At 40.5% G+C, this 144,179-nt stretch overlaps 1 protein-coding gene across 1 annotated transcript; it reads right to left on the minus strand.

The window, feature by feature from the left end:
- Positions 1-11,848: 11,848 nt before the first annotated feature.
- Positions 11,849-105,020, minus strand: GLDC (glycine decarboxylase). Its single transcript, XM_080819871.1, has 25 exons — positions 104,567-105,020; positions 103,946-104,024; positions 86,965-87,100; positions 80,906-81,070; positions 74,981-75,058; positions 73,852-73,999; positions 73,138-73,334; positions 70,121-70,217; positions 64,204-64,309; positions 62,244-62,383; positions 61,591-61,671; positions 59,299-59,396; positions 58,511-58,595; positions 58,307-58,348; positions 56,648-56,790; positions 41,635-41,710; positions 35,712-35,837; positions 33,934-34,083; positions 32,452-32,564; positions 30,917-31,058; positions 27,642-27,753; positions 20,547-20,642; positions 15,861-16,033; positions 14,111-14,191; positions 11,849-12,551 (listed from the first exon to the last, which is right to left on the minus strand). Exons 1-25 carry the CDS (start codon positions 104,819-104,821, stop codon positions 12,408-12,410), a joined length of 3,063 nt encoding a protein of 1,020 aa, XP_080675997.1. The 5' UTR covers positions 104,822-105,020; the 3' UTR covers positions 11,849-12,407.
- Positions 105,021-144,179: the final 39,159 nt, after the last annotated feature.

Raw genomic sequence — 144,179 nt, forward strand, 5'->3', positions numbered from 1 at the left:
CTACAGGTCACCCTTTTCCTATTCCTTTGGCTTTGAAATAAGGCTTTGTTGGGAGGAGTTGGGGGTGGGGGGGTGCGGAACAGCAGCAGGGTGGCTGTGCCCATTGATGTCTTCAGGTTGTAACTTCCCTTGCACCCAAGCAAAGAAGGTAAAAAGAAGGCAAAAAAGAAAACCCCCAGGAAACTTTACTGCCAGATCATTCCTCAAGTTCCAAAATGCCTAGTCCCAGGCTACCTTCATTTTTTTTTCCACCTTTCAGAGTCTTAATTGTTGCTTTATGTATTTCCTCCAGGGTTTTTAGTTATATTTAGCAGCAGGGATAGAGTGGAATGTACTTCATCTTGTGTGAAACTTGAAGTCCCCCAAGTAGCCTTTCAAAAACAGATTTTTACCTACTGAGAAACCAAAGCATGTTTAACCTTAAAAGAACTCTATTTGAGAGGAAACTGACATTAAGCACTTAGGTATCAGACACTGTACTAAGTAATATTAAAAATTTCCAACAAACCAAGAAAATCATTTCCTTCTATTATAAAACACACTTGAGCCAGGGGAAGGAAAGTAACTTCTATGCCTGTGGGGGTTTTGCTTTTTTTTTCTTTTTAAGATTTATTTATTAGAGTTTGTGAGTATGGGGAGGGGCAGAGGGAGAGAAGCAGATTCCCCCCTGAGTAACTGAGCCCAAACTCCAGCCGGGTGCTCAGTCTCCTGAACCTGAGATCACACATGAGCCAAAATCAGTAAGAGTCAGTTGTTGAACCAGCTGAGCCACCCAGGCATCCTGCCTGCTTGTTTTTAAAGTATGAAAAATTACAAAGAGATTGTAACAAACACCTTGCATATAGACTACATAGTATCAGTCATTGTTAACATATTTTTTTAAATAAAGAAAATAACTACAAATGAAGTTGACAACTTTGTCATCCTGTCCATATTTCCCTCCACACCAAGAAATTATCCTGAATTTAGTGATGCCTTCTCAGTTTACTTTTTATTATGTATTCATATATATAAGTATTCATAAAATACAGTATTTCAAGTATTAAGTTTTATGTAAATGGTATATTGTATGTACTCTGCAATTCGCTTTTTTACCAACTTTGTGCTTTGGGTTAATTTTCTTTTTTAAAAAAGGTAAATTTGTTATGATACTGAAATATTTAGACTTACTCCTCTCATTGCATTTTGTTTTCTATTTATCTTTATTATGAAAAGGGCAGGAGTAATTCCTGTCTTAACTTTCCTTCTTGTCCTTACCTCTAAAGAGGGTTTGAACCTACCCTCTTTCCCTTGCATTGGACCAAAAGTTATTCACATATTAAATCAGTTATTATTTTTTACTCTTTCATAATTTTATTTTTTATTTGAGAGAGCAGGGGAGCAGCAGAGGGAAAGGGAGAGAAGCAGACTCCCTACTGAGCAAGAAGCCAAAGCAGGGCTCCATCCCAGGACCCTGAGATTATGACCTGAGCTGAAGTTGAGTTGGGCACGCAACCAACTGAGCCCCCAGCTACCCCAATTTTGTACTCATTCTTAAGTTTTTAGCATACCTATACTTTGGAGCATATAAATATTTATAAAATGGCCATTGTCTCTGTTTTTTCCTGGATAAGTATCTCACCCTATTTTTTACTACCAGCCTTCAAATACCTTTTCTGATCTGTTTTCCATGTGTTTATTATATTAGTTAGAACTCTTTAAAACCTGAGTTGTTTTTTAAAATGTGTGACTTACGGATTTACTGACAAGTTTTGTGTATTTCCTTGTTCACTATTTCTTGTTGAATACTAAAGATGTTTTTGTACCATAGACCTTCCAGTGAATGTCTGTTTTCAATAAATTTTCTCAATCTTGCATGTCTGAAAATGTCTTTATTTTTCACACTGTTAGAAAAATTGGTTTGGTTTAGATCTAGGTTGCTAGTTATCTTTGTTTAACATCTTATAGACATTCCATTATGTTCTGACATCTCTTGTTACTGAAATGTTGGCTGTCAATTTGTCATTTTTTTTTCCAAGGATGTAGCTTCTCTAATAGCTTTGGAGTTTCACTGAAATCCACCTAGGTGTGGATAAGTTTTTATTTGCTTGTATTGGGACTCATTGTATGCCTTTGAATTGGGAATGTGTGTCTTCATTTTGGCAATTTTTTACTTTCTCCTAAACAAATTGAACTTTTCCTGTTTCCTCTGTCTCCTTCTTGATCTGCTTTACCTTAATATCTCTTACATTTTTCTTCTCTTTACCCACTCTGTGCTATATTCTAGGTGATTCCTCATATCTTTTTTTTTTTTAAGATTTTATTTATTTATTTGAGAGACAGAGATCACAACTAGGCAGAGAAGCAGGCAGAGAGAGAGGAAGAAGGAGGCTCCCTGCTGAGCAGAGAGCCCGATGCGGGGCTCGATCCCAGGACCCTGGGATCATGACCTGAGCCGAAGGCAGAGGCTTTAACCCACTGAGCCACCCAGGCACCCTGATTCCTCATATTTTATAATTCACTGAATTTTCTTTTTTAGTCTAGCCTACTGTTTAACCATCTAATGTTATATTTGACTTTAACAACTGTTTTCTTCTAATTTTGTTGTCACATTTATCTGTTCTTGTTTCATAATCTCCTGTTCTCATTTATGGATTTTAGTCCTTCTGTTTTCTCCTTGAGCATTTAAAACATACTTATTTCAAAGTTGTTTTCTGTCATATCCGGTTCCCTAAGTAAGAATTCTGCCTTTTGTTGGTGCTTAAAGTTGAACTTTATTATGTTTTGTAAATTTGTGAGCTCATCTTCTGTGGCATTTTCTTCTCAGAGAGTTTTCCTTATGGCTTATTTTTGTGTGTAGTCACTTCCTTTGGAGAAATTTTTAGATTTGTTTCTTCTAGGGCCCTTAGGGTTTCCTAAAACTGAACCAGTTGTTATGTGAATTTTATTGAATCTGTTTTCACCCGTGGCCTCAGATAGAAAGCTTGTTTCCTGCTGTGACCTTGGGCTAGTAGAATAATAATTCAGTTCTCTTGGAATAGAGCTTTCCCAGTTTTGAACATGCCTCATTTCTGTTCCTTACTATCTATTATAAATGCAGCTTTAAATTCTAACATTCATTCCCTGGCATCATTGAAACCCCAATCATAAGACACACATCTAGTCCAGCCTCCTCATGGCCCAGGTAGTTTCAGGCCCTATGGGTTCTCTCTTCAATTCTGCCACCTGAAATTTTCCTTTTCTTCCTCAATAACCAGTTCTTATTTTCCTGTTTTTTTTGTTTATTTGTTTGTTTGTTTGTTTAATTGGGGGGGAGAAGTATTTTCCCAACATGTTCATTTGTAGCAGGGATAGCAATAGTTCTCACATCTGTGGAGTCTGTGTCCAAAAAGAAGAGTGGTCTGAACATTTTTCAACATTATTTCACTTCTCATACACACTCTGTGAGGTAAATAGTATTATGTCCATTTTACAGACAAGGTAAAGTGATTTCAGAGAGTTACTCACCCCAAGTCACAGGTAGTTGGCAGCAGATAGAATTTAAACTTAAGGCTATGTGTTACTTTCTGCTACTTTTTCTGCTTCAGTGTGTTATTTTTTTACTACAGTATTTACTTTAAATTTATACTACAACCTTTTGCCTTTGAAAACCAGATTTGGACACTATCTTAAAGGGAACTCCTGTGCAACCTGACTGAATTTCATCTCAAAATATCCAAATGGTGGGGCGCCTGGGTGGCTCAGTGGGTTAAAGCCTCTGCCTTCGGCTCAGGTCATGATCTCAGGGTCCTGGGATCGAGCCCCGCATCGGGCTCTCCACTCAGCGGGGAGCCTGCTTCCCTTCCTCTCTCTCTCTTAGCCTGCCTCTCTGCCTACTTGTGATCTCTGTCAAATAAATAAAATCTTTAAAATATATATATATATATCCAAATGGTTATTGCCTGGTGCGTATTTCTTTTAAAGGCTCTTCTCATTTTCATACTCTTAAAAACCCTGGTTTCATTCTTAAAGGCAACTAATTTCTGGGAAATCCTAAAATTGTCTTAAGAACTGTACTGAGCCTGTTTGCCTGTGGCACCTTTTAGCATCTCCTCCCAGAACTACCTCCTGCTTAGGACCGTTAGTCTTCTGATTAACAGCAATCTTCTGAATGGCAGGTACGTCCCAGGCTAAAGCCTGTCTTTAACAAACCACAGAAATGGCGCTACCCCCCACAGTCCACCCCTCCCTCCCAGCATGGCCAGCACACTTAGATACTCACTCCTTTGCTATTTGCGAGTTTATTTAACAGCGTACCCAGCTGTCTCTTTCCATGGTGACTATTTTCCTCATTGTCTTTTGGAATGCATTTGAAGCAGCTTCTTTTAACCAATAAAAACATCTAGTTCTTATATTTGGGGGAGCTTTAATATTCGTCTGTAGTTCACATTGGATAGAATGTCTTGAACATAAGCAAGTTATATTTTTCTTTCCATTCTTTATGCCCAGACTTTAAAGAAAGGATCTGTTTGCATCTAATTCTGCTTTGGCTGCTCGTACTACAGTGAGTAGCAGTTTTGGATCAAGTTCCCAGTGGCAGCACTATTGGGGGGAAAGTCTGCATATTTTTAGGATGACTGACATCGCTCCTGGTGCTTTTGGATTACACCCTTTTTTCCGGGAATTTATAACTTTGGCTGCTACTTAAAGCCCTTAAATCTTCAAATCTCACCAAGTTTTGTATTTTTTTTCCAAATGATCTGCCACACCCTGAATGATAACACTTTATTGGTAAGGTTAAAATACAGTGCAACAAACAGATCAAAAGCACACTAAAATTTCTCTTGCATTGGTTCTGAAAATAAGAGAGGTCCAGACACCCAGAGAGTCAGATAGATCGGTTCATTAAAAAAATTTGTACTTCATTTTTTTCAACCCTCCATTAATTCTGTTGGATTTAGAAGAAATATCAGGCAATCTTCAACTTGCATTTTAGAAGTTAATTTGTAAAAGAATGAAGGCCATGATCTTTGGCTCAATGTAGGTTGAAAATGTAATAATCTCATTTGTATGAATTTGTACAAATCTTACCTATAGGAACAATGATACAGAGGAAAAGGGTAGGTTCCCAAGTTAGTGTATAGAAGCCTATTAAACCATAATTTAGCAAAACTGCTTTTATGGAAAAGGTATTCCTTGCCAGTCCCAGGCCCCAGAGTCCATCCCCTGTCCTAAAACAACTAAATTTCTCCAAATTTGGGGATGGGTGAGCCAAGAGCACAAATTGTAACCTTTTTAATATCAGAGACTTATCTCCATCCCCAGTGAGTTGTATGTATGAGAGGTGGGAGCTATGGGGAAATCCCTAGATGAAAGGAACAATGTATAGAAAATTGGATGGTTAAAGCTTGGCAAGGTAAAGCAACAGTTTGGAAGCACCCCTGAACTGGAAGGACTCGAGGGCATCAGGAGGAGGGGAAGAGGGTAAGAGGGTAAGATAAAGTATTCAGTGAAGCAAGCATGAGAACTGCGTACGAACAGGAGCAGGAAGAAAAAGTCAGCAGTAGGAAAAGCACATCATACTCTGATGTATATAAACACACTACACAAATCATGCATATCAGGGCACCTGTATATGTATAAAGTTGGTAATGAGCAAGTGGGTCTTCCAGCACCTCAGCCTCCCATTCTGGGTTACTGCAATAGTCCTGGGAAGTTTCCACTAGCCTTATATTCAGGACTTTGCTGCAACCTGGGCTCAGATTTCAATTTTGCAGACATTCTAACCCCAGGGCATTCCCTTCCCTGCCTACGGCTTCCTTACCTCTGGCTTCAGGTTTAGGCTTCCTTACCTCAACTATCTCGCTGCCTAGTTGGTTTCCAAAAAAGATTTACCTCCTCTCTTCTCTCAGGGTCCTCCCCTCTCACACACCTTTCCCTTCCAATCATGGGCTTCTCTCTCTACCCCTTTACTAAGAGGCCACCCTGCAGTTGACCAACGACCCTCCCAGACTTTTGCACTCAACATACTTGTTAACCATCCCCCTTCCCCATTCTCATCTTGTTCCCTGTCCTCTTCCTAATTTGACAGAGTCGTCTCTCACTTGTTGATCCATGCCTTCTCGTGCTCTTGACTCCCTTCTCTTACCTCCCACTGTGAGAGCCTTCTCCCATCTCTCCTACCCCAGCACTTCCTGACTCCTGTCTAGTCATTGAGCTAATGATGTTCTTTCTCTTTCCACATCTTAATCCCTTCCTTCTCCCCATCCCTACCAGAGGCCCTTCTCTACCTCCTCGACCCTTTCCTTCTTGCATATTTCTCCCACTTTCTATCCTACTCTCTCCCTTCTTGTCCCCGATTATAGATCCTTCCCTCTCTTCCTGACCCAAGAACCTCCACCCACCCCATTTCTTTTCTCCTTTTCCTTTTCCTCAAAGCCCTTTACCTGAATCAGTGTCCCTTTCTTCTCTGGACCCTATTTTCATTCCCTGTGATCCTTACTCTAGGCCAAAACCCCTTCTCACTATTCATAACTCCTAGAAGGAGTCCCACACATCTCCCCAGCCTCAGCTTTTATTCCTCATCTTCTCTTTGGAGAAGCAAATTTCTCTTTGGAGGACACCTGGGTAGCTCAGGTGTCTTGATCCCGGGGTTTCAAACCTTTACATATGAAAATAACCAAGCACTGCAATGGAGATACTAACGTGCTTCAAACATGCTTCTCTCTATTCCTGAACACTCCCCTACCCCTTCCCTGCATCTAGTTATGGCTGGCTTCTTCTTTTATTTAGATTTTAGTTGAAAAATCACCTCCTCAGAGAATCCTTCCCTACCCACCCAATGTGAAAGGGTTCCAAATCCCCCATACATACCATTTGATTTTTGTTTTCTAAGGAATGTTTAACACTGAAGTCTTGATTGATGTGTTGTCTGTCTGTCCATCTAGCATTGGTGCACCACGAAAGAGGTGTCATTTAGAATTGTGCCTGGTACAAAATGTCTCAGTCAGAATTCGCAGAATAAGTTCATGATTTCTATGAACACTATGCTAGGTGCTCACTTTGTGTTACCTCATTTAGTCCTCAGAACAAGCCTGATTAAAATAAGTACTATATTATTGCTATTTTAAACCTTACAAACTCAAGTGCAGAAGTGATAAGTGAATTTGCCTTTTGTCTCAAAAATATTGGCATATCTGAGAATTTAGATCTGTATGAAGTCTCAGCCCATGTTCCTTCTACTTTCTCTGGCCATCCAGAGGAAATGGAAAGGAAAGCAAAGGAAATGGATCTGAATGCAAGGTAGGTCCAATTGGGGTCAGCATCCCACTCCTGGAGAAGAGAGTGCAGGGATTTACAGTACAGGACACAAGATCCTAAATGAAGATGAAAGTAAGAGCTAACTTAATAAACACTTATGTTGTGTCAGGCACTGTTTGGAGCAATATATTGACACTTCACCTAGGAGTGGTAGGTAATATCATTTTACAGGTAAGAAGACTAAGACTGAGAGATGCTATTTATCCTAAGGTCATCCAGCTGGGATATGGGGAAGCTAGGATCTGACTCTGGAGCAAGTACTCTGATTGCCATCCTGCACTACCCTCAGCAAGAAGAGTGGAATACTGTGTGTTGGGCACTAACTCCTGCTTCCTGGATTTTGTTTTCTTCATGGAATGACCTCAGGCAATGGGACAGTACTGCCCCTGGGCCTCCTTTTCACTGCTGTCCGTCGAGGAGACAACTGATGATAACATCCATTCATCCATGGTGCTCCAATAGTAAGGGGAGACCCCTTGGTATCTCCCCTGTTCACCTGGGATCAGCACGGGGCAGCACTTCTGCACTGGTGCATCTGTTCTATAGACCCAAACTGTCTCCCTGAGTGGCTATCCCAGGCTTAGATTGGAGAAGCATCAGAGTGACAAAAATGGAGAGCAAGCCCTTCTGATTCAACTAAAAACACCATTTACCAATCAGCTTTATTAGTAATAAAGCTGATTATTTCAAACTCAAAAAAAGAAAGAAAGAGGAAAGAAAGGGAGAATGAAAGAGAGAAAGAGAAAAATTCCTTGATCCTTGATACCACGTTGTTAGGAGCAAGCCTACTAAATCAGAGAGCGTGGCCAAAGCCCTGGTTGCTTCCACTCCTGAAGAACCTCCTCCTGCCTTAGGATACTCGATGACAGTAGGGTAAAGAGGCATTTTTCTCAAAATGGTAAGATTTGCACAAAAAATGCAAGGCTGACTAAATCCAGCTTCTTATCCACCTTCAGCCTCTCAAAACCCATCCTTTAAAGTCTGAAATGTGAACAAAGAAGGCTGAGAGGTACTACCTGGAGGATGTTAGAAATGCAGATTCTCGGGTCCTGCCCAAGAACTGTATCAAACTGAGGCCAGGGACTCACAAGCCCTCCTAGTGGTCTATGCATGCTAAGGTAAAAAAATCACTGCCTTAGGACACATTCCTGACCAATTAAAAACCCTACACATTCTGAGCCAGAGCCGTCAGACCCTCCAAAAGTGCTAACATCTCAGCTCCCAAACTACTTGTCCCAGATGGCTTCTTATACCCCCAAGTGGCACCTCCATCCTTTATTTGGATGATAGGCACCAGTCTTATCATTGGAAAACCTGACCCCTATGTTTACATAGTGGTTTTGTGGGGTTTCCACACTAGGCCCTTGCCCTCTATCATTCACAGCAGCAACGCAATGATTGCTCCAACAGTGGCCTCCTGTTCCAGGGCTGGCAGAGGGCAGAGGGGAATGCCCCATTTATACGAAGTATGTGCATGTCTACCTCAGTTCCTCATCTTCAAAACTGCTGAAAAAGCGCTTCTACACAACACTGTATAAGTACTTAATGCTACTGAATTGAATCATTTAAAATGGTAAATTTTAGGTATACTTTACCACAATAAAAAAAAAAAAGGTGGGGATGGGGGGACATCCTATACAAAGCCTATCTAGAGGCTTTGTCTTTAAGGCCTGGCATTTATTTTGTACTTGAACAATTATTTGCAGCAGGCACTGGAAATACTGGTTTCCGTAAGAGTGTCCCTCTTTAAGACAAAAGATCAGGGGCGCCTGGGTGGCTCAGTTGTTAAGCATCTGCCTTGGCCTCAGGTCATGATCCCAGCATCCTGGTATTGAGTCCCACATTGGGCTCCCTGCTCAGCGGGGAACCTGCTTCTCCCTCTGCCTGCTGCTCCCCTTGCTTGTGTTCCCTCTCTCACTTGGTCATAAATAAATAAAACCTTTAAAAAAAAAAGCATTCCTTTACTCAATTCCTATTTCTTGCTGTTGAACATACACTGTGTGGAAAGACCCTGGCTCAGCACTGGGAATCCAATGATGAATGAGATTTATAGTCCCTGCTCTCAGGGAACTTAGTTTGCTAAGGTAGAAGAAAACCAAGTAAACAGGGTAATTACTTGTGCTAAGGGTAAAGGAAAGTAAGCTGAGTGCCAAGATACAAAATCATAGCACATTTCACAGATGTTTGGAAGACCTTTTTTTTTCCCCCCTAAATGTATTCTTTATTTCTCCACACAATACCTAAGCATAACAGTCTCTTCCTATTCAAAGTAGGGCAGGGTTTGGTGTGAACCAGTTAGCCCCTAGGAGAGTTCAGAAGTTGATTCCCACCAATCCTCATCCCTAAACTATTCAGGTGTTGTTCTTTCCTGAAGCTCCTCTTCTACTTAGATCCAGGATGGTGGTTTTTGTTTCTTTTTTTTTAAGATTTTACCCATTTATTTGAGACAGCACAAGGAAGGATGAGGATCAGAGTGACAGGTAGAAGCAGACTCCCTGCTGAGTCACTGAGCAGGGACCCTGAGATCATGACCCAAGCCAAAGGCAGCTGCTTAACCAACTGAGCCACTCAGGGCCCCCTAGATCCAGGATAGTCTTAAACATGCTTGTTGGGGCAGGGGGGCAGGGAGAGACGATGCAGTAAACAACAAAGCATAAAAACAGATCCAGGGCATTCTTCCAAAGATGCTGCAAACTCTAGGCCTAGGACAACAGGTCATTTGATCAAGTGGCCTCAGTTTCTTTATCTAGAAAATGGGACTAAACTACCACTCATCCTGCTAACTGTAGGTTTTAGGATAAGCAAATAAGATGAGAGAGGAAAAGTGATCTTTCTTAACCATCTACCAAGGACGAAGCTCTTTACTGGTGTTAAGTCATTTTCAAGAACACGACAGCACTACGAAAAACGACAAATACCCTCCTGGGCCTACAAAGCTATAGGTGTTTGAAGAGGATCAGCCTGGCCTCCAAGTCCAGTAAGAAGCCGCAAGTGGCAGGGCGGCCCATGTTTCTGAGGTGACGCAACTGGCCTGGGCTCACCTTGGTTCCCATGGTAGGCTCTTCCCTGTAGCTGACCCATTCTCTGAAGCAGGCCAGGAACGCCGGTTTGGCTGGCCACATGTATGAAACCTGGTTCTGCTTTCTCATAGCTACTCCAGGGGTGGAGGGCAGACTATGGAAAATCTTCCTAAGGAAACGCTAAAATGAACTGACAGGAGCTAGTAAAACAAAGGTAGGAGGGGAGAGTGCTCCAGGTGGAGGACACCCCTCAGGCAGAGACCCAGGGGCGGTAAAGATGGGTACAAGCATCATGTGAACATATGAGCGACTTAACAGTCAAGGACAATTTGAATATTTGCTCACCTGCACCTCTGATATACTTTACAGTGATAAGAAAAGAGCTGCTGTTCACTTTGGTGATTTGTTTTCATATCCTGTCCTTCTTCCAAAGGGGCTTTTCTATACCCTGATGGCTAGTCTGTGTTGACAGCCTGGTTTCCAGCTCAGGAAGGACGGTCTCCAGGTATGCAGTGACCATGGTAGTGTGGTAACCTGTTTTGACCAGCTGCCCCTGGAGTTGTGCAGCCTGGGTTCAAATTCAGGTTCTCCCTCTAATCAGCTGTGTGACCTTAGGCATTGATTGCACCATACCCTCTTGTGTAAAAGTGGACTGTTGTGAGGCTCCAATGAGATAATACAACTTAAACACTTAGACTACCTAACCCCAGAGAACTCAGTAAATATTAACCATTTAATTATAATGTTAAAAAAAAAAAACCCACACATGGATCTCATCACTTCTCTACTGCTTAGTTAGGCTGCAATAAATTATTCTACAAATGTTTAAGTATGAGAATAAGTGGACCACTTGCAGAGCATTCAATAGAGCACTAAGACCTTTCTTCTGATGACTATCATAATAACTTGAATAACAGTCGATTGAGTAAGCTGCAAAGAACCAAGTAACCAGGAATCCAACAAGTGCTCACAATCAGGGAAGAAACTCTGAAACATTTGCTGTTTCTAGGGGAAAGTTATTTTGTAGCAGGTGTACTAGTTGTGTACCTAAAACCCATTTCCTCCCTTTAATTTATCTAACAAACTCCTGATTTTCTTTGGGCCACTAACATACCCAGGTAAAAGACCTCCTCATACTACCTTGCAGCTAGAAGCGGCAATGTGAAACAATTCTGGCCAGATAAAAGCAAGCATAAGTTACTGGGTGGAATCTCTGAGAAAGCATTTCAAAAGAAGTTAATGTGGATGGAATTTGCCTTTTGTTTTCCTCCCTTTTTCCTATCTAGAATGGTTATGTGATGTCAATATGCAGCAGCCATCTGAAGACCATGAGGATGATGACAACATGCAAAGGAAGGCACAACAGGAAGACTGAAGGAACACTAGATCTTGGCTTATTATCTCTTGTGTTAGTGTCTAATGAGGAAAAACTGCTAGACAAAACTGATCATGTAAAAATGGCTATTGGGTTGGGTATTCTCATTGCCCTTCAAATCTCTCCGAACCTGGGCTATGTGGAAATAAGATCGAAAAGACAGACCAAGAAGGCATTCTTCAAATTGAAATGCTTTTATTAGAATACTAATAATTGCAGATAAATGCAAACCACACACGTGGAAAACTGAAAACACTAGGAAATGTTACTATAGATTAGGCAAATCAGAGAAAAATTTTCTTCAGTGTATATAAAATGTAAACATTTGCCCTGGGATTCCTCACAGATGGCACAGTCCACAAGGACTTATTTGGAACAAGAATCTATCAGAGTTTATAGTATAACCTCTATCATGTCTCTGAACTTTCTACATGGAAAGTTAAAGTTCCTAGCCCACCCAAAATTTTCTATGCAAAAAACTAAATGGCCCCCAATCAAGGCAACTTGAACATCAACTACTACATACAGAAGCAGCCACTAAGGCATATCAGGCTTCCAGTGAGTTTCCACTCACTGTGCTAATGTTATTTACATTTACCTTGACAGAGATTACAAAAATATACACAGTATATAAACCCCAAGTTGAGTCTGGGATGGAAAATTATACAGTTCTTGCTCATCAAATACTCCAGAGTAAGACATCAAGTCAGTTGCTTGAACTTAGGGAGACAGGACTAAGAAGAGGCCCTCTTCTGTTCAGAAAATGGGGACTCATAAACTTCCATGGGTGGGCAGGTGCAAACCAGGTGCTGATCTCCATAGATGTCATCAATCCGGGCAATGGTTGGCCAGAATTTGTTCTCTGGTTTCACAAAGGGCTGCAAGGGACAGAAGATGGAAATGTTCTGGGGTATTCTGAAACATTTCTCTTGGGGAAAGAAGAGATTACAGTGATGTCCCCACAGCCTAACCCCCAATAAGTGCCCAAAAGTATAAGAAGGTAAAACCCACACTCCTATTTTTATTGCAACACTCCTATTTTTATTGCAACATTATTTATGGTAGCCAAAATATGGAAGCAACCTAAGTGTCCAACAGATGATAAAGACATTGTGTATATATACGTATGCGCACACGCCCATGCGCCCACTCCCACACACACACACAGGAATGTTACTCAGCCATGAAAAAGAATGACAGCTTGCCATTTATAACAACATGGATGGACCTAGAGAGTATTATGCTAAGTGAAATACATCAGAGAAAAACAAGTATCATATGATTTCACTTACATGTATCTAAAAAACAAAAAAGAAACAGAACCATAAGCACAGAGAACTGACAATTGACAGAGGGGAGGGTGTGGGAAATGGGCAAAATGGGTGAAGGGGAGTGGGAGGTACACACTTCCAGGTATGGAATGAATAAGTCAGGGAGATAAAAGGTACAACACGGGAAACAGAGTCAAGAGTATTGTAAGAGCATTTTGTATGGTGACAGATGACAGCTACACTTGTGGTGAACACAGCACAATGTTCCAAGTTGTCAAATCACTATAAGGTATACCTGAAACTAATGTAACATTGTCAACTATATTCCAATACAAAAAAAGCTAAAAGCAACCCCTTTGTTACTGTCCCCCAAAATCCCAACTTTTGACTCTTGTCTCCACCCTGCCAAACAGACTGTAGAGTACCTTTTACATGTAAGAATCAGAAAGGAAACAAAGACTGTATTTGGTGCCTTTGGAGCTATCTCCCTGTTGGATGACAGTAGAAATTTGGCAGGGACTCCTATTTGGTCTTTCTCCACCGTGTACCTGGCAGATTCCCAAATCTATGGCTGACACTCTGACCTCAGACCTCTCAAAACCAATGCCTGTGCTCTGCATCACTTGTCATGACCCATTTAAGAAAGTGTCCCACATAGGGGCACCTGGGCGGCTCAGTCGGTTAAGCATCCAACTCTTGATTTCAGAGCAAGTCATGGTCTCAAGGTCTGAGACTGAGCCCCACATTGGACTCCATGCTCACCGTGGAGTCTGCTTGTACCTCTCTCTCTGTTCCTCCCTACCCCCTGCTCTCTCTCTCTTGCAGTCAAATAAATAAATAAAATCTTTATATTAAAAAAAAGCGGGGCGCCTGGGTGGCTCAGTGGGTTAAAGCCGCTGCCTTCGGCTCAGGTCATGATCCCAGCGTCCTGGGATCGAGCCCCGCATCGGGCTCTCTGCTCAACAGGAAGCCTGCTTCCTCCCTTCTCTCTCTGCCTGCCTCTCTGCCTATTTGTGATCTGTCTGTCAAAAAAAAAAAAAAAAGCATCCCACATATAGTTACTATAACACGGCTGCAAGGATGGGAGCCCTACTGGATCAGCGATGGCCCTTCATACACACATGAACACTACCAGCTGGCGCGTGCAGCTTCAGAGAAGAACTTACAAGTGGGAATGCTGCCACCTCTCTGGAATAAGGCCGATCCCAATGTGAGGATGTGACGCAGGTCAGGGAGTGTGGAGACATCTGAAACAGACACACAGATGGGAAAGGGATCAGACTAGAACACTGCCTTCTCCTCCTGTGCTTTGTTTCAGCCAGTGAGCTGATGGAAGCCCAGGGACACAGGGCTGTTGTTTTGTTTAATTTCAACTTAAGGGGGAAAAATTGATAGGAAACTTTTTATTGTGAAGCATTTCAAATGTCAGAAAGTTATGGTAATATATTAGAACATCTACCACCCAACCAACATAAATCAACATTTTGTCATATTTGCTTAACCTTTTAAAATAACCATTGCAGACAGGCACCTGGGTGGCTGACTCCTTTAGCTAAGTGTCCGACTCTTGGTTTTGGCTCAGATCATGATCTCAGGGTCCTGAGACTGAGCCCTGTGTCAGGCTCCATGCTTAGCTGGGAGTCAGCTTGAATTCTCCCTCTCCCTCTGCCCCTGCCCATCCCCACATGTGCTCACTCACTATCTCAAAATAAAGAAGTCTTTAAAAAAATAAACAGGGGCTCCTACGTGGCTCAGTCAGCTGAGCAGCTGCCTTCAGCTCAGGTCATGAACCACAGGTCCTAGAATCGAGAATCCTGAGTGGGGAGCCTGCTTCTCCCTCTGCCCGCCCCTCCCCCTGCTTGTGCTCTCCTTTTCTGTGTCAAATAAAAAAAAAAAAACCTTGCAGATACAGTTGAGGCTGCCTATATACCCCATCCATCTCATCTCTAACCCTACTCCCCAGTGATAACCACTATGTTGAATTTGGTGTTCACCATGCTGGTTGTTTTTGTACTATTACTGCATATATGCATAAATAGCATATCACAGTTGGGCACATTTTAAAATCTTAGTTATCATCCTGTGAATATTATTCCCCACTTGTTTTTGTAACTCAGTACTATGTTCTTTAGATTTCTACTGCCATTTTTAAAAATAGCCTAAGTCCTTAGAATCAGCAGTATCCACAGAAAAGAGAAGTAATAATAAGCAAGATCCCTTCTCCTGCCAGCCTTTGGCCCAGGTACTCCGCCCTCAGCTGGACACTCTGGAACTTGCCTGAGCTTCCCCAACCACTGTTCTCTGGCTTGGGACCATAATAGCACAACCATACTCTTCACAGTATTTTTAATTCATGACCCCCCACCCCCAGCTTAATGTCTGGACCTAACAAGAGACTTACAGCTCACAAGCTCATAACAAACATGTTTCAGATTTTCTCCAAAATAGGCCATAACATTATAAAAGGCCAAGTACCAATTAGTTGTTCTAAGCGATAACTGCTCCAATATAAGAACTTGTCTTTATCCAGAGTTTGTGAGGTAAATAATCTCACTAGAGTGTATCAAACAGAGACACAGAATGGTAAGACTCCCCAACTACACAGTTCTTCAGCCTCTGCTCCCTCCTTTGGCAACCAGTCAGGTGCATGTGGGAGATATACCTCCCACAAGGACAAAACAATTACATAAACAAAATTTAAACATATCTCAAAACATCCACATTGTGCTTGAGTAACTGCTACCACCGTTGTTCAAGAAGATTTAAATTTGCAAGTAATGAATTTTTTCAGAAGAATCATCTTATTCTAGGCAAGAATAATCTCATCTTCTGATGGGAGTTCAGGAGTTTCTGGCACACTGCCATACCCAATCTTCTCTATGGAACATTTTAGATAAAGTACCAGTGCCTACGCACCTTCAGTGGATTGACCCTGGGGTCAATGCGGCCCTCCTCAATGTCAGCGATTTCCTGACGAATGCTGATCATGGCATCACAGAATCTATCCAGCTCTGCCTTGTCTTCTGACTCAGTAGGCTCAACCATGAGAGTCCCTGCCACCGGCCAGGACATGGTAGGGGCATGAAAGCCTGCGAAGAAAATAGGGGAATTTGTGTCATTAACTTTGACCTCCCCAATTTAGAAGAGAACCTCCCTGTCTTATAATTTATCCTAAGGAAATCACTGGAGAAATATGCTTACATATATAATTTGCATATGTATATGGATTCATCTCAGCACTGTTTATGCAAGAAAAAAGAAAAACAGGGGAAATAAACATCCAACAATAGATGATCGGTTAACTAAGTTTTACAGGGTATCCAAACAATAAATATGCAGCCATTCAAATGTAAGTAAATTTGTATTTGTAAATTGGGTAAACATTAAAAAATATGAAGTAAAAAAAACAAGCTACATAATAATGATATTCCATTTTTATAAAAAAAAGTGACAAAGTATTTATTATGAGGGAAAACACCTTAAAGAATAAATACTAGAATTTTAATAGGGGTTATCACCAAAATATAAACTATTTTTATTTCCTTTGGTTCATAGAATCTATGATGCTTGTGTATTATAGGTAATTAAGAGAAATTAAAATATCATAGCCTATCACAAGTTAAATAACAACATAGCAACCATAAGCCTGAAGTGAGTATTACTCACTTCAAAATAGCAACTAAGAATGACAACACAGATTTTTAATCACACGTACTGGATCAGAGTTTCCAGGTAACCTGTGTACTTAATAAGCATCCACAGATGAGTCTTTTTTTTTAAGATTTTATTTACTTATTTGACAGAGAAAGACACAGCGAGAAAGGGAAAACAAGCAGAGGGAGCGGGAGAGGGAGAAGTAGGCTTCCTGCTGAGCAGGGAGCCTGATGTGGGGCTTGATCCCAGGACCCTGGGATCACGACCTGAGCCAAAGGCAGATGCTTAATGACTGAGCCACCCATGCACATCCCACAGATGAGTCTTAACAGCCAAAGATAAGGAAACTGAGGCTTGACCAGTACACGGAAAGCCTTTTGTCTTTACACTGAATACAGGCTGAAGGTATTTCTGTTTCCAAAAGTTTTCATACGTAAAATGAATCAACAAGACACAGGCTTCAGAGAGATTTCCTGGACAAAGGCCAAAAGCCACCTTTTCCCATTTCTTACCCTTTTTCTATGAAACTGTTAAAAGATGATAAACAGACCCAAAGCTGATATACCTGTCAGTTAAATTTAAATGGTTCCCAAATTCTGATCTGCATAAATCAGATGGGGTGCTTTAGGGTCATGTCTGTGTGCTTGAAGGGACTGTCTCCTCAACATGTTATAAACATTTTCAAACAGTAAGTTGAGAAGACTACAGAGTGAATGAATACCCATATACCATTCACCTAGATTCTAAAATGATGCTGTTTGCTTAATCACGTATGTATTCATTCTTCCACCTTAGTTTTTTTTTTTTTTTAAGATTTTATTTATTTATTTGACAGATCACAAGTAGGCAGAGAGGCAGGCAGAGAGCCCGACAAGGAGCTCGGTCCCAGGACCCTTAGATCATGACCTGAGCCGAAGGCAGAGGCTTTAACCCACTGAGCCACCCAGGTGCCCCTCCACCTTAGTTTTGATGCATTTCAAAGTATGCTTCAGTCATCAGTGCACAGCTCTTTTAAATACTTCAGCATGCATATTATGAACTAGAATTTAGTATTTGTTCACGTGTATTTGTGATAAAATTTACATAAAGTAAAATGCACAAATCTTAAATTATTTAGTTAAGTTTTCACAAAGACATATAACTATGACACTCAAACCAGAAAAGCATTTATTTTTTTAAAAACAAGCTAATCTCATTACCCATTAAGTCCAACCTCAATTTCATGTGTGAGCAAATTCAGCCCAACATATTCTGCTATAGCGGTTCCCGTATCTTAAAACCATCAGAGTTGTCTTAGGAACACAGATTCTTGGATCGTCACCCTGATTCAGGAAGTCCAAAGTAAGGCTCAGAAATCTATGAGTCTTAAAAACTCCCTGGTGACTTTTATTACTACATTTGGAAACTTCTCCCCCAAGGCAGCGTGCTCCATCTTTAGCTGTTAAGACTCATCTGTGGGGTACTTGTTAAATACACAGGTTACCTGGAAACTCTGATCCAGTAGGTGTGATTAAGAATCTGTGTTGTCATTCTCAATTGCTGTTTTGGGGGGTTTTGATGGGTTTTTTGTTTATTTTACTTAGCTATTCATTCATTCTCTCACATTTTTTTAAAAGTTTATCTATTTAAGTAATCTCTACACCCAATGTGGAGCTCGAACTCACGACCCGGAGGTCAAGAGTTGCATGCTCCACAGCCAGCCAGCCAGGCACCTCATTCTCTCACTTACTAAACACGTACGTCCTGAGGCGTTTACAAAGTGCTATGTACCTATACAACCTAGACTTGGGGCAAGTATGGCAATCACCCTATCAAACGTCAAAATAATGTCAAGGTTGGAGATAGACCAAGACTTTGAAGTACTGGGTTGTAACTTCAGTTACAACTTCCTCCTCACCTTCCCTGTCCCTCCCTGTAGATGCTGCTGCTGCCAGACATGTAAGGCAGACAAGAAAGCTCAGAGGTGAATATAGCCTGCGTGAATCTCCCCATCACTCAGTCACTAACCAGAAGGCCACGTCAGGTTACAGGAGCAACCAAGAGATTTTGAGGGAGTAACTGCTAATTTCATTAATGAAAACATTCTCTGGCTTTCCTATTTATTATCAGTATAACTCTGCATAATAAGATCATGCATTCAGGAGAGGAATGAGCCATACATGTGGGACTCCCATTATAATGCACTAGTGAAACTATTACATTTTTGAAGCTTTCACTTTTCTTATTAAAAGAAGTTATTCAAATTATTAAAATTCAGGTAGAACTCCACACCCACTGAAAGGCAAAGTTCTCCCCACCTTAGCCTGAGAATAGAAGTGTCTTTGATATTATTGATAATGGCACTAAAACATATATTTCAATAAGGACTGTGCTGAATGAACATCCACTAATTCACGAAGGGCCTGTGTCTTTCAAAATTCTTCCCAGAAAACTGCAGTGTCTTTATGAAACCATATTCCTATGGTGGAAGAAATTCTTCATAAGGTGAAGGAAGCCTACTTCTTCATCTATAGAAACAGTTAAAACAGCTATGCCACAACTGAGGTGCTTGTAACACTCAAATGCCATTCATTGGTCTCGAACACTTCTATTCGTTACCTGCTCTACTCTCTTCACCATTATATCAACTTATCTCTTCATGGACCCCTTTGTTTACCAAGAGTGGAAAAGGAGTAAGAATTTACCAGAAAGATAAGCAAGACAAAACACACATACAAAAAAACAAATAATCCAGTTAAAAGAAGGCAGAAGACATGAACAGACACTTCTGCAAAGAGGACATCCAAATGGCCACAAGATACATAAAAAAGATGCTTGACATCACTCATTATCAGGGAAATGCAAATCAAAACTCTAAGATATTACCTCATAACTGTCAGAATGGCTAAATTAAAAAACACAAGAAACAACAAATGTTGGTGATGATGTGGACAAAAAGGAACCGCCTAGCACTGTTGGTGGAAATGCAAGCTGGTGCAGCCACTCTGGAACACAGCATGGAGCATCCTCAAAAAGTTAAAAATAGAGCTACCCTATGACCCAGCAATTGCACTAGTAGGTATCTACCTAAAGGACACAAAACTACTGATTCAAAGGGACATGTGCACCCAGTATTTAGCGCAGCACTATCAGCAATAGCCAATTATGGCAAGAGCCCAAATGTCCACCAACTGAAGAATGGATAAAGAAGATGTTGTGTATGAAGTATTATTCTGCCATAAAAAAGATTAAAATCTTGCCATTTGCAACAACACAGATGGGAGTTAGAGAGTATAATGCTAAGCAAAATAAATTAGTCACAGAAAAACAAATATCATATGATTTCACCCATATGTGGAATTTAAGAAACAAAACAAATGAACAAAGAGGGGAAAAAAGAGGGATAGGCAAACCAAGAAACAGATTCTTAACTACAGAGATCAAACTGATGGTGACCAGAGGGGATGTGGGGGAGATGTGTGAAATAGGTGCTGGGAATGTACACTTATCGTGATAAGCACTGAGTAATGTATGGAAATGTTGAATCACTACATTGTACACCTGAAACTGACAAATACTGTATGTTAACTCTAATGGAGTTTAAATTAAAAACTTAATCAAAAATGTAAAAAAAATAAAGAAATATAGGAAACAGCAGCCATTTTCTTTAGAGTTTTTAATTATGTTAACTACAAAGACTTCTTTTCTCGGATGCCAATCAACTCAGGATATATGATTTAATATCTTTTGAAGGGTATTACCAATGCAGTCATAGGGAAAGTGTTTTCTCATCATTTTGAAGGTTGCCTAGAACCCAGTGCTTACCGTTTAGCCAATGGATCAGTTTATTATGGTGCCTGCACATATGGTTAGTACCTTAAGGAAGTGGCCCATAGCCAGCATTGAAAACTGCATGAATGTCAAAAATCTGAGTTGCCCTAAAGGAGTTGCTCCCACAAGGTCACTCACCATAATCCTGAAGCCTCTTGGCCACATCCACAGCTTCAATATTTGCAGACTTTTTGAAGGGCCTCGTATCCAAAATAAATTCATGAGCCACATAACCTGGAAAATTGTTTCAGCTCAAGATTAGCATCAGCTTGTTTTACCCAAGCAAATGAACAAATAAATCAGCTTTTTAACACATATCAACAAAGTACCAAGAAGCCATGGTCACTTGCCAAACTTATTGCTGGCAACAAAGACCTCATCTACTTTATCAAACATAAAATATAAAAATAATTGTAAAAATAAAGATGTTTTTAACACGTCAGGTCAATGTGTCCAATCCTCAGTGCACAACACACCCCTGAGCCAAAAGGCTGATGGGAGCTGGGACTCAGGTGCCGATGTACTGCTGCAGGATTTGCCTAGAGATTCCTGGGGGTGAGATTTCTTCTACTCTGTGGTTATAAAATCTACTTCCAAAAGTTAAACATATCATCACGGGCCTGACCCTTTTATTACAAAATTATTTCTGGAGGGCGCCTGGGTGGCTCAGTGGGTTAAGCCGCTGCCTTCGGCTCGGGTCATGATCTCAGGGTCCTGGGATCGAGTCCCGCGTCAGGCTCTCTGCTCAGCAGGGAGCCTGCTTCCCTCTCTCCCTCTCTCTCTGCCTGCCTCTCTGTCTACTGTGATCTCTCTCTGTCAAATAAATAAATAAAATCTTTAAAAAAAAAAAAAAGAAACAAAATTATTTCTGGAGCTAAAGATACACTGACACTGTTTTCAGGAACTCTGCCCGCAGCATCAAATAACTTTCTTCTGAGTCTATGTAAATATATAGTAAACCTATATCTGTAGGGCGCATACGTAATCGTATGTGATTCTTCAAAGGGGCTCCTGGGATTTTGGTTTCAGGCTTCAAGCTGAGAATCAGAAACTGGGGCTGTCAAACGCCACACCACAAGTGGCAAGAAGCTGAAGAAGCCAAAGGCTCTGGAAGTCAGTTCACTTTGCTCTAGTCCTTGCACTAATGGCCCTCCAGGCCCAGGCTGCTATCTCCTCAGCATGAGCTATCTGATCACCCACACGTCAGCAGGAATAAGTCATCAACTAAGTCAGCATTTTCATAAATAGAACAACATTTCGGGGGGCATCCAAATTCCATGGCTCACACAACTGATGAGTTTACTTCTAAGAAAGTATCTGCTCCTGAGATAATAATGTACACCTTCTTCTTAACCTACTTTTCCTGAATCTCAGCAAACAATGAATCTTACTTATAAATACAGAGTCGACATAATTCCTCAAGCCTGAGAACAGCTTCAGTCATTAATAATAGCCCCTGAGACCATCTGTAACTGCTCTGCTTCTTATGTAATGACTAGGCAAGAAAGGACTGGTTTTGTTAGAAAACGAAAGTATGAGAACCTGAACCTTTAAATATACTATCACTGAGTTATTTTTAAAATATTCTTTCTAACAATGATGGGGATTAAATTTGTAGGAAGTGGGATTCCAAAGTACAAGGCTGTATTCCTAGCTAGGTAGTCAGGGAGGAAAAGGTACCTAAAAGGAGCGACCAGTTGGAGTACCGGGTGGGGCAGGGGCGTGGGCGTGGCCGGGGAGGATGGGAATTGTGAGATCTTTTAAGTCTAGAAATCCTAAATACAAAATTGTCCCTACCCCATTTTGGTAGACCAGCCTCAACCTTTAACCTTTCTTCTCTGAGCCTCTGGGAGCTACCCCAGCACTGTGACAGTGACCCAAGAAAGAAGGCTAACGGAACTCACTGCTCTGAAGGATGCTCTGTGGGCCGAAGGGGAAGAGGGACACATGATGGAGGAAAGGAGTCACTCCCGCCGGCAGGCAGAGGGCAGTCTTCCAAAGAGAAGTTCAGTCAGGCGGAGCCCTGCCCGGTACTGTTAACACAAAGCTCGCGTCTGCAGGGCCCCCACCACAGCCAGGCGGTTTGGAAAGAGCTCCATTTTCAAAATAAGGTTCAGATGTTATTTTCTAAATCCATATCCTAAGGTGTTCAAATGGAAACAGTGTAATTTCAGAGTATCTCTCTCTCTCTGTGTACTTGAGCCCTGAAGGGGGTGAAACTGATTCTTGGTGGCTGTTAGAGGCCAGATCCCAAGATGTTCATCTTTGTTTATATTTTTTAAAGAGAAAAGATACACGAACCTCCTATGGTATATGGTGAGTCAGGGCAATTTGAAGTAGAAATTACATAAACTGATCAGCACAAGTTTTAATTTCCTCTGGAGTTGATGCTCCTGCTGGGCCTAACCATGACTAGCTGAGAGTCTGAAAAGATACCAAGTTAAAGGACCAAGGAGGGGAGGGTGGCATGATGGAAAACCAAAATAAAAGTGGCTTGGCTCTAAGCTCCGCATCCTCAGAGTGACTGCCTAAACAATATATGGAACTCACTGACTAATTGCTCATAAAGCTTATTAGGAGGGCAATCAGGGCTTGGTCAAGCTTTTCAGTTGCAATCCAGGGACCATAACGAATAGAATCAAAACTGCAAAACTGAATGTTTCCTTGGAAATGAGGTCGGGTAGGTGGGGCCTCTGGCCTCAGGAGGGTCACTTCCTGGCCTGGGATGTGTAGGCCCATCCCCTGAGGCTCATGTCTGCCCATAAAGGCCACTGGGAAACCAACTGAGGAACAGGAATTTCCAGGCAGTGTTAGGTTTGTCTGAGGTCAAAAAGGGATAGGCATTTAAGAAATTAAAACCTAAATAAAACTGGGATACTAATAAAGTTGCCTACTCCACTGACAGAAATTCCATTTAGATCCGTAAGCTTAGCCTCCCACAAGAGTAGACATCTATGAATTTTTTAAATTCCTCCTTTAAAAAAAGGTACCATCTTAAAACAAAAAACACTCAACTGGATGTTTTTCTTTTCTTTCTTTCTTTTTTTTTTTAAGATTTATTTATTTATTTATTTGACAGAGAGAGAACACAAGTAGGCAGAGAGGCAGGCAGAGAGAGAGTGGGGAAGCAGACTCCTCACGGAGCAGAGAGCCCGATGTGGGGCTCGATCCCAGGACCCCGGGATCATGACCTGAGCTGAAGGCAGAGGCTTTAACCCACTGAGCCACCCAGGCACCCCTATTTTTCAATAAATAAGAATTTATCATTAAAACAAACAAAAAAAAATACCATTCTACCTGAGGTAATTCCTTTCTTTCCTCATCCTAAATACTACTGCTTTTCCCCCAACCCAATTCTTGCCTGTCACTTCCTTACTTCAGAAAACCATAAGCCTCAGTGGTTTAGCTGGTATTTTCAAATCTCTCAAAGAAATAGTTCATAAAGGGAAGCCTGGAGTTCATTAAAATTATTGCCTCATAGTCATCTGTAATTCCAAAGTCCTTTATATAGAACTAGTAAATATGATTAAGATGAATAACGGTCTTTTAAATTGCCATTAGACATGTTGGAATACAATGTGTTTATTAAGAACATTTCTATTTGGGGCCCTCAGGAGGTGTGGTGATAATTCTTTTCTAGGCCCTGGAATACTCAGCTTCAAATTATATAATGAATGTGTTTACCAGACCAAACATGAGACAATTTTTTATTTCATGAACTTTGGGATTAGGTAATAAAATCTGTAATCACCAATATATCTCTGCGTGGGATGAGAAATACAATTTATTATTTAATTCTGGGATAAAATGTCAAAACAAATGGAAATTGCATCTATCATTTTGTGCTGCAAATCCCCTAGGACTGAGACCGTCTCTGCTTAAAGCAGCCACTCAAATGCTAAGCTCATGGTAGGCACCTGAGAAACGCTTGTTCACTTTCTCTGCTAGACTGCCACTGTATCCCCATGCAGTCCAGGTACTTGCCTTTTTTTTTTTTTTTTTTGATCACATGCATTCTTGCTTTAAAAAACTAAACTTCAGACTGCACAACTGTGTGAACACACTAAAAATCGTGAATCGTACATTTAAAGTGGGTCATTTGTATAGTATATGAATTCTGCCTCAATGAAGTTTTCAAATAAAGTTAATCATAAGTAAATTTCAAATACCTTAAAAAAAAAAACAGAAAAAAATCCTAAAGCTTTTCAATTAAAGCAAAAAGATCATTTTTTCAACGACCAGAATGACAAAGATACTTTGTTTTTGTTGGTGGTGTCTTTTCAGCCTGGCACCTGGTATTCACTAGGCCCTCTTGTGATGGTCACTTCATATGCTATTAGCATGAAATAAAGTGATACAAAGTCTCTGTGGGGACAACCAGGCCACACATACCAAGTGCTTAAATGCATTCATTCTCTGAGATAGCAATTTTTCTTCCACAGCTCTAACCTCAGGAAATAATCAGAAATGTTTTTTAAAAATCTAAATAAAAAAGATATTTGTTACAGCATTGTTACAAATGTAAAGCAAACAACTAGGGGGAAAACATTACAGGATTACCTAGATCCTGGTATATCCATATAACAGAATCAACGTAGCTACTTTCAAATAACATTTAATGACAAGGGGAAATGATCACAATACAAGATAAGTTAAAAAACAGGACACAAACTGTATTTGTAATGTGATTTCAATGGTCTAAATGTAAAAGAAGAAATATAGCAAAATATTAATTGTGGTTATGTCTGCTTGACGAAACCATGGATCATTTATATTTCTTTCCTCATGGTTTTTATCTTCCCAATTTTTTTGTTGAGCATACACAAATTACTTATATATGCAGACAAACAAATACTTAATCTAATCCTGAAAGGCCAATACATAAGCAGGATGCATGGAGCTCTGTTTGAATGAATTAATTAGTACCTCTTGTAGATGCTTCAATACCCACCTCAGAAGCATTTTACTGTATTGCTTAGAGATGTATTGTCCACAACTTTCTTTCCTAATCTCTGGGGAGCATTCCTTTTTTTTTTTTTTTTTTTTTAAGATTTTATTTATTTGACGCAGGCAGAGAGAGAAAGGGAAGCAGGCTCCCCGCTGAGCAGAGGGCCCGATGCGGGGCTCAATCCCAGGACCCTGGGATCATGACCTGAGCCGAAGGCAGAGGCTTTAACCCACTGAGCCACCCAGGCGCCCTCTGGGGAGCATTCCTAACCAGAGCTTCTAGTTATTTAGCTCTTTTCTATTTTCAAACTCCAGAACTAACCCTTTCAAAACATATTTTTAAGGCAAGTCCGAGATATATACTTCACCTGAGCTGGAGAAACAAAGAGTCAGAACGGCCTCCTTCTTGTGGCCCAAGCTGCTTATTGACTGCTGTCTCTCTGCTCCAAGCTCCAAGTCCCCATCCGTCCCTGTCTCTGATTCTGTGCCCACAGCCAACGTGCTGCCTATCTACCTGGCTCTTAGCACCCTCTCCTCCCATCACCTCCAGGATGACTTTGTTCACCCATCTATTATTCCTTCTGTCATAGCTTCGCTTTCCCCTCTTCAATTCCTTTTCTCTGGCAGTTTAAAATCATGTTCTTTTCTTATTTCAAAACAAAACTGCATCCTATTGGAGCAGCTCCCACCTGTCCCCTGCCTTCACTACCAAACTCCCCCAAACCATGAATGCCTCTCCCTTCTTTTCCCCACCCTCAGTCCATTTCTCAGCTCTCTCCATTTGGCATCTGCCTTATCATTTTTGTCCTAATTCTTTCAAAGGTGACCAAAATGTTCATAATTGTTAAAGGCAAGGTTCTTTTTAAGACTCATGTCATAAGACCAGTCTGTTTCTGCTGTGCAACACTGCATACATTTATGGTTGGCCAGGCATGACTGACAGGTATAGGTGCTAGAGAGTGGAAGCAGGCACAGTGTTTATCCTGCAGGAGTTCAAGGTCCGATGGAGAGAGCCAGACAAGAAACTGAGAGGGAGAAATCTTCAGTCGTGGAGAGAACAAGGGAAGGAGTAGTTCTCTCTGCCAGGAAAAGAGGGCTTCAGGGAGGAGGTGAAGCCAGGACAGAGACACACAGGACAAGCAGGGGCTTTTCTTGGGAGAGGTACTGTGACAAATGCAGAGGCCCTACGGCTGCCTCAAGCACGGAACCCTCCCTCACCAGGTACTCCTTTCCTGCTCATCCCTGTTAATGTAGCCATCTGTTTGACAGGTTTTGCTCTAGTTTCTCAAAACTCTTTTCTTGGGTTTCACCATTTCTAAGAGTCTGCTCGTAGAGTCTGTGCCCAAAGCCAAATTTCTGCAGATCTGTCTGGCTCCATCTCCTCCCCATCTTCCAGGGTGACTTTGTTCCCCCTTCTATTATTCCAACTATTATACCTCTATTATCAGAGTTAAGAGGCTTACACAGAAATTCTCTTCACACTCAAATAACCAGTAACTAAGTCCTATTGATTCTACTTCTAATAGGATGTTCATCCCCTGCCAATTTTCTTAATGACTTTATCATTCTCCTAATCCTGTCATTCCCCAGATCAAAAAACCTTTCATGGCTGTCATCTGGCTCAAGGGTAAAGCTAAGAGCCTTCTGAGACCTTCAAGGCCCCAAGCTGCCTCTCCAGCTTCATTCTTCATCTGTTTCCTTTTCTCCTATCCCATCCATCAACCCCGGCCAAAGCCTCCCACCACCTAGACAATTCTGGCTTGCTGCAGTCTATGTTTACTGGGGTCTGCTCCTCTCTCATCCAGGTTCACCTCAAGGGGCTCCTCCCAGAAGTCTCTCCCAATTACTCTGCCCCTCCTCTGTCCAGTCTGAATTACTCCACTCTTCTAGAGGCATTCCCATAGCACTTTGTGAGGTAATGAGCTCTCAATATTTATGTATGCATCTCTCAGTGGGTGTGGCTCCTTGTGGACCTGGGCTGTGTACACTAACTGCATCACACGGTGATGCCTTCCAAATACTAATACTAATACTAATAATAATTATAATAATTATATTATATATATTACATATTATATATTATATAATAATAATAATAATCCAAATCCAAATACTAATACTAATACTCCTAAGCTGTTCACTAAATAGAAGTTATTTCCAAAAAATCTATGCTTTTCTCTGGTATATGCTAAGAAACGGAAGTTTCCTACCCACTGTAGAAAACCATTAGGTCAAACTTGGTCAAGAAAAAAACCAAGGTGATGGTAAACTAAGGTTGATACTTGCCTCTTGCACCCCGGAAAAGGATTCTATAGTGTTTTTCTAATCGCTTGGCCATGTAGTTGGCGTTTAATATAGCAATTTCTGTGGCCTCTTTAAGACCCTTGCCTCCCATCATCTGCAACAGAGAGAGAAAGAGTCATCAACCACAGAATAAGTCAAACTAATGGACACCAATCAAAGACACCCCCAAATAAATCTGACTTACAAAGGGAATCAGCCCACTATCACTCTGGATTATAGATGGGTATAAAATTCCAACAAGGAGGTCTGCCAGTCTTTTCTAAGCCTGAAAAAAGTTTTAGTTTTCTCCTTGGAACATAACTTTATATTTCTTATAAAAATAACAAAGTAGTAACAAAGTAACAACAAGGAACAAAGTAACAAAGCTTACAACAGGGTAAAATTGGCTGCTGACTGTGTTTTATCTAAGGAAGAAAAAAGAATAAGAGACCTTTTTTTTTTAAAGATTTATTTATTTATTTATTTGACAGACAGAGATCACAAGTAGGCGGAGAGGCAGGCAGAGACAGAGAGAGGAGGAAGCAGGCTCCCTGCTGAGCAGAGAGCCCCATACGGGGATCGATCCCAGGACTCTGGGATCATGACCTGAGTCGAAGGCAGAGGCTTTAACCCACTGAGTCACCCAGGTGCCCCAGAATAAGAGACTCTTGATCACAAGAAATAAACTGAGAGTTGCTGGAGGAAAGGAAGGTGGAGGGATGGGGTAACTGGGTGATGGACATTGGGAGGGTATATGTTGTAATGAGCACTGGGTGTTATATAAGACTAATGAGTCACAGACCTATACCTCTGAAACAAATTAATATATGTTAATTAACTGAATTTAAATTAAAAAAAGAAAAGGAAAAATTTAAATTAAAAAAAGAAAAGGAAAAAATAAAGAGGAAAAAGCATCTTAGATTACATGCACTTGGGAGAGCTTATGTTTGTTTACTGTGAATTTGAAATGTCTTGGTAATTGCCAGAAATTTCGTGCGATCTTGACCCAAATCCCCCCTGAATCAATTCTGTACGGTTTGTCTTATAGTTGTCTATACTCAGGGTCATTTATATGTTTAACAACAGCCAGAGTTGATATTATCCTTTTCTGATAGTTTCTAAATCCCTGTGGTTACACAGGGTGAACATTGTCACCAGCAAAGAGCTTAAAATCAAGATTGCACCAATTTTTATTGTTGACATTCTTTCCAGAATACCTCATGTATGATGGAGGCTTGGTATATATTAAATACATAATTTGTATCAAGCACATGAGAAAGCATCAAATAAAACAGTGACACCAATGTCCAAAGTAAGGAGAGGACATATCTTGCCAAGCTGGAAAAAGAAGGGTTACCAGAGTATGAGTCAGAACTTGAGGGGAAATCTAAAAATGGGTGGAATTTGGAGAGGCAAAAAGAAAGTGGAAGGAGCTCCAGGTGATAAGAATGACAAAAACCATGGCAGCGTGGAAGTGAAGGCACAGGGCTGCAGTCTGCGGGCTACTGCAGAGGTGGTGGGCTGGGACAATCCTCTTATAAGATGCAAACCTTTGCTATGAAGAACTTGGATTTGCTCAGCCAGTCAATGGCTCTCAACTCATGGGTCACCTGGAAAGTTTGATGACCCAAGCCCTACCTCCCATATGCTAAATTTGATTCCCTCTGGGATGGGGCCTAGGCATGTGCATTTTGGGAAGAATCGCCTAAGGATTCTGTGTAGGCTAATAAGACTGAGCAGTAAAGGCAAAAGGAAACCAGAAGATAATCTGGGCCATTAGGGGAATCCTGCTGTACTACAGAGTGTCCAAGATGGACTGAAGCAGGGAAAGAAGGTAGTTCTAGAGCCTAGGCAACAGCCTGAAATAAAGAGAGGGGTCAAGGTCAGAGGGGTAGTTTAAAACCTATTTTATTTATTTCATTTATAACAGAGATTATAAATGTCTGGTATTCCTGGCATATGGCCAAACCAGACTTGGGACATTATTTTCTGTTATGTGGGAAATACTCTCTAACTCAAATATATCATAATAAATAATCCAGAGCCCGCATCGGGCTCTCTGCTCAGCAGGGAGCCTGCTTCCCCCTCCCTCTCTGCCTACTTGTGATCTCTGTCTGTCAAATAAATAAATAAAATCTTTAAAAAAAAATACAAAAAAAAAAAAAGAATCATAAATGCTGCACTGTTTCAAAGTAACAGCCAGCCCCAGAGAGCCATTCAACATGACTTGCATAGCTGAGTTTTGGAGTCTTATTTCACTAGAAGCCACTCTTCCTTTAAGGAGGGAAGCCAGTTTGGGAATGCTGCTTAATTAGCTGCTGAACAAGTGTTCCTATCCAATGCACGGCCTTGTCAGCCCAGGAGGTGGGCAGGCCCATTTGAACAAGAGCTGTATAAAATAAACTCTGGCTCTAGAGTTTTTTGGAGAAACACAAAGGAAAGCTGTTCTCTAACAAAGTCTAATTACCCCATAGAGTTATAGTTCCACAGGCTCTAAAGGGCAAAGAGCTTTGGGAAACTACCACATAAGCAAATTTCTGCTATTTTTTAGTCTTATCCTCAAGGTACCTAAGAAATATAAAGCAACATGAGATTTATTCCTAAAGATTTACCTCAGGATTTCAACCAAGTGTAATAATTAGTACATGCACTGTTTTTCACTTGCAAGAGGCTATACAAATCCTACAGGAAACTAAAATGATGTAGCCAGAACATCCATATGACTCATGGAACTTAACTTGGTCTGGAAAAACATATCTGGCATGTCTAGTTTCTGTGATGTTAAACCCACTATGAGAACCCAAAGGAAATAGCACTGTGAGAAGAGATGAAATAAAATTTATCTCATCCCTTTAAGAAGGTTTCTTCCACCTAAGTCAGCAATATTCACTGAACCACATCTCAGAGATCATGGATTTCTTCTTCTTCTTTTTTTTAAAGATTGTATCTATTTATTTATTTGGGGGGTAGGAGCAGAGGGAGAGACAATCTGTAGCTGACTCTGACTGAGTGCAAGAGAGAGAGAGAGAGAGAGACGGGGGGAGGGGCAGAGGGAGAGACAATCTGTAGCAGACTCTGAGCTGAGTGCAGAGCCCCATTTGGGACTCGATCTCATAACCACAAGATCATGACCTGAGCTGAAACCAAGAGTTGGACACTTAAGCAACTGAGCTACCCAGGCACCCCTGGATTTCTTCATTCTTAAGTCAAGGAGAAAGTCTTAGTTTCCCACCCACATATCACATCCCCCACCTGCCTAATACAGTCACAGGCCTTACCTTAATATAGGCCCACGAAATGGGCAAGATGGAACTGGAGCCCCATGGGGCTGCACTAACAGTACCCACAGGTCGATCATCCTCACTTGGCTTTACTGAGATGATGGGATGACTGGGCAGAAAAGGGGCAAGATGCTTCTTCCTGTTATTTTTAAACACAAATTCAGAAGATATAATGAAAAGATCCAGACCAAACAAACAGGCAAGTGCTAAGCCCTCTCCGAAAGTTCTATTCCTAGTAGAGGAACTCAGAGTGGAGAGGACCTGACACTTGCTAAGAAACAGATGTTCAGGAAGTATTCCTTCCTTCCTCCTCTTCACAAGCCATCAGTGTCCCAGTGGCTCACCAGAGAACTATGGCAGATGACTTGGCAGATAGGCAGCCGTGAAATAGCTTGCAATGAACTCACCAGGATGTGGGGACCTCCCAGCCCCACGCCCCACATTCTTTCCCGAGGCATCTAAGGGACAGAGAGTGCTGCTGAGAGGGAGCCCCATGGGCCTAAACATCAGAGGCCAGCACCGAACATCACTATCCCACCTCCCCACAGCTGAGGTACTGAGGCGACCCCACTAGTTACAAATAATAATAATCAAAAAGAAAAACAGGAAAAACCAAGAGGGCCAGGCTCCCAGCAACCTGAAGTCTGGGCCCTTTGGTCCATTTTTGGAAAACTGAAGAAACTCAGGAAATGGCTACTCAGCATCATTTTCACAAGATGATTCAACTTCGCAGTGTAAAAAGTTATCAACAGCTACGAGACATTCCTTTCGTGTTATTCTGACCTCATCTAATTATTTCTAGTATTAAGGTCTGTTTCCTTCTGACTTCTCTCAGATGTAGTAAGAATCCAGCCTGCAAAGTGTTTAACACTTTACATCCAACTCACTTCTTTCTTTTTCTTTCTTTGTTGAGAACATCTAATTTCTACTCTTAGCAAATGTCAAATATACAATACAGTGTTATCAATGGTAATCAACATGTTTTACATGTTACACATCTTATAACTTAAAGTTTATACCCTTTACCAACCTCTCCCTATCCAACCCCCTGCTCTCCAGCCCCTGGCAAGCAATTTTTTCCTATGAGTTCCTTCTGTTACTGATAGATAATTCACTTTCAACATAACCATCAGCTGATTTCTTTTTTAAAAAGAATGAATAAAAAGAAAAGCTTCTTGGAAATCTATTAAAGTCTAAGGGACACTTGCAGGTGCTAATATTCCAGTTCAGATATATAATGCCTCAATAAACTCCCTATTCATTGCTCTGCTAATAAACGGCTCTGTCTACACATGACTAGGAGCTTAGTGTGGCCAATCGAGCACTATGGTTAATAAAATCTACTTATGCTCCTCTTTGGACATCCCCTTAATCACCCTTCTCACTGCTTCTCTCCCAGCCCCTACAAGCACACTAGATATGAAGGTGTCCATGACACCTGAAGACCTTGATGAGAAGAACAGCAAATTTGGGGGCATTCTTTCATTTTTAAGTCTCTAAAACCTTCCTGAAACAAGCAGCTCAGAACTCACACGCCGATGGGCCCCATGCCAGGGCCGCCTCCTCCATGGGGAATGCAGAAGGTCTTGTGAAGATTTAGGTGTGAGACATCAGACCCAAAATCTCCAGGACGACAGATTCCCACCTACCACAAAGGGAAAGAGCCAAAATCAAAAGTCAAGAGCTTGAAATGGTGCTCTGGAAAGGTGGCCATTCTATTTACTGCGGCCTCTCCCTTTAGAGGAAAAGGCAGGCAGAGCTGTTCACAGAAATTTTCTCAATACTGGCCAAGTTCTGCAGTCAAAACCTCACATCCCACAGGCAGCCTGGCTTATAGTTTCTATGGAAACAGCAACTGACCATTTAGCCTAATTTAGATTTTAAAATGCAGATTTGAATATACAGTCAATTCCTAATTTTCCACCACAAGAGGGAGGAGAGGAAGCACCCTAAGCAAAAGAAAGGGAAGTACCTCCTTGCTGCACAAAGAGATTACTTTCACCCTAGCAATGTTACCTCCCCCTGTGTGGTTGGCTTTGAGTATCATGGACTTCGGGCACACCAGTGGAAGGAGATGGAAGGCCACCTAAGAGGATGCTGAGCCAAGGGCAAGGAAGGGAGGCTGACAGTTTTCCTGAGGCCACCCTAACACCAGCCACAACATTCAACAGGCCTTCCTGCCACTTTGGCATTAGGACTAATTTTCAATGTGGCCAAAGATGAAGCATGCATTAATGCTAGTGAAGCAACAAACAATCCCTGGACCACACTTACAGAAGCAATCAGACAGAAGTAAAGAAAAGCAGGAAGAATTTGAAATGGCTAAGTAAAACAAACCGAAACCAAAAATGAACAAAAAACAAAACCAACCCACAATCACAACAACAAACAATGACCAAGAAAGATCATGACATCCTCTGCTCCAATGCCCCTACAGCATTTGCTCAGGGGTGTATATTACACAGAACCTTATCCAACCCTCCCTCCCTCTCTCACTCTAACACACACACACACACACACACACACACACACACACACACACACACACATGCCCCACATAAGTAATCAGGATTGGCCCTTCAGGGATAGAACTCTTCAGCCACTTTACACTGAAAAAGTTGAAGCCAGATTAATGGTTTGTTCATTGTCAAGGGATATTGTGGGAGATCAACATCCAGAGTGGCCAGAACTTGGGTCTGAACTCCCATAGGCTGGGAGTCAAGCGACCTTCTTACCAGTAGCAACCCGAGAGAGATCCCAACTTCTGATGAACTAAGGACATTCAGTTCATTCCCTGTATCCTGTTGCTCTCTTTATCTCCTCCCAAACTCCACTATCACCTCCTTCCAATCTAACCTCAGAGAAATTGAAGCACTTTGCTTGAAATTGGCAATAAAGTCAACCACAGTTCTGAATTCAGTATCATGTTTTAAGACAATTGTCAAGAAGTCAGAGGAAAATATCTTTTTCTGACTTAACCATTTTCCCAGGGAGTCCCTCTTTGTGTTGCCTACCTGTGCATTCATATTTGCCCCGTCTAGATAGACCTGTCCTCCGTGTTGGTGGATCAGGTCACACACGTCACCAATGTTCTCTTCAAACACTCCATTGGTGGATGGGTATGTAATCATGATTGCTGCCAGGTTCTCCTTGTGTTTATCCACCTGTGGGATAGAAAAGAGCAGAGGGAAGACAGTTTATTGGCCAAACCCTTTCTTTTTTACTTTACAGGATTAGGAAAGATGAAATCTTGGACTTTCCATTTCTGGAATTTTCTCAAAGTACCATGGCAATAACAATTCACAGCCATTAGCCTTTTCTTAAGTCATTCCAAAGAAATAACAAAATGCCTTTAGGTTAGGTCTCCAAGATCAAGACCTAAAAGACTATTAGAAAGATTTTTGGGTGGGGGCGCCTGGGTGGCTTAGTTGTTTAAGCAACTGCCTTCAGCTCAGGTCATGATCCTGGAGTTCTGGGATTGAGTCCCACATCAGGGACTCGGCAGGGAGTCTGCTTCTCCCTCTGACCCTCCTCATACTCTCTCTCTCTCATTCTCTCTCTCTCTCAAATAAATAAATAAAATATTTTAAAAAAGAAGAAGAAAGATTTTTGGGTATTTTAGGCTCAACTCCCCAAGGTTTTCCTTGGTTTTAGTCATCTGAATAATTATTTCAGATCTTTTTGGTTCCAGACATGTCTGTTCTCACAGTTAATCTCTCTCTGCTCATCTTGCCATATCCACCCCTATTCCATTTCCCTCTCATTCTGTTGAAATTAGAATTCCCATAAGGAGTGTTCTGCTCTGATAAAAAGAAATCTCCCTCACATTTCCTTTTCACAGAAAGCAAACATATATAAAAAGCACATTCCTGTTGTTCTGGCCAGTGAGTCAGAGCGCGCTTATGTGGAAATGAAAAAAAAAAATTTTTTTAAAGGTCATGTCCTATATTGGGGAAACTTAGTAATTACAACTACTACCCCAAAATATCTGTTGGTAAAAACTTTGTGGGGCTCTGGAAGGGGGGATGGATGGGAGAGACAAGCAATGCTATATGTTTCCAGCTTCCTTTGAAGGCAGTTACATGAAGTTCTCAGTCTCCATGCCTAGTAATCCTGACAAAATCACATTGCTATTCAACTGATTTCCTTCCCTCTTAAAGATGCAGCCTCCAGTCCACCAGTGGAAAGCAGATACGGTTGCTAGGCAACCTCTTCCTGGAGGTTGGGAGGTTGGGAGTGGGGGTTGATGTTGCAGGAAGGAGATGGAATGCTGCCCGAATTTCAGCAGGTAATGGCTGGGACAGTCACACACATTTCCAAAATCTACATTGATGTTTTAATTCCCAACACAAAGATTGAGAATAAACTGTGACCGCTAGTTTGATTATTAATGGGGAAAACGGGGGAAGGTTGGGCAGGAAGGAGGAGGCAGGCAGGCCCTGCAAGGAGTCGCCTTACTATGACCATGAATAATTCATTCAGTTTCTTACATATGCATTAAGAGGATGGTATTTCAGTTTAAAGGACCTTCTCCTGGTTAGTGAAGGAAGAAGTAGACTATGTTCGGTTTTATTATGGACCAAAAATGTGAATGTTGCTTTTTATTTTTCTAATGGAGATGGTTAGGTTTTCTGATTTTACACCATTTTACCCAGACCCATTCAGAGGAGGAACTGCAGTCTTTTAATTAAAATGCAAAGAAAGATAACATTGATATAAACCATTCAGTCCCTTCTCCCACCACCTCTTCCCAACCCAGACCTCGCCCATCTGTTTAGTGGAAGACGGGTACCATGGCCTTGAGGTGAGCTGTGTCAATATTCCCGTATTTATCCACCTCCACAGGCTGAATCTTCATGCCTGCCATGTGAGCACTTGCGGGATTGGTCCCATGTGCTGATTTTGGAATAAGGCAAACCTTAGGAATGAAAAGGAAGGAGAAAAAATCATCACCAGGCTACTCATGGCAGGAAAGTCCTACAAACGCTTGGAATACAGATTAAATCGGCACCACATGCTTTATTTAAGCTGGTCACTACTGCCTTAAAATCTGCTATGATTTCAGTATTATTGTAGTGTAAAACAATGTCTGAAAGAGGAGTCTGCCTTTGAATCCACAAATATTGCTCTTTAAAGACTTGTGTAATATTAGTACTCTCCTCCCTTATTTCAGCATAGTGAAAACCAGACCCAGGCTTACTGCGACCTTGTCACAGTTATAACATGTAGAAAGAAGGCATCTTATAAGAACATGATGTTGAAAGTTTAACTCTAGGACCCAAGTGCCCAAATCACAGCTTCAGTGCTCTGCATGGCTTTGCTGAGATCCAGGAGAGATGACAATGGCAGAGATAACTCCAAGGTCTTCCAGTGCTGATACATCAGTTATGTCAGCATTTACTGGATGCTTAATCTGTGCAATGAATTGTTAGTTGTCACACAAATCATAAGGTGAGAATGAAAGCATGCCATGTGTTCATGCACAATGCTGGCAAATGTATAAACAGGGGCCACAGGAACTCAGAATAAGGGGGTGTCACTTCAAGCAGAAGAGGGAAAGGGAAAGGGTTTCCAGAGCTAGAGCCCAAGCTAGCCTTTAAAGATGAGCTGAATTCTTACAGAAGGTGGATGGTGGGTACAATTTTAGAATTCCCAGATTTAAATCAATTTCATTTCCTCCTACAAATCACATGGTAGCAAGCAAACACACATCCTTGGGTAGATGAGATGACGCTGCACTACAGGAAAGTGCATCAAAGAGTTTTTCCCAATGGAAAGCAGCAGGAGAAGCAATGATCACCCTGAAAATAATCCTCCCGTTTCTAAATCCCAGAACCATCACTGCAACCTCTTGAAGAGAAATGGATGGGCATTATGGAAATGGGCTTATGAAGGGGAAACTTGGCTTACAGCTGTTTCCTCAAAAACATCAAAGCTGTCTACTGAAGAAAAATGTGCATGCACAAAGGCAAACTGTCACTTTTCTGTTGACAGAACATTTGTGCCTCTTTTGAATGGTTACTGGTCTCACGCTGATTATGCAGGGTGTCCTCAAATCCTTTTTCTAGTTTAAATGATTCCCTACTCTATTGACTTCCTTTAATTTCTCAACCAAAGTCACTTGTCCATTCCCATGGAGTATTTTTATTCTACCACAGAATCTTTGGATAAAAGGACATCTTCTGGGCAGAACATTGATCAAGAAGGAAAAGGCAAATATGAAAAATTAATATAGTCAATTTACTCAAGTTAAAAATTTTTGAATGAAAATAAAATATTGGTTAAAGGCCTAAATTAAGAATTTGTACCAGTGAAGTTCTGCTGAAAAAAAAAAAATCAAGGTAAAAATGTCAACTGTCCTGTGGTAAGCTGAATAATAGATCCCCTAAAATGTCCAGACCTGATCCCCAGAATCTGTGGATGTTACCTCAGGGCAAAATGGGCTTTGTGACTGATTAAATCAGGTTCTTCAGAGGAGAAATTATGGATCTTGAAATCTGGGTTATCAGCTGGGCCCTAAATATATTCCCCAGTATTCTCAGCAGAGGGAAGCAGAGGGAGGTTTGACTATGAAGTAAGTAGAAAATTTCATGAATGAATGGGAGGATGGAGAGATGGCAGATAGGGGCCCCAAGCCAAGGAATGCAGGAGCCCTCCAGAGAGGCAAAGAAACAGATTCTCTCCCGAATCCTCCAGAAGGAGGTAGCCTTGCCAACACCTTGACTTCAGCCGAGGGAAATCCAGTTTTAGTCTCCTGGACTCCGTAAGTGAGAAAATAATTTTTTGTTTTTTCAAGTCACTAAGTTTGTGAGGATTTGTTACAGCCACCACAGGAAACTAATACATATCCTGACATAAGGCAGCAGAAAGAAAAAAGTCTCAGCGGTTTTGTCAATGACTCACTTACATGTTGCTGTTATATATTTCTGGTTTTCTATGTGGAAATAGGAAACTTTATTTAATAATTTTGGGGGGGAAACTTTTAATGGTAATTTTCTCTCACTTTAAAATTATGGGGTCACAAGGAACATAGGAAAAATAGGACCCAGATTTGATGCTTTAGTTTATACAAAACATTCCTCTTTGGTGCATTCATGCCCATTTAGGTGGATACTATGTTCTTCCAACTCCCCAATGTACCTGGTGTATAGACCCAACCTAGAGCTCATCCTCTAACACTTGCTGAATGAGTGAGGGATTAAGGAGCAGTGTTCCTTTGTAAGGGAAATAAATTTCTTATCACTAATAAAATCTAACAACCAAAGTCTACTATTTCATCTCAGGCAGTTGGGAAGCGAAAATACTCCCATATACATTTGTGGGCAGGGAGTGGTTTTTGGTGTTTTCTAGGGGTTAGTATTTTCCCTTTGTATAAGAATCTCATCTCTGATCAGCAAATCTAAGTTAATATTTGACTAACAAGTTGAATTATTAATTATAAAGGCTTTGGAGAGTGCTTGGTAAGTATTTGTTAAATAAATTTATATTCCCCCAAATTAAACTGGTAAACAAGGAATTTGGCTGTTGCATTTTAGGAACCTCTGAAATTTAACCTAAGAGCAAATGTGAAAATAACTACCCAACAGCTTGAAATAAGAGAACCATCAGGAACCTGGGAGGTTCTGAGGCACATGATTTCCCCACACTCCTTTTCAAAAAAGAAGGATATATTTTACTGGATTCCATTAGAGTCTATTGTGCAGTAGCAGCTGCCTTGGACTTCTCTGATGTGGAAAAATCCTTGATTATTTGAGCAATAAGTCATTTTCTTCTTTTCCAACTGAAAACATTGGCTTTAATTAAAATCTTTAATCTAGAAAGGATGCTAACATTTCCAAACTTAAGAATTCTGTATTTCTATAAGCTCTGAGTGGCCTTCCCTGCCTCTCCCTCCCAGAGCCCTCCCCAAACTGCTGCACCTAGCTCCCCTCTACCCTTCAGAATGGAACAAGGACACATGGTGATAACAGTGTAGACAATGGTGAAAGAAGAAATGTCACACACAGGGGACAGAGAGAAGGAAGGACTGAAAAACACATAGAGGGGAAAGGCGCAAGAAAGAAATCTATGAGTCCAAGATCTCCGCCCAGGTGCAATCAAAAGTTCTTTCATCCTTTCTCCTTGACCTTTCTGGTTTGGTCACCAACTCCTGAACATTCACAGATACTTCCTGGTGTCACACTGGAGAACTAGGAAACAATGAGGGGTGGGAAGCATCATGGAGTAGACAGAAAGTGTATGTCAGCTGGCTCTTAGTTATTAGAAGGCAGGCTCATCACTTGCCTTCCATAAGCACCAGAGTGTAGATCTCCCAGGCCTCTCTATAAAACCTCTGGGAAGGAGGGGGGTGAGGCAAAGGAGGCAACGTGGTCACATTGGATGAATGGATCCCTTCCCAGGATTCCCAGATACCTTGTGGTTGACAAGTATAACAAGGGGGAGTTCTAGTGGCTATCTCAGTTTGAGGAAGCCACAGAGGAAAAACAGATGGGGGACTTTTAATGTCAGTCATATGGCATCCTTTCCCTGAACAACAGGAGCTTCAGTATTTCCTTTATGATGCTAAAGAATAATAGTAATTCTAAACTAACCCTTGCTTAGAAAATTGAAGAATTCAGGGTGCCTGGGTGGCTCAGTAGGTTAAGTGTTTGCCTTCCCAGGGTCTTGGATTGAGTCCCGCATCACGCTCCCAGCTTCTCCCTCTCCCGCCCCCCGATTATGCTCTCTCTCTCCCTGTCAAATAAATAAATAAAATCTTAAAAAAAAAAAACAAAGAAAGAGAAAAAAAGAAAATGAAAGAATTCAAAACTACTAGAGAACCCAAGTGAAAAAAACCAAACTGGTATATCAGGGACTGTGTCTATCTGAGTTATGACTTGATGTAACTCTGGACTGGTACACACAGTACCTTGTATATGACCAGTATTGAATAATTGCTCAATTAATGAATGTCCTCTTTTTCAAAATTCTTTGAAAATCAGTTCTACTTACTGCCCAACTAGGGTAAAGGCCTGGGAAAACACACCTGTGGAATCAGGATAAATAAACAGAAGGAGGAAGAAAATGTTCTTTCTTCCCTCCTTTTTTGAAAGAGAGGTATAAAACTTTTTAGATCCTTCATTGCAAAATATAGGCAACTAGCCATGAATAATCTAGTTTTAATAAAAACAGAAATGGGCTGAGATTGGGCCACTACCTACTGTATCCCACTTACTTGGGTCGCCAGAACAAGCCTGGCACCCTTTTCTCTAACTCTCCTGAGATGGGCAGTCACTTTTGTCCTGCTCCCAACCCCTACCCACTGCTCCCTCTAAGAGGGAGCTCAGTCTACAGCTCATGTGGACAGCCCATGTCTACAACTCAGTGGAAGTTCTAGCTTAGTGCTGGTCATCACCAAAATGAAGACCTCCCTAAAACACAGTCCCTTTCACCACACTTGGAAGCAAAGTTCAGATAACTGCCACAAGCACTGCCTCTGGGGATTAGTGGAGTCCAGTCAAGCCCACTAGCACCTCTGCCAGTCCCTATACAGGCTCCAAGAGCAATCTGGACCCTAGAGACTAGACTCTCATACTCAAAGCAAAAACTGAAGCAGAACCATAAATTCTGCTCCATGTCTTCTTCTGCTGCTTAGAGATGACAATTCTCAATAGGGAATTAACTTATTCAGTAAATATTTAATTAAAAATTTATTTATGGGCTGCCTGGGTGGGTCGCTCAGTTAAATTTCGGCTCAGGTCATGATCTTGGGGTCATGGGATCGAGTTCCACGTTGGGTTCCGTGCTGGACATGGAACCTGTTCAGGATTCTCTCTCTCCCTCTCCCCGTACTTTTTTAAGCAATGTGTACATCCAATGTGGGGCTCGAACTCACAACTCGGAGATTAAGAGTCATACGCTCTGGGGCACCTGGGTGGCTTAGTCAGTTAAGCATTTGCCTTTGGCTCGGGTCATGGTCCCAGGGTCCTGGAATCGAGCCCCACATTGGGCTCCCTGCTCAGCAGGAAGTCTTCTTCTCCCTCTCCCACTCCCCCTGCTTGTGGTTCCTCCTCTGTCTCTGTCAAATAAATAAATAAAATCCTTAAAAAAAAAAAAAAAAAAAGAGTCACTGAGCCTCAGCTGGCTCATCAACTGAGCCAGCCAGGCACCCCTTGATAAAAATTTTTTGAGCATACAGAAAGCAGAATTGTGCCTAGTCACAGTAGGAGTTACAGAACAATTAAAGCTTGGTCTCTGCTCTTTGTCTAGGCCTAAGACCTGGAATTGTAACATTCCTGTCTTTTCCTTTTCCTTCCTTTGCTTCCAGGAGAGTTAGAGAAAAGGGTGTCAGGCTTGTTCTGGGGGCCCAAGTAAGTGGGGTACAGTAGGTAGTGGCCCAATCTCAGTCCATTTCTGGTTTTATTAAAATGAGAAGATTGTTTATGGCTAGTTAGTTGCCTGTATTTTGCAATGAAGAATCTAAAAACTGGCTGACTTTTACACACTGGGTTTGAGCAAAAACCTTTATCTCCAAATGTTTTCCCTTAAAATGGTCCCGTGAAATATCCTGGGGTAAGGACCATAATGGCCAGTTCAAAGAAATCTGTTTCTTGATTGTATGTTCCCCAGCTGCTTACAAGAAGGCTCAGAGGGAGTGTACCACAGAACAAAGAGGATGCTGAGGGTTGGACCCACTGCCACCCAGTGGTAAGCAACCACCACCTGTCCATACTCACTGTCCTGTGTCCCTCTCCTTTCCCGTCGAAGTAAGCTCGGATAGTGGCCAGCCCAGCATACTCCCCCTGGGCTCCGCTGCAAAGATAAGAAGAGGGTCAGGGCTTTGGGCCTCTTTGCCTTCATTTACTCATTCAGTATTCACTGGGCATGGACGGCATGTTCACCAACAGGCGACCTAAAGACATTACCCGACACCATTGAAAGCTCACTGAGGATTGCTGCGCCAGCCTAAAAGTTTTTGAACCACCACAGAATGGCTCTTGGTCTTTGTACTAAAGCTTACCCACTGCTACTCAGAGATGGGCCTTTCAAGCCCTGCTTGGGACCATGCACCTAAGATCTCATTTATCATAGAAAATTTCAAAATCATACAAAAATAGAAGAATATAAGGAACTGCCATGTACCTATCACCAGCTTTAACAATTCTCAGATACGGTCAACCTTTTTCCAACCATATCCCTCACTTACCCCCTCACTCTGAACTAGATTATTATTTAAATAGGCTCCATGCCCAACACTGGGCTTGAACTCACAACCCTGAGATCAAGAGTTCCTTGCTCTATGGACTAAGCCAGCCAGGCACCCCTGAACTATGTTATTTTGAGGCAAAATTCAAGCATCATATAATTTTATTAATTCAAATTTCACTGTTTATCTTTCAAAGATAACAACTGTTTTTTAAAATATAGCTACAGGAGCATCTGGGTAGCACAGTCAGTTGGGCATCCAACTCTTGGTTTCAGCTCAGGTCTCATCTCAGGGTTGTGAGAGCAAACCCGCCACTGGGCTTCATGCTCAGCATAGAGTCTGCTTGGGTTTCTTTCTCCCTCTCATTCTGTCCCTCCCCTCCACATGTGTGTGCGCTCGCGCGCGCTCTCTCTCTCTCTCTCTCTCTCTCGCTTTCTCTCTAAAATAAAGAAGGGTATGTGATGTAATGAGCACTGGGTACTATACAAGACTGATGAATTACTGACCTCTACCTCTGAAACTAGTAATATACTATATGTTAATTAATTGAATTTAAATTAAAAAAATTAAAATAATAGGGTGGCTGGGTCAGTCAGTTAAGTGTCTGCCTTCAGTTCAGGTCATTGATCCCAGGGTCCTGGGATCCAGCCCTGCATCAGGCTTCCCGCTCAGTGGAGAGCCTGCTTCTTCCTCTCCCTCTGCCTGCCACTCCCCCTGCTTATGTGCTCATTCTCTCTTTCTCTCTCTCTCTCTCTGTCAAATAAGTAAAATCTTTAAAAAATAAAAATAAAATAAAATCTTCAAAAATACAAGTATTACACCTAAAACCACAATTTCTCAATACCACCGCATTTTTAGTCAGTGATCAGATTACCCCAAAGGAACTCTGCACTTTGAATGTGTCAACATTCCCTTTAGTCTCTTGGGTGAGCTTTCCCAGGCCCCACATCCATGTGGTTGCTAGGCCGGCCATACTCAACTAAGCAGTCCTGGAAGGCACTACTTTCAGAGCACACTTAATGACTAACAGTCCAGTGAGTGATGCTGACTCAATCACAAACTGTTACTTAATGTTCTCAGTAATCTCTGCAGGAAAGAAAGGGAAGTGAGTAATAGGTTTTTAAATCCCATTCAAATGCGTATTTCCTCTATTTCGCAAAATTATACCATTCTTTAACTCTGTAGAAAGCCCAGTGGTTTTGGCATTCATCCTTTCTAATCACCCCACAATATTGAGATCATACTCTAAAAGCACAAGGCTTAAGGACAAACTAGATAAACTTTTATTTATAAACCAAAAGCTAAAATTTTGAGTACTGGAATATTTTTCAAGAGAACACAAGGATCGAACTACTTGGATTTGAAATGTTTGCAAACTATTGTGGAACACTGATCATCTGGTGTCAGGAGACAGGAGAATTGAGGACTTAGGGGAGGACATAGAACAGGGAAGCGTCTGGGGTCAAAGGCTTAGAGTGTGGCTGGAGAAGGAGAAGGGAAGTGGTGATTTGCAGAGCAATAAAATTGAGTAGATGAGCTAAGTAACAGTAATAAGTATAAACTGCTCCATTAACCAAGCATGTCCTAGTTACCAGGCAGAGTGCACAAAGGAAGCACTGGGAGAGGGTAGCCCTTGTGGTGGTTGCCACCAAGCATTTTTCATCATCTTATTTAATTGTCCCAATACTCCCATGAAGTAGGTACCATTGCTCCTATTTTGCATGAAAAGAAACTGAGGTCTGAGTATTACATGCCCAATGGCCCACAGTGGCAGATTTTACACTTCATACCACTTGGCCTCTCAAGGGGGCTCATGATTCCCAGGTAAGCTGTGCTACTCCTCTGAGTATGCTGCGCTTCCCAAGGGAGTCAGAGTTATGGTTTTCCTTCACAGAACCCTTGTCTGAGTGATAGAATGAGGAGGTTTAACTACACATAAAAGAAGACCTGTCCCTGTAAGACTGGGGCACCCAGTTCCTCATTGCTTAGTTTTAATAAAAACTCTGCTATGCTCGCTTCTATGGAGGGAGGCAGACGCAAGTCTTCCACTTTCCTGGCTTTGGAAAAATAGTTGTAGTTCACACGATGTTTTTATTTTGGGAGCAGAAAAATGAATATGCTTCAGCAAACCACCCACACTCCTAGTTACTTAGCCTCTCCATGCCTCTGTATTCTCATCTTTAAAACAGAGATAATAAATTGCACCCATATGCACTCAGAGTATTTTGCTCACTCTTCTGTTAATACAATCCTATACATGTACTGTACATTGAAAATGGTTATAGAGCTCACATTTACTTTGTGTGCCTGTTTTGTCTCAGAGTGTAAGCTTTGAGAGTAGGATCTAGGTCTCAGAATACATAGAACAGTACTCTGCATGGAGTAGCTCTGCAATAAATGCTGAATAAATTTGTTCAAAATTGAGTTCCCATCTCCAGCCCAGGCAGTCAACACTGTCATCCTTTCTTCCATGGAAAGGGACCTCAACAAATGGCCATGTGTTTTTCTTAAAACTTCTGTTCATCTTGTTTTGTTGGAGAGCCAAAGTATTCAGACCAAGAATGAAAGAGACTGGAACTGTGAGCTGGCAATCCAAGAGAAAGGTAATATGCTAAAGACTTCATCATAAATATTGGATGCAGCAACTCAAAAAGTGCAAAATATATGTTCTAAAGGCCACATAAACCTTATTACTGCGGTTCTATTAAAGTAAGGGGAATTTAAAAAAAAGAAGAAGAAAAGTAAAAAAAAGAAGAAAAGAAAAGAAAAAAAAGAAGAAGAAAAGTAAGGGGAATTATTAGTGCCACCTGTTGGTGGAAAAGTATTATGAAAAATAACTGCTTGGCTCCATAACCCAGATTGAAAGTCTATCAGAAAACTACATGTAGAGTAGCAGCAAGGATAGTGGTTTTCTGACATCTTTTAAATTGGAAGTCGTCGGTGGCTTGGACCTGCAGAGCTGGCAACAGAAAGGAGGACAGCAGTGGGTGGGGAGCCTCAGACCCACAGATCACAGGCTTAAACTGTCTTAGAAAAGTGAGCCAAGTGAGCATAGGCTTAAACTGTCTTAGAAAAACAAAGTCCTCCAGTCATGGCATTTATTCAGGCTGGTGAAAGAACTGCTACATATTATACTGCTTAATACAGAATGAGTGAAATCTAGCAGATGACTTCCTGCAAAACCCAGACTCACTCTATAGACCAGAAGTCCCACAAGGAGAAAACAAGATGGAGTTGATTGAATTCCACAGTTTTTTAATGATTTAACATGGACTCTATTAGTATCAGTGAGGCATCCTCAAGACAATTTCAGGCAGCTACTCAAGGTGAATTTATCAAACAGGGGAAGGGGGAGGGGGAATCTGAAGATGACATGACAGGGCCAAGGTGATAGTTCAGCTCTTTTGCCAAAACTAAACAAGAGCTTAAGGACACAATAAACGTTAAAGATGTTTATCACTTTACCTTTACCTTTGCTAAAAACCCTGGGCAAAAAGGTTGGAATTTAGAAATACTACAGCTTAGTTATACCTGGAAGGGTTACATTTTTAGATATTGGAACAAATTTTTTTGGACCCCTACACAAGATCAATCCCAAGGGAAAGTTACAGACTTTTGCTAGATGTTAGAAATATGACAGCAGATGATCTGTCTATATATGAGGAAGGAACATGGCGTGCTCTTACCCACTGTGCAGAACATGCATGGCCAGTGGTCACAGGTGGAAAGCTGAGCACTTCCTAAGCATAGAACTAATGATGGATTAAGATTATGAATGAACTGCATCCTGTAAAGAAGGAACTTTGGTCAGTTACTGTGTATATTTATCACTGATTACAGAAGTAATCTTTGACGAGTCATGAAAAAAACTCCTCAATCTGCTTAAAGAATATGGTGGCTGACACAGACACCATAGAAAGTCCTCAGGATTTCGCTGCTTTGGAATATTTAGAGACATTATTAAAGCTGCTATTTTTAAAGATTTTATTTATTTATTTGACAGACAGAGATCACAAGTAGGCAGAGAGGCAGGCAGAGAGAGAAAGAGGAGGATGCAGGCCCCCTGCTGAGCAGAGAGCCCGATGCGGGGCTCGATCCCAGAACCCTGAGATCATGACCTGAGCCGAAGGCAGAGGCTTAACCCACTGAGCCACCCAGGCGCCCCTAAAGCTGCTATTTTTAAAAGAAATATTTCATGGTCTTTATAGTTATACATAGAACACATTTTACAAGACTGCAGAATATGATAATTCACGATTTAAGGTGACCCCAGTAGTCACCAAAAGTCCTGCTGAATTATACTGCAACTGTACTAAGAAAACAGTATTTGTGCTCTCTAGGAGGATACTGTATTTATACTGATCAAAAGCAGCTAAAAATGTGCCCTCAAGAAAATGATCATGTTATGGATTCTACCATTTTAAAATTTGGTGTCAGTAATTTAAGATTCATACTTTTTTTTTGAATTATCAAGTACCTAGATTTACCAGATCTGTTCCTATCTTAATTTTCTCTAGATATTCTTACAGAAATGATTTTCTATTTTTATCCCCATTATTATTTTTTGCACACTGATGGCCACATTTAGTGTGTGACTTAAGAGAAGTTCTCTTTTATGCTGTTTATAAGTCAGTAGGCCTATTTCATTTTTTTTTTTAAAGATTTATTTATTGGGACTCTTGGGTGGCTCAGTCAAGTAAGCATCTGCCTTCAGCTCAGGTCATGGTCCAGAATCCTGGGATTGAGCTATGCATTGGGCTTCCTGCTCAGAAGGGAGCCTGTTTCTCCCTCTGCCTGCAGCTCTCTCTGCTTGTGCTCTCTGTCTCAAATAAATAGATGAAATCTTTTTAAAAAGAAAAAAAAATAAAGATTTATATATTTATTTGAAAGAAACAGAGAAAGTAGGAGGGGGCAGGGGAGAGAATCTCAAGCAAACTTCTCAGTGAGCACAGAGCCTGACATAGGGCCCAATCTCATGACCCTGTGATCATGAGCTAAGCTGAAACCAAAAGTTGGAGGCTTAACCATCTGAGCCACCCAGGCGCCCTGAACCTACTTTATTTTTAATAATATTTGAATTTCCTGATAAGTTTCTTTTGGTATTTTTTTAACTATTACATTTAAAAAGACATTCTTCATGAGAAATCATTCTTTTATGAATGATAAATTATACATTTAAATATGAAGTGAGTTGTTTCCCTTTATCTATAATATCTAACAACTAGCATCTAGCTCATTGTATGCATTGTAACATCTGGAAGCTAAAATATATATCATTATTAAAAAAATAAAATTTCTATAGATATAAACAAGTTTATTCAAAAATTTATATGCAAGGCAAAGTAACTAGAATAGCTACACTTTGAAAAAGAAGAAAGTGGGAGGAATCAGTCTATCTGATGCCAAGACTTATTATATACCTCCAGGAATCAAGATTGTGTGTTACTGGGGGAGGAACAGACACGTAGATTAATGGATTAGAATACAGAAACCAGAAATCAATTCACAAAAAATAAACCAAATTGATTTTTTACAAAGTTGCAAAAGCAATGCAGTGGAAGAACAGTAGCCTTTTCAGCATATAGTGCTAGAGCAGTTAGACACTTGTAGATCAACCTAAGACTTTTACCCTTATACAAAAATCATCTCAAAGTGGATCATGGATTTAAATGTAAAATATAAAGCTATAAAACTTTTAGAAATAAATGGAAAAAATCTTTGTGATCTAGGACTAAACAAAGAGTTCTCAGACTTGAAACCAAAAGCACAATTCACAAAAGGAAAATTGATAAATTACACTTCACCGTAATTACTTTTGCTCTGCAAAAGACCCTGTTAAAATGGCAAAAAGACAAGCTACAGAGTGGGAGAAAATATTTGCAAACTACTTATCAAATAAACAGTAAAGACATCAAAGACAGCCTAAGTAGAAAATGGTGCTGTGATGATCCAACACGGAAATGTGCTTAGAAATCCTAAAGAAAGGTCACCTGGATGGCTCAGTTGGTTAAGCATCTGCCTTTGGCTCAGGTCATGATCCCAGGGTCCTAAGATCAAGTCCTACATCTGGTTCCTTGTTCAGCGGGGAGCCTGCCTCTCCCTCTCCCTGCCACTCCCCCTGCTTGTGTATTCCCCACACCCCTTTGTCTGACAAATAAATATATCTTAAAAAAAAAAAAAAACTAAGAAAGGTTTCCATTAGGATGCTGGAGATTCACTGGGTATTCATGGTTGCTGTTTTTATGTGTATGTGGGAATGCAAAGTCTTTTAGTCCCCTTACTAATTAGGGGAATTTCCCATTTTGTGTGAACCTAGGAGAAAGGCAGGGTCCTAAAGCCACCTGTAGAAGCAGGAAGGGACCAGACATTCCCAATCACTACCCATTAACGAAGTGTTGGACACATGACCCACTCCCAACCATAGGATACGCCAGTAGCCTGGGACTTCATAAATTTGGAAAGAGTGACCCAAGGAATGGGACAGTCACAGATTTTCCAGTGGTAGTGGTGACTCTTCCCCTGGAATAACCCTGATCTCTGCTGCCAGTCTCCCTTGGGTCTTGCCACCTAATTCATATGTGGATTTAAGTTTAAATTATATTATGTTACTATATATTATATTATATTATATTATGATTATAAAATCATGCATTCATGTGATTTAAAAATATATATCAGTAAAACAAGCAACCCCCTCCTATTTTACCAGTCTCACTCTCCAGAAGGAAACCCAATTAATGATTTCTTGTGATGTATGTTTTGATGTTGGGCATTTTGATGTCAAACTCCCCTCATCCAAAACCTTTTTTTATTTTAAAAATACCACCATCAAGTGCTCAGGAAGTGACTAAGTGATCCAAATGAAACATTAGCTAAGGAACTGACATGGTGAAACTGATCCCAGTTTTCAATCCATGGCAACATCATCAGACACTCCCAAGAAAATAAGGTTAAAAAAAAAATGGCACAGATTCCTATCTTATGAATGGAATAAACAGGGTTAACTGACACTTTTCCAATACACGTACTTTGGAAGCAATAGGATTTAATCAGTCTAATGCTGTTGCTTACCTCAAGTACCCAAAAACTGCCTGGATCTCCTTTCCAATGAGGATATAATAAAAACCTCTCAAAAGATCATTCTGGAATGTTCTTACCAATCTGTATCTAATTTGACATAAACTGAATTCTATACTTAACCTTCAAATTATGGTCAAGAAACCTCTGAATAGCTCCAGCTGCTCTAACAATTCTGATATCTGAAGAGTACCTTAAAGCAGAGGTTCTCAAACTTAAGTTTCCAAACAAAGCATCAGCCTCACCTATGAACCTGGTAGAAACTCAAGTTCCCAATCAAGTACTGAATCAGAAAATCCTGGGGCGCCTGGGTGGCTCAGTGGGTGGGGCCTCTGCCTTCAGCTCAGGTCATGATCCCGGGGTCCTGGGATCGAGCCCCACATCGGGCTCTCTGCTCAGCGGGGAGCCTGCTTCCCCCCCTCTCTCTCTGCCTGCCTCTCTGCCTACTTGTGATCTCTCTCTCTATCAAATAAATAAATTAAAAAAAAAAAAAAATCCTGTGGGGGGACGCCTCGGTGGCTCAGTTGGTTCAGCAGCTGCCTACGGCCCAGGTCATGATCCTAGGGTCCTGGGATCAAGTCCAGTATCGGGCTCCTCACTCATCAGAGAGCCTGCTTCTCCCTAAGCCTGCTTTACCTGCCACTCTGCCTACTTGTGCTCTGCCAAATAAATAAAATCTTTAGGGAAAAAAAAAAATCTTGTGGGTGTGACCAAGTGTGAGAACCATTGCTCCAAACCCTACAAAATGCAAAAATCAAAATATACTTTTGAGAGTTAAGGAAATTGGGGAAGGGGAGATCTTCTCCTTACTGTGTTCTGTGTCCTCAAAGATGGTGCTCTTTTTTTTCTAAGATTTTTTATTTATTTGACAGAGAGAGAGAGAGACAGTGAGAGAGGGAATACAACCACGGGCAGTGGGAGAGGGAGAAGCAGGCTTCCCGCTGAGACGGAAGCCTGATGTAGGGCTTGATCCCAGGATCCCAGGATCATGACCTGAGCTGAAGGCAGATGCTTAAGGACTGAGACACCCAGGCGCCCCAAGATGCCTCTCTTCGTCCTTTACCGTTCTCTTCTTTCTGGAATTCTGGGAAATCAGTCTCTAACCAGAGGAGGGTCTCTGCTATCTAGCCTCCCAGAGTTCTCTGAGAGGGAGGTTGTGGAGCTGCACCAGCCTCCATGGAAAGTATGATCAGAGATTATCAATGGTATGATTCCTGTTAAGAGCTATCAGTGATTGGGGCACCTGGGTGGCTCAGTGGGTTAAAGCCTCTGCCTTCGGCTCAGGTCATGATCCCAGGGTCCTGGGATCTAGCCCGTCGGGCTCTCTGCTCACCGGGGAGCCTGCTTCCTCCTCTCTCTCTGCCTGCTTCTCTGCCTACTTGTGATTTCTGTCAAATAAATAAATAAAATCTTTAAAAAAAAAAAAAGAGCTATCAGTGACATCAGTCATGAGCTCGAGGATGGGGGTGTGGGAGGTAGCAACTATCAGGTGTTTGATTCTCCTTGCTCTATCTCCTGATAGGTACATAATGGTTGTGATTTAGTCTTCAAAGGGCACTTTCAAAGTTCAGATCACTGGAAGATATTCTAACTAACTAATCTAACTAAGCTTGCCTCTTTGGTGTTTGTTCAGGGCAACACACTCTCCATAACAATGATGCACATTAGAATCACCTGGGTTGGGTATTAAAAAACTGTGACTCCTGAACCCCCCCACCCCCAGGAGATTCTTATACTAGTTTGTGGGGTAGGGAGAGCATCAGAACTCTTCACAGGCTCTCCAACTAATTCTAATAAGCAGCCAGGACTGTGAATGCCTGCAACCCCGGTGTTTTTCACAGTATGGTGGCCAAACCAGCATATTAACATCATCCAGAAATTTGCTAGAAATGGAATTTCTTAAGGCCCCAATCCAGCCTTACTGAATCAGGAACCCTGACAGAGAAGTTTAGCAATTTAACAAGCCCCATAGGTGATTCTCCCACCTTTGTTTCTCCAATAAAGTTTGAGATCCATAGATTATTCTGTTTACACCTTTGTTTAAGGTGGAGATTCTGGGAAACTAACTGACAGTTCTATATTCATGATCATAGTTTGCTGTTTTTAAAGATGAAAACAACTTCCTTACTCTTATTATAAACCAAGGGAGCTAATAATAATCCCGGTTTGTCTTTCACTTTAGATACCAGTGAAAGGTGTTAATTACCGTTTCTGTCTGCCTTAAACGTTACATGGTAACTCAACCCAGCAATTTCTGGAGTGTATCTGTGTGCTGCTGAGTGTTTTTTAAGTGTGTCACAGTGTTTTGGGGGAAAAAGCCAAAGCAAGCCATGCTGGGCACAGTAGAAAATGGAAAGATAATGAAATTTGATTTGGTTACTTTCTTCACCAAACTGGAAATGCTCTCCACGTTTGTGGGTGGAGCAATAAATACAAGAAATGGGGACAAGCTTCTTAACATTTTTGTTTCAAGTCTTAAACACCTTTGGAATCTAACAGTCCCAGGAAACGGAGCAAGTAAAAGTTTACCCATATGAGTTAAAGATTTCATGCCACAGTTGATCATAATAAAATCCTTTATCAACCATAATCATCAGCCATTCCTCAATTAAGCTTCAATCAGATCAATAACAGCATGTGCCTTCTTGCTGGGAGAAGAAATCTACATTATGTCTAAGGAGGAAGCCCTTTGGAGGTCTCACATTTTCTGCGTGTTAACCCTTCCTTTGAGTTACTGAATTCCCTTTCAGGAAAAAAAAAAAAAAAAAGTCCACTGAAGGGAAAGGTGCTGTGGCAGTATATACCTAGGCAGGAACTATTATGGAAAGACCACAAGCCGTCTGTGAGCGTAATGTAGAAGTCTACTGGATCAGATCGGAAGGGCGGAGCAGCAAAGACGAGGCAGAGCAGTCAGGACCACACGCAGGACACTCAGGTTCATGCCTGAAAACTGTTCTCCTACACAATCATCTTAGAACCAGAGAGCTGTGTTATGAGTCCACTTGGTGTTAAATTTCATTTTGTTCTTCAGAGCTTGTTTCCTATGCCCTTGTTGCAAGACTTTCTCACTTTATGTTTGAGTACTATGTTGCCGCTAAGACTGAGATAGTATACGGTTTGGAACGAAACCCAGGGCAAGTGTCAAAGCCAGCTTTATCACGCCATCAGCTGACAGAGAAAGGGTCTGAGATCAGAAGACCCAGGGTAGAAGTGAATCTGAAAGCATCTTACATTGTGTTTAATTGTTTCATAGTATGCATGCTCCCCACAATAAAATTAACTTCTTTTTAGATTATATACTAACATTTATCATGGTTAAAGAAGTTTTTAGTAATCTAGAAAAGCGTAAGGACAGGGAAAGGGGGAAAACCAAGATAAAAAAAAATTAAAAAGCATAAGGACAAAAAGCATTGAAGTTCTACCACCTTGAGAAAACTAACTGCCCTTCTTTTCATATACCTCTTCCCAACTACACCTCTGCATTAATATATAAATCAGTATGGCCATGCCTCAAAAAAACATCTGAGTATATACCCAAAAGAATTAAAACCAGGGACTCAAGTATTTGTATACCAATTTTCATGGTAACATTATTCACAACAGCTAAAAGGTGGAAAAAACCCAATGTCCATCAACGGGCAGAGATAAGCAAAATGTGGGGCCACACATACAGGGAAATATTATTCAGCCTTAAAAAGGAAATGCTGACATATGCTACAACATGGATAAAGACATTATGAAATAAACCAGATACAAAAAGACAAATATTATATAGTTCCACCTACATGACATAACTAGTAGTCAACTTAATAGCAGCAAAAAATAAAATCATGGTTGCCAGAGGTTGAGGTAAGACAGAAATGAGGAGTTGTTGTTTAACTGATACAGAGCTTTGATTTGGGAAGATAAAGTTCTGGAGATGGATGGTGCTGATGGTTGCAAAACTATGTGAATTCATGCTATTGAACTGTACTCTTAAAAATGGTTAAAATGGGGCACCTGGGTGGCTCAGTAGGTTGAGCCTCTGCCTTCGGCTCAGGTCATGATCTCAGGGTCCTGGGATCGAGTCCTGCATCAGGCTCTCTGCTCGGCAAGGAGCCTGCTTCTTCCTCTCTCTCTGCCTGCCTCTCTGCCTACTTGTGATCTCTGTCAAATAAATAAATAAATTCTTTAAAAAAAATGGTTAAAATGCTAAATTTTCATGTCATGTGTATTTTACCACAATAAAAAATTTTAGAGTTGCAAAATATTCTAATGCTACTTCTTAAAAATTTTGCCATAATAAATATAAATATGATATATCATATTTATATCATAAAAATCATAGGATAACAAAAAAGGAAAATAAATTTTAATATTTTACTTATTTGACAGAGATCACAAGTAGGCAGAGAGGCAGGCAGAGAGAGAGGAAGGGAAGCAGGCTCCCCACTGAGCAGAGAGCCCGATGCGGGGCTCGATCCCAGGACCCTGAGATCATGACCTAAGCCGAAGGCAGAGGCTTTAACCCACTGAGCCACCCAGGCGCCCCAGGAAAAGAAATTTTAGATGGAAAACTTTTCAGTGACTAGCCTCTAGAACTTTACAGATACACTGACCAACTCCAATTAGGTATAAATGAAAACACCAAGAAATAGTCTCCTGATTTATGACTGCACCCCATATTTTAGAAGTATAATTTCAGTGGCTGACACAATATAGTAAATTCTCCCTCAATACAGAATATCCAGGAAAACTTATATTTCTTCTTACAATAAATATGAAGGCTACATCAATACCTTGGATTGGAGTGGTCAATAGCCAGCAGTAAATTATGATGAATTAGCCAATAAATAGTCAGCCCTGTGGGTAGACTAATTATAATACTTGGAATATAATGAGACCTGGATATATAATTCACTTGTGGAGAGAAGATTAGCACAAATAAACCAAGAGGGTTCTAACAAAATAAAAATAAAATCCTTACATAGAGGATGTATGGTGTATCCCTTCCTCTTTCCCCCAAACTTTAATCTCTGGAAGCATGATTTTCCCAACAAAAGAGTATGGCATTTCCTCATCTGTCATAGCAGCCTCTGCTAAGAACCAGAAATATCCCTCAATAAACCTCAACTTTGGGCACGGCTCATGTCCCTTTCAAATCAGCTCTTAGAAATGAGGGTTACATCTGGGAATCTGTGAAGGTGGAGAAGGCATCACTGACAGAAAGGACATCCTAACAACGATCTCCTTCCCTCCTACAAAACTGAGACAGGGTACTAAATCTCACTGCCAATCATATGAGTGAGGAGAGCAGGACAGAGATATAATAAGAAAAACAACAAGAGAAACTTCTAGGACAGTAGTTCTTACCCTTGCCTTCAAATTGGAATCACCGGGGAAGCTTTATAGAAACACTCATGCCTGTGTCCCTTACCTTACCCCTGTCTTTCCCTATTAAGATTACAATTCTATCTGGGACTGAGATCTGGACACCAGAATCTTTTTATAAACTCACCACATGACTCCCAATTTCCAGCCAGGGTTGGGAACCATTGCTTTAAGGGAAGGCAAGCTTCCTTGTCCTTAGGTCCCGTCTTTCAGGACCCCAGCTGGGCCCTCAATGAGCTGCAAAAGCTAAGAGCTTAAGAGTTAAAATAGTCCTGAACAATTACTCTCCCATAGGACACAGAAGATGTAATCATATTCCATCACTAGAGGGCGAAGTTTCTTCATTTTAACATTTAATTAAAGTATTATTGCCACAGATTAATAATTCACTCAGGTTTCTCTCTTCCTTTGAAAAGGGAGAGGGGCTGACTGATGATGTTTTAATGAAGGTATGAAGCCTGACTTTCATGCATGTCATTCCTTCCTATTTATAAAATCAGGATTTGAGAAGCTATTATTGAAAGAGCTCTGTGTCCTTTCATTTGCCATATGCCCCCTTCCTAAAGGGTTTGTATTTTATAGGATGTATGTTTTTACATCCTATACATCCTTTGCTGTAGAGCTTATGTTACCAAATAGGAGGTAGGGCTTGATTGTAGCTAAGATCTAATTACTTTCTATTTCAGAGAGTGAGCCAATAAATGTTTCAGTTTTAAAATCATTTGATTTTGGGGGTGCCTGGGTGGTATAGTTGGTTAAGCCTCCAACTCTTGCTTTGGGCTCACGTCATGATCTCAGGGTTGTGAGATCAAGCCCCCGTCAGACTTCTCACTTGGTGGGAAGTCTGCTTAAAGATTCTCCCTCTGCTAGCACCTCCTACAAATAAATAAATCTTTTTAAAAAAAATTCATTTTTGTATCTTTTTAAAATTATTTTTATGAACATATAATGTATTATTTGCCCCTTGACTTTTGTATCTTGAAGTCTGCATTTCTAACAAGCTCCTGAGTGATGTAAATGCTGAGGTTGCTGGTGGAGAATTATTATACTTCGAGTAGCGGAAGGTAGAGAATCCAGCCACAGAAACGCAACTCTTCTGAAGATACTTAAAATGTGAATTCATGCTGATAAAAGTGTCTACCCATCTCTCTCTCTCTCTCTCTCTTTTCCCTTGAAGACAGAACACAAACCAACTGGATTCCAAATTGGATGTATATCAGAATCATTTGTTTGCTTCTTAAAAATAAGGTGTCTTAATCCTAACTCCTGGAGATTATGATCAGTAGGGCTACAGTGGGACACAGACATTTGTATTTTATTAAGTACCCAAAAACTGGTGCTAGAGCCCTCTGCTTTAAAACAAACAAACAAACAAACAAAAAAACAACCTCACTGTTCTTCAGAGTTTTTACTTTACAGATAAAGAAAGAGGCCAGGATGGGGGCAGGGAACTTTCAAAGTTATTAGTGATAGCACAAACCAGGATCTAGGTTCTCCTGACCCTACTGGATTGAGATACTGCTGCTTGCTAGGAGTTAACATGTGTACTTGATTCTAATTCTAATGCTATGTTATTGATGGATATAGTAACTCGTTTTCAAAGATGGCCCACAATGAAACACAATTCTGGACATTCACACCTATGTGTTGTCCTCTCCTGCATTCAAACTGGGCTAGCCCTGTCACTTGCTTTAATAGATAGAATTCTCTGGAAGTCATGCTGTGAAACTCCAGAGGCTGAGCCTTAGGGGTTTTGCAGCTTCCACATTCTTCCATCATGGAACACTCCACTTTGAACCTAGACATCATTCCAGGATGAATGAGCCTCAAGCAACCACATGGAGAGGTCTACATGAACAAGAACCAAGGCCCAGGGCAACATTCTCCACTGAGCTCTCAGCCAACAGACTATCATTAACTTGCCATCTATGTGAATGTGGCTACTAGCTGGACCTTCTAGCCATCCACCCCAGTGGAGTTAACTGTCTACTCAACTCTCAGAATGATATGAAATTGTTGTTTCAAGTCTCAAAGTTTTGAGGGGGAGGGGTACTATACCAAAAGAGATAGCTGAAAAGACAGAAGAAATCTCTTACCTGTTGGGCTGGAAGGAGAATCGGTCATAGCCCGTGAGTTCACATAAGTCTTTCTCAAGCTCTTGGAAAAGTTGCTGATACCCTTGAGCTTGGTCCAGAGGCACAAATGGGTGAATGTTTGCAAATTCTTTCCATGTGATAGGCTAAAGAGCAACAGGGGAGAAAACACATGCATATGTACAACTGTAATAGTAAGAACAACACTAACTTTAATAATGATGACAATAATGAGTATAGCAATAGCTAGCACAAAGAGTGTTTACTATGTGCCAGGCATTGTTTTAAGCACTTTAAATACATTAATTCATTAAATCTCACCACAGTCTTACCAGATAAGTACTCTTACTGCCTTCATTTTGTAAGTGGGTCAGAAAGGCCTAGAAAGGGAACTTACACAAAAATATAAACTTTTTTTTTATCTTTTCAGGAACAAAAAGTCCCCGAAATAGATTTATATCCATGAAACCCAATGAGTTGTTTCCAGTATGGTTTATGGCACATATATTTATCCTCTCTTCGCTGAGCAGAACAAGACACAAACAAAAGCAAGTGGGGAAAATGCTTCCAATCACAGTATAAAATGATTTTCTTGTCTGATGTGTTTGTCATATCAGAATAATCCTATGGAAAAAAAGGAAGAAGATAGTTCTGCTAAAATGGATCCTAGCCTAGGAGAGATATTTATCAACCACAAGAGCAAATTACACAAATCTTCTGTTGATACAAGAAATAAATCAAAACCTGTAGTCTCTATCCTTCTGGCACTGTGAATGGATTTCTAGAAAGAAGGCTTAACGTTCTGAATTCTACTGAGTTTAAGAACTACAAGCTGATAAAAGCATTGCAGGTTTAAAAGGGGGAATAGGAGGGGCAAGTGGCTGGCTTAGCCAGTAGACATGTGACTCTTGGGTCTCAGGGCTGTGAGTTCAAGCCCCACATTCGGTGTGGAGATTACTTAAAAATAAAATCTACAAATAAATAAATAGGGGGTAGGAAGGCATGAATATTATATATTTAATCATTTTAATTTAAATTCAATTAATTAACATAGAGTATTAATTTCAGATAATTTTACTCAAATTTAAATGATCAAGTTGCAATAAAATTGGGGTTTCTCCTAAAATTGTTGAATAGCAAGGTAAAGATGGGGTGCCTGGGTGGCTCAGTGGGTTAGCATCTGCCTTCGGTTCAGGTCATGATCCCAGGGTCCTGGGATTGAGCCCCGCATCAGGCTCCCTGCTCAGTGGGGAGCCTGCTTCCCCCCCTCCCTCTGCCCCTCCCTGCCCACTCGATCTCTTTCTCTAATTCACTCAAACAAATAAATAAAATCTTAAAAAAAAAAAAAAAAAAGAACAGCAAGGTAAAGAATTATTCAGGTAGTTATTAAATCACAATCCCAGTAGATTTCTCTAGTTATCTAAGTATGTACAAGGTAGAACACTGCTCCTATTAAGCTCCCTCTTAAGAGAAGTATCCTGTAGGGGCGCCTGGGTGGCTCAGTGGGTTAAAGCCTCGGCTTTCGGCTCAAATCATGATCCCAGGGTCCTGGGATCGAGCCCCACATCAGGCTCTCTGCTCCACAGGGAGCCTGCTTCCTCCTCTCTCTGCCTGCCTCTCTGCCTGTGATCTTTGTCTGTCGAAGAGAAGTATCCTACTTACTGCGAGTTCAGATGAGCTGTTGAGCTTCATGGTACAGGACCCCTTTAAGAAGCATATCCAAAATGTATCACATTAGTGATTTCCTCTTGACCCTTTGATCTCCCCATATGGCCACCCCTTCATCCCTCTTGCAGCATATCAGATATAATCCAAAGAGGTGGGACCAGGGTTAAGGTTAGAAGTAGGAATAAGGACAACAATTACCAGTGGAATCATGCTGTGAACAAGGGAAATGTCTTTGTTTTCCAATTTCTTCATGTATCGCACAATATTTGTTTCTGAGTGATAGCTGCGAACACAAAACACATGATTTGGGGCATTATTATGAGGTAAGAGTCTATACACATCCTCCTGAAAGATAAGACACACAGATCCACCTTCAAAATACAGATCAAACTGAGCCATAGGCAACACGCCAACAAAAGCATCAGAGGAAAGGAAAGACACAGAACCCCATGAACCTCAGGGGATGCAGTAGGACAAGAAGCTTCTGTGGGCAGAGGGAAGGTTGGGAAGAAGAGTACGTTGAGTTCTTGGGTATCCACAGTCCTCTCTTCCTGACAAGCGGGATTAGGGGTTACACTGCCAATGGAGCAGAGCCACCAAGAGGTGGCTTTGCCAAAATCAGGAAGAGAATCCTTATGGAGATGGTTTATTAGAGAGCCATCCATGGCTGAGCTACAATAACCCGAGCATATCATAGTTAGATCCAGAAGCTACTCTCTATGGATGCCTGGATGGCTCTGTTGGTTAAGCCTCCCACTCTTTGTTTTGGCTCAGGTCATAATCTCATAGGTCGTGAGATCAAGCCCCATGTCGGGCTCCATGCTTAGTGGGAAGTCTGCTTGAGATGCTCTCCCTCGGCCCCTCCCCCAACTTGCACACTCTCACTTGCTCTCTCTCTCAAATAAATAAATCTTTAAAACAAATTAAGCAGCCACTCTCCATTGTACTCCCAAGCCACAGCACACAATGCACATAACCACACAAACCTGTTGAACACTTGATGTGTGAGGAAAGAGCTAGTTCTCTTGAAAGCAGTCCCTGGAATACCTCTCCGCTCCTCGCCCATGCTTTCAGCAATCAGCTCCTATGTGGAGAGACCACAGACTAAACAGTGGAAAGCATGCCTGGAACCACCTGTGGAGATCCAGGCTTCTGGTCGGCATGTACCCCAACAAAGCACTAGAGATCTACTACCACTGCCCAACTCCCTGGCATCTGGCATGGTGAGATAACAGGTATCAGGAGTCATGAATTGTGGCAATTCTCCAGAGCATCATTTTTAAGTTCTATCGACATTTGCCACAGGAAAAGAGGAAAAATTACAATTTTTATTGCCTTCCCCCATCCCCAGTAAGACTTCTCCTGCATGTTCCTTGAGTAATGAAGCAAATTCTAGTAAGTTATTTTAAAGGGCTATCAGAAAAGTTATAATGGGGGCGCCTGGGTGGCTCAGTCAGTTAAGCAGCCAACTCTGATTTTGGCTCGGGTCACCATCTCAGGGTCCTGCTTCTGGCTCTGCTCTCAGCGGGGAGTCTGCTTGAGATTCTCTTTCCCTCTCTGCCTCCCAACTCCGTGCATGCTCTTGTTCACGCTCTGTCTCTCAAATAAGTAAATTAAAAAAAAAAAGTTATGATGACAACACTCACATAAGTATTCTCCCTTGTCAGTGCTTTCATCTGTGAGAACAATTCTAATAAAATACATGTGCCAAGACCATTCAGTGGGCAAAAGGATAATCCCTTCAACAAATAATGCTGAGAAAAGTGGGTATCCAGATACATAAGAATGAAGTTGGACCCTTACCTTATACCTTATACCGTATGGCGACCCTTACCTTACACCTTATACCATATGCCATATACAAAAACTAACTCAAAGGACCTAAATTTAAAAGCCAAAAGTATAAAACTCCTAGAAGAAAACACAGGCACAAATCTGCATGATCTTGGATTTGGATTTTGGTTTTTCAAATAGGACATCAAAAGCATGAGTAACAAAAGAAAAAGTAAATAAAGTGGACTTCAATTAAAATTAAACTTTTGCATCTCAAAGGACACTATCAAGAATTAAGAGACAACCCACAGAAATGTTTGCATATTGTATCTGATAAGGGTTTAATATCCAGATCCAGATTATATAAATGCATGTCTTGTTCCTCATTCTGCTGCAGGCTAATAGTACAGCTATCTAGAGCCCTCAGTGGGTGCTCCATAAATATTCCTTAAATGCATGGAACCTGGGGTTAAATTCAATGCAGAGTTCTAGGGAGAAGATAGCTTATTCACTCCGATTTATTAACTAAGGCTTAAAAAAGAACAGTGTGCTATCTCTTTGATGGTTTACAATAGTTATCTGGTACTGAAGTCCTCTCTTAAACAATACATAGACGACCAGGATGGCACTGTTCAGCACTCTGGAACCTATTTCTACTTGTATAGGAAACGTTTCCTTCCACTGATGCATTCAACAGTGTTTACTGAGTGCTTCCTGTGCACCGGGTCCTGTAGAGTGTTGTGATTAACATCTCGCCACGGGTTTAGGTAGCTACTGACTGCTCTGTCATCTTCATTCCTTTCTCCTCACATGGCCCTGCTATTTCATTGCTTTAGAAACCATCTCGGTCACACTGAACTGCCCCTAGTTCACATTGTAATCTTCCTTCTCTAAGCATTTATTGTTGTTCTTCCCAGTGTCCGAAACACCTCTGGCCCCAACCACCTTGCTCTTCAATTGTGCCACCTCAGATTGGATAACTCCCACCCATCATCATTCAGAACTCAGCTTAGGACAATTTCTCCAAGTCTTGGGGAGAAGCTCCTCCTCACAGAGCATCTTCAGACATCACCTAGTATGACATATCGCCTGGATTTTAATCTTGTGCATGTCTAAGTCCCCATTAGACTATAAGCTCTGTCGGGGCAGGAATCATGTCTAATTCACCACCATCCTCAGGGCCTCAGTACCTGCCACATTTTAGGTGTTCAATAAATAGGTTACATGAATGAGTATTTTCCCAAAACTGACATAACCAAGACACCAATGTCATGATTCTCCATATTAGGGATAGTTTCAGTTAAGCACCATTAACAAGCCTCCCATGTAGCCTGGCTGCAAGGCACTAGCTAGGGCCCACAGCAAGTGACCACCAGCTATCAGGGATGGTCAGTGGCATAATTTTAACAGGCCACCCAATGTCACACATGGAACAAGAGGCCAAGTCATCTTTAACAACATCTCAAACAGTTACTATGAGAAATGCACCTTCTTAATTTACTTACTGCAGATGACTCACAGCCAAAGATCCACAACAAGTCATCCAGATCTTTTTCATTGACTGTTTCATCAAGAGAAATCCCAAGCTACAGAAATGAAAATGAAAAAGCAAACATCAGCCCTAGACACCAAGACCAGTGGAGAAACCCCAGGAGAGGTCAAAGGAAGGAAGATGCTGGATAAAACCCTCAGTTATTCCAAAATATCTGGGTGCCACTGTATCCAAGTTGGCCCATGACTAGATGAGTCTGAGGCTTCACAAAGTTTAGAGTTTTAGGAGCCACCTCCAGGCTCTAACAGTCTGGTGCCTGTAGGTCACCCCTATTGACACTAGATTCACTTACCCTTTTCTTTCCTTAACTTATTATATCACTTATCATATTTTACCTTCAACAGTCATATTGTGAAGGGTATTATGAGAAAATACGTGGCTTAGAGTCCCATATGAAAACATGAAAACACAAAGTCTTCAGTAAAGCTAAGAATGAATTATCCTTTATTTAAAAGTCACAATGTTCCTAGTGGGAAATGAAGATTGTTTAAAAAACATAGATTGTGTCCAAAATTCCAATGCTTATTTTTTTAAAAAGAAAATTTTTAATAAGAAAAGTCAGGAAATTTTAAAGTAGTTTAAAAAAACGGCTAAGTTTTACTTAACTGTGCCATCCTCAAAGAGCCGAAAATTGATCTGCCGCTGAGCAGCCCGGTCCAAGACCTCTTTCGCCGAGCAGCCACACTGAATCTTCAAAGTGTCAAAGAACAAGTCATGCTGGAGTTGATGCCCTGCTCGCTTGAGACCTAGACAAGACAGGAGAGACATGAGTCCCCAACAGAAATCTGCTCTGCAGCCCCTGACCTTTCACAGAGAAGTAAAGAGGTAAACTCTTTTTTTAATTAAGATTTTATTTATTTATTTATTTTAGAGAGAGAGCACAAGCAGAGGGAAGGGGAGGGATCAGCAGACTCTGCACTGAGTGCTGAGAATCCTGAGATCATGACCTGAGCTGAAATCAAGAGTAGGATACTTAACTGACTGAGCCACCCGGGGGATCCAAGAGGTAAATTTTATCTATAGTCTGTTCCTGGTCTTAGCCAGTGTTTCGACAGCTGCTTTTTTTTTTTTTAAAGAAATTAAATGCTTATTACTATGTATATAGTATATACATATAATACATACAATATATGTATATATATTATATATACATATAATACATATAATACTATATGTATTATAAAATAAATACATATTAAAAAAAAGAAAAATCACCATAATCACCATCCAGAAATACTTGCTGATTACAATTTGGTGTATATTTACTCTAGAATTGGGGTGTGTGTGTGTGTGTGTGTGTGATATATCACATATAGTTCTTTACACTTTAAAACATTTGTAATACATAAAGAATATTTTGTTTTTTAACAGATCAATATCTATGTCATCTTTTTAATGTTTAATCACTTATTATTGAACATTAAGGATGTTTCTAAGGTTGTGGTATTATAAACAATGCTTCAGTGGATATCCTTTACATCCTTACTTGATTACTTCCTTTAGATAAATTTCTAGAAGTAGAATTTTTTATTCAAACTTAGGCACATTTTTAAAGCTTTTAATAATGTACTGCTTACGTGCCCTCATAAAAGTTATATCAGCATGGGTGTCTGGGTGGCTCAGTCAGTTAAGCATCTGCCTTCAGCTCAGGTCATGATTTAGGGTCCTGGTAGGATAGAGTCCCATGTTGTCAGACTCCCTGTTCAGCAAGGAGTCTGCTTCTCCCCATCTCTCTCTGTCTGTATTCTCCCTCTCTCTCTAATAAATAAATAAAAATCTTTTTAAAAAGTTATACCAACATCAGCATTCTTTGTAATCTTTACCAAGTAATGGGAGAAACACTATTGTTTCAATTTACATTTCCTTAATAGTAAGGTTGAAGTTTTATGCTTATTGGCCATTTATTTGTATATTTGCTTCTTTTAAAATTACATTTAGGCTCCTGGGTGACGTAGTTCAGCGTCTGACTCTGTTTCAGCTCAGACTGTGATCTCAGGGTTGTGAGATTGAGCCCTGCATCAGGCTCAGGGCTTTAAGACTCTCCCTCTCCCTCTGCCTCTCCCCCTGGTTCTCTCTCTCTGTAAAATAAAATAAATAAATCTTTAAAAAAAATTAAAAAATAAAATTACACTTAATGTCCTTTGCCAATTTTTCTCTGAGTGATCATTCCTCAGATGTTTATGGGGTTGGGGAGCAAGTAAGTGATCTCCATATTAAAATTTTTAACACCCAGTCTATCAGAAATGTTGAAATAGTTTTGTTTTTTTTTTTATGATTTTATTTATTTATTTGTCAGAGAGAGAGAGAGAGAGCGCCCGTGCACAAGCAGGCAGAGTGGCAGGCAGAGGCAGAAAGTGTGGGACTCGATCCCAGGACACTGGGATCATGACCCAAGCCAAAGGCAGCGGCCTAACCAACTGAGCCACCCAGGCATCCCAGAAATGTTGAAATACTTTATTTGACTTTCAATTTTGTATACAGTATTGGACACAATTTTTCTATTTTACCTACTCAGGCTTATCAGTCTTATTACGTCCCAAAGTTTTTAAACAGATAAGTGACTCACCTTCAGACAAAATCAAAGTGGCATTATGTACCCTCCTAGCAATATGCTCCAGCCCACGGGAACCATGGTAGATTGCAAACATTGCAGCCATGTTTGCCAAGAGAGCCTAAAACAACAAGAACATTTAAGGAATCATGCTCAACAATGTGATGAAGACAATTAGTGAGAAGAAATATTATTTTGACTTGAAATGCCAAATTGAAAAGAGGGAACAAAAAAATGATCAGATTTCCTGCATTCTCTATGATAGTGGGGGACCATTTATAACCTGCCTCTCTCAGGGGCAAACACAGCATCCAAGACACCCTGGAGTCATGACACTAAACCTTCAAATTTGACCACCATAAAGGAGGAGGATGAAACTTTATAATCATATCACCCATAAGGGGGGGATGGGGTTGTCATTAAACACTGAGAAGTAGTATTTCATGTAGGAAGACAATGGAGTAATAAAGGTGTCAGGAAAAAAAAAAAGTGAGATCTAAGAATTTTATACTCAAATAGTTCAAAGATAAAAGCACAAGCAATTTTCAAATACACAAGAACTCAGAAAACACAATTCTCCTGAGAACTTAAATAAAGTGCTAGAAGCTGAATTTCAGCCAAACAACAGATGAATGGAGATTGTGTGAAAAAGGACTACCGAAAATGAAAATGCAGGACATAGGGAAATAAAGCCACAATGAATTGGCAGGACATACATTAGAAAGAGAAAATCGGCACCTATTGGCTTGGCTATTCCCTGCTCACAGCAAGGTCACTTTCTCAGGCAAAGATATCTCCTTGACCATGGGATTGAGGTTTCACAAAAACATTTACAGGGAAGCCTGTGTTTTGTGTGATGAAAAACAGAAAGGAATGGCACTGGAATTTCTCAGAGGAAGGGGCACAGTCAGTTCAAGGATGGTTCAGTGAGGAAGTCCTGCATGGGAAACAAGGAAAAGGACCCACTGTGATGGCATGTTGGGTCAGGGAAGAGGATAAAATAAGATAGCTAGAATAAGAGACCAAAAGGAGTTACAATGTGGCAAAAATTGATGGAGGCCCACCTTGTGGTTTTCTCTTCTTCCTGGTCCCATCCCTCATTTGCATTATCACCCTAGATCCCGCCAATTAGCAATCTTCTAACCATGCAATACCATCCTGGCCCCCTAGGAAACTGGTCCCAACTCAGGTCTCAGATTCCTACCCTGCCCAGACTACTCTATTCTCCCACTCCCACTCCCATTTTACTAGAGAAGCACTATAAACTCTGAAGTTTTCAGTCCCATTTGTGACTTTTCTTCTAAGGTAGTAAGTAGGTCAGTAGTTAGTTCAAGGTCATCTTCACAGCCAATCACCATGGAGTGGGAAGGGAACCTGAGAAACATAGTGCTTTAAAGTTGGATGATATTCAATATTGGATTGATTTTGTTAGGTACGATTTGCTCAGTGAGGCTGCCAGAAGGAATCCACGGGACCACTGCAAAACAAGAAACAGTTCTCAAAAGACGCCAGAAAGGGACACCTGGCTGTCTCAGTGAGTTAAGCATCTGCCTTTAGCTCAGGTCATGTTCCCAGTGTCCTGGGATCGAATTCCACAATGGCTCCTTGCTCAGTGGGGATCCTGCTTCTCTCTCTGCCTGTCACTCCCCCTACTTGTGCTCTCTCTCTCTCACTCTCTCTCTAGCAAAAAAATTAAAATAAAAAAGATGCCAGAAAGTGAAGCCAACATGCAAGGGAAAGGACGACATCTGGAGCACCTGGGTGGCTCAGTTGATTAAGTGTCTTAACTCTTAAGCATTGTAACTCTTAATTTTGGCTCAGGTAATGATCTTGGGATTTTGAGATCAAGCCCCACGTTGCACTATGCACTGGGCATAGAGCCTGCTTAAGAGTCCCTTTCTCCCTCTCCCTCTCTTTCCCTTTCTAAAAAGGAAGAAGACATCTGATAACACAGAAATAGACTTTCTTACAAAAATTCCCCCAAGAGAGTACAGAAGCTCTGTGGACTCTGTATAACAATTAGAAATAAATATAGAAGCACTACAATACCTTCTAGTCATGGAAAGGGCAAGTCAAACAACCCATGACACTACGTATCCAAATGCTTATGACTACTTCTGAGGAATAGAAACTCAGGCCTGATATTCACAGAATTCTCTGGAATCCTCTTATCACAACAATCTTGCATAATGTAGAGATGGTTCTTTTCCACAAAGAGGAAACTGTATCAAGTGACTGGACAACAAATTGACAACAAATATAAAATCATTTTTAGAAATCTTAGAAAGGCTTTAGAACTCCAAAGTTCAAAGAAACAAAGACCAAGAAAATTCAAATTTCCTGGATAACCTGGACAAACTTAACGTAACTAGTATACTTAAATAAAGTAATAAAAAAGTATAATCAACGTGGATGGAACTAGAGGGTATTATGCTTAGCGAAATAAGTCAATTGGAGAAAGACAACTATCATATGATCTCTTTGATATGAGAAAGTGGAGATGCAATGTGGGGGGGGTTGGGGGGAGGTAGGAAAGGAAAAAATGAAAAGATGGGATTGGGAGAGAGACAAACCATAAAAGACTCAATCTCAAGAAACAGACTGAGGGTTCGGGGGGGAGGGGGGACGGGAGAGGGTGGTGGGGATATGGACATATGTGCTATGATGAGTGCTGTGAAATGTGTAAACCTGGCGTTTCACAGACCTGTACCCCTGGGGATAAAAATACATTATATGTTTATTAAAATAAATAAATTATTTTTTAAAAAAGTATAATCAAAACCTCATAATTAAAAGTTGCTCAAAATCATTAGTTATAAGGGAAATGCATATTAAAACCACAATGAGATAACACTTCACACTCACTAGGATGGCTATAACTGAAAAGACAGGCAATAACAAGCATTGGTGAAAATGTGGAGAAATTACAACCCTCAAATAAAATATTCCCTGGTGGAGGGAATAAAAAATGGTGAAGCCCCTTTGGAAAACAGCCCGGAAGTTTTTCAAAAAGTTCAATTTAGGTCAATAAAATGGTGTAATAATTCTACTCCTGGGTATATACCTAAGAGAACTGAAAACATATGACCCCATAAACTCTTGTATGTGAATGTGCATAGCAGCTTTATTCAAAATACCTAAAAGTGGAAACAACCCAAATATCTATCACTTGATAAATGGATAAACAAAATATGGCATGTCCATACAATGGGATAATATTCAGCCATTAAAAAAAAATAAGTACTGGGAACCTGGGTGACTCGGTGGGTTAAAGCCTCTGCTTTCGGCTCGGGTCGTGATCCCAGGGTCCTGGGATCGAGTCCCGCATCGGGCTCTCTGCTCGGCGGGGAGCCTGCTTCTTCCTCTACCTCTGCCTGCCTCTCTGCCTACTTGTGATCTCTGTCTGCCAAATAAATAAACAAATAAATAATCTTAAAAAAAAAATAAGTACTGATTCATACCACAATATGGATGAAACTTGAAATCATTATGCTAAGTGAAAGAAGCTAGGCACAAAAGGCCACATACTGTAAAAATCCCATTTATATGAAATGTCCAGAATAGGCAAATACATATAGGAAGAAAGTAGATTAGTAGTTCTCAGGGGCTGCAGGGAGGGGAGAAGGATGGGGAGTGACTGCTTCATAAACTGGTTTCTTTTTGATGACAATGTTCAGAAATGAAATGCTAATGATGGTTGCACAACTTCACAAAAATACTAAAAACCACTGAACTGTATTCTTTAAATGCGCAAATTTTATGAAGAGTTATAGCTCACTGAAAGAGTTAATGAAATGTAAATTATACCTCAACACAATGACTTTAGAAAAAGCTAATGAAAAGATTGCCTGTGGTAGTAGAACCCAAGAAAAAAGAAGACATAAAGAACAGGACATGATGCAAAGTCAGATGTCTGTGAAATATCACAAGTTTATAGAAAGAATTTTAAAAAAGAATTCAATAACACACTTTCAGAGATTTTTTTTTAAAAAAAGGCTTTGTACTACCAACAGTGCACAACTAAGACAACTCCAGCGTGGAGCCTATTATGCTCAAGAGGAAAGGGGCAGTCACGAGAACACAGAGCAGTTGCTATAGAAGCAGAAAGCTGGAGTTAAAGGCAACAGTGTTCAAGGAGCATCTCAAAAGATTATCAGTCATCTCCTAACAAAAAAGATTAATTACATGCTTATAGAGAATGACACTGGAATTATGAGCAACTGCTTTATGCAACCAATTATGAAAAGAAATTCATAAAATGAAATAGACAATGGATAGCTAGAAGCTCTCCAGAATGAGAAGATAAAAATGAGAGAAGACAGGGGCACCTGGGTGGCGTAGTCACTTAGTGTCCAACTCTTGCTTTCAGCTCAGATCGTGACCTCAGGGTCCTGGGATTGAGCAGCACATCAGGTTCCACACCCACTGTGGTGAAGTCTGCTTGGGATTTTCTCTCCTGTCTCCCTCTGCTCCTTTGCCCCCCACCAACTCTTTCCCTAAAATAAATAAATAAATCTTAAAAAAAAAATCAGAGAAGGGGCACCTGGGTGGCTCAGTCGTTAAGCATCTGCTTTCTGCTCAGGTCATGATCCCAGGGTCCTCAGATCAAGCCCCACATTGGGCTCCCTGCTCTGCAGGAAGCCTGCTTCTCCCTCTCCCACCCCCTTGCTTGTGTTCCCTTTCTCACTGTCTCTTTCTCTCTCTCAATCTCTGTTAAATATATAAATAAATGAATAAATAAGTAAACAAACAAGCAAATAAAATCTTAAAAAAAAAAATCAAAGAAGACAGAGTTGGGCTATTTCCAAGGCTAACATCACTTTAGTAATTGCTGAAAAAGATGGAGACCTTTGTTCAGCCCAAGTTCACCTGTAAAATTAATTTCAAACATTGAAGCAGAAAACCCCTTAATGCATTTATAACCAGATAGATATCTTTTGCAAGTACATGAGCAGAACAATGAGGAACAGTAAGTAGTTGCAAAGGAAGGGGAAATATGCAAGCAGGGATTTCAACAAATGAGGGGTAAATTACAGAAAGTAATAGCATCATATAAAGTTCAATTTGTTATCAACAGAGGAACTCTTGACAGCTGGCTCCTTCCTGTGATAACAGAAGAGCTCTTAACTAACTAAAAAGCAGCAGCCACCTTTTTGAGGCAATAAGACAAGAAAACCTACTGAGGAAACTAGTCCAAAGACCAAAGGCCAAATATAAGATCTTATCATCTACTGCCCCTGGAGAGTCTTTCTGAAACCTGGTGGTGGTGCTTTGAGCCAATGCCCTAAGAGAAAAAAGCACTGTATTGCCCACTGAGGTGTCGAAGAGAGCTCTTTCTCTCACCCTGAAGGAGAAGATGGACCTAGAATGGACTGGTTGCTCAGGAAGAATCCTCCACCTAAGCCCAGAAACTGGCCTGGTCTCAAACACTACTCCCTCTGACAAGAACCCTGGGCAACTTCCAAAATCATCAAGAACTTAGGAAGCTACTCCTCTTTTATTCCATCCTTTCAGGAATGCTTATCCTGAGTCCCCAGCAAGAGTATCCCATGACCACCACCAAACAGTCAATCTTCATCACCCCTCAAGCATAGTCATGTTGCCTTCCTCACCACATTCCGAGAGGGCTTCCATTTCAACCCTAAGGAAAGTGCCCAGTCGTATGCCACCCATAATGGACCTGGCCCAATGGCCAAGAACGCCAGAAACACTGAAGTATCAAGTATATTCGTACACAGAGCTCCAGGACAATACATTATATTTTGGTTCTGACAAGACCACAGGGCTTCTCTACCAGTAAGATCACATCATTTCTGATGCAAACACTGGCCAGTAGGTGGTAAACTGATGAAAGAACAATTGAGTGATGCATGAGCAGCTCATTTCTGTAGATTCTAAACGATTCAGTGGGCAAGGCAGGCATGTGATCTACCTGAGCTGTACAGATGTTGCTAGTAGCCTTGTCTCTCCGGATGTGTTGTTCCCTGGTTTGAAGAGCAAGACGATACACTTCTTTCCCAGTGGCATCTCTGGTCCGAGAATAAAATACTTAGTTAATACATATGATCATAGCACCGGGGTGGTCACAAATGGACCTATTTCTTTCCTTCCCAGCTTGAAAGGAACCCAGAAAATGTATTTCGCTGCAAGGCCATAAAGAAACAATTCCTAAGCCATCCTGTTTTAAATAGGACTAATAATTTTTAGTATATTATGTACTCTGAGGGAGGAACTGAGATATATACAATAAGACTAGCAACCTTGAAAGGAAACTTCCCAGGAATCACCCAGACTAATATAATGATGGTGAATGAGGATTCAATTTAAAATTAAATTTAGAGAAAATTAAATTTCACTTTAAGCATCTTGGCAGACACAGAAAAAAAAATATCTGACAAAGGAATCAACTTCTGCACCAGAATCTAAAGCAACTGTACTGCTACAAAGAAAAAGAATGTGGTGAATCAAGAAATTATACACCTGAAACTAGTATTACACTGTATGTTACCTGGATTTTAAGAACTTAAAAAAAGAATATTAATAATCTTACCACTTATCTCTAAGAAAAATTTTGCTTCTTTCCTAATATAATTAAGAATTTGGATACAGGCACCTGGGTAGTACAGTTGGTTAAGCAACTGACTCTTGGTTTTTGCTCAGGTCACAATCTTAGGGTTGTGGGATCGAGCCCTGAGTAGGGCTCCTCACTCAGAGTCTGCTTGAGATTCTCTCTAGCTCTCCCTCTGTTCCTCCCACTCATGTTTCATGCTCTCTCAAATAAATAAATAAATCTTTAATAAAGAGTCCTGAGATGGAGTTTGGAGTTAGGCTCCTTGCTTAGTGGGGAGCCTGCTTCTCCCTCTGCCAGCCACTCCCCCTGCTTGTGCTCTCTTCTCTCTTCTCTTTCTGACAAATAAATAAATCTTAAAAATAACATAATTTAAAAATTTAAAAATTAAAAAAAAAAGATTCAACAGTCCTATCCTTTATTTCACCAAGCTCTGGGGTCCATTTTTCAGAAAGATAAGAAATTCAATTTAAAAATCAGCAGATATGAGGCACCTGGGTGGCTCAGCCGTTAAGTGTCAGCCTTCAGCTCAGGTCATGATCCCAGAGTCCTGGGATCAAGCCCCGCATCTGGCTCCCTGCTCAGCAGTGAACCTGTTTCTCCCTCTCCCTCTGCCTGCTGCTCCCCCTGTTTGTATTCTCTCTTTATCTCTGTCAAATAAATAACTAAAATTAAAAATTTAAAAAAAAAAATCAGCAGACAGGAGGTCCTAGGTGGTTCAGTCAGTTAAGTGTCTGCCTTCAACTCAGGTCATGGATGATCCCAGGGTCCTGAGATGGAACCCCACATTAAGCTTCCCACTGAGCAAGAAGCCTGCTTCTCCCCCTCCTCTGCCTGCTGCTCTCCATGCTTGCGCTGTCAAATAAATAAATTAAATCTTAAAAAAAAAAAAATCAGCAGATGGGATGCCTGGGAGGCTCAGTCAGTTAGACATCTGCCTTCAGCTCAGATCATGATCCCAGAGTCCTGGTATCGAGCCCCACATCGGGCTCCTTGCTCAGTGGGGAGACTGCTCTCCCTCTGCCTGCCTCTCCCACTGCTTGTGCTCTCTCTCCCAGACAAATAAATACAATCTTTAAAAAAAAATCAGCAGACAAGAATATATTAAATTCCTTTTTTTTAAATGATTTTATTTATTTATTTAACAGAGAGAGAGAGAGATCACAAGTAGGCAGAGAGGCAGGCAGAGAGAGGGGGGAAGCAGGCTCCCCGCTAAGCAGAGAGCCTGATGCGGGACTTGATCCCAGGACCCCGGGATCATGACCTGAGCTGAAGGCAGAGGCTTAACCCACTGAGCCACCCAGGTGCCCCTTAAATTCTTTTTAATTAGAAAATTTTCTGCCTCATTTCGCCTGGTAAAGATACATCACTGAAAGAAGCAAATGTAAGAATACTTGAAGAAACTGGGGCACCTGGGTGGTTCAGTGGGTTGAGCCTCTACCTTTAGCTCAGATCATGATCTCGGGGTCCTTGGATCAAGCCCTGCATCAGGCTCTCTGCTCGGAAGGGAGCCTGCTTCCCCCCTCTCTCTCTGACTGCCTCTCTGCCTACTTGTGATCTCTGTCAAGTAAATAAATAAAATCTTTAAAAAAAAAAAAAAAAAAAAGAGGGCGCCTGGGTGGCTCAGTGGGTTAAGCCCCTGCCTTCGGCTCAGGTCATGATCTCAGAGTCCTGGGATTGAGTCCCGCATCGGGCTCTCTGCTCAGCAGGGAGCCCGCTTCCCTCTCTCTCTCTCTGCCTGCCTTTCTGCCTACTTGTGATCTCTGTCAAATAAATAAATACAATCTTTAAAAAAAAAAAAGAATACTTGAAGAAACTACTTTTACACTAAAAAGCGAGGTGCCTCTTGCTATTATGTGGTAAGCTGCTTTTCAAAAATTCAAATTATTCACTAATATAGACTACTCACTTAGGCTAATAAGTCCAACTTCAATGAAAGGTCTAAAAGAGCATGCTAAATTTCCCCAGTAATAATCATGACATTCATCTAAATTCTTAATCTGAGGAGGTGTATCAATGAGAAGCACGAGACAGTACATTTAGAAATTACCAGAAAAAACAAGTAGCAGACCTCTATGAAATAATGTAGATAACAGTGTGTACATGGTAATCTCTCACTGTGCATGTCTTTTACCTAACTGTGTGGCATGATAATGCTTTTGAGAATGCAAGTGGTTAGATATAAAACACACCTAAAATGTCCAGTCTTTCAATGCTTTTGTCAGCCTAATTAAATTAACTTATATGACTTCAATACCAATATGCTGTAAATTATCGTGCATGGCCCGATTAAATTCAGAGAAAAATCAACTTTTGTAATCAGACGAGACAGGGAAAACAATAAGCACAATCAAAAAGTGGAGAAACATGAGTTGCGTTACCTTGTTACCCCCACCATTCTCCCGGGCATCATCCTCACCAAGCTTTCTCTAACAGCGAAAAAGGCCGCATGCGGTCCGCCATAGCCCAGTGGCACTCCAAACCTCTGTGAGCTACCTAGGGCAATGTCCACCCCAAACTCTCCAGGAGGCCTCAAGATACACAGAGCTAAAAGGTCAGTAGCACAGCAGGCCAGGCTCTAGAAAGGACACAAACGAGAAAGTGGTGGTTAATTGTCACCTTCCCCTGAGAGCAGTTGGAGAGTAGTAAATTATGTTCAATATAAGCAGACAGATAGGGTTGTTTCATACCCGGTGAATTCCATTTACTCACTGATTCATTCAAAAATATTTACAAAGGGGCACCTGGGTGGCTCAGTCAGTTAAGCATCTGACTTCAGCTCAGGTCATGATCTCAGGGTCCTGGGATCAAGCCCCACATTGAGCTCCTCACTCAGCAGGGCGCTTGCTTATCCCTCTCTTTCTGCTCCCCCTCCTCATGTGCTCTCTCTCTCTCTCTCTCAGATAAATAAAATCTTAAAAAAAAAAAATTACTTAGTGCCAGGAATTAATGAACAAAATAAGCTTGAAAAAAGGCAGGAAGGATAGAATTTAACATTGTAGGTGATACAGGTATAGAAACTAAGATGCATTAAAATCATTAATTCAAAGTTGGGATACACCTCCGTGGACCCCCACAAGGAGAGATTTGCCTACCCCAGTCTGATGGGCCCTCTCCACAAGCTCTGTGAAATCTTCCACCTTCCCCTCAGTGTCTGGATACTGGAAGAGCACTCCACTAACATCTTTTCCACTGAAGTCCATTTCATGGGGTAACTTCAGCTCAATGAGAACGCCATTGTATCTGGAAAGACAGAAGACAAAGAGCAATCATGCTTTTGATTTTCAAGAGAAAATAAAAATCCCTTACAATTTATTTTCAGTGATATAGTGTCCATATTCCATGTCCTTCCTCATTGTCCCCCACCCAACCTCATCCTCACACACACACACACACACACACATGCATGTGCCCATCTCACACCTGACCTTTCACTGTTAACAGAGCTTCACACCATCTCAAGTGCTTCCAACACCTTGGCTTCTGTTTCTCTCCTCCACCCTTACCACTCCCATTCCTCCTTTCCTGCTAGAACCTGCTCCTGAAAGGGTCAGGAACACAGCTTCCTAGGACTAAAGAACCCAACCTCAGACAGCAGTCACCACTTTCACCTGGGATCAGTTTTAGATGAATGGAAAACCATCAATAAGACAAAGAGAAAGACCTTTCTTAACCATCCAGTTCCAATCCCATGTGAGAACACCCCTTCTGAAGGGACGGTGGTTTGGGGTTGGGGATTATAATATTGCCCAGTTCTTACAAGAAGAAAGCAAACAAATAACAGAGGCCAGGGAGAGTTGTGCTGTATTTATCTGATTACAGCACTAAACTAATATAGTACCCTTATTTTTGTCTATATCATACCACACCTAGGTTTTACTTGGATTCCCTATAAACTATGTTTGCAGTAGTATACACTAAATTCTAACAACATTGCTGAAATTATTTTAGTATTTTTAATTTTCTTTTTAAAAAAAGAAAACAAACAACATGGTTACTCAATATAAAGCAAAGGCAACTAAAGCCACTTCTATATTCTCCATTCTGACACATTTTACTTACGAGGCAAAATCTCAGGAAGACAGTGGGAGGGAAAGTAAAACTGAACAACCTCAATGTAAACCAGGTTCACCTCCAATCAGTTTGAAAGTAACAGAGAGAAACAACAGAGATGAGTATGATATATATTATCCCTGAGTTCAAAATATGATTGAAATTAATTACTTGGCTCGAGTCTGGACGACAGCTATTGTCTGTGGGTGGCAACGGGGGTCAACAAAAAATCTCTTCCTCTTGTTGTGTCTGTTGAAAAGGAAAATCACATTCAAACATGAACATTAAAGAAATCAAAGTGGCTTCTAAGAATGCAAAGCAAAGGTGGTACTTAGGGAAACTCTGAATGCAATGTAAAAAATGAGTCATTAATTCTACTGAAATCCAATTTCTATTCTTAAAAAGAAAACCAAAGGCCCAAAATAGAGTCACTTGTGCTAGGTTCAAGTCACCAAACTGGGGCTTAATACATACCTGATTATAGTTTCAAACATCCCCAGTAATACAATCTTAATTGGTCAGCCTAGAATTTCCTGGTAAGCACCAATGAAGTGGTAATTCACCTAATAAGACCCTTTTTGTCCTCCAAAGGAAAGTGACATTGCTCTAAGTAATCCCTTTTTTGTTTGTAACTCCCTTAAAAACCTTTTTTCTTTCAGGGCAGTTGGGTGGCTCAGTCTGTTAAGTGTCTGCCTTTGGCTCGGGTCATGATCCCAGAGTCCTGGGATCAAGCTCCATGGTTGGGCTTTCTGCACAGTGGAGAATCTACTCCCTCCCCCGGCTCATGCTCTCTCCCTATCTCTCTCAAATAGAGAAAGAAAATCCTTAAACAAATAAAATAAAATAATAAAAATCTTTCTCTTTCAAACTGGACAGCAACATGTAAAAGAATGAAACTGGACCACTTTCTTACATCATACACAAAAATAAGTTCAAAATGAATAAAAGACCTACATATGAGACCTGAAACCACAACAATCCTGAAGAACACAGGCAGTAATGTCTTTGACATTGGCCAAAGCAACTTCTTATTAGATATGTCAACTGAGGCAAGGGAAACAAAAGCAGAAATGAACTACTAGAACTTCATCAAGATAAAAAGCTTCTGCACAGCGAAGGAAACAATCAACAGAACTAAAAGGCAATCTACTGAAGAATCTACTGGGAGAAGACATTTGCAAATTACGTATCTGATAAAGGGTTAGCATCCAAAATATATAAAGGACTTATAAAACTCAACACCCCAAAAGCAAATAATCCAGTTAAAAAATGAGCAGAAGACATGAATAGACATTTTTCCAAAGAAGACATCCAGATGACTAAAAATACTCAACATCACTCATCATCAGGGAAATACAAATCAAAACTATAATGACATATCATTTCACACCTGTCAGAATGGCTAAAATCAACAACACAGGAAACAACAGGTCTTGGCAAGCATGTAGAGAAAGAGGAACCCCCTTACACTGTTGGTGGGAATGCAAACTGGTACAGCCATTCTGGAAAACACAAAGTTTGCTTCTCTCTCTCATTCTCTCTCTCTCTCTCTCTCAAATAAATAAATAAAATCTTTAAAAAAAAAAAAAGATTTTAAGAAGGGTACTTGTGATGAATATTGGGTATTTTATATAAGTGGTGAATCACTAAATTTTATACCTGAAACTAATATTACACTTTAACTAACTAGAACTTAAATAAAAATTTGAAAAAAGGAATTAAATCATCAGATATTTTTTAAAAAATACCTTTCCCTTTCTGTAGCCCTTTATCACTCTTTTCTATCTGCTAGATGGGATGCTGCCTAATTCATGAATCATTGAATAAAGCCAGTTAGATCTTCAAATTTACTCAGTTGAATTTGTTTTTTGTTTTTTAACACTATTCCAACCCTATTTAGCAAAATAAATCTTAAACTGGCTTAAATTTTTAAATATGTTAAGAGTTAAAAGAAATAAAAACAGGATAATGACTGGGTACAAGTAGAAATAAAAAAAGGTTGAAATTAAAACATCTGAGAATTTTACTGCCAAAGAAGCATTTGGAGATTATCTAAACCAAATGTCCTCATTCATGAAAAGGACTCAGAGAAGTGACATGGGCAGTACCTTAGAGCTACCAAAGGACCCAAATCCTGGGAGTTTTCTAAAAGTTCATGATTTCAGGAAACAAAATTGATGGAGACTGTTAAAAAGAAAACCACAATTTTTTTAAAAGGGGAGGGGCATCACTCTGGCTTGGTCTTTGGGCATCTGCTTTCTGCTCAGGTCATGATCCAGGGTCCTGGGATGGATCCCCCCAACACCCCTCCACTGGCTCCCTGCTCAGCGGGAAGCTTGCTTCTCCCTCTCCCACTCCCCCTGCTTGTGTTCCCTCTCTCACTGTCTCTCTGTCAAATAAAAAAAAAGAAAAAAAGAAAAAAAAGAAAACCAGAGACCCAAAATGGTGTTTCTTGCACCAGGCCCAGTCACCAAGCCAGGGCTTAATACCTAAGCTAATTGCAGTTTCAACCACCTCCAGAAATGTAGTCTTAACCCCGAGTCAGGAATTTTCTGATAAGCACAAAGGAGGTAATCTGTCACGTGGGCTTTCTCCATCCACCAAAGGCTAGAAGTGGTCATCTGCATAATAAGACACCCTGTCATTCCCCCTAAGGGAAGGTGATCTTGCCTACCACATTCTTGCCCCACCCTCCGTCCTATAAATAAAAAATCTTTCATTTGTACAACTCCTCAGGGAGCCTTTCTACCTGCTAGGTAGAATGCTGCCCAATTTGTGAACTGTTTAATAATAAAGCCAGTTCAGATATGCTTCAGATATGCTCAGTTGAATTTTGTTTTTTTAATAGTATATATAACAGTGCATGTGTCATGAGCACATCTGGGTAGAAAGGATGGGGAACACGACATGCATTTAATTTCCCAGAAAGCTACACACTGACCAGTTAACAACAGCTTTCTCAGTGGAACAAGACTGAGAAACAGCAGGTTCACTTCATTATATTCTCTACTGTTTACATATTTTTCCACTCTGAACAGGTATTTTTATAATTAACATAAATTTAATAGAGGATTAAGTAGAGTTGGGTAGATACAAAAGTGATTAATTATCCAAAGCACAATGCTCTTTACAGTGTGAATCTAAACTGGGAGAAAAGAGCCATCTGTTTTTGGAAACAAAAACACTGCTATTTTCACTTTCATTTATTATTATTATTATTTTATTTATTTCTTCTAAAGATAAAAACCACAAAGCTACTTTTCAAGGGTCAAATTAAACATAGGCCCGAAGGTATGAGAATTAAGAGAGATGAAGTAAATCGAGCATTGCAGAGCTGTTGCTCATTAACTCAAATCAGTTCAGGACCGAACCCCTGAACCATCAACCAGAAAGGCCTCAGGTTCTCCAAGTATGAAATGGAAGCTTAGAAAGAGAGGCAGAGGGAGATGAAGCAGCAGCAAGAAGGGGGATAAGGATGAGATAAGATGAAAATGTGAACAGCTGAGAACAGAGAAGCATTCTTTCTGGCTGTCCACCCCCTCCCAGGATCAGGTGGAAGAGTCTGAACCCACCTCTGCTGCTTGGGAAGCAGAATAACCTGTGGCTGGAAATTTAGAGTTTTCCATACCTGCTAAGCAAGTTTGTTTGGGGTTCACTACTGCAATGTTGTGATTTATAAGAAATATATATTTGGTCATGACCAAATTTTTAATATATCAAATACCAAATATTTCATATTTTCATTTATATTTAGCATTCATCCACAGTTCTTGGTTCATAGCTCCCCAAACTTCCTAACTGTGGAGAACACAAAGATGTCTTTTTTAATGTTAATTAAATTTGGAAAATGTCCACGGATGGGGTTTGGTTGCCAATGGAACCAACTATGTGATTACAGGGGTGGAACTTTTAGTCCTACTCCCTGACCTCAGAAGGAACAGGGGCTGGAGGTCAAATCAATACCCAACTGCCAATAATTTAATCACTTCTGCTTATGTAATGAAGCTTTCATAAAACCCAAATGGACAGTGTTTGGAGAACTTTAGGTCAATGAATATGTGGCAATTGGAGGAGAATGGTGTACACTGAGAGTGAGCATGGATGCTCTACACCTTTCCCACATAACTTGCCTTATGTATCTCTCCCAGTTGGCTATTCCTGGTTTGTTTGTTTTTTTCCTTAATAAACCAGTGATGGAGTAAGTAATGGTTCTCTGAGTTCTGTGAGTTGCTCTAGCAAATTAACTGAGGGTGTCCTGGGAACCTCTTGTTTATAGCCAGGCACTCAGAAGCAAAGGAAATAACACCGGCTTGCCACGGGCATATGAAGTGGGGTGGGGTGGAGAGGGGGGCGGGGCAATCTTGTGAGACTGAGCCCTTAACCCCTGGAATCCGATGCTATCTCTAGATAGATTGTGTCAGAATTGAGAGGAATTCTTAGACACCCTGCTGTTCTCAAAGAATCGTTTATTGGTGTGGGGAAAACCTCCACGCACATATTGGAATTGGTACCAGAACCAATTTAACCATCTCTAAGTATCTGGAAGCCAAGAAAGAGAGTTACACGGGCATTCAGAGCCAGAGGCACAAAATCTCAGACATACCATGAATATGGGCAGATTTCCCAACCAGATGATATCTACGGGAGAATTCTACCAGGAAGGTCAGCTCAAAAGTACTCACAAGGCCAAGAACAAAGTAAGGTGAGGAACTGGAAAGCAACTGTTAACTCTACACCTTGACCCAGCAGTTCTATTTCTAGAAATGCATCCTCAAGAAATAATCAGAACTTTCAAAAAAATTTTTTATTTAAAATTATAAAATATTAAAAAATCAGAATTAAAAATTTTTTTAAATGTTTCTTTTAAAAATTTGTTATTTTTTCAGTGTTCCAAGATTCATAGTTTATGCACCACACCCAGTGCTCCATGCAATCAGAACTTTTTTTTTTTTAAAGATTTCACTTATTTATTTGACAGACAGAGATCACAAGTAGTCAGAGAGTCAGGCAAAGAGAGAGGAAGGGAAGCAGCCTCCTGCCAAGCAGAGAGCCTGATGCAGCGCTCGATCCCAGGACCCAGGGATCATGACCTGAGCCAAAGGCAGAGACTTTAACCCACTGAGCCACCCAGGCGCCCCGCAATCAGAACTTTGGACAAAATTTATTCTAAAGATGTAAAACAATAGCATCTGTAACAGTAAAAGATGGTATCAAAGTGAATGTGTAACAAAAGAGATGAGGTTACATAAATTATGGTACTTTCATGCAAGTGAGTAATACCAGGTAGTCAATAAAAGCCATGTCCTAGAAAGCTGACTAAAGCAAATCTTCTCACAATGTATTGTTAAATACAAGAAAACAAGGTATAAAACATTTAAGGACAACCTAAAACAATATGCTTCATGAAAGAAAATGGTATTTGAACAATACAGATTGCCAGTTCCTACTCAATAACCATTCTCCCCTTTACCAACAGGAACAGAACTCCAGAACATAGCGGGCAGCAGTGCGCCCATCTAATAAAAGCTGCATTCCCCCAGGTCACATAGGTACGGGTCGTCAATAAAGCATGAAGTTGCTGAATGCAAGTTTCCAACAAACTCTTTCAAGAGGCCTTATTTAGCTAGCAGCACCCTTGCCCCTTTCCTCCTTCCTGGGTGCAGAGGTCATGGTTAAAGCCCCACCAGTCATCTTGTGACCATGAGGACAAAGGCCTCACACTGAAGATGGCACGGAGAGAGGAGCTTGACACTATCTCAGAGCTGCCGTAACATCCCTGAACTTAACACTATGGATGACCAGAGCCAACACAATGGATGAGAAGAGCCAAATGTTTTCTCATGTTAAATGGTAAACAATAGCAGCTTTAAAAAGCCACTTTTCTAAAGCTGCTACTATTGCAGATTTTTTGGCTCTCTCAGCTGACTGGTATAATGCTACTGTGTGTGTGTGTGTGTGTGTGTGTGTGTGTGTGTGTGTGAGTGTGTGTGTGTGTTTCTGAGAGAGAGAGAGAGAGTCACTGGACACCAATAGGGCCAGCTCTACCTGCACAGCCAAAGACACTGGAGAATGGCCCTTGGCCCATAGGCCTCTCACCTGTGGCATAGCTGCATCGCCTCTGCAGCTGCTGTGGCCTCATCCAGCAGGGATGCGTTGGCCATGTCCATGCCCGTGATGTCACACACCATGGTCTGGTAGTTTAGTAAACTCTCCAGTCTCCCCTGAGACACTTCTGGCTGGTATGGAGTATACTGGGTGATCCTGTGAAAGACACAAAGGCCATGTCCAAACTTTGACTTCACTATCAGAAAAGTGCACAAGATGTGTTCATTTTGGAATTCAGTAACTGGAATTAAGTTTGCCTTCTTTGAGAATTGTGTATCAGTAGGGATGCTTAGACTTAAATCACAGTAACAATATTATCTTTAGTTTGGGCATATTCAGCACTTACATTTCTATTTTTTAAGTTACTTTTTAATCTTACATGTCTATATTAATAATCTTATCATATGTATGTGTTTTATTGTAACCGGGTTCTTAAATCCAAGTGAGTTTACCTACGGTAATATAAACAGAAATTTTACTTCCTGTTATCTTTCTTCTAGCTAAAAGCCTATCTTAATCACAGTCCACAATAGGAAAGCATCTAAGAGTTTACTATCTATACTCAAAAGTGTTTTTTTTTTTAAAGATTTTATTTATTTATTTGAGAGAGAGAGAGAATGAGAGAGAGAGAGAGCATGAGTGGAGAAAGGTCAGTGGGAGAAGCAGACTCCCTGTCAAGCAGGGAGCCCGATTTAGGACTCAATCCTGGGACTCCAGGATCATGACCTGAGCTGAAGGCAGTCGCTTAACCCACTGAGCCTCCCAGGTGCCCCACAAAAGTGTTGTTTTATGGGGATCTTTGTTTTTATACTAAGCAGTAGAAATTCTATGTGCTCCTAGGAAATTAAGAGAGGTCTACTTAAGAATGCTGACTATTGGGCGCCTGGGTGGCTCAGTGGGTTAAGCCGCTGCCTTCGGCTCAGGTCATGATCTCAGGGTCCTGGGATCGAGTCCCGCATCGGGCTCTCTGCTCAGCAGGGAGCCTGCTTCCCTCTCTCTCTCTCTCTCTCTCTCTCTCTCTCTCTCGCTCTGCCTGCCTCTCTGCCTACTTGTGATCTCTCTCTGTCAAATAAATAAAGAATGCTGACTATTCAGTTATTTAGAGTCTGGAGAAGTTAACTCTGTAGCTATCAAAATTCAAGGATATAAATGGTTAGAAGACAGCACAGCAAGAGTTTTAGTCTTGTATCTTTTAGTTATTAGCCAGAAATATTTCTTCAGGTATTTGAGCTAATCCATTTTGTACCTTCATCCTTTTTTTCATTACTTCACTCATCCTACAAAATTTACTACATGCCTGTAAGCGCCAAGAACTAGGCTATGTTCTGCTGATGATACATCATAAACAGATCAGTCCCTGATCTCAATAATATGCTGTCATGGGGAAAAAGAGATAATAAATAAAAGAAATCATTTCAGAGTGATAAATTTTTTTTAAGAAAATAAAATCAGGTGATATGATAGAGGGTGACTGAGGACTCGTGACACAGTTGCTATCTTTTCACCCAGAATCCTTTCACTCTACCACCAAAGTGGGTCAGATTGGGGTCCATGCTCCCACATGTGATTGACATTGTTTTATAATTCTATTGTTTTTGTTCTCCTAAGCCAGAAAAGTATTAGGAAAAAAAAATTTTTTTTTTCAAGCCCTATCCCTTTCTGTCTTGCTCTAGTAATCATGTGCAGGATATTTCCATCCTTTTTCTTTCCTTTCTGAAGGCTCTGAAATCAATATTTCTTGTGTTTGAGGGGGAGTGGGTGGGGGAACTTGCCTAACCAAGCAGTCTAATGTCAAGAGTTTGAAATAATTTTAAAACTTTTAACTGGCATAGTTGTGTGTGTGTGTGTGTGTGTGTGTGTGTGTGTGTAGGTGTATAGCAGAGTACATTTTTGCTCCAGTTAACTCCTTGAACAGCCTGGCTTAGCAACTGTAAATCAGTTTGCCAAATTCTAAGTGGGTGGTGAACTGGAATGAATGAGGCACACAATACATGTTGTAGACAAAGTAGAAAAGGAATCTGAGTAGAAATGGGGTCACACAAAAGGCACAGACAAGAAGCAATTGTGACCTCACATCCGATAAGACTTTCACACACAGCATAGCCTACCACCACAGACATGCTTAGATTGCCTGACTATCTGAAACTTTCATTTTATTCAGAGTCGTTATTTTACATATAGACAGACACACAAACTTGCTCAGGCACACACGTGAGCATACACAAATTAGCTGGTCCATCCAATAAATGGGAAAGATTCGGAATACCCATGGACACAGCATATACAATAGGAATAGAGACAGCAATGTTCCAAAGAATTCATCACAGCACTGAATATTGAAAAAGAGTAACAACAACAACAACAAAAAAGCAACAAAATTAAGTATTCACTGAAAGGAGAATTATGCATACATAATACTACACATTTATTGAAAATAATGCATAAAAGAATAATTCCTGACATGAAGATGCTCCTGATATATGTATTTAAAAAGTACAAGTGTCAAATACCATGATCCCATTTTTGTAAATTTGACCTTTTTTCTGATTATCTTACACCTTTTTATTATAAAAATTTGGAAAACTCAGATGAGAAAATAAAAATCACCCATTATCTGAAAACTCCCAAGATAACAACAGTTATAATTTAAACGCATTTCTTTTCAATGTTTTTTCTTTTTCTCTTTTATGACAGGCACAATCAAGTATGTTGCCCATTTTTATGTAGTGCTATCTGCCCCCTGTTTATTTGTGACTTTTCTTTATAATTCTTTTTTCTCCAGCTTTATTGAGATAATCAAGAAAACGGTATATATTTAAAGTGTACAGGGGCACCTGGCTGGCTCAGTCAGTAGAAGGTCTGACTCCTAATTTCAGGGTGGTGAGTTCAAGCCCCACACTGGGTGTGGAGCCTACTTAATAAAATAAGAAAAAATAAAATATATAATATAATGATTTGATATACATATTTTGGTAGATAATTACCACAATCAAGCTAATTAATTTACTCTTTCTACATCATAATCATATTTATATTTAAAATAAGATTATGCTCTGTGTAAAGTTTTATGCCCTATTTTATTTGTTAACATTATCCCATGAACAATTTCTAATAACTTTAATACTGTTCAATGACATAATTTTTACTGTTATGTAGCATTAAATCATCTTATTTACCATAATTTATTTAAGTACCCTCAAATTAAGTACCCTCTGTCTTATTTCCTTCAGATAAATTGCTAGAAGTAGAATTATGAACTGTATATGATAATTAATTTTAAGGTTCTCAGTACATATTGCCATGTTCCTCTCCAGAAAGATCATACCCTTCTGTACTCTATTTAGTAGTATAGTGATTCACACATTTCCTTGCATTATCATGATACTAGTATTAAGAAGCCCTGGGTTTCAACCTTAATTCTTTAACTTACTACCTGTGAACTGGGACAAGTAACCAAATCTCTCTCTCCCAATTTCTCTTGGTGATCAATGAAGATAACATCACCTATATCGTTATGTTCTTAGCACTCAAAGGAGGTTAAGATATATAAAGCATTTGGAAATGGTAAAATCCTGCCCAAATATTAGTTGTTTTAAAAAGGTTTTTTTTCCTTTATTTTGATCTTTAAGAGGATTTACTCATAATTCTGCTCAGATATTATTAGGTATTCCTATTTGGAAAGGTTTTTTTTTCTGAAAATTTATCACATCTTAGTCAGCTTCACATTGCCTATTCTTCCTCCAATTAGATCCCCAAATACACTAGTTTCTCTTCCAGAATATTCTTATTCCTTCAAAGGTGTTATGCCAGTTCTCAAGGTAGAAACTGCAGTTTTTTGAGCCCAAATCATGATCAATTCCCATTAATCTTCCTTCCAATGCCCCATATCCACAACTTGCCCTTTGTTGTCTTACTGCCCTAATGCTGTGCTTAAAAGAGGAACTTACTGAAGATCTGTTGTGCAGAAGTGTGCGGTATTTGACTTCCCTTTTTAAATGGAGATGGCTCCCCATTACCTGCAGGAAAAAACCCCAGACGTCCCAAGTATAGTCCTCCATACCTGAGACCGCACTCTTCGTTTGATAACAGACTTTGAGATTTAATATTTTCTTCTCTTGCCAGCTTTTCTCACCTTGCTCAATACTCTAATAAGCCCAAACTTAGACTGAAGGTAATTAGTCCTGCTAAAGGAAGAAGTTTTATAATTGTTTTCTTGCAAAAATAAATATATGATCCCAGTTCTTTTATTTGTGAACTTCTTTTAGTCTACACATTTTCTGGACGACTATAATAACAGGTATTAAAGGTCTTAACAAGCCTCTATTAAAAAACTCAGGACAGTGAGTCTGAGGCCCAAGGACACTAACAAACCTTCATTTCAGGAGAAAAATGCTAACACGGGCCTGCTGTCATCTATACAAAGGTTTTGCTGACTCAATTAGGCAAAATGTAGTGATTAAGATGGGGTGTCTGTGACCTACATTTTCTATTTCTTCTTTTGTTTAAAGATTTTATTTTTAAATAATCTCTACACCCAGCATGGGGCTCAAACTCCCCACACTGAGATCAAGAGTCTCATCCTCTACCGACAGAGCCAGCCAGGCATCCCTACATTTTCTTTATTTCAACTGACTAACTCAATTCATTTCTGCTTCTAGATGTATTTTAATATATTTTTAAAGCATCTGCACATCCAAGAAAGCATTTTATCTGGCTCAAACAAGATGCTTGATATATTTAACATGGCATTAACATTTATCCCAAAATAATCAGTATTTTCTACGATTTTGGGCTGTGACATTCTTGTGGGATTGAGAAAGAAGGAGGTAGTGCAGTAGGACAAACATTCATGAGATTCTCTCCTTTTAATCTCAGCGCCAAAGTTACACAGAACAGAAATAGCCACAAGGAAAATATAAGCCTTTTTCTATTAGTTACTGATGTTATCAGCAGTGAAAGATTTGTTTTAACAGTGGACCCCATAAAATAAAATTCTGGACCTGATGTAAATTTTCTTGTAAGAGCCCAAATGTTTGTATTCTTTTGAAGCTATGTTGTCCATTTATTTTCACCTCACGTCACCGGAATTTGTTGGTTCTGTCTCTATGGAAACCATTCAGAAGGGTGATACTGTGAAATCTCCTCACCCTCATGTGCACAGCCCTCTCTATCAGTGCTGGTGAAGTACAGTATTACCCTCTGAGATTCAAATCAACTTTCAGTGAATGGAAAGGAACAACATTTAAAATGTGCCCAAAAACCAGGACTGAAAAAGCAAAACAACATTGTTTCCCTCTCAAAATGCTGGCAGCTCCTAAGGTAAATTAACACATCCACTCACAGCCAGGAAGCAATATGGTGAATATTCTCTATGACCACCAAGAGTGAAGGCCTCTGGCCAGTATTCAGAGAGCTAAAATGCTGCAGCTCATTCATGTACTTTTGAGGCTTATTTTGTAAGGGGAAAGACAGGCCATTTGCTTTTGAAATCAAACTTGGAGTTCAACCATGCAAACTTTTGTTAATACCACAGTGGAAAAGAAACCTCAGCAGTGCAAATTATTCGCACACACACTAAAAGCAAAAAAAAAACAAAAACAAAAAGCACCTAGTTCTTTGATGGTTCTTTCCTGTTCTCCTACTAATGAAGAAATGGAGCATATTGAAACTAAAAGCTCTGGCCAGGAGGCGGGAGTGATTAGGCCAATAAATCTGGCTCCTCTAATGATGGGACATGAGCGACTTCATCCAGGACAAAGCACTCTGATGAACCAGGACTGCTTTGCTATTCAAAAGCAGAAAAAGATACAAAGGTGCTGTGCTTCTCATCCATCCAGGCTAACCTCTGCCCTAGCCTAGACAAATGCTTTGTGCCTCAGAACTGCAGGTCTGGACTTGAGGCAGCAGATGAGGACGGTGTGTATTGATGGCCAACACAACGTCAACTCTTCACAGACTCAAACACACAGAAACCAGCTTGTGTGGGGAAATGGGGAAACTCACGCAGATCAAAACACAGTACTCCTGTTTTCAATCTAGTAATACATTACCATCCTGCATTCTCCAGTAAATTCCGCAAAATCGTCTGTGGCACGGAGCAGTTATAATAGCCCATGCCCATATACGATCTCCAGATCTTGTTTTTGCTGGAAATGGCATGCAGAGTTGTAAGGATTTCATTTTCACCTGATTATAAAAAAGAGAGAAATATTATAAACATAAAAACATCTCAAAAGAGAACTCTAACTATAGTGTAAGAGCTTTGTTTTCTTTGAATATATATATGAAAACATATATATGAAAAATATAAGAATCAATCCCCCAACAATACTACATAGTGCATGCAGAAATTTAAAAAAATCCCAAAACAGCACTCAATTACCCCTCCAGTTTGGTTCCCCATAACTTTTTTTTGGCTCTTCTTTTTTTGGCTTTGTTAGACTTGCCCAATTTTAATATTTGCCTCATTCTGAGTTTCTACTGTTCCCTTTACATTTCTATGGTATTTACACTTTCTACTTTCTTGGGACACCTGGGTGGCTCAGTTGGTTGAGTGCTGGACTCTTGATTTCAGCTCAGGTCTTCATCTTAGAGTTGTGAGATTGAGCCCTGTGCTGGGCTCTCCGCTCAGCATAGCATCTGTTTGTCCCTTTCCCTCCCCATCTCTCGTTTCCTCCCCACCACCCACTAAATAAACAAAATATTTTTTAAAACCTCGCCTTTCTCAGGGGAGCCCTCCTTATACTGTTGGTGGGAATGTAAGCTGGTGAAGCCACTCTGAAAAACGGTATGGAGGTACCTCAAAAAGTTGAAAATAGAGCTACCCTATGACCCAGCAATTGCACTACTGGGTATTTACCCTAAAGATACAAATGCAGTGAACCAAAGGGGCACGTGCACCCCAATGTTTATAGCCGCAATGTCCGCAATAGCCAAACTACAGTGAACCTAGATGTCCATCCACAGATGAATAAAGAAGATGTAGTGTGTATACATATATATATATAAAATGTATATAAAAGTATCAGTTACACACACACACACACACACACACACACACACAAAGGAATATTATGCAGCCATCAAATAAATGAAACCTTGCCATTTCCAACAACATGGATGGAATTAGGGTATTATGCTAAGTGAAGTAAGTCAGTCAGAGAAAGATAATTATATGATCTGACTGATATGAGGAATTTGAGAAACAAGACAGAGGATCATAGAGGAAGAGAGGGAAAATGAAACAAGATGAAATCAGAGAGGGAGATAAACCGTAAGAGACTCAATCTCAGGAAACAAACTGAGGGTTGCTGGAGTAGAAGATGGTGGGAGGGATGGGGGGTGGGTGATGTACATTAGGGAGGGTATGTGCTATGGTGAGTACTGTGAATTGTGTAAGACTGATGATTCACAGACCTGTACCCCTGAAACAAATAATACATTATATGTTAAAATTTTTTTAAAAAAGTAAATTCTGCTTTCTCTTAGTAAAATACCGTTTCCCTTTTTAAATTGCCTTATAATACCAATATTGATATAAGTCTTAAATAACACATGACCTATATTTTTCTCTAAAACTCCTCTACTAACTCTGATGTTTTTTCCTTTGTGTCACTTACAGGGCTACTTATAAAAAGCCCTTCACCCAACAGTGTAAAGTAACAGGTGTAATAGAAGACGCAGTTTTAACCAGCATTCCCATTAGGACACTTCGATAATTAAGAAAGAATTATAAAAGTTCTTGGATGCAGGTGAGACCCTATTTGGGGTCATTCATATAGTAACAACAAAATCTGACCTCTGAGCATTACTCTTTGCCGGGAATCATACCAAATGCTTTTCATGCACCTTAGGAATCTGACGCATGTATAGGATCACTTGCCCAAGGCTACATGGCTTTAAATTGAATGGTTACAACCCAGTCTGTCTGACTCCAGATTCTACACTCTCCCCACCAGGCCACATACAAACCAGCTTCAGGCATAGCACTTATACTAAAAGATAGTTTCTAGATACAAATGACCTTACATGGTTCTTTTTCTGCCCTTCTGCCTATAGATATACATCATTGCAGTAAAAATTTAACTACTTGGGCAAATATCTGGCTCCTCTAAGATCTTCTCAGGGATTCAGTCACTTAAATCTTAGAATTGTATGATTTTATTGTTACTATGTCAGAGAAAAATCTATATACAGCAGTCTCTAAAATGGCAAACTAGATAAGAGGATGCTTCACTTTGTTTTAATCCTACTGAACTCTGTGACTATTGCTGTCATTAATCCTTCTTTATCCTCAATGAAAACACTTTAACCTCCATCCCACCCTCCCACTCCACATGCTTTCACAAAAAGTAAATTCACAAGAGATGTGTCATTTTGCCAGACTAGGTTAAGGAAAGAGAAGACAGTTTTCTAGGTATCAGTTTCATGAGTAAATATCATCCAACTGCCTTATGACAGACAATTTTACCTTTTTCCATTGAAAGTTTAGGAAATATAAGTGAAAGTTCAATAAACCAATATCTGAGGAGTTATGCAAGTGCAGCATCCTTAGAAGCAGTCATGCAAGAAATCCATTCACTTCCCAAAGTTTTCTTAGGAGAGGATGATTGAGAACCCATTACGAGTTGGGATTGACTAGCAGTCCCTGGCAGGCACACAATTCAGCAAGGCCAGCTTCAATTAAGATCTTGCGCAAGAAGGACAGATCCCTGTTCTGTATTATGTCACGAGGACAAAAGGTCTAGCTCCCAAATGAGAATGGTCTGTGAAGGGCTTTATCTGTCAAATCAAGGGTTTAACCTTTAGGTGGGGGCACCTGGGTGGCTCAGTCATTAAGTCTGCCTTTGCCCAGGTCATGATCCCTGAGTCCAGGGACCGAGTCCCCCATTGGGCTCCCTGCTCGGCAGGAAACCTGCTTTTCCATTTCCCACTCCCCCTGCTTGTGTTCCCTCCCTCACTGTGTCTCTTTCTGTCAAATAAATAAATATTTTTTTTAAAAAAAGAGTTTAACCTTTAGGAGTAACAGAGTAATGAATAATATCTTTTCTGTATTGCAGAAAGATAATTACTGATACGGTGGCTAGGTCAGAGGGGACACCCTAGAAACATGCAGATATTGTAAGAAGCTAATACATTAGTCCAGAAGGGAGATGGGCAGAGGAGTGCCATGAATTGAACTGTGTTCTCTAAAAAGATATGTTAAAGTCCTAACCCCTGGTGAACATGATATTATTTGGAAATAGGATTTTAACGATGTAATCAAGTTCAGATGAACTCATGCTATATTAGGGTTGGTCCTAATTCAGTGACTGCTGTCCTTATAAAAAAGGGAAATTTGGATGCAGAGCTACACATATGAGGAGAACACCATGCGAGGACAGAAGCATTATAGGATCAACAAGCCTTGCTTCTCAAGCTTGACTTTTTCTTATTTACCTTCTTTTGGAACAAAGTGAATTAAACAAATGAGCAGACATCTGTACACCAAGGTAATGGACACTCCTGAGTCATTAAGAGTAGGGTAGGTTCTTGGCCATGCTTCTGAAATGCTTCCCATTTTACTCCAGAGCAAACCCCACAGCCATGCACATTCTTCTCACTCTTCCATCCAATCTGACAAAAAGCTTCCTCCTGTAAACAGGCCCAATTCCAGTAACTGTCTTTCTTATGAATGGCTTTGAAACTGACCAGGGGGAAAGGAGACAGAAAGAGAAAGGGAGTGTCCATTAAGAAACACTTGGGGGGGGGGGGGAGAAACACTTGGAAACAGTGTGTCACTCTCCAAGTTCCTGCCTACAGTCAGTCACTGTGCATTATCGTTCGTCCCCAGTCACAAAAGTCCTCCAGTAGTCCTTCAGGAATTCAAGCAATATGTTCTTTTCTTACGGAATAAATGCCTGTTTCTGACCTTGTTTATTCCTCTGCCTCTGAGCATTGCATAATGCCCTGGTTCTAATGTACCAAGAACAGAGTTCAGTGACCTCGGCACCACTCTCTAAGAATCTGCAGGTGGATCTCCATGCTGTTCCTCTTCGTAGAATTCAGAATGAATGCTTTCTCCTTACATAATTCCAAAAGAGACTTTCCAACAGCAACTCCCTTGTCACCAGCACCTAAAATACCAAGGGGGGCTTTGTACTGACCACTACACCAAACAAATACTTCCTAACAGGATCAAGCCAACTAGGTATTAAATACTCCATGCACTATACACCCAGGTCTTAATTTTCCATCTATGTGAATTTTGACCAAAACTGGAAAAAAATATCGTTAGAATAGACAGGCAGGCTGTAATGGTCTATGTTCCTGCTATACTGAAACACACATGCATACACACATTGTTCCCCACTCTTAAGTCGTTATCCCTAACACATAACGCTATGACTACTTTTTGTGTCAATTATATGAAAAAATGTACCCATGCTTTGTTTTTGTTTCTTGGCAATCTTAAAATCTTAGGTCAAAGTTTCCAAGGAGAGAAAATAAAGGATTCTGCCATTTATATTTAAAAAAGAATAAATACATATGCATATGCTACATATACATAGTAACAGAATATCTTGGGAATGATTCTCAAGAAACTGATAGGAGGAGACTGAAGGAGTCTTGTTTTTTCCTACATATCTTTCTGTGTTTTTAAATTTTGGGCAATATGCCTATGCTATTCAAAAATTAAAAATTCAGTTAAAATGTTATGTGCAAAACAAAATCCTCCTTGTGAAATATATGAGTGTAGACACCTTTCAGTCCCCACAGTGGCCAAAAGTCCACAGGGCATTTTCCCGGAAGTCCAGCAGCACCCAGCACAGAACAGCCACTCAACCAATGTCAGAGCCTCCCTCCCACTCCCTGCCCTTCGTGTACTTGGCAAGATACTCAGAAAAGTTCTCCAAGGAAATCATCAGGACTGAAAACCAACACAATCATATTTGAATTTGCCCAGAAAGGCCTTTTTCTGCCAGAGACTGAGGGGAAAGCTGGGGCCAGAATGTTAGGACAGAGACTGCCTTAGCATATTTTTCTTGCCAACCTGCAGATCCTTGACTTCAAAGCTGCTTAGAAAACCATGGGGTGGGGTCAAGGGTCTCAATCAAGATAAACAGACCATGAATGACAGCCTTTGTCAGGACATTTTCTGACTTTCTGAGTTGAACCTGAAATTTGCGTACAAATTCCTTCGTAATGTGTAGCCTTTCTGTATTATCACCTACTCATTTGCAGCACCCCACTCCTCCCCCTTAACCGCCTGACTTAAACTCACTTACCGAACCCATAAATGCTACTCCCTCTTATGTGTTAAATTTCCTCCTCCAACAAAGAACAGTTTCACAAACAAAGTCTGTGAATCACAGAATTTCTCCGTTCCAGAAAGGTAAACCAGTCTGTAAGCTCTGTGTCATGTAGAATAAGGACACCGCAACTCTTCAAATTGAACACTCTTTGATACTCACAGAGGGGAACCTGTGACAAGATATGCTTGGGACAGGACCATGCAGGCCTGACTGGGGCTCTGATCCACCTGGCCCTAATCCTGCCAGATTCTTTCCCATCTTATTGCTCAGTTAATTAACATCCCACTGCACCCAGCCCCTCATTACCCCCAGGGGTTAAAGCCCTCCAGCGGGCACCTCCAAAGCCAAAAGGAGCTGAGGCAGGTCCAGCCCGTGTGTGTGATGGCTCCTTGGCCCCTCGTCTCCATAGGAGTGAGCAGTCCCTACAGCCCTTCCCATTCACCCAAAATACAGGTTCGAGATCTTAATACTAACTGTAAGAAGACAAGAACATCCCACAGTGGGGAAGCGGGGACAAGAGGCACCATGTCTGTCACTTTCTCCTTGGTCTTGGGTCACACTACTTTCTGTGGGAGGCCTCCTCCTCTACCACCTCTCTTCATTTAATATACAAACATTTTTAAAAGAAATTTACAGAGAAACTGCAATTCACATCTATCTGGTATACCTGTTTACCTATATAATCAGGCCAAATGGTGAGTTTGAAATGAGAATCAGGGTGGAAGTCCTGGAGTATTTGTTTTTCCTCTTTGCTGCCCTGTGGGGACATTGTTATAGCCAGCAGAGCAAAAAAAAAGAAGGGAAGGATATGTTCTAGGAGTCCAACTCAAACAATCTAACATGCTTGCAAGAAAGAGATAATTTTTTATAGACCAAAGAAATAGGCATAAGGAGAAAGTTATAGTCCAACCCAGAATCTCACCCACTAAATTATAATCTCTTTGTGAGTAGGGGCATAGCAGGTTGCTAGGCACATAACAGGTGCTCAGAAAATACAGATGAATCAAGGCATTGCAATGAAAACTTGCCTAAATTCCCACATATAGCTAGCTCAAATATTCACCATAATCACCCATCACAAAATCTCATGATGACAAAGCAATGCACAAACTGTTTTCATGTTTAGTTCAACTGCATCCCTAAAAGTATGAGCTTCAGAGAAACATTTATGGATGGAAAACCACAGCTATTAAGTTCTGTGAAACAACACTGTGTATTAATTAATGCAATTAATTTCAGAATCTTTGAAATTGTATTTCCTCATTGTTTAATCAGTATGTTGTTGATGTGGGCATTGCAAAAATACCTTTTTTTTTTTTGTAAAAATACCAGATTTCTTACTACACACAATAGCTATTCTGAACCTTAACCCACTTTTCTTTAACGTTCAGTCTCACATTTTCCGTCTCTCACTCAGATCATCAGACAGGCAACCCTTCAACTCTTCTTACTTCAGAGTGTCCCTACATCCTCAGGTGGACTTTATTCCTTCTTCTGTCTAAGAAAAGTCCAGAATATGCCAGTGGGGTCCACAACCCCTGACTGAAAATTTATCCTCCAGCCTCTTTAATTACTTCACTTCAGACAGCTCTGCCTCCTTTTACATGCTCTGTTTCCCAACATCCTGACTTCTATTTTGCTCCCCATATTCCAACCCCAGGACATCTCACTCCCCATGAATTTGTTTAGAATACTCACTAAATCTGGAACCCCATCTCTCATCTCTATTTTGAGTTCTAGACGCATTATTTCCAACTATTGCTTCAACATTTCCAAATGTATGTTCCATGAATACCTCAAACAATTCTGCTCCAACATTCACGATCTCTCCTTCCTCCAGGACCCTCTACTTCTCCATTTCCTGTTGATAACATTACCATCACCTCCAGACACTCAGCCTAGAAACTAACAGCCCACCTGTTGCCCCTCTGGATTAATACCATGTTTATACTAAAACCATAATCCCCATAGGCTGCTCACAGCCAGTTACTAAGAACATCAAGAGAACTAATGCAGACCCATTCTTGCAAGACGTGGGTGACTTTGGCTCAAGGACTCCCATTTGGACTGATCAAAACTTTCTTAGATCTGTGCTTGCAGCCTAAGATTTTCCTAGCCATTCCTCCCCTTCTATCTCTCTCCCTTTTCACCAGCTTCAGAACTCCAAGGTAATCTAAAGACCCCCTGCCTTCTCCTGGTTCCACTTCCAATAAATTTCTAGCATGTCTAATGTCATCCTGGTGAGTGCATTTTGGTGGACCTGAACTAATGCACATTTCAAATATCATCTCTAAACTCTCCAACAATCTCCCAGCTCCTTCCATATCTTAGTTATTATAAATAATGCTACAATAAACATAGGGGTGCATATATCTTTTGAATTAGTGTTTTCATTTTCTTTGGTTAAATACCCAGTAGTGGAATTATTGGATCATATGGTATCTCTTTTTTAACTTTTTTTGGAACCTCCCTACTGTTTTCCACAGCGGCTGTACCAATTTACATTCCCACCGACAAGGTACAAGTGATCCTTTTTCTACATCTTTGCCAACATTTGTTATTTCTTGTTTTTATTTTAGCCATTTCAATGGGTATAAAGCGATATCTCATTGTGGTTTTGATTTGTACTTCCCTGATGATTAGTGATGTTGAATATCTTTTCATGTGTCCATTAGCCATTTGCATATCTTCTTTGGAAAAATATCTATTCATGTCCTCTGCCAATTTTTAAATCAGATTGTTTTTTTAGTGTTGAGTTGTATAAGTTCTTTATATATTTTGGATGTATTATGCTAAGTGAAAGTCAGACTGAGAAAGACAGACTCCACATGATTCCACTCATAGGTGGAATCTAAAAAACAAAACAAACAAAAAATAAAATCAGAACTATAAGTATAGAGAATTTGATTGATCATTGCCAGAGGGGAGGAAAGGTGGGGAAATGGGCAAGATGGGTGAAAGGGAGTGGGAAATACAGGCTTCCAGTTGTGGAATGAATAAGCCATGAGAATAAAAGGCACAGCACAAGGAAAACAGTCAATGATATAATAAGAGCATTCTATGATGACAGATGGTAGCTACCCTTGTGGTCAGCACAGAAAAGGCATAAACTTATCAAATCACCATATTGTACATCTGAAACTAATGTAACATTGTGTTCCAACTATATTCAAGCATAAAAAAATTTTTTAAGTGAAAGTTAATTCCCTTTCCTTTGAATTCAGGCTGGACTTAATGAGTCACTCTAATCAATAGAAAGTGGTGTTAAGTGATGCTAAAGGAATTCCACAGGTAGGTCATAAAAAGGGTAGCTTCCGCCTGGCTTTCTTTCCCTCTCTTGAATCACTGGCTCTGGGGGAATCTAGCTGCAGCTGAAGGAGAGACCCAGGTGAGGAGGCACTAAGACCTCCCCCAACAGCTGTTGTGAGTGAGCCACCTTGAAGTGGCTCCTCCAGGCCCAGATGAGCATCCACCAATGTGACCACAATATTACAAAAGACTGAGCCAGAACCATCCCGCTTGGCTGCTCCTGGATTTCTGACCCACAGAAACGGTGAGGATTATAAATGTTCACAGTTGTTTTAAGTCACAGAATTTTGCAGTTAATTTCTTATACAACAAGAGATAATAGATAAAATAGCTTCCTCCCCCCAGAAAAGAAATGTTTAAATTAATATTAAAGAAGTAATTTCATTTACATAAAATGTATTTGATGATACTGGATAAATTTCATGATCCTTTGGAATCAAGATGGAGAGGGAAAAAGTTGTTTTTACATTTTATGTTCTTTGTCCCCATCACAGGACCTATTTTATTTGTTCACTATGTTTACATGTTTGTATCCTTTATATGTCAAAAAAGAAGGAAGTCTAAAACATTTTATTATTTTTTAAAGATTTATTTAAAATCTTAAAGATTTATTTACTTTTCTGAAAGAAAGACACACACAGAGAGAGAGTGAGAGAGAGAGACAGCAAGAGCAGAAAGAGAGGGAGAGAAAATCTCACGCAGACTCCATACCAAGCACATAGCCCAACGTGGGGCTCAATCTTACAACCCTGAGATCATGACCTCAGCTAAAATAAAGAGTCAGACACTTAACTGACTGAGACACCCAGGCCCCCCAAAATATTTTAATGCTAAAAATGATAACTTATAGAGACTGAGATACCAAGTTTGAATTCTAACTTTAAAAAGAAGGGATAAAATGATTATTTTAGGGTGCCATCTTTTTTTTAAAAGATTTTATTTATTTATTTGACACAGAGAGAGAGATCACAAGCAGGCAGAGAGGCAGGCAGAGAGAGGGTGAAGCAGGCTCCCCACTGAGCAGAGAGCCCAATGCAAGGCTCAATCCCAGGACCCTGGGATAATGACCTGAGCTGAAGGCAGAGGCTTTAACCCACTGAGCCACCCAGGAGCCCCAAGGGTGCATCTTTTAAGATTATTGTTTTCATTTCTCCACTTCTATCGGGATATGCCTCCACCATTTAACTGAAATATCACTGTGGTATAGTAAAAAATATATTAAAAAATACTATATATACATATATATATAGTATTTATATATATATATATATATATATATATATATATATAGATGGTCTTTGGAATTTGAACAGTAGTATTCTTTTGTTATTCATAAGAAGCCCTTCGAAGGGTGCACTCTTTCTCTTTCAAATAAATAATTTTTTTAAAGCCCTTCTGATCACACCTGACCTTATGCTAATGAAGTGATTTAGAGTGGTGCCCTACGTAGCCTCAGGATGGGGCTGGCTAGAAAGACCAAGAAAAACCTACTAATTAGAGGGTTGGAACTTTGTTGGCCTCACCCCACAGAACTCTGGGAAGGAGACAGATTGGGGATGGGAAAATACAGATTATGCTCTATAAAAACTCTTGAACAACAAGATTTGATGACCTTCTGGGATGGCTAATGCATCCACATGCCAGGAGGGTGGTGAACCCCAAGTCCCACAGGGAAAGAAGCTCCTGTGCTCAAAACCCTTATGGGCCTCACCCTATGTACCTCTTCATCTGGTGATTCATCTGTATCTTTTATAACATCCTTTAAAATAAACTGACAAACATGGAAATGTTTCTGAGCTCTGTGAGCTGCTCTAGCAAATTAATCAGACTCAAGGAGGGGGTTGTGGAAACCTCCAAAATATAGCTTGTCGGTCAGAAGCACAGGTGGACTTGGGATTGGCATCTAAAGAGGGGACAGTTTCATGGAACCAAGCCCTTACCCTGTAGGATCTGATGCTATCTCCAGGTGGATAGTGTCAGAATTGAGTAAAATTTGTAGAACACCTGGTTGAAGAATTGCTTTGTTGATCGAACTGAACATACACCAGAATCCCCAAATGACTGACAGTATAAGTATTCTGATAAGATTCCATCAATGACGAGATTCCAACAATACTAAAATACTTCCCTAATTGTGCTTGTCATGTTGCATTTGTCTTTTCTTTTTCTGTGAAGATATCTTTATTTCTTTGCATTTTTTTCCTTATATACACACCAAAAAAACAGTCAATGTAAAGATAATTGCTTTTGCTTCTAACTCTTTACGTTGTTTCAGAAACCCTATTTCTCTCCCAACTTCACATTTCTGAGCACTCAGCATTTTATCCATAGTTCTTACAGCACCTGGGACTTTTTAACTTTCTGACATAAGCTTCTTGAGGATGGTGATTATGTTTATTCACCTATTTTTCCTCACAGTGCTTTACACATACTAGATGGTCAATGAACATTTAGCAATTCAGGCAATAGACCGACTGTTCAAGATATCACTCAGATTAGCAGCTGTCTGCCCAAAAAGAATTAATGACAAAAATCTAAGGACAAGACAGATTCTATTGTGAGACTGAATACACAAACAGACACCGGCTAGACCATATTATTACCATGTAACTTTCACCCACAACCTGTAACAACCTGCTCAAGAAACCAACACTTTTTCTAAAACACCAGAAGCCAGCCTGCTTAAGTTAGACTTGCAGAACGCCAAATTGCTATCTTCACTGACAATCCAGCACAATAACTTATATAGTAGTTGGACCAAAATTATTGGCCAGGACTTGATTAATAATTGACAGCTTGATGAAGTTTGGTCTTGGCTTCCAATATAGGACCAATCATACAAAGCCAAATATGCATCCTTTTTTAAAAAAAGATTTTATTCATTTATTTGACAGACAGAGAGAGATCACAAGTAGGCAGAGAGGCAGGCGGGGCGGCGGGGTGAGGGGAGCAGGCTCCCTGCTTAGCATAGAGCCCGATGTGGGACTCGACCCCAGGACCCTGAGATCATGACCTGAGCAGAAGGCAGAGGCTTAACCCACTGTGCCACCCAGGCGCCCCCAAATATGTATCCTTAACCAATCACACAGGATCCCCTGTTTCTACTTACCCCCCCCCAACATCTTCTGCATGCCAATAGCCCTTGACACGGGCATTTCTGAAGTCCTTCCTTTATTTCACTATAAGGCTTTCTCATTCCTCTGCCAAAACAAAAGTCTGACTCCCTTCATACAACGAGTTCAGAATAAATAGTCTTAACTTTTCTCATTTGGTTGGTTTTCATTTATTTTCATATGTAAGGAAAACATATAAGGAAAATCCAATGGTATTATCCTAAAGACAAAATAATTCATATTAAGCCAGAAACCTGGTCAGGAATAAGCCAAGGGAGAGCCTTGTAACAAACTTAGAAGAGTGTACATGCAAAACCCAATGATAGATATCATTCAGCTGAAAGACACCTGACATCCACAGTCTGGGGAACAGCTGTTTTGTTTAGGTGTACTTGGGGTCAGTGCAGGAGAGTGCCCAACCCAACTTAGGTGACATAGTCACCACCTGCAGCTAGATTACACAACATCCCCTTTATTAACCATTTATTAAACACCACTCTAAACGATGTGGCTTAGAACATTAAGTTCCCACAAGTTCATCAGAAGTCTCATTGTGACAGCTCAGCTGCTTGGTTCTGGCTGAATAATTTGAACATTAGAGGAGTTAGTCTCTCCTCTCTCTTCCTAAGCATTCTCACAATAAGCAATGTGCAATTTTGTGTAAACTTTAAACCCTGCAGCTTCTGTGAAGTTATGAGCTAATTCAATCCGGTTAGCTTGAGATGACTTCACTGAAAATACTACACAGTAAGGCATACCATAGCTAAAAGTGACTGGGTTGGTTCATAAAGTACTTTTAAATTTGGTAGTAATTACAAAATAAATATATAGTTATTGTAGAAAATCTAGGAAAAGGTAATAAAAAAGAAAGCTAAAATCATGCAACATGGCCCATCCAGGGAAATAAATGCTCCCGTTGGTAACTTTTTTCTCTTTCTTTATGTGTGTATGTGGGTGAGAGAGGGTGGATTTACTTGAACAGGATGACAACAGGGTTTTGAATCGAGTAGCTTTCCTTATTTCTTTGAAGCATGATTTGCTGAGAAGCCAACTTATAAGGTATTCTTTCAAAGCACTTAAATGTCCTAGGGGAGGGGAGCATCTTCATGATAGATGAATCATCTGTACTTTCTTGATTCTGTCACATCACTGTCCTGTACATAATGACCCTTCTACCTGTAGCAGCTTCCACCAGCCTTTCCCAGCAGAGCATCATTATTCATCCTTCAATACCCAACCCTAGTCCTGCACCTGTGACCCCTTCCCTCTCCCTGCTTGTGGCTGGCTGTTCCCACATCTGTGCTCTCTGCATGCCACTGCATTTCCACCAGAGCATTTGGTAAATGGCAGGGGGAATCTGGTATAACTGGATTTGTGCGTAACTGTAAACAATGAAGACAGTGGTTAGAGGGTGGACAGTGGAGCTAGGCTGGCCTGAGTCAAATTCTGTCTCCACTGCAAGTCATGACATATCCTCTGTATGCCATGATATCTTTATCTTTAGAACAGAAAATGGTACTTACCTCAAAAGGTTGCACTAAGGACTAAATTAACACATGAAAAAGCACGCTTGGAGCGCCTGGGTGGCTCAGTGGTTTAAAGTGTCTGCCTTCGGCTTGGTTCATGATCCCAGGGTCCTGGGATTGAGCCCTGCATCCGGCTCTCGGCTCGGCAGGGAGCCTGCTTCCTCCTCTCTCTCTGCCTGGCTTTCTGCCTACTTGTGATCTCTGTCTGTCAAATAAATAAATAAAATCTTAAAAAAAAAAAAAAAAGGCATGCTTAAAAGTGCCCAGTACAGGGTAAGCACTACATAAATGTTTGAGATTATTGAATTATGTGTAAGAACTAACCCAAGTATCTCCATGGTACTTACAGCTCTCAGTCTTCTTTTTACTCAGCAATGAGGGCATTTAAGACCCATGTAACTAACTCTTACTAGTTTCCTGTGTATACAGTGAACAAATATTAGGTCCAGAATTCCTCTCTAACTACAACAGAACACAGGCATTCAACATTAAACCATTTGCCATTTGGATAATGCTGCTCTGCTATAGAAATACTACTACTAGAAGTTACACAGACCAATTTGTTCTCCCCATGTGGAGAACATTCATTAACCATGACACGTGCACACTTTGGTCAAACACTGATGCTTTTCTGACACATTCTGTGCTTGCCCCAACCAGACCTCACTCTTCCAAGAAGCAAGCCTTGTTGGAGAGCCAGTCCACTTCCAGGCAAGGAAGTGGCAGGGTTGGTGGCAGGGAGACCTCCCGACTGTGCAATATTTTCTCTAAGTCACCTCAGAATAACCAGAGGGACCCAGCCCCCAAACTCACAGAAGCCACTGGGTTTAAAGTTTATAAGTAAGCTGCATATTACTTATCAGGAGCATGGTTCCAATGAGAAAGGAAAAATGGAATCCCCCGAAGTTCACATTATTCAGCTAGAAATGAGTAGATGAACTGTTTTTTTTAGACAGACAATTTTGACAAGTCTCTTGGGCTCTAATGCTCTTAAAGAACATCTATTTTAGAGTAGACTGTAAAAAGGGCTGACCTAAACATTTTCTGACTTTAAAGGTCTCAGAAAGGCATTACCTAAGGCTTGCTTTAAAAATATACAATTTGGAGGGTGCCTGGGTGGCTCAGTGGGTTAAGCCTCTGCCTTTGGCTCAGGTCATGATCTCAGGGTCCTGGGATCGAGTCCCGCATCGGGCTCTCTGCTCTGCAGGGAGCCGGCTTCCTCCTCTCTCTCTCTCTCTCTTTCTGCCTGCCTCTCTGCCTACTTGTGATCTCTATCAAATAAATAAATAAAATCTTTAAAATATATATATATATATATATATACAATTTGGAGGGGCACCTGGGTGGCTCAGTGGGTTAAGCCTCTGCCTTCAGCTCAGGTCATGATGTCAGGATCCTGGGATGGAGCGCTGTGTCATGCTCTCTGCTCAGTGGAGAGCCTCCTTCCCCCTCTCCCTCTCTGCCTGCCTCTCTGCCTAGTTGTGATCTCTGTCAAATAAATAAATTTTAAAAATCTTAAATATATATACAATTTGGGGGGTGCCTGGGTGGCTCAGTGGGTTAAGCATCTGGCTTTTAATTTCAGTTCAGGTCAGGATCTCAGCATTGTGGGATCAAGCCCCAAGTTGGGCTCCCCACTCAGTCTGCTTGAGTTTCTCTCCCTCTGCCCCCTCCCTGTTCACTCACTCTCTCTCAAAAATAAATAAATGAATAGATCTAATGTGTATATATATATATATGTAAAACTCTTGAGGCACCTGGGTGGTGTAGTGGTAAGCAACCAACTCTTGGTTTCAGCTCAGGTTGTGATCTCAGAGTCCTGATCTCAGGATGGTGACCTCAGGGTTGTCAGACCAAGCCCTGTGTTATGGAGTCTGCTTGAGTTTCTCTCCCTCTCTCTCTTCCTTTGCCCCTCCCTCCCTAAAATAAATAAACAAATCTTTAAAAAGAAACATATATAACTCTTCACTTTTTAAACGTCCAGTAAATCAGTATTATCATTTCCTAAAATTGAAACAGATAAAGCTTCCAGCTATCCCTAGGTCTCAATCAGTTCAACTGAACAAAATGTGCAGATTTTCTTTGAAAGGCAAGATCCCTGTGGTGAGGAGAAATGGTTCAGATTTGAAACCAACCAGGGAAGTAGTCCTCATCATAGCTTGAGTTATATTAGACCACTGGAGCTGGACTGGCTTCATACCTCAAGTTGTTGGTTTTTTGCCCCTTGTTTTGGAGGCAGGAAGGGGCAGACGGAGAGAGAATCTTAAGCAGAGTCCACACCCAGCTCAGGACCCTGACTCAGGGCTTGATCACAAAGGCCCTGAGATCATGACTTGAGTGGAAATCAAAAGTCAGACACTTAACTCACTGAGCCACCCAGGCACCCTGCAAGTTGTTTATTTTAGAACAAAATAAAGTTTGGGCCACTTGAGTGGCTGAGACAGTTAAGCAACTGACTCTTGATTTCCACTCAGGTCATGATCTCAGGGTTGTAGGATCCAACCCCCAGCTGGGTTCTGCACTCAGAGCAGAGTCTACCTGTCCCTTTCCCTCTGCTCCTCTCCTGGATTGCATGCAATGCCCCCTCTCTCTCTTAAATAAACAAATAAATAAAATCTTAAAAAAAAAATGAAGTCTGCCATCTATATATCCTTTCTGTCCTAAAACCTAAAACAAAACAAAGTACCTCTCTTCACCTGACTCCAACAAAAGTATAAGAGACAGCATCTCTATGATTCACAACCAGATAACCCCCAAGAGAATTCTTTCCTGTTCAGAGAGAGGGAGAGTGCTCTTCAGCTCTGCCTGACTAATCCTTTGACATATGAACTCATGCCTAAGTCCATGAAAGTCAAGTGCTCACATAAAAATAATGGGTGACTGGGTGGCTCAGTTGGTTAAGCGACTGTCTTCAGCTCAGGTCATGATCCTCAAGTCCCAGGATGAGTCTCCCATAGAACTCCCTGCTCTGCAGGGAGTCTGCTTCTCCCTCCCTCCCCCACTTTCATGCCTGCTCTCTCTCTCTCTTGCTCGCTCGCTCTCGCTTTCACTCTCACACTCTCATTTTCTCGCTCTCAAATAGTAAATAAAATCTTTAAATAATACCTCTGAAAGTTAGTCTTCAGATTATTAAAGAGATTTAAATGTATAACAAAATTCTAATTCTATGAGTAAACTAAGCTTTTTAAACCAAGCACAAATCTTATTTGCATGTTTCTTTACAAAAATCATTTTACCTTGAAGAGTACTGCTGCCTTACACTAAGCATAAACAATGAAACTGGACCTGAGATAAGTAAACGATGTGAAACTGCAGTCCTATAAAGAAAATTGGACTAGGAGGACGGTTTGCATCTCCTCCCGTTTTTGCCACTTCCATAGTTGTATGATATTGACGATTCCCTTTTCCCTTCACAGTATCCTGACTTGCACAGAGGTGATGACACTTCTCAACCCAAAGGATATGAGAACCGTGGCGTAGGATGGTTGCCTGGGAAGTGGGGTGTCCTGCATACGCGTTTGGGCACTGCCTTCCCATGGGAAGTTTGCCAGCGCCTGGATAAAAACCTAGAAAGGCGAGCCATGACTCCAAACTAGGGTACAGAACTGACTGCTCCAGGAACTAAATATTCCACCGTCTCCTGCCCATCAAGGTACCTGCCGCTGTTTTATTTTAATAAACATATTCCCAGTCCTGGGCAATCCTAACCCAGAGCTGTATTTTCAGAGACCATAGAAGACAAGTAGGTCAGAGCAAGCGCAGTCTAAGGGAGTCCTCCCGGCAACTTACAAACAGGGTCTTCCATTTTCAAGGGTCTTTTCAAGCGGATGCTGGCAGGGACCGTCTTCTCAATCAGTTCATCAATGCTCTAAAATTAAAACATAAGTCCATGAACACTAAAGGGAGAGGAAAGTGCTTCGGGAGTTAAAAAGAGTCATCTCTGTGTTTTGCATCTACAAAGGCTTGTGGGAACCTCATTTAAATCGCCTAATTACGGTTTCTTTTTTTAAGAGAAAAGAACAACTGAGCAAACCAGAAATCACTTGGAGGAAAGCAAATGAATTCTGTTAGTGATTCGACCACTCCAGGTTTGATTTCAGCCAGCAACCGGAGATAATAGGATAAACCAGGCGGTCCTCCTTTTGCAAAGTTAGGGTTCATCAGGAGGGCGAGCTGGGTTGAAAAACGTAAGGTTCTGAGGCGCGAAGAGCGGGTGGAGAAAGTAAATGGGTGAGAGAAGGCTGGGGCACAGGAACCGAACTCGCGGGCTCGCTACCATGCCAGGGCCCCAGACCCGGGACCCCGTCCCACGCGGAGCAAAGCAGAGCTCTGGGCTGGGGCCGAGAGGCCCCGCCGTCAGAAACCGGGCAGGATGGGAGGAGGCCCTAGAAGGCCGGGTGGGGTCCTTACCGCCAGCCCCAGGGCCTGTAGCATCTCCCTCTGGTCTTTGTCCCCAGGGCCGATGTGCCTCCGAGCGAAGTCGTCGTGTCTGGGCAGGAGGCGCTCGAGGAGGCGCGAGTCCCCAGCCCTGCTGCTATCCCCGCCGCAGCTGCTGCTGTCACGGCCCCGTGGCACCCAGAGCAGTCCCTGGCCTCCAGCCAGGCGGCGGCCGCCCCCGACTCCACAGCCCAAACGCAGCCCCCAGGCCCTGGCGCATGTCTGCATGGTCGCGGCCGCAGTCCCCTGCCCCGGCCCGCGAGGGCCAGCCGCGCTGTCGGCCTCTTCTGGTCGCAGCCAGGTGGCTGCTGCCCTCTGCCTGGAGCCTCTTCTCGTGGGCCACCGGCTGAACAGACGGATGCACGCTCGTGGGCAGTGAATGGACGCAGCGCTCAGCCTGAACACGCGCGCAAAGTTGTTGCTCCACGCGAGGCACCTGCTCCGCACACTTTAAGCGTTGCCCTGCAGGCGGGCGGTGGGATGGGACCAGGAAAGGCTCTGCCAATGGGAGTGGACAGAGGGGCAGGGGCGGGGCACAAGGCGCCCCGCCCCCTCCCCTACTCCCCTCTCCGGCCCTCAGCAGTCTTGCTCCTGGCCCAGAGCCTGCCATCCTCAGTCACTCTTACTCCATCTCTGGCTCACGCAAAGACCAGGGCGATCCATGCGCTTGGGGTTAAGGTCTGGGACCGCACTGGCGCGGGATCCGGCTGCACAGCTGCGGGCGAAGTGCTTGGGGAACTCAGCTGAGATGAAAGATGATTCTGATAGAGAAGCCAGGCTCAAATAATTAGTTTCCATTAATAAATTTTAGGGTCTCGTTCCTGGTTATATTTCGTGGAAACCCATAGGGGCAGATGAAAGTTTTTTTTATAGTTATGATTGTGGGCAAGTTACTCAACCTCTGAGCTTCAGGTTTTTTTCAACTCACACAGCTGGATGGATTTAAAGAGATTATGCATTGAAAGAACTGTCCCAACAGTAGGCTTGAATCATTTCTCTCTCTTTCTCTTTCTCTCCCCATACATAATGTGGGGAGGGAGGGAATGCAAAAGATATTGAGGTATATATTTTGCACTATCATCTTAGTTAGAAAATTGTGTACCTCTAAATTCTCCAGCTATCTCTTGACATTTTTATCAAGAATGAACTTTGAGGGGGCGCCTGGGTGGCTCAGTGGGTTAAAGCCTCTGCCTTCAGTTCAGGTCCTGATCCCAGCATCCTGGGATCCAGCCTTGCATTAGGCTCTCTGCTCAGCGGGGAGCCTGCTTCCCCACCCCCTCCTGCCTCTCTGCCTACTTGTGATCTCTCTCTGTCAAATAGGTAGAGTCTTAAAAAAAAAGAATGAACTTTGAAGGGACACCCGGGTGATGCAGTTAGTCAAGAGGCTACTATTGCTTTCAGGCTAGGTCTGATCTCAGGGTGAGATGGAGACCCACCTCAGCTGGTGCTGAGTGCTGAGTCTGCTAAAGTTTCTCTCTCCCTCCCACTGCATCCCCCCCACCCCCAGCCTCATACACTCTCTCTCCAAAATAGATAAATATATCTTTTTTAAAAAGTGAGCTTTCTGGCACCTGGCTGGCTCAGTCTGTACAGCATGTGACTCTTGATCTCAGGGTTGTGAGTTCTAGCCAGCACTGGGTGTGGTGATTACTGAAAAATAAAATCTTAAAAAAAACAAAGAATGAACTTTCAAAATTACAATTGTCCTAATATAAGGAAAATAAGACTGGCCAAAAGTCATCAGAACATCAATTAGACTACAGATAAGTAGAACCTGTTCTTTTCTCCTCTAAGCTTCCTCCTTCAATCATCCTCTGTACATTCTGGGTTCCGTAGCTGACAGGCACATAGACTAGGCAAAGAGGTGGAAAGTATAAAACAAAACAGTAAGCAAAATGTGTGCATCTGGCAAGCAGGGGCAGTGGTGAGCTAGAAGGGCTAGGCTGAATGTCTTTGAGGTTTTCATTCATTTGGAATGGAAATTATAGCCTTCATAAAAGTTGGGAGATACCCTCAGTGTGGGATCCCATCCCTATTCCTGTCTAGTACACTCTGTGTATCACAGGGACTAGAAGGCAGAGAACTATAATTACCAGATTCCTTTGGCTCCAGGGTTCTGGATATTATTAATCTATCAACAAGATAGACCTGTGTGAGAACTAGAAAAGGGATAAAGCAGAAATCATTTTCTTATTTCTCTGACAGCAGACATGGAGTGCCTCCTTACCAGCCACCCACACTGGTACAGCAGGGCAGCTGTGTCCCTCAGTAGAAATGTCCTTTGGTTTTCCAACATAGGAGGCAGCAGAAATTTCTCATTGAAAAAAAAATTTTTTTCTCATTGAACTTCAGTGGTTTACCTGAAGATAGTGGTGTTCTATCTACTCTGTTTTTTGCTCTTGCAATTCTTCCACTGGTTTTACATACACCTATTCCTGGCATTTTAATCCTCCTCTGTTTGAAATACTCCATGTTTTCTAAATGAATCTTAGGAGAGCCTGTAACAGAGACAAAAAGTAGCTTTAAGAAATTAAGCCTCAGGGCGCCTGAGTGGCTCAGTGGGTTAAAGCCTCTGCCTTCAGCTCAAGTCATGATCTCAGGGTCCTGGGATCGAGTCCCACTTTGGGCTCTCTGCTCGGCAGGGAGCCTGCTTCCTCCTCTCTCTCTCTCTGCTTGCCTCTCTGCCTACTTGTGATCTTTCTCTGTCAAATAAATAAATAAAATCTTAAAAAAAAAAAAAGAAAAAGAAATTAAGCCTCATAGACAGTAATCTGCAATTAACTGTCTGACCTGGTTCTGTTTGAAGTACATGATAACATTGTCACTAGTGGAAAATGAGATAATGATAGTCTTGTCATGAAATGGAAACAGTTACTTAATTCCCCATGAAATGGGGAATTAAGTAACTATTGAAGGGACATCTTTGTTAGATGAACTAGTTGCCGATAGACCTTTGTGGTATGAATAATATCTACAAGGACTATAGGGAGGGCCTGTGGCTTCCAGGTGACCTAGAGAATTTACAGTATAAAATGATAATTCCAAGAACTAGAGAGCTCAACCACTCTAAAAAAAATCTCTTAACTTCTTTAGCTGCTGGGAGAAGGTATTTACAAATCACACCCAATCCAGAAGCCAAGAGGGACATTCTGACAACTAGAGGAAATGTAGGAAAAGTTGTGTGGAAAGATCCAGTGGGATGGCCCTTGGGGGGTGCTTCACCATTAGACAGCTCTCAGTTTCATTTCCTGTCATGATGTCAATCCTATTTCTTGCCCTATACCACTCTGCTTTGTTATATCAAAATTGTACTTCATTAAACTCTTTTGAGAGACCAAAAAAAAAAAAAAAATCACACCCAATGTTTGATCCTGTGGATTGCCTAGTTAACATACAAGTTGAATTCAGAGCTTTATCAGGTCTCACATGTTAAAGTTTGGGATTAATTAAAAACTAAGTCTTAACTTGGAACAGGGACATTTTAGCAGTTTGGGTTGAATTTAATTATCCTGAACCTTCAACTTTCACTGAGTCCCTCTGACAGCTGAAGCTGTTCCTCATCCTCTCTTTGAAATGCTGACCATCCCTTGTTTGATGATCCTATGATGGCTTCACTAAAGCGTTAATCTTGCAAAGGTATGTTAATACTTCTTTACCTCTAGATCCACAAGACTCAGATCTCAGCATGCCCTGGGAAGATGAGTAAGATGCCTGACACCAGAGGAGAAGCCTACACAGGGAAACAATGGCAAGATATTGTTAATGTATGTCAGTACTGGAGGATTGGGTCAGTACTAAGTGGGAGTGTGTTCTAGACCAAGGAAAATAATATTGAAATTACTGATATGTTAGTAGCATCAGAGATTCTGGATTCAGTGTATCAGCTCAATCAGTCAGGACTGGCTCTAAGAGTTTGCTGAGTTGGTTGACTGAAACCAGACTCAACAATGGCCTTCATTAAATCAGGTTAATATACTAAAACTTTCTTGGCATAACAGAGAAGAAAGGATCCAAAGGCTTGATGAGATAGGAATGTTGGGATGGTTTCATCATGTGCAATGTACTCTTGAACCCTTTCATTATATCCCTCAGGAAGTCCCAGAGGACAATCACTTCACCTTGAGAAATCACTTCACCTTGAGAAATCCATTGCTAAGAGGAGCAGTAGTATTCTTTAAAAAGCCTGTATTTTCTGTGTCTGCATATATGAGATGATGGTAGAAGACACCACTGTTGAAATGCGCTCCTTGTTTTCAGTGGTAATGATAGAGTCCCAGAGTGGTAGGGCCAGTGGCAGCACTAGAAAACAGAGAAAAGCGGGCAAGTTTGCTCTAAAGGGCAGCAGAGTCAGAGTAGTAACTAGTCAGGCTTGATCCACAGGGATCTTTGGTACTAATTAATGACTAACCTAAGAAAATCTTCCTTAATCTGGTGAACCAAAATTTGATACGTCACCCAAATAAAGACACAGCCTCTCAAGTAGTTTTCTTTAGCCAGTTCATAGACCCAGAGCCTCCCAAATGAAGGAAATCTTTAAAAAGAACACCTGAGAAAATATCTTATAATTCTGCTATACATATACGCTATAAATCCTCTTCCTAAACTCCCCTAAAGATACCTGTGGCCATTTACCAAGTGTGATGGTTAGGCCACAATGCCCAAATATGTAGAGTCAAACCTTATTCTGGTGTACCTGTGAAAATGTTTTTGGTTGAAATTAACATTTGAATCAGTGGATTCTGAGGAAAGCAGATTGACCTCCAAAAGTGGGTGAGCCTTATCCAATTAGCTGAAGGTCTGAATAGAACAAAGAACTGATCTCCCCTAAGCAAGGGGAAATTCTGCAACAGGCAGCATTTGGACTTGAACTGTGATATTGGCTCTTTCCTAATAATCTTTAGACATGAACTATAGCATTAGCTCTTCTCTATGTCTCCAGCCTGCTAGCATGCTAATGCAGATTTTGGACTTGGCAGCCCCAATTTCTTTCTTTTTTAAGATTTTATTTATTTATTTGTCAGAGAGAGAGAGAGCACACAAGCAGGGGGAATGGCAGTCGGAGAGAGAAGTAGGGTCCCTGTAGAGCAGGGAGCCGGACATGGAACTTAATCCCAGGATCCTAGGACCACGACCGGAGCCAAAGGCAGCCACTTATCTGACTGAACCACCCAGGTGTCCCAACAGGAGCCATTTTCCTAAAACTTCTTTTGATATATATATATGTGTGTGTGTGTGTGTGTGTGTGTGTGTGTATACACACACACACACACATATATATATACACACACTATTTATTCTGTTTTTCTGGAGAACACTAACTAATATTCCAAGGAAAGGAAAATACCCAAACTTTGGGCAGTTACTGGAACCTGGTTCCAAGATAATGCTAAATTCTGCAGATCCAAAACAAACTACTCTGGTCCATTAATTGTAGTGGGATGTTATGGAAGTTTGATTATAAATGGAGATTTAGAACTTCTGCCTTCAGTTCCAATATGTAAAGAGCATGAACGTCATCACTTCTGTCCTTACAAGAAAATGCTGGATAAACTAAAAATCAATGACTTTCGGACACCTCTGAAAACTGACATTGCAGGACAAAATGCCACCTTGAAATCTGGTAAGACAGGCTCATCCAAAGAGACATAGCCAAGATTTGCTTGCCTAGAGCAGAAGCTGCTAGAGTTAGAAACTGGTAGGAATATATAATGATAATTATGATGGATCATTGGGTGGAGTAACTTGAGAGGGAGAAACTCCTGGGGGCTACAGTTTTAGTGGGGTCCACACTTTCATGGACTTTACCTCTAGGAGCTCCACCACAGTTAGGGTAAAAATCCAAGAAATATCTACCCCTAGCACTGGTAGGAAAAGGAAAAGAATAATCACTGTGAAATATGCCCAGAGCCATCTTCACAACAAATAATTATTCTCCAAAGAAAAGGACTTCCAGAGTTTATCTAAGCTAGGGAAGGGAATTCCTCCCACTCCAGCCCCCTCCAGTCTTCTTATCTCACATAGTGGAGGAAAAAAACTCAACTAGGTTTAGTGCTTTGAGGGAATAGATTGGGAACCCTGCAGCCAAGGAAAGGAGTATGAGGTGGGGTGGGGGTGAGAGAGCTAAATCATGGAAAATACAGTTGGAGGTTCACAGCCCAAGACAAAGGCCTATATTTAACTGGAACATTAGAAACCACTTCTCTACCACAACACACCACCACATAAATAGGACTCCAATGAAACAACTAAAATTGCTGTCAGACACAGGCTGTCTCCGAAGAAGAGTACTAGGGAATCCTACAAGCAATGGGGGAAAGATAAACAAGGACACTAGAGGAATTGGAAGCCTCTGTCACTGTTAGCTACAGCAAACATTAAACACAATGCAACCCTAGCCAAACTAGCATCAGTCCTCACACTAAAGCCCTATTTACCCCCGTTCTTATCACGAAATATACATCATGTTCAGCTTTCAACAAAAAATTACAAGACATGCAAAACATCAAGAAAAAATTAGTTTGAAGAGAAATAAATTATCAGAATCAAACTCACATATGATACAGATGTAGAAATCATCAGACAAGGAATTTAAAATAATTATGATTAACGTGTTAAAAACTCTAGTAGAAAAACTAGATGATTTGTAGGAACAGATGGCCAATGTAAGCAGAGAGATGAAAACTCCAAGAAATTATCAAAAGGAAATGATAGAAATCAAAACACTATAACAGACATGAAGAATGCCTTCTAAGTGATGTTGAGTAGACTTGACACAGCTGAGGAAAGCATTAGTGAATGCAAACGTAAGTCAATAGAACTCTCCCAAACTGAAAGCCAGAAGAAGAAAAGAGAATGAAAAAGCAAAAACAAAAACAAAAACAAAAAACCAGATCAGAACATCCAAGAACTATGGGAGAATTTCAAAAGGTGCATAACTAGAATACTAGGAGGAGGAAAAAGAAAAAGTAAAGGAAATTTTTGAAGTAATAATAAGAAAACTTTCAAAAATTAAAATAAACATAAAAATCACAGGAAGATCAGAGAACACACTAAGCAAGAGAATTACAACAACGCTTAGGCATATCGTATTCAGACTGAAGAAAACCAAGGAAAAAAATGAAAACTTTTTTAAAAGATTTTATTGTTGGGGCACTTGTGTGGCTCAGTTGGTTAAGCGACCAACTCTTGGATTTGGCTCAGATCATGATCTCAGGGTCATGAGACTGAGTCTCACATTGGGCTCTGCAATCCAGGCTGGAGTCTGCTTGGGATTCTCTGCCTCTCCCTCTGCCCCTCCTGCCCACTTGCATGTATGCTCTCTCTTTCTAAAGTAAATCAATCAATCAACCAATCAATCAATCTTTGAAAAAAATTTTTATTTTAAAATAATCACTTCCCAATGTGGGGCTCAGAATTACAACCGTAAGATCAACAGTCACATGCTCTACCCACTGAGAGAGCCAGGTGTCCCAAAAGATAAAATCTATTTAAAAGCCAGAGGGAGAGGGAGGCAAGGTTGGGGGGTAGGGGACCCCAGAATTTCAACTGGTCCCCAGAATTTAGCTGGATATCTGTCAAACCATTTTGAACACACAAAATCAGCCTGGGATGTAAGAATATATATCTGGATCTCTACAAGCAGGAAAGCAACTGCTTTTTGCAAGATAGGACATACAGAGTCATGAATCTGTAGGGAGGTATCAGAAGATAAACAGAAGGGGGAAGGAGCCTCCATATGTTGGCTCCTGGACAGTGCTATAACACTGAAGTGCAAAATCAGAACCCTTAGAAATCTGCTCTAGTGAGAGACATCCCTTTCTGAAAGGGACTCTGGAAGTGAAAAGACAGAATTCTAGATAGGGCATTGTGGTCTTGGGATCCGATGAGTCACAGAGTGAACAGGGATGCCTGAACCGGTACAGTGCCCTAGCAGTGGAACTGGCAAGCAGGTTATGGTCAGTAAGCCCAGGAGGGTGCCATAAACCACGAGCCTGGCAGGGCAGTAATCCCTCTTTTCCTGAGCAGCCTGAGAAAGACTGGAGCCTGCATCCACCACCAGGTAAAAGCTTGCAGGGTGGTAGTGGCCCAGAAAGGACATTAGGTCAGCACCCCCACATGATCTAGGACTGCAAGCCTGCAGCCACTCCTGGTTTTAGATTCACAAAGGGCAGTGGCACTCCCAGGCCCCTGGGACAACCTCTGAAGGAGTTGCCCCAGCACTCACTGCGGGAGGCTGCGGTTTTTGGCTCGTACAGAAGTGCAGACTGTTTGTCTTGAAGGGTTTATTAACGAGGGCAGACAGTGATCTTTCTGTTCTGGCCCAGAGGTTTGGCTGCAGCCATGTTTGTTCTGATCCTCTGGAGAGGCACAGAAAGCCTCCAGGGAACAAAAGCCACACAGAGGACCAAGTTTGTGCTGAGCCCATTCCCCTGACAGGGGATGGGACATCTCCACCCAGGCAGGGATACCTGAGCAACAATGCAGCAGGCCCCTCCCCAAGAAGACAGTCTGGAAGAATAGGTGGATGACAAGCCTATGGATCCCACAGGACTATAAAATTCCAACGACAGGGGAAAAGAATATATTGAGATCCAGGTGTTGCTTCACAACTTGTTATTTTTCAGAAGAATTCTCCTTTTCTTTTTTTTCTCTTTTTCTTATGCTTTTTCCCTTTTTTTTTTCTTTTACCTTTTTGTCATTTCAACTAGTTGCTTATTATACTAACTTGTATTTCATGGTCACTTTTTAACCTGTACTTTTTCACATTTTATTTATTTATAGATACATGCTTCATTTTAGTCCCTTTTTCACTCTATTCAAGTATATATGTGTATATATACATATATATATTATATATAGTATATATTTATTATTATATATAATACATTATATATTATAGATATATATAATAATATATACTATTATGCATAATAGTATATATACTATATATAGTATATATATAATATATAATATATACTATTATATTATATATATTATTATACTATATATACTATATATAGTATATATACTATAATATATACTATTATAATATATATACTATTATGCATAATGTATACTATTATGCATAATAGTATATATATTATGCATAATAATATATATATTATATATTATACATTATATATATTTATTATATATATTTATAATATATATGTTTTACTTTCCTTTCAATTTTGGGATTTAGTGTCTTCAAACCCACAGAACAAAATTCACCCAGAACAAGCGCAACACCCTGCTTTGTCCACACCGAAAGATTATAGTCCCTCTACCCCCACCCCCTTTTAAAAAATTTTTATTCTCGTGTTTCATTTTGGCTTTGTTTTTCTGTGATGGCTTCCAATCATACCAGATTTTGCTAGGGTGCATCTTGCTTGGGTCATGGTTGATATTTTGGACTCTGTTCATTCACCCAACCATCATTCTTTAGACAGAATGACAAGAAGGAGGAACTCACACAAAAAAGAACCAAGGCAGTGTTCTCTGACACAAAGCTAATCAATATGGATATAAGTAAGATGTCACAGATAGACTTCAGGATAGCAATTATATAGTTAATAACTAGGCTTGAAAAAAGCATAAGGGCAGAATGAGATCCAATCAGGCTGAACATAAAAATGCTATGAATGAGATGCAGTATAAACTTGTTACTCTAATAGCTAGGGTCAATGATACAGAAGAGAAAATAAGTGATCTTGAAGATAAACTGATGGAAAGGAAGGAAGTTGAGAAGACAGAGATAGGCAGCTAGTAGCCCATGAAAAAAGGCTTAGAGAGATTAATGATGCCATGAAACATTCCAGTGTCAGAATTATTGGGACCCCCAAGGGGGTGGGTAGCTCTCTCTAGAAGGTATATTTGAGCAAATCATAGCTGAGACCTTCCCTAATCTGGGGAAGGAAACAAGCATTCACATCCAAGATGCAGAGAGGACCCTTCCCAAAATCAATAAAAACAGATCAACACCCCAACGTATAATAATGAAGCTTGCAAATCTTAGAGCCAAAGAAACTATCCTGAGAACAGCTAGGGAGAGGAGATTCCTTACATATGGAGGGAGGAACATCAGAATAACATCAGATTTATCCACAGAGACTCAAGCAAGCCAGGAAGGGCTGGCAGGATGTATTCAGGTTACTAAATGAGAATAACATGCAGCCAAGAACACTTTATCCAGGAAGGCTCTCATTCAGAGTGGACAGAGAGATAAAGAGCTTCAAGGACTGACAGAAACTGAAAGAACATGTGACCACCAAGCCAGCCCTGCAAGAAATATTAAGGGGGATTCTGTAAGTGAAGAGAGACCCCAAGAGTAATATATACCAGAAAGAGACAGAGGCAATCTACAGAAACAGGAACTTTATAGGCAATACAAGGGCACTAAATTCATATCTTTCAATAATTACTCTGAATGTAAATGGGCTGAATGTTTCAATCAAAAGATGCAGGGTTTTGGATTTGATAAAAAAAGCAGGTCCCATCCATATGCTGTCTACAAGAGACTCAATTTGAAACTTAAGACATCTCCAGATTGAAAGTGAGGGGATGGAGAGTTGTTTATCACCCCAATGGACCTCAAAAGAAAGCTGGGGTAGCAATCCTCATATCAGAAAAATTAGATTTTAAAGCAAAGACTGAAGTCAGAGATGTAGAGGGACACTATATCACACTTAAAGGGTCTCTCGGTTAAGAAAATCTAACAATTGTAATTATCTATGCCCCCAACATGGGAGTAGCCAATTATATAAACCAAGGAACAACCAAAATAAAGAAACATATTGATAATAAGACATTAATAGTAGGAGACTTCAGCACTCCATTCATAGCAATGGCAGATCATCTAAGCAGAAGATCAACAAACAAACGAGAGCTTTGAATGACACATTGGACCAGATGGACTTCATAAGATTTTTACAGAACATTCTACCCTAAAACAACAGAACACTCATTCTTCTTGAGTGTACACAAAACTTTCTCCAGAATAGGTCATATACTGGGTCACAAATCTGGCCTCAACCAAAACCAAAAGATTGAGATTATTTCCTGTGTATTTTCAGACCACAATGCTGTGAAACTGGAACTCAACCAAAATAAGAAATCTGGAAGGAATTCAAACACTTGGAAGTTAAAGAGCATCTTGCTAAAGAATGATTGGGTCAACCAGGATATTAAAGAACTTAAACAATTCATGCAAGCCAATGAAAATGAAAACATATCAGTCCAAAACCTATGGAATACTGCAAAGGTGTTCCTAAGAGGGAAATACATAGCCATCCAAGCCTTTCTCAAAAAATTAGAAAAATCCCAAATGCACAAGGTAACCCTACATCTAAAGAACCTGAAGAAAGAACATCAAATAAAGCCTAAAACCAACAGCAGAAGAGAATTAATAAAGATTAGAGCAGAAATCATGAAATAGAAACTGGAAGAACAGTAGAACAGATCAATGAAACTAGAAGCTGCTTCTTTGAAGGAATTAATAAGATCAATAAACCTCTGGCCATACTTATCCAAAAGAAAAGAGCAAGGACCCACATTAATAAAATCATGAATGAAAGGGGAGAAATCACAACTAATAACAAGGAAATAGAGACAATTATTAGAACTTATTACCAGCAGCTATAAGCCAACAAATCAGGCAATCTGGAAGAAATGGATGCATTCCTGCAAACTTACAAACTACCAAAACTGAAACAGGAAGAGAAGGCAATCTGAACAGACCAATAACCAGCAAGGAAATTGAATCAGTAATCAAAAATCTCCCAAAAAACAAGAGCCCAGGGCCAGATGGCTTCCCAGGGGAATTCTACCAAACATTTAAAGAAAAAATAATACCTATTCTACCGAAGCTGTTTCAAAAAAGAGAAATGGAAGGAAAACTTCCAAACTCATTCTATGAGGCTAGCATTACCTTGATCTCAGAACCAGACAAAGACCCCATTAAAAAAGAGAATTATAGAACAATATCCCTGATGAACATGGATGACGAAATACTCAACAAAATCCTAGCCATTAAGATTCAACAGTACTTTAAAAGCATTATTCACCAGGAGCAGATGGGATTTATTCCTAGATGCACACATGTTTCAACATTTGCAAATCAATCAACATGATAGATCACATTAACAAAAGAAGACACGAGAACTATATTATCTTCTCAATTGATGCAGAAAAAGCATTTGACAAAATACAGCATCCTTTTCTTATTAAAACTCTCCAAAGTATACGGATAGAAAGAACATAACTCAATATCATAAAAGTCATCTATGAAAAGCCCACAGCGATTATCATTCTCAATGGGGGAAAACTGAGACCCTTTCCCTTAAGGTCAGGAACATGACAGGGATGCCCACCCTCACCACTATTGTTCAACATAGCACTAGAAATCCTAGTCTAAGCAATCAGACAACAAAAAGATACAAAAGGCACTCAAGTTGGCAAAATAGAAGTCAAACTCTCTTGCTTTGCAGATGACATGATACTTTATGTGGAAAACTCAAAAGACTCCACCCCAAATTACTAGAACTCATATAGCAATTCAGCAGATTGGCAGCGTACAAAATCACTGCACAGAAATCAGTTGCATTTCTATACACTAACAATGTGACTAAAGTAGAAGAAATAGGAATCAATTCTATATACAATAACAGCAAAAACAAGAGGATACCTAGGAACAAACCTAACCAAAAAGGTAAAGGATCTACACTCTAAGAAACAACAGAACACTTAAGAAATAAACTGAGGAAGACACAAAGAGATGGAAAAACATTTCATGCTCATGGGTTGGAAGAATAAATGTTGTTGAAATGTCTGTGCTATCCAGAGTAATCTACACATTCAATGCAATCCCTACTAAAATCCACGGAGATTTTTCACAGAGCTGGAACAAACAATTCTAAAATTTGTATGGAACCAGAAAAGACCTTGAATCACCAGGGGAATGTTGAAAAAGAAAACCAAAGCTGGGGGCATCACAATGTCTGACTCCAAACTATATTACAAAAGTGTGATCATCAAGACAGCATGGTATTGGCACAAAAACAGACACATAGATCAATGGAACAGCTCAGGGAGCCCAAAAATGGACCCAACTCTATATTTAACTAATCTTTGACAAAGCAGGGAAGAATATCCAATGGGAAAAATTCTCTTCAATAAATGGTGCTGGGAAAATTGAACAGTTACATGCAGAAAAATGAAACTGGACTATTTTCTTACACCATACACAAAGATAAACTCAAAATGGATGAAAGACCTCAATGTGAGACAGGAATCCATCAAACTCCTAGAGGAGAACATAGGCAACAATATCTTCAACCTTGGACACAGCAACTTCTTTAAAAATACATCTCTAAAGGCAAGGGAAACAAAAGCAAAAGATGAACTTTTCTGACTTCACCCAGCTGAAAAGTTCTGCACAGCGAAGAAAACAGTTAACAAAACTAAGAGGCAACCTGCAGGATGGGTGAAGATATTTGCAAATGACATTAAAGATAAAGGGCTGATATCCAAGATCTATAAAGAACTTCTCAAACTCAGTACCCAAAAAACAAATAATTAAGTCAAGAAATGGGCAGAAGACATGAACAGACACTGCTCCAAAGAAGACATACAAATGGCTAACAGACACATATTCAACATCATTAGCCATCAGGGAAATACAAGTCAAAACCACAATGAGATACCATCTTATACCAGTTAGAATGGCAAAAACTAATAAGATGGGAAACAACAAATGTTGGAGAGGCTGTGGAGAAAGGAGAACCCTCTTACACTGTTGGTGGGAATGCAAACTGATACAGCCACTCTGGAAAACAGTATGGAGGTTCCTCAAGACATTAAAAATGGAGTTACCCTACGACAGAGCAATTGCACTGCTAGGTAATTACCCCAAAGATACATATGTAGTGAAAAGAAGGGCCACATGCATCCCAAGTTCACAGCAGCAATATCCACAATAGCCAAAGTGTGGAAGGAGCTAAGATGTTCTTCAACAGATGAATGGATAAAGAAGATAAAATTCAGGGGAGACTGGGTGGGTCAGTCAGTTGAGTGTCTGTCTTCAGCTCAGGTCATGATCCCAGGGTCCTGGGATTGAGCCCATCGGGCTCTCTGCTCAGTGGGGAGTCTGCTTCTCCTCTGCCTTTGCCTGCTGCTCCCCTGCTCAGTGCTCTCTCCCTACTCTTAAATAAATAAACCTTAAGAAAAAAAAAAAACCCATGTGGTTCATATATACAATGGAATATTACTTAACCATCAAAAAGGATAAATACCTACTATTTGCATCGACATGGATGGAACTGGAGGGGATTATGCTAAGTGAAATAAGTCAAGCAGAGAAATATAATTATCATATGGTTTCACTCATATGTGGAATATAAGGAATGACATAAAGGAAGGGGAAACTGAATAGGAAGACATCAGAAAGGAGACAAACCACGAGAGACTCTGGACTCTGGCAAACAAACTGAGGGTTGCAGAGGGGAGGGGGTTTGGGAGATGGGGTAACTGGGTGATGAGTATTAAGCAGGGCACATGTTGTGATGAGAACTGGATGTTATATGCAACTAATGAATTGTAGAACACGATATCAAAAATGATATGTTGGCTAATTGAACATAATAAATAAATATTTTTAAAAAGCCAGAGGGAAAAACACCTTACCTTTAGGGGAACAAAAATAAGAATTACAGCAGATTTCTTACAAATAAAAATATGCAAATAATAAAAGATTGGAGCGAAATATTTAAACTATTTTAAAAAAAAGCCTTAGAATCCTATGCAGCGAAATTATCCTTCAAAAGTGAACAAGAGGGACACCTTGGTGGCTCAGTCAGTTAAGGGTCTTCTTTCAGCTCAGTCAAGATCCTAGGGTTCTGGGATTGAGTCCCACATCAGGCTCCTTGCTCAGCAGGGAGCCTGCTTCCCCCTCAGCTTGCGACTCTTCCTTGCTTGTGGTCTCCCTCTCTCTGACAAATAAATAAATAAATAAAAATCTTTTTTTAAAAAACCCACAAAAGTGAACAAGATGGAGCTAGAAGTGTATAATGCCAAGTGAAATAAATTAGCCGAAAAAGACAAATACTGTATGATTTCACTCATATATGGAATTTAAGAAACACAACAGATGAACATGGGGTTGGGAGGTGGGAGAGAGAAGCAAACCTGGAAACAGACTTTTAACTATAGAGAACAAACTGAGGGTTGATGGAGGGAGATGGGTGGGGGATGGGTTAAATGGGTGATGGGTATTAAGGAGGGTACCTACTGTGATGACCACTGGATGTTGTAAGTGATAAATCACTAAATTCTACATCTGATACTAATGTTGCACTGTATGTTGACTAACAGGAATTTAAATAAAAACTTGAAACTATTAAAAAAAAGTGAACAAGAAATAAAGAAATAACGACTTCCTCAGATGAAAACTGAGAGAATTCATAGCTAGCAGAAATTACCTAAATCTCTGCTCTTTCCTTTGGTCTTTCTTTTTTCCTGATGTTCCAAGAGTGTTTTGGGGGGTTTGTTAAATCATTTTCTTTTTGTTTAGGGAATGTCCTTCAGTTATTTTTTTAAAAGGCTAGCTTCTAATTCTTAGTTTTCCTTTTGTGGGAATAACTTGATTTCCCTTTCATTCATGAACGGTCTTTCAGAAGACAAAAGATTCTAGGTCAACTCTTCCTTTCTTTTAGCACTTGAAAAACATGTGCCATGTGTTCCTGTCCTCCATGGTTTCTGATAAAAAAAATTTGTTAGCATTCAAAGACTTTTTTCCTATAGATAAAGTGTTATTTTTGCTTCTTTCAGCATTTATCTTTGTCTTTAGTATTTAGCAATTTGACTATGATATATCTTGGCATGAACTTTTTTGGGTTTATCATTTTTAAGGAAAGTGGTTATCTTGTTTGAGATTTTTCAGTGTCTTAGTCAACTTGGGCTGCCATAATGAAATACCATAGAGTGGGTAGAAACAACAGAAGTTTATGTCTCACAGTTCTGGAAGCTAGAAAGTCCAATTCAGTTCCTGGTGAGAGCTCTCTTCCTGCTTTACACATGGATACCTTCCTGCTAGGTGCTCACATGGCCTTTCTTTGGTGTGTACATAAGAAAAGGGAGGGGCTAGGGGCTGGGGAGAGAGAAAGAAAGACAAAAGAAAGAAATCTTCCTCTTCTTATAAGGCCACCAATCCTATTGGACTAGTTCCCCAACCCGTAGGATCTCATTTAACCATTAGTTACCTCTTAAAGCCCCTATCCCCAAAAACAATCACACTGGGGTTAGGGCTTATATATATGAATTGTGGTGAGGAGTACAATTCAGTCCCTAGCACTCAGCTTCTTAATGATGTAGGTTTGGGGGTGCCTGGGTGGCTCAGTGGGTTAAGCCTCTGCCTTTGGCTCAGGTCACGATCTCAGGGTCCTGGGATCGAGCCCCACATCGGGCTCTCTGCTCAGCAGGGAGCCTGCTTCCCAGCCCCCAACACCCCCCCCCGACCCTGTGTGCTGCTCTGTCTACCTGTGATCTCTCTCTCTTTGTCGAATAAATAAAATATTTTTTAAAAGATGTAGGTTTGTATTTTTTACCAAATTTAGGAAATTTTCAAACATTATTTTTTCCTTCAGCCCTTTTCTCTTTTTCTCCTCTCCTTCTGGGACTTCAGAAACATGAATGCTAGACCTTTTGTTATATTTTCATATGTCTCTGAAGCTTTGTTCATTTTTTCCCTCCTATTTACTCTCTATTGCTCAGACTGGGTAACCTTTACTGCTCTACTTTCAAGTCTACTGGTTCTTTCCTCTGTTCTTTCCAACCTGTGTAAACTCCAGCCGTTGATTTACTTTCTATTTATTTATTGTATTTTTCAGTTCTAAAATTTCTATTTAATTCCTCTTTATGTTTCTCATTAAGTTAAGGATTTTCCTCATTCTCAGTATGATTAGTAACTTTGTATTTTATCCAGGACATTTTGAATATTATGAGACTATGGTTCCTATTTAAATCTTCCATTAAAAAAATAAAAATAAATCTTCCATTTTATAAGGCAGTCAAACTGTTTAGGTTTAGAATGCATATCCTGGCCCATTTCTGTGGGCTGTATTTGAAATGTCAATTAGTTTTCAAACCCTTTGCGTGCTATTCTGGTCTGCCCCACTTGGGTACTTCCCAGAAAAATTTAAAACCTGGGCAGTAGTCCACACAGTTCCATGTGCTGTGTTGATTATGGTTAGTTTCATGCATTGTCTGCTCCAAGGTCTGCTTACAACTTTATACACAGATTTAAAGAATCCCATTTTCCAGTTCCCTTTCCTAATTCTCACCCAGAGAATTCTCATTTTCCAATTCCCTTTTCTAATTCTCAAATAGAGAGTTTAGCTGGAATGGCATTCTTAATGCAGCAACGGTCAAAAGTGTCCCATCTCATGTCTCTATAGAGCTTGGTTCAAGGAGTGCTGCCTCTGTTAGTGCAGGGCAGGGATGGCCAGCAAGGCTCCATCCCACGATCTTGGCCAGACCCAGCTATGGGGCGGGGTGGGGGGGGGGGTTGGCTTTTTTCATGGTGTCTACCTGGAGTAGGACAGGTATAGTCAAACATGTTTTATCCTTCAGAGTCACCATTTTCTCATTCTTTTGACTAGTGAGGGCAGGTTTCCTCTGCCCTGAAGCCTGGATACACATGAGGCAAAATAAAAACCTCAGGAATCTCACTGTTGGGTCATTTTTCAAGTCCTAAAGTGCCTAGGCCACCTCCTTTTCTCCACCTTTCAGACTCTTCTGATAGGTCCCTTATGTATTTCAACCAGGGATTTGAGTTATAATTAGCTATAATTAATACTGCATTTTTCCAGAAGCAGAAGTCTGGCTCATATCTCTTTTAACATTTCTGTTTGATCTATACAGAAGACATAAATTTAGATAGATAATGGATTATAAAAATTTATGCTGATGATAATTCCAATTGAAGCTGTTACTTCTGATTTCTAGAACAGATTAACATAGTACTGTGCAACTGGTATGTGGCTGTTAATCCGGGAAAACTACTTTTCCTCTATACAAATTGGTAAAGACCACCAGAAGCACTTAATGTCACCTGTCAACAGAAGCAGTATACTTGCCTATCCTACCAGGGCTGTGTCAACTTTTCAACTTTCTGTCATGCTATAATCTGCCAGGATCTTGGACTGTCTTGCCCTCCTGAAGGACATGATGCTTGAAGGACCTGGTGAGCAGAATGCAGGAGTTTGTCCTTGGTAAGAGATGTAACAGAGTGGAAGATAAACCTCATTAAGATTCAGGAATCCACTACCTCAGTAAAGTTCTTAAAGCTCCAGTGGTATTAGTAATGTTCAGCTATTCACTTCAAAGTAAAAGACAGTTTTGTGAGCCTTAAACCCATTACCATTCAAAAAGAGGCACAATGCTTGGTGGGCCTGTTTGTATTTTGAAGACTGTATATGTTACATTTATGTGTACTACTCCAACTCATTTACCTATAAAGTTGCCAGTTTTTAGTGGAGCCAATGAAAGAGGAAATATAATCTTGTCTACCCCTTGGGATTCATGACCTAGTAAATCCACTGCTGGCCTGTCTGTGGCACATATGTGTAAATCCAATGCTGGCCTGTCTGGTAAGCACTAATAGGAGAATCACAGAGTAGACACATAGGTTTTGAAGCAAAGCCATGCCCTTTCCTGCAACAAAATGCTCTTTTTGAGAAATAACTCTTGGACTGATAATAGGCCACCAAACTGAATATGTTACAACGAGTCACTTCAAGTAGAAGTGGTATCCATTCTATCATCCAGTAGATGGGTTCAACCAGTTTCTAAAGGTTCTAGTAATTTCATAAGCAAGTGCTTAGACTCCTGTGACACTTATTTGTTCTACATTGACTCCTCCTTTTCAGTTCACATGTATTGTCTCATCAAAGAAAGAATTTAGGCTTGACACACAATTGGTTCTTCATGATATTTGATAAAAACCAAATGGAACTACTATACAAAACTATAGTCACACTCACGAAGTGCCTTAAAGGACAGCAGGAAAGAGAAATTCTCTAAATGGGCAGAATTTGAAATAATTCATTTGGAAAGAGAGACGTCCAGAGCTATAAACCTCACTGACTCTGGGATAGTGGCTAATGGTTTATGGATAATGGGTTGTTGCAAAACAAGACTGGAGGATCAGTGAATAGAAGAGAGGTTGCTCAGACCTCTTAGAATGTCACAAAATGAGAAAATAATAGCTTTCCATGTGAACATTCACCAAAGAGCACTGACTGCATGTGAGGCTCCCAATAATCAAGTGGACAAGACTGCTCACTCTGTGTATATCAGCAAGATCCGTTCCCAGCCACCCCAGTATTTGCTCAGTGAGGTCATGTTGAAAATGTCCAAGGAGTACAATATGGGCTTAACAGTGCAAGATTACCCTCATTCTAGTTTTTGGCTCTGTTGATTTAGAGAACTTAGGTCCAAAGAAAGTAATGTTTCATTCAGGAAATAGAACAATGATCCTATTAAACTGGAAGCTAAGGCTGCTACCTGGACATTTGGGACTCTTCATGCCATTAAATCAACAAGCAAAGAAGGGGGCTACTTTATCAGGTGAGGCAACTGATGCTAATTATAAACAGAAGGTAGGTTTACTGCTTCACACTGTTCACAGTTACTTCCATGTCCAATGACTAAATGTAATGGAAAACTATAGTAACCCTAGATAGACAGGGCCAGTAAGGGCTCAGACCCTTCAGAAGTGGAGGTTTGGGTCATCCCATTACTGGTAGAGAATCATGACACTAAGGTGCTGGCTGAGGAAAAAAGAGAACAGGATATAGGTAGTTTATTAAGGAGATTATAAATGTAAGTTATAGTGCAATGATGAGTTGCAGAAACAAGCATGAAGTTCCTTTGTGCACTTTTCCATGCTCTGTTACATATGTACTTTATCAACCTTTCTTCCTGTTCCCCTTTTTATTACTTCATATAAGTTGTGTTGGTGGTAGTTAACATTATAAATTGTATAGAATATCAAAGGGGGATTATGATTGAACTAGAAATATCTTTCATAATGATTGATGAGACTTTGGCTGTCCCCTTCCAGAGGAAATGGTGGATATGCTTTCCTTCGTATAAGAGATTGTTGCATTACATTAGGAGGAAGCAGGCTATTTTCGCTGCTGTTATTTGTAAACTTGAATATAAATAGAAAGATCTGTATGGTTGCTAAGTAGCCAAAGAAGTAGATTGCTTCTTTTTCTTTATCCAAAATGCATTTCCACTCCCTTCTGTTCTCTTTCTGTATCACAAATGCTGGAGAGTCTTGGAACTGTAGTTCTCTGATCACATTTCCTCCAGGATCTTGGATGCAATTTACAGTCAGCCACAAATACACTCAATGTTAGTTAGGCAGAAGAGAGACAAAAGTCATTTCTTTCTTCCTCTTACAGCAGTGGACAGGTATGTGGGATGAAGCAGATGGGAAATGTTGTAATGACCACAGGTATTTCACTGTTAGTCACTCATCTCTATGCAACAAGATAGCAATAATGATTGGTGGCTAGTTCCTGTAGTTCTTGTGTGACAGCCACAACTCACTGCTTTCAGGACCACAGCAACAACTCAAACCTGGAAGCTGATGGTAACTTCCCCTGACTTTCTCTTCTTCAATGTTGTAAACACCTGATTCCTAATATTAACCTTCTGCCTGAAATGCCCAGAGTGATTTCTGTTTTCCTGATTGACCTCTGATCTATACACTTTCTCATGTTAAGCCAGCACATCTAAAACTCATTACAGCCATGATTTAGGTAGTAATTCCTTATAGCTGATAGTTTCTGCATAAGTTTTTAAAATCCCAAACAAACCACACAGATGAACTGTTTGAACCCTAACAGCCCCTGCCTGTAGGTTGAGATCTTCCAGGTCCAGTAATCTGGAAGAAAGAAAGTAACCAAAATTTACCGTAGAGTTATATGACAAGAGTTTCTCAGGAATATGCATATAGTTTTCATTTACAACTATCTCACCTCAGTAGAGATTGTCACATTCTTATGGTTGGGAGAAAATAACTCAATGTTGATCCAAGTTAGTGCTCTTTTCTGTAGTTGTTTCCTTGAGTTCAGCTATTGATGATGTGCAAATATAATATATATTGAGGATTCCTATGAAACATACATATGTTCAGTGAAGTCTTTTTTCATAACTGGAATGTAGAGATAGCTGTAAGCTAATCAGCTAAATAAAGGGGTATTTTGACCAAGAAAGGTGTCTTCATTGGAGTGCCGTGCATAAGAATTTCGGACTAGGAGTCAACATCATAAATAATTGTAAAAGAAATCTAGAAACAAGCAAGGATGCCCACAGTTAACAGGTTTATTTAACATTATTTTGGAAATCATAGCCCTATATTAAATCTTAGCCCTGTATTAAATCATAGCCCTGTATTAAAGCTTGTCAAGTTTCATTATTTTAATTTTTATAAGTAGGTGTTCACAAATAACCAACTGAAATTAATTTGAACTAATAAAAGAGTTTCAATAGCTTTTCCTTTACATCAGCAATGATCACTCAAAATGAGAAAAATTGCATTCATAATACAACACTTGGAAATAATGATAACACTAAATACTCAAAATTTAAATTATAAAAAACAAAGCTTCACTAAGAGAAAATATTTTAATATTGAAACAAAGAGGATGCTGTAAGGAAAACCTAAATATAGTAAAAAAAAATGTTCACTTCTGCACAAAATAATGTATAGGTTTAGTTGAAGTCTAGTAAAAATCCAATAGTAATTGGAACTTTTAAAAAATGTCTTAATTTTTAAATTTTATTTTTAGAGAGAGAGAGAACCTGCAGTCAGCAGGGGTGGGGAGTGGTGGGTAGAGGGAGAGGGAGAGAGAATCTCAAGCAGACTCCCAGCTGAGCGTGGAGCCCAAGGCAGGGTCTATCTTACAACCCTGAAAGCATGACCTGAGCCTAAATCAAGAGTCAGATGTTTAGGGGTGCCTGGGTGGCTCAGTTAGTTAAGCAGATGCTTAACTTGGGCTCAGGTTATAATCCCAGGGTCCTGGGATCCAGCCCCACATCAGGCTTCCTGCTCCATAGAGAGCCTGTTTCTCCCTCTCCTTCTGCTTGCCCCTCTCCCACTGCTTGCCACTCTACTTGTACTCTCTCTCTCTGTCAAATAAATAAATAAAATGTTAAAAAAAAAAAAAAAAGAGTCAGAGATTTAACCAACCAAGCCACCTAGGCACCGAAAACATGTCTAAATTATAGTTGGAAATAATAAACAATAATTGTTAGGACTTTTTTTTTTAACATAAAGAGTGAAGATGGTAGAACTTTAAAAGTTACAACAATGTGACATACACAAGAATCCTAATTCAGTACTGGCTCAAAACACTAGCTTTTATATAAATGATAAAAATGAGTATTACATAGCATAATTACATGGCAAAATCTAAAGAATTTTTTTAAATTATTCTGGGTGTGATAATGGTTACATAGGACAATATTCTTTTTTTTTTTTTTTTTTTTTTTTAGAGAGAGAAAATGTGTGAGCGGGGTAGGGAGGGCAGGGGGAGAGAAAGAGAGAATCTTAAACAGGCTCCACACTCAAGAGAGGGAGGGTTCGATTTCATAACCCTGAGATCATAACCAGAGCTAAAAATCCAGATTTCTCAACTGACTGAGCCATTGAGGCACCCCAGAATAAAGTTCCTATTCTTAGGGTTAGTGTGAAGGGAGAGATTATGGTGTCTACAACTTCTTTTAACATGGTACAGAAATTTAAAAGACAGCCATTTTGTTAGAAAGTGGAGGAGGGATGATAAAAGTATCCTCCAGACTAAGAAGGCACTTTACAACTGAAAAATGAATGAAGCCACTCCATGCCATTTACACAGAGTTTTACTCAGGATAATTTTCAGATGGGAAGGTGGGGAGGGATGGGAGATTTGGCAGACAATGGACCAGGCACTGAGAAGCTATTCTCTGCCTAATTTGGACCTTAGTCTACAGCTTTTACAGAGTGCAGGGGTGGGGGTTGAGGGATCAAAGGGTAGTTATCTAATGTGGCCCCACCTGTGCACCAGTTTTCTCTAGTAGTTATCTAAAGTGGTACCTTCTGGGCACCAGTTATTTACTAGTTATCTGAAAGTGGAGCCTTCTGTGTGCCAGTTTAGGGAAGATCAGAACAAGCCTTCCCACGTTCTGGTCACGGCATACATTAACCTCCACAAGGCTCAGAACATGTAACCCTGAGGGAGGCCATTGCTTGGGCATGAACAAGATGGAGGCCCAAAGATGGAGTCAGTGTTGTCAACTGACAACACTACACTCCACCCTCAACATCACCATTCTTCCATGATGACCCTAGAGTCAGATACTGGGTGGTGACTTGCATTCCTATGCCACAGCAACAATACTAATATAGCTCTCAGACCAAAGAAAATACTTAGAGGGCACCTGGGTGGCTCTGTGGGTTAAAGCCTCTGCCTTCGGCTCAGGTCATGATCCCAGGGCCCTGGGATCGAGCCCCACATTGGGCTCTCTGCTGAGTGGGGAGCCTGCTTTCCCCCTCTCTCTCTGCCTACTTGTGATCTCTCTCTGTCAAATAAATAAAATCTTAAAAAAAAAAAAAAGGAAATACTTAGAATTCTGGTTCTCCAGCAACTGATAAATGGTAAAGAGGCCTTTCCACAGACCCAACAGTTGGAGTGATTGTGAACTTCAATGTAAGTAGTGGCATATGACGGGAAGATGTTTCCTGATGTGACAGAAAGAAACACATCAGCAATAGGCGGCTAGGGGCAATAAGACAAATATTTTATAGGCAATAGGTATTGTAAATCTTCATTTAGTAACAACATGGTAATCGTTTGATCTCCATGATTCAATACTACTGCTGGCTTAGGTATTTTCCCTGGGGAGTGATACCATATATTTTGTTCCATAGTATTATTAGAGGGTTTGTCTACATTGTACCTAGGCATCTCAGATGGCTCTCATACTAACAACCCTGCCTCCATACCAAGTGTCAGAGATTGAGAAGCAGTTATTTGTATATGCATTGGGCCCTGACAAGATAGAACTGGGGGTTAAGAATAATACCAGATGTGACCCCTTGGCCCCAAGGAAGTAGGACACCAAGCCACCCTGTGTGGGGTGGCACTCCAAACCAATTCCCAATTAACTAAAGTCTTATCAGGTAGGAGATTTTATGGCAATTGCACAATGAGTCCTTCTTCCCAGATAGGCCTCAGACCTCCTGACAATATCTGTAACCCTAGCACCAGAGCTGCAAGGATGTTGTTGGTTAGGTATTCATATGCGGATGTCTGTACTGCTATAGACATAGCATTAAGGAGTTGAATTGCCTCTGTTAGTCTCAGAGACCATCCTCTGGGAGAACCTTCTGGTGACAGTCTTTAATACGTTTTTTATTAGTCCATCCACCCTTTCACTTAGGCCTGCAGCAGTGGGACTGGATGACAGGTAGAAAGTCTACCCATTTTTGGACCTCATGGCTGGTAAAATGTGTCCCTTGGTCACTACCTATCTGAGCCCTCTAGCATTGTTAATTCCTTTGTAGTTGCAGTCTGATTAGCTCTTTTATGGACAAAGACTTGTATAAGTCCTATGGACATGTCCACACAGGTTAGTGGGTATTTGTGCCCTTCTGATACTGGCAAAGGGCCTCTATAGTCTATTTCCCAATGAGAAACCGGGCATTTAGTCGATCCATTATGCCCAGCATATGGCACAATAGCCATCGCCTGAGGTGGCGCTGGGAGCAGTTCTTGTCAGCAGCTTCTTAATTGGAATATTTTAAAGACAAATGCAATCTTTTTACTATTTCATGAGTGGTTTTGGGACTTCAGTATTCCAACTTACAGTAGACACATTCTGCTGCATCAGACGTGGTCAACATTTCCTCTAGCAGAAGAGCTTGTGCCTGGACTAGAATGCTTGCCTTATGATTGCCTGGTAGTGTGAATGGGGAGTGAGCAGACACTGGCAATACTTGGATGGCTGCATCAGGCTTGGGGCATATTTTCCAAATATCTCTCCATAGTTTTGTTCCCCACAGGGGTCTGTTTAATAAAACCCAAACTTCTTTGTGCTTCTGCAATATCCATGTTGTTAATACTTCCCACACTGTCCAGCTGTCAGTGGCCAAATGGATGGGTATGGTCTCATGCATCAACACAATTCATACCACTCTTAATTCTGTCCATTCACTACTCTGTTTAGTTTCTTCTTTGAACCAAAGTACATCAAAATCCAATCAGATGCCAGACGAACGCCAAACAGGCTGGTTTCCCCAACAACTGCCATCAGTGTACCATGTGTCCACTGGAGGCATGCCTACCCCTTCCTTTACTTGTGGGATAGGTGGCATAATGTCCTTGACTTCTGGAAATTGGGTGGGTTGATGTATGTGACCAGCCCTGCTAACAAGTGAAGTTCCATTTTAGGAATTAGGAAGGTTTGCATTTTATCAATGACCGCTTCTAGCATCACTTTTGTTTTACCCAACCAGCTGAAGCCCAGGAATGACACCGATTGATCTGGCCCTTGGATCTTGTTGGTATTTACCTTCCATCCTTTTGACTTTAACTATGCCTGTAATGACATCAGCTTGAGATAAGGAAGATGAATTATTACAGGTTAACTTAACATCATCTAGATAATGAGAAAGCACCATCTCCTCTGGCAATATCCATTTTTCCAAATCTCTGGCTACCTGCCTTTGACAAATTGTGGGACTATGGACATACTCTTGGGGCAATGCCTGAAAGGTCCATTGTCTCCCATTCCATTTGGGTGGACTGTCTTGGAGTCAAATCCTAATGGAATGCTGAAAAGGTGTTAGACAAGTCCAATACATAATGAGATGTCTTAAAGGATGTCATAATTTTTTTTCTAACAATAACATCATATTAGGATGGGCAGAGTAATTTTATTGAGTTCCCTATAATCTTGTCGTTCCCCAGGTCCCATTATATTTCTTTATAGGCCAAAGAAGACTATTCAATGGCCTTTGGGCAGGCCTGATCATCCCACTTTTCCTCATTCTCTAATTGTGGTCATAATCTTATTATGCCCCCCCGAGTGGCTTACACAGTTTTATGTTTATTACTCTTTAGATATGGTAGTTGTACAGATTCCCATTTTGCATGACCCATGACTATGGGTTTCACTACTCAAATATGCAAACTGAATTCACCCATCGTTATGGTTAGATCTAGATCTTGCAAAATATCTGTGTCCCAAAATACACTCGGGAATGGCGGAAATACACACTAAAAAAGAGCACAAAAGGGCTCAGTCAGTTAAGCCACTGCCTTCAGCTCAGGTCATGATCCCAGTGTTCAGGGATCAAGTCCCACATCAGGCTCCTTTGTCAGCAGGGAGCCTGCTCCTGCCTCTGCCTGCCATTCTGCCTGCCTGTGCTCACTCTCTCTCTCTCTCTCTCTCTGACAAATAAATAAATTAAAAAAAAAAAAAAAAAGAATAGGAAGGAAGCCTGCCCATCTAGGTAGAGAAGAATCTGTATGGCCTTGATATTTGTCCATCATAATCACCAATAGCTTTTATTTCTTTCTAAAAATTTGAGGGGCCTCCATAAACAAGTGTGCACTCAGCTCCAGTGTCTGTTAGAGCTAGTACAGTCTGTTTGTTAGTGAGAGACCAACCAACGGCCAGTTCAACATCCGGCCTCTGGTTGTCCCCCATTGCATGCACTAGAGGACAACTTTGGCCCAACCCCTACTCTTTAGGGATAGGGGGGTATTTGCCTCTGAAACTCCTCTGCTAGTGGAGGGGCACTCAGCAATACACCCAGTCCTTCTTAGCCTTCCTTCAGGGAGCAAACTGCCCTCCCTTCACAATGCCTTCCATAGGACCAGCGAGACGGAACTGGGTTTGTCCACATTTTTTCTCTCATGGTCCCAGATAATATTAGGACTTGCCAAAATTGTTTATGAGAGACTTTGATGCCCTTCCTACCATTTTTTGTTGTTGTTGTTGTTGACAGTATCCTCTGTTTTTCTCCATTTTTCTTTTTTTCTTTTAATTCTAATTAGTTAGCATACAGTGTAATATAGTTAGCATACAGTGTAATACTATTTCAGGTGTACAGTACAGTGGTTCAAATCTATACATCATCTAGTGTTCATCATAAGTGCACTCCTTAATCCCCATCACCTATTTCACCTATTGCCCACCCACCTCCCTCTGGTAACCATCAGTTTATTTTCTATAGTTAAGAGTCTATTTCTTGGTTTGTGTCTCTCCCCCACCCTTTTCCTTTGCTCATTTGTTTTATTTCATGAATTCCACATATGAGTGAAACCATATGGTATTTGTCTTTCCTGATTGACTTATCTCATTTATCATTATACTCTCTAGCTCCATCCACGTCATTGCACATGACAAGATTTCATTCATTTTTATGACTGAATAATGTTCCATTGTGGGTGTGTGTGTATAAATATGTGTGTGTATTTATATATATGTATATATGCATTTAAATATATATGTGTAAATAAAATATAGTATATAAATATATATGTGTAAATATATATGTGTATTTATATATATGTATATATTCTCTTCTTCAATGGATACTTGGGCTACTTCCATAATTTGGCTACCATAAATAATGCTACTATAAACATAGGAATGAATGTATCCCTTTGTATTAATGTTTTTGTATTTTTTTCTTTTTTTGGTAGATACCCAGTAGTGTAATTCCTCGATGTTAGGATAGTTTTATTTTTAACTTTTTGAGGAAACTCTATATTGTTTTTCATAGTGGCTGCATCAGTTTGCATTCCCACCAATACTATAAGAGGGTTCCTTTTTCTTCATATCCTTGCAACACTTGTTGTTTCTCATGCTTCTGATTTTAGCCATTTTTTAAAAAAGATTTTATTTATTTATTTGACAGACAGAGATTACAAGTAGGCAGAGAGGCAGGCAGACGGGGGCGGGGGCAGGGAAGCAGGCTCCCTGCTGAGCAGAGAGCCCCATGCGGGGCTCGATACCAGGACCCCGGAATCACGACCTGAGCCGAAGGCAGAGACTTTAACTCACTGAGCCACCCAGGCACCCCTGATTTTAGCCATTCTGACAGGTGTTAAGTGATATCTTGTGATTTTGATTTGAATTTCCCTGATGGTGAGTGATGATGAGCATCTTTTCATGTGTCTGTTGGCCATCTTGATGTCTTCTTTGGAGAAAAGTCTGTTAATTTCTTCCGCCCATTTTTTACTTGGATTAGTTGTTTTTTGGGTGTTGAGTTGTATCAGTTCTAGTTTGGATACTAACCCTTTATCATACATGTCATTTGCAAATACCTTCTCCAATTCAGTAGTTTGCCTTTTAGTTTTATTGACTATTTCCTTCACTGTGCACAAGATTTATATTTTAATGTAATCCCAATAGTTTATTTTGGCTTTTATTTTCCTTGCCTCAGGATTCATATCTGGAAAGATATTGCTATAGCCAATGTCAGGGACATTGCCGCCTGTGCTCTATTCTAGGATTTTTATGGTTTCAGGTCTCACATTTAGGCCTTAATCCACTTTCAGTTTACTTTTGTGTGTGGTGAGAGAAAAGTGTTCCAGTTTCATTCTTTTGCGTGTAGTTGTCTAGTTTTCCTAACATCATTTGTTGAAGGGACTGTCTTTTTCCCATTGAATATTTTTCCTGCTTTGTCAAAGATTAAGTGATCATATAATTGTGGAATATTTCTGGGTTTTCTATTCTGTTTTATTGATCTATGTGTCTACTTTTGTGCCAGTACCATACTGTTTTGATTACCATATTTGTTTTAATATAACTTGAAGCCTGGAATAGTGATACATGCAGCTTTTCTCTTTTTTCAAAATTGCTCTGGCTATTCAGGGTCTTTTGTGGTTCCATATAAATTTTAGGATTTTTTTGTTTATAGTTCTCTTAAAAATGCTGTTGTTATTTTTATAGGAATCACATTAAATGTGTAGATTGCTTAGGGTAGTACAGACATTTAAACAATATTTGTTCTTCCAATCCATGAGCAAGAAATGTCTTTCCATTTCTTTGTGTCATCTTCAATTTCTTTCATCAGTGTTTTATAGCTTACAGAGCACAAGCCTTTCATTTCTTTGGTTAGGTCTATTCCTAGGTATTTTATTATTTTTGGTGCAATTGTAAATAGGGTTGTTTTCTTATTTCTCTTTCTGTAACTTCATTATTAGCATATAGAAATGCAACAGATTTCTGTGTATTGATTTTGTGTCCTGTGACTTTCTTCATTTATTTATTAGTTCTAACAGATTTTTGGTGGAGTCTTTAGGGTTTTCTATATATAGTACCATGTCATCTGCAGATAGTGAAAGCTTTCTTTCTTTCTTACCAATTTGGGTGCCTTTTATTGCTGTGGCTAGGACTTCCAGTACTAATTTGAATAAAAGTGGTGAGACTGGACATCCTTGTCTTGTCCTTGACCTTAGGGGGGAAGCTCTCAGTTTTTCACCATTGAGTATGATGTTAGCTTCAGGTATTTGGTCTTTATTATGTTGAGGTATGTTTTCTCTAAACCTATACCATTTAGGGCTTTATCATTAATGGATGTTTTACTTTGTCTAATGTTTCTTCTGCATCTACTGAAATGATCATATGGTTTTTATCTCTTCTCTTTATGGATGTGATATATCACATTGATTTGTGAATATTGAACCACCCTTGCATTCCAGAAATAAATCCCACTTGATCATGCTGAGTGGTATTTTAAAACAAATTGTTGGATTCTGGGGCAACCCTATGGAGTCCCCTCTCTCTTTGGGAGGTTTGTATTCTATCATTCAATAAACTTTACTATCACTCATTAAAAAATAAACATATTGTTGGTTTCTGTTTGCTAGAATTTTGTTGAAGATTTTTTTCATCCATGTTCATCAGAGATATTGGCCTGTAGTTCTCTTTTCTGTGGTGTTTTGTTAATCTGGTTTTGTTATCAGGGTGATAATGACTTCATAAAATAAATTTGGAAGTTTTTCTTCTTCTATTTTTTGGAATAGTTTGAGTAGAAAAGGTATTGTCTCTTCTTTTAATGTTTTTTTTTTAATTTTTATTTTTTTATTGTGGATGATTTCTAGTATACTAGCATTGTGGTCAGAAAAAGTCCATGGTATGACTTTGCTCTTTTTATATTTGTTGAGGCCTGTTCTGTGACCTAATATGTGATCTACTTTGGAGAATATTTCTCGTGTACTTGAAAAGAATGTGTATTCTGCTGTTTTAGGATGGAATGTTCTGAATGTATCTGTTAAATCTATCTGGTCCAGTATGTCATTTGTAGCCACTGTTTCTTTACTGATTTTCTGTTTGGATGAGCTGTCCATCAGTGTAAGTGGAGTATTAAAGTTCCCTACGATTATTGTGTTATTATCAATAAAGTTCCTTTATGTTTGTTATTATTTTATTTATTTGGATGCTTCCATGTTGGGTGCACAAATATTTACAATTGTTATATTTTCTTGTTTGATTTTCCCTTTATTATTATATAGTGTCCTTCTTTGTCTCTTTTTACAAACTTTGTTTTAAAGTCTTTTTGGGGGGCACCTGGGTGGCTCAGTGGGTTAAAGCCTCTGCCTTTGGCTCAGGTCATGATCTCAGGGTCCTGGGATCGAGTCCCACATTGGGCTCTCTGTTCAGTGGGGAGCCTGCTTTGTCCTCTCTCTCTCTGCCTGCCTCTCTGCCTACTTGTGATCTCTGTCTGTCAAATAAATAAACAAAATCTTAAAAAAAAAAGTCTATTTCATGCACAGAAATCAGTTGTTTTCTTATACACTAACTATGTAACTGTAAAGAGAGAAATCAGAGAATTGATTCCATTTACAATAGCACCAAAACTCAAAAGATACCTTGGAATAAACCTAACCAAAAAGGTAAAGGATCTGTACTCAAGGAACTACAGAAGACTCATGAAAGAAATTAAAGAAGACACAAAAAGATGGAAAAACATTCCATGCTGAGGGATTGGAAGAACAAACATTGTTAAAATGTCTATGCTGCCCAGAGCAATCTCTACTTTCAACACCAACACCATCCCGATATAAATACAAAGGGCATTTTTCAAAGTGCTGGAACAAGCAATCCTAAAATTTGTATGGATCCAGAAAAGACCTCGAGTCATCAAGGAAATGTTGAAAAAGAAACACAAAGCTGGGGGCATCACATTTCCTGACTTCAAGCTATATTACAGAGCTGTGGTCACCAAGACGGCATGGTACTGGCATAAAAACACACATAGACCAGTGGAATAGAATACAGGGCCCAGATACGGACCCTCAACTCTATGGCCAAATAATCTTTGACAAAACAGGAAAAAATATCCAATGGAAAAAAGACAGTCTCTGCAATAAATGGTGCTGGGAAAATTGGACAGCTATACACAGAAGAATGAAACTGGACCGTTCTCTTATACCATACACAAAGATAAACTCAAAAGACCTCAATGTGAGAAAGGAATCCATCAAAATCCTAGAGGAGAACATAGGTAGTAACCTCTTCGACACTGACCACAGCAACTTCTTTCAAGACACACCTCCAAAGGCAAGGGGAACAAAAGCAAAAATGAGTTTTGGTACTTCATCCAGATAAAAACCTTCTGCACAGCAAAGGAAATAGTCAACAAAACTAAGAGGCAACCCATGGAATGGAAGAAGATATTTGCAAATGACACTACAAACAAAGCGCTGATATCCAAGATCTTTAAAGAACTTCTCAAACTCAACACCCAAAAGACAAATAATCAAGGCAAAAAGGGGCCGATGACATGAACAGACCCTTCTCAAAAGAAGATATAGAAAGGGCTAACAGACACATGAAAAAATGTTCATCATCATTAGCCATCAGGGAAATTCAAACAAAAACCACATTGAGATACCACCTTACACCATTTAGAATGGCAAAAATTCGCAAGGTAAGAAACAACAAATGTTGGAGAGGCTGTGGAGGAAGGGGAACCCTCTCACACTGTTAGTGGGAATGCAAAGTGGTACAGCCACTTTGGAGAACAGTGTGGGCATTCCTCAAAAAATTAAAAATAGAGTTACCCTATGACCCAGTAATTCACTACTAGTTGTTTACCCCAAAGACACAGATGTAGTGAAAAGAAGGACCATATGCACCCCAATGTTTGTAGCACTAATGTCCACAGTAGCCATACTGTGGAAAGAGCTGAGTTGCCCTTCAACAGATGAATGGATAAAGAAGATGTGGTCCATATATACAATGGAATATTACTCAGCCATCAGAAAGGATGAATACCCAACATTTACATCAACACGGATGGGACTGGAGGAGATTATGCTAAGTGAAATAAGTCAAACAGAGAAATTCAATTATCATATGGTTTCATTTATTTGTGGAACATAAGGAATAGTATGGAGGACATTAGGAGAAGGAACGGTTAATGAAGAGGGTTGGGAATCAGAAGGGGAGATGAACCATGAAAGCCTATGGACTCTGAGAAACAAACTGAGGGTTTTAGAGGGGATAGGGGTGGAAGGATGGTTGAGCCTGGTGATGGGTATTAAGGAGGGCACATATTGGATGGAGCACTGGGTATTATACACAAACAATGAATCATGGAACACTACATCAAAAACTAATAATGTACTGTATGGTGACTAACATAACATAATAAAAAGAAATAAAGTCTATTTTGTCTGATACAAGTATTGTTAGTTCAGCTTTCTTTTGACATTCACTTGCATGATAAATGTTTCTCCATCCCCTTACTTTCAATCTTCAGGAATCTTTAGGTCTGAAATAAGTCTCACAGACAACATATAGATGGGTTTTGTTTTTTTATCCACTCTACATCTTTTGACTGGAGCATTTAATCCATTTCCAAAGTAATTATTATATGTATTTATTGCCATTTTGTTACTTGTTTTGTGGTTGTTTTGTAGTTTTTCTCTGATCCTTTCTTCTCTTTCATAGTTTTTTTTTTCTTTTTCTTTAGTGATATATAACATCTTCTGCATATAGCAGTCTATATTAAATGGATGGTCACTTAATTTTGAACTCATTTTTTACTCCTCTCCCTTCCACATTTTAGATATTTGGTATCATATTTTTTTAAAAATATTTTATTTATTTATCTGACAGACAGAGGTCACAAGTAGGCAGAGAGGCAAGCAGAGAGAGAGGGGGAAGCAGGCTCCCCGTGGAGCGGAGAACCCGATGCGGGACTTGATCCCAGGACCCCGGGATCATGACCTGAGCCAAAGGCAGCGGCTTAACCCACTGAGCCACCCAGGCATCCCTGGCATCATATTTTATATCCTTTTGTTTTGTGTTTCTCTTGACTGATTTTTACAGATATAGTTCATTTTTGTTTCCTTTTGTGTTTGCTATTTTTCTTATATTTACCTATGGTTTTTGTTTTCCACTTACAGAGTCCCCTTCTAATATCTTTTTTTGTAGGGATGGTTTAGTGGCCATTAATATTTTTGTGGTTGCTAGTCTGGGCAACTCTTCAATTCTCCTAGTCTGAATGATAGCCTTGCTGGATAGAGTATTCTTGGCTGCAGATTTTTCCCTTTCAGCGCTGGAATACATCATTCCATTCTCTTCTGGCCTTCAAAGTTTCTGCTGAAAAATCACCTGATAACCTTATGGGGTTTCCTTTGTATGTAACTGTCTATTTTTTCTCTTGCAACCTTTAAATTTGTTGTTGTTGTTGTTGTTGTTAGAATAACAGAGAGAGGGAGAGAGAGCAAGAGCAGGGAAGGGGCAGAGAGAGAGGCTCTCTATCACATGACCCTGAGATCATGACTTCAGCCCAAATCAAGAGTTGGACACTTAACTGACTGAGCCACCCAAGCATGCCTTTTATTTAAAAATTTTTAAAAATTTTTTGAAAGGCAACTTTTAAAAATTTTTATCACTATTTTGTGTTATTTTAATTACTATGTGTCTTACTGTGGACTTTCCTGGGTTGAATTTGTTGGGAGACCTCTGTGCCTACTAAATATAGTTTTCTGTTTCCCTCTCCAGATTTGGGAAGTTCTCAGCTATTAGTTCTTCAGTTATATTTTCTGCCCCCCCTTCTCTCTCTTCTCTATAATGTGACTGTTATTACACTTGATGGTGTCACTGAGTTCTCTAAGTTACTATCGTTATACAGTATTTCAGTCTGATTACTTTCCATTACTCTATTCTCTAGGTTGCTGATACATTCCTCTGCTTCCTGAACCTACTATTTATTCCATCTGTTGTATTTTTAATTTCATTTATTGAGTTCTCCATCTCTGATAAGTTTTTTTTTTTTTTTAATCTCTGTTAAGGATCTCACTGATGTCCTCCACCCTATTCTGAAGTCCATTCAGTATTTTTATGATCATTACTTTAAATTCTGTATCAGGCATATTACTTATTTCTGTTTTACTTAGATCTCCCTCTAATTTTGTCCTCTACTTCCATTTGGGACATATTTCTCTGTCTCCTCATTTTGTCTACCTTTCTGTGTCTCTCTGTGTTAGGAAAGTCAGCTGTTTTCTACTCTTGAAAGTAGTGGTGTTATGAAGAAAAGGTCCTTAGTGCCCTTCAGTTCAGTGTCCCCTGTTCACCAGAACTCGGCACTTCAAAGGAGTCTCCTTTGTGGGTTGTTTGCATCCTGCTATTATGTTGGAGTCACTTTTCCTTTTAGTCCAGATGTCTGCACTGATTCCCTGCCTGTTGTGGGCTGTGCTTGCTCTTTGTGATGTTAGTGAGACCCAGGCAGGGTGACTCTGAGATGGCATGACAATAGAAGGGCTCAGGGAAAGGGCAGTGGTGTTAGCAAAATTTGCACTGAGCTGCTTCTTCTAGGCTGGATGCCCCACAGCCTGGTTGCTGCTGGGGCATGGCTCATGGCAATGGCGGTGGCCAGGGTCTCATTGTTTCTGTGCATGCTGTGGCTGCCCAGGGCACTCACATCATGTTAGCAAAATTTGCACTGAGCTGCTAGTCCTAGGCCACATCTCCTGAAGTGTAGCAGCAGCCAGCCAGGGGTATAGCATGAGTGGTGTTAACAAAATTTTTCCTGAGCCTAGGGTGGAGGCCAGTGGACTTGGGAGTTGGCGAATCCTCAGGAGAACATGTGTTTGGGGCACACTGCTAGCAGGTTAGGCAGTGCTGTCTCCCACTGTGGGGCTGGAGAAGAAAATGGAGACTGCCAGCTCCTTTGTTTCTGGAGAAGTCACCTAACACACTCCATAATCAGTATCAATAGTTCTCCCTTCCCTGGTGCAAATTGACAACTCTATGTTGCCTCTCCTCAGGCTGTTGTCTCTTTAAAGGTAGGACACATCTATCCTTAGCCCTCCCAGGTCACCCAGTGCTGAGTCAGCTGACTTTTAGAGTTCTCAGCTCCAAGTCCCACTGGTTATACAAATTCATGGAATTCAGCCCTTCAGGTTTCCTTTCTCTTTCTTTCTTTCTTTCTTTCTTTTTCTTTCTTTCTTTCTTTCTTTCTTTCTTTCTTTCTTTCTTTCTTTCTTTCTTTCTTTTTTAAGATCTTATTTATTTGTATTTGTCAGAGAAAGAGAGCACAAGCAGGAGAAGCAGCAGAGAGAGAGGGAGAAGCAGGCTTCCCACTGAGCAGAGAACCCAATGTGGGACTTGATCCCAGGACCCTGGAATCGCGACCTTAGTGGAAGGCAGACACTTAACTGACGGAGTCATCCAGATGTTCCCAACCCCTCAGGTTTTCAAGGCCAAACATTATGGGAATTCATTTTCCTTTTGTGAGCCCCCTGGTGTTTCCCCTCTCCACAACTGCAGCACCTTCCTCCTCCAGGCAGCTCCTGACAACACCATCTCTGCCCTTTCTAACTTTTTGAACGCAGTTTCTTTTCTACATTTAGTTGTGGAGTTTGTTCTGCAAGTCTTTGAATCACTCTCCAGTTTATTTACTTGGACATGAGTAAAATCTAGTTGTAAACAAACATGGGATGAGGTGAACTTAGGGTCCTCTTCTCCCATCTACCCAAGCTTGTTTTTCCCTGTTTTTCAACCCATTTATTTTTCTTGTGACAGATTTTTTTTTTTTTAAGTGGGCTCCACTCACAATGTGGGGCTTGAACTCATGACTCTGAGATCTAGAGTCCCACACTCCACCAACTGAGCCAGCTAGGTGCCCCAACAGATTTTTTCATTTTCACTTAAGTCAGCCAGCATAGCAGCTACTATAGCAAGGGTCTAGCAAGGACAGATACTAAAGTCCTGTAACTTGCCTCTAGGACTGACTCTAAGATACAGTCTTTCACACCAGAGGAAAATAATTCATTATCTGGACCTCTAAAATGCCAGGTGTAAATGGCATGTTTCAAACCCAGTTCCTGTATAATTTCCTGTAGTTCTTCCTAAGACATCCATTGTAATGGAGGGGAGGGAACATCCATTTTTTTAGGCAGGCTATCTTAATGCTAGCATTTATCCAATTAATCAAATTAGCTAAATGCTGGCCATTCTCATCCATGCCAGTGGCATATAATCTTTGTCTTGAGGCATGTTGAGCAAGTGACTGAGGCTATTTTGATTCACGGCTGGCCTGGGTCTTTATTTGAATCAAATGACAGGACTATAAATCATTTTCCTCCTCTATGATAATGTCCATTTCATCAGAGGAGTCATTATCCCAGGGATGACATGCTGAAGGGTCCTAATTCTCTTGAGATATAGTAATTCTCCCTTTAGTGCATGGTAGTCTGCACCCATGCATCTTTACCATCATACATGCCATAATTTTTTAATTTATTATTTTTTCAGTAATCTCTACACCCAACATGTGGCTCAAACTCATGACCCCAAGATCAAAAGTCATACACTCTACCAACTGAGCCAGCCAAGTGTCCCTACATGCCATACTTTCTAAGCATTCTTCCTGTTGTTGGATTCTTTTGGACATGTCTGCATTAGAGAAACACACAGCCTGTCCATTCTTTTTCAAAGTTAATGCTTCTCTGGTCTGTTGCAATTTCTTCCTTACCTGTAACTCCATTTCCACGACATCTCTTAATGCACAAATCAATGGCCAAGCTACTACTGCAATAGCTTATTCACTTTCCCTTCTCCATTTCCTTTTCCCCACCATTTTAGATAAGATATCTAACAATCCCTGGGGCATTTAGGGGGGCATCCCTGTACTCATACACTTGTCCCAAATGCTCAGAAAACATGGCCAAATCTCCCCAGATGGAGGTGGCTGGCCAACCTGGGGTTTCCCTCTCAGACAACAGGTTTTCTTGTGACATGGCCTCATTATCCATGGTTGTTTTGTTTTCAACTTCCTGGCTGGCTTGCCAATAGTTAGAAGGTGGTGAAGGGACAGTAAAGTATCCTCCAGACAGAAAACGCACTCTTGCAACTGAAAAATGAAGCTGGACACACCATACTGTTTATATAGAATTTTATTCAGGGTAACTTACTGATGTAGGGGATCAGGTAGGCAATAATTCAGGTGCTAGGCAGCTACTTTCTGCCCAATTCAGACCTTAACCCACAGCTTTTATATAGTAAGAGGCATTGCTGTGAATATCTGAAGCTCCTGCCTGAAGCATTTTCTTTGCTTCTGTTAAGTGGACAATCATTTCCTTTGGGAAAGCATCTCTCCCACATTATCAGGCCATGTATCTGAATGGGTTGACTACACTCCAGGCCACAGGCCAGCTCAAACTTTCACTGTAACTCCCAAGAGTAGGGGTTGCATATCATATAGGATTGGATTCAATGCATGTAGCTTCCCCCAAAGTGGCTTAATCACACAGAAATGGACCTGGGTGGCTCAGTTGGTTGAGTGCCTGACTCTTGATCTCAGTTCAGTTTTTGATCTCAGGATTGTGTGTTCATGCCCCATATTGGGACAAAAACAGACAAAGAAAAAAATATCCAGTTCTAATGACATCAGTTGAGAACCTGGACCCAGCCATACCTAAAAGCAAGATACCTTTAAACTGTGAACTAAAAATTTCTCTCTCAATCTCTCACCCAAAATATTTCATCCCCAAATCTCATGTATTTCATGACCCTCTAGGTTCTTCTTCTTCTTCTTCTTCTTTTTTTTGTAAAGATTTCATTTATTTATTTGACAGACAGAGATCACAAGAAGGCAGAGAGGCAGGCAGAGAGAGAGAGGAAGAGAAGCAGGCTCCCTGCTGAGCAGAGGCTCCATCCCAGAACCCTGGGATCATGACCCAAGCCGAAGGCAGAGGCTTTAATCCACTGACACACCCAGGCACCCCATCCTCTAGGTTCTTCCAAATGAAATTATATGGTAAGATTTAGACATGAGGGTATATATTAACAGGAATTCAACATTAGGAAGATAATATAGCTTAGTGGTCAAATACCCAAAATCAAATCCTGCCTCTACCACTTACTAGCTTAGTGACTTTGGATGAATTTAAACCCCAGATTTTTCAACTATAAAGCAGAAATGAAAATAGTACCTAGCTGTGAGAAGTAAATGAGATATTGTAGATAGAACAGCTGATGAAACTAAATCCTATAATGAGTAAGATATTCTGAGAAATGCAGAAGTGATTTTATTTAGCAGTGCTTTGTATGACTGAACTAGAGGGGAAGGGCTGGAGAGTAGGGGCAAAGAACAACTTGTCTCTTCTGAGCATTTCTGTGCCCATAGCCACTTGATTGGGAGAAGAAACCTTGAAAGAAGTGTGATCCCCACAAAAATAGGCCCTTGTCAGTCTGAGCAGGGAGAAGCAGGAGTAGGAGCCCAGATTGTGGTCACCTGGTAGCATCTATGTAGAAATAGAAAAGGAGTACACTGCTTAGTTTTAAGGGACTTAGAGGGAAGCACCTGGGAAAATTCTTTGACCTATTTCTTCCCCACATCTTCTACTGCATTATGCTTGTGTTCTTAAGGCCACAGAAATCACAAAACAGAATAAATGCAAAATAGCATCCTTGACATGCCCAGCACAGAGTCCAGCAAATAATCAATATTCAGTAAACATCCTTCAAGTCCTAAGGATGCTTAGACCTACAAACATATATGCTTGGATCCATGTTGAGGATTTGCTTTGCAACCAGAACCATATAACACCTCAACTTAGCATCTAATATCCTGTTTCAAAGGAAACTGGAAGAGATTAGTTGTATTACTTTAAAGAACTGCCCCCCGCCCCACCAACCCCTGCCCTTTGGAACATATAGGTTTTATTATTTAGGATCAGGTTAGGTCACAAGTGACAAGAAACCTGAAATAACAGTGGCTTATTTCCTCTCATCTAAATGAGGTCTAGCAATTTGAGAGTCTAGGGCAGGTATGGTGGGGAAACAATCAATTTTCTGTTTTTGCTCTTCCATCCTCAGTATGTGCCTCCCACCTCATGGCCCAAGATAGCTATCAAAGTTCCAGGTATCACATCTGCACTCAATCCAGCAGGAAGGAGGAATGAAAGAAATAGGGAATGCCTCTTCATTTAGGGACATTTCTGGATTGTTCTACACACAACTTTCATTGCATCTTGGTGGCCAGAAATAAGTCATGTGGCCACACTCA

This window comes from Martes martes (genome assembly GCF_963455335.1).
Source record: "Martes martes genome assembly, chromosome: 12".
In the NCBI taxonomy this organism is placed as follows: domain Eukaryota; kingdom Metazoa; phylum Chordata; class Mammalia; order Carnivora; family Mustelidae; genus Martes; species Martes martes.

Coding starts and splice junctions, on each gene's coding strand:
- GLDC (XM_080819871.1), bottom strand. CDS start 104,821: ATGCAGACATGCGCCAGGGCCTGGGGGCTGCGTTTGGGCTGTGGAGTC. Junction 73,335..73,851: donor AGAGGGCCCATCAGACTGGG/GTAGGCAAATCT, acceptor TGTCCTTTCTAG/AGCCTGGCCTGCTGTGCTAC. Junction 14,192..15,860: donor CCAGGGTCAATCCACTGAAG/GTGCGTAGGCAC, acceptor TGTCTGTTTCAG/ATGTCTCCACACTCCCTGAC.